Below are 144,179 nucleotides of genomic sequence, written 5' to 3'. Positions count from 1 at the left end.
TGGCAAAGAAGATTTTGAAGGATTCAGGGCGGTTAGGGCTAAACTGGTGCAAGTATAAACTGTATGCCTTGACAACCCATGTTCAATTAGACCTGGTTCCACTTACCATGAACCCATGTTGATTTTAACATGGGTAGGTGAGACAATAGTGTGAAAAGGATTATTATTTGACCCCAAGAGCTCACTGATTGGTCCCCCCAAAAAACTCACAACCTCTTACCTTACAGAACAGCGGCAGCATCATGTACAGCTTATCCTCCTGCTCCTTTTGGGTTAGAGGTTGCGCCGTGCAGCACAGCTCCACGTATAGCTTCCGCAGGTGCATCAGGCCCAGGGAGTTGTCCTGCGCAAACGTGGAGCGGCGCACCGATTGCTTCATGAACCGTCGCATGGTGTTCATCTTGACGGGCCGGGGGGACCGGACTGGTCAGTCGGTCAGTCGGTCAGTTGGCTCGTAGGGGTGGCAGAGACCTGCCTCTACATGAGATTTTTATGGGACATCAAGGCAGGAAATGGGGATCCATGGCGACTCTGCGGCTAAGAAACGAGATTTCAAAACGGAAGACAGAGAGATGAGTTTAATGGGGGAAAAACAAAACTTACCGGTAGAATTTAACCATTTTCAGTTGATGTTTTTCAACTGACAGTACACCAACCACTTACCATATTTGTCTAAATAAAAAAAATGTGCTCGGTCAGATTATATATCAAACATGGCTAGTTTCACTTTCTGATTTTTGCCAAAGCAATTAAGAGAATCAATTTTTGCTGAAACCAACTGAATTGCACTGTTTCAGACAATTTCAGACTTGTCTAGACCTGCTTAACATTTCACTCACATGCAACGATAATAAAAAATGCAATCAATAATTAAGGGATAAGTTCTCAGTAACGTGTTCAATCCTGGTGGTTCCAATTTTTATTTTTTTTTACCTGAATTTTTTTTTTTTAACGGAACATATAGATGTTCACATACACGTACATGTTTTTGCCTGGATATATGCCACTGTTCCTGACAACACAAACACAGCTGGGAAAACAGGTTCCGATACCGCGCTGGTTCACATGTACTGTATCATATACCGGGAACTGATGGTGACCAGGGAAATTTCCTCCTCATAAAAAAAACACTGCCGCGAAATGGCTAGGATCACGATACATACATGTTATTTATAGGGAAGGGTCGACAAAAATGTTTGGCATGTAAAGCCCTCAAGCTTGCCGAAACAAAATCAGTTCTCATGTTCGGAAAAATTCAAGTCCCATGTAGCCGCCTTTGTATGATATAGAGGAAGAAATTTACTTGGAGCCTGGAGTAAAAAGAATAAGATTGAAATGTCCGTCTAGCATTTATTGGAGGAAAAAGATAAAATCTCAATGTAAAAAAATAAAAATAAAAGTCTAACAATCACCAAGGTCAAGCAAGTACCACATGTACCTCCAGATTCCGTGTTCGACACTGGAATAACTGGCAGAACAAATCAGAAACTCAAATACAGTGCTGTATTCACATGCATTTGAATTGAAATGTAAATCAAAATCAGAAAATGTAGAAATCGGGCACAGTTTTCCACTGTTTTTCATAAAAGTAAACACTGTATCTACTGAGGTTGAATTTCAACAGGTTTTTAACATCCCACATCATGTTCTGAATGTATGTATTGCACAAGGTCCTACGGTGGATCGACTCGTAAAAACAACTTGAGGAAATGGACATGTATATAATATTTACAGATAAAAATACACCACACATGCACATGTACAAGAACAGGTGATATACATGTACATGTAGCTGGCATGCCATACTTCAGCATTCCCAAGTACATGTAGCCTGAGTAAATCTAAAACAACATGAGTCACGTCATGAATAAAATGACGAACAGGACTTCGGCAGCCCATAGCTGACTGTGCTGATGACACAAATTCTGACAATTACAAAATTTACATGTACGCACATGCCGGCAAAAGGGCCTGCTCTGATACACGTTTATGGCCATTTTTTTTTCTTTTTCTTTTCTTTTTTTCCACATGTATGCAGTATTGATGTATCCATGGAAATTTGATCAATGTGAATGAGACTGTCTTATCTATGATTAAACATGAGACAACCGGCCCGACATTACACAGTGCATAATTTGGAATGCGCTGTTTGTTCCCACTTTGTGCACCTTGCTATAGGTACAGAACAAGTGTATGAATCATTTGTGTGTTGGCAATTCATGGTTGTGCAATTTAAATGGCTGAGCACAGAAGTAGAACATGTACACATGTACATGTCTCAAACTACAGGCAGGCATGCAACTGGGAATATAAAAAAACAAGGAAATCCCAAGTGTTCTTCAATTTGTAATGGCATTCACGAGAAGCAAAAACCGAGGAAATCAGTGGATCTGACGAAAACTTGCATGCCTGTACATGTATGCATTTTATGTACAAAATGTAGTTTGTTGTTGAAACTTGTACACAGAATTTGTTTTAGCTTGTATGAGAACAAGTCCATAATATTTTTTTTGGGGGGGGGGTCAAAAGTGGCCATGATTCCCTTGTTGCTACAAACTTTCCGAAATTTTACCACAGGTGAAAAAAACAAAAAAGACAACGGACATGTACAAAAGACACACAGACGAATATACACGTGTACATTTTGTACATGTAGTTGTACACGTGAGCATGTACACTGTACATGTACACTTGTATACATGTATCATGCATATAAATATATGTTTTAATCATTAATTGAAGATGCTTTTCGTCAAACTGAATTCTGAATCCTTCCCGACCTTTTTTTACATAAATATTGTAATTTGTATGCAACCCGGGCATCCACCAGGGAGCAATTTCATCACTGTCAGATGCAGTGTAGGCTACATGTGGCGAAATAATTCATGGATAACACGTGCCTGACCCGCACATGAAACATGACTAGCCCCAATTTTGTCCTCTATGCACTTGTAAATTGGCTCATAAATATATCGGTAATTCATATCTACAAACATGCATGTTTATTATAAACATTAAACACAAGTGCGTTTCAATCACATCTCTTGCACATAAATGCACGTGTAGGGCAGTGTACATTTTGTACATACTGTGCAGCGGCACTGCACGCTAAGGCTAATTTAAAAGACAAAAATGCATTTTAACATGACAAAATTCTTTTTGACATTATTTTATTGTTAAAATTATTGTAAATACCTAAACAAGAATTGCTGTCATTTTTGTTACCCTACATGTTTACACCATTCACAAGCATACAGCATAGATCTTGTAGTATTATGGAATTTTACACTTAAGGGCAAATTTGCTGTGTTACATGTAATGTATTGTGTTTTTGATAAAATTTGGAACTAACGTGCATACATGAACATGTAGATTCAACACTTTATCACACGCATGAAATATTAAACAAACAAACCAAATTACATGTAAGCGTAAAATGAAAGACATTTCAGCTTCCACAATTTTTAAGCCCCGTTCCAATTCCTATTCCATACAATGTTCTCAAACAGCGTCCGCACATGAATGTGCAAGGACGCGTGATTAATGTTTATCATGATTCATGAATGTGAATGTATGCCCAACGTCTCAGACACAGCGATGAGGCGGTGGGTCTAATCTGATCAAGTGTCGTGGCACAGTCCGAGAGATTGGCTCGCAAGGAGCCTCATTCATGTGCTGGCATGAATCATACATTAACATGAATGTCTTGCCCACACAGGCATCCTGCACATTCACTACGACTTATTCGAATCAAGAATAAACAAATTTCATTTTGGGATATACCGCATATTAATGCAGTAATGTACACAAGTCTTTGTAAAGGGGCAATATATGTATTAACGATCTGCCTACAAGTTTAAGGCAACACAATAACTCATGTTTTAAGTCCATAGCTTTTAAAGTTTTGTACTTAATACATTTCAGAGATGATTTTGGGCATATTTGGCAGATTTTTATTAAAACATAAAAACTATACAATTTCTTCAAACTGGTTAACTACCGGTACATGTACTAAATTAAACCCAAACAAACTATCTGCCCCTGAACCTAACAACTGTGGCCACCTGTTTATTATGGCCACCTGTTAATTAACTACCAATTTTAACTTGTCTATTGTGGCCATGTGTCCATTTTGCACCACACATGCCCATCCACTGCTGCCATTGGCCCCTCATAGCAACCTCTCTATTGTGGCCACCTGTCCATGTCCCCTAGAAATACCCATTCAATTCTGCATGCATTCCCAAGACTGCAACCTGTCTATTGTGGCCACTTGTGCCCAAAGCCTAACAGGGTTGGCAACATCCCGTAATTTTACATTCCCCAGGCTGCATTTGTTATGTTAAGACGTTGGCCAATGCTGCCAGACTCGTCTGGAGATGATCCCAAGGTCAAGATGTCAAGTTTCTTAAGTGCACAGACTGGGGAAACCTCCTCACCTATGTCCCTGTGTTTTACACAGCGCGGTGTGAAAATTCACTCCGCCACTACACAAAATCTAATTATCATTTATAAGTCTAGGACCAGCGGTAATTCGGTTATTGTTCTTGAAGATTTTATTGTGTTTACTGGCTCTGAGATGATCAGCTTTGCACTGGTATTAATGATGCTTCAGTTTTAAGACAAAATTTGCCTTCAGTTCAAGACAACATGAAAATCACCAATCTTGTACAAACTTTAGTGATTTTATTCATTCATTTGTAGCATGCCATACATTGTAAATCTGAAAACACACATCTACAAATGTATATCCTTTTGTTGAAATGTTCTTTAAAATTGAGGCTCAAGACGCAAAAGATTTGGTAGTCTGCATTTGCGACGGCACTAAATGTTTCACAAGGGCTGGGTTTTTCCAATTTTTTCACATACATACACAAACACATGACATCATCTTTCATTTTCCGGTCAATGTACCCAACACAATGATTAATTATCCTATAAAATAGAGGTACGATCAGGAAAAAGAATTATATGAGCATCCAACCCTAACCCCCTAGGGTGTGTGAAAAATCATACATATTAAAATTGGATTCAGAACTGTTAGATTTAACATAAACACGATGTAGTATGTCCGTGTGTTACATGCAATGTACATAACAAATATATGTAGGGATAAACACGTAATGTTTGTGTGGTAACAAGTAGACAAAAAAATATATATTTCTGCTTCTGGTTTCCCTACCCTATTCTGACAGCCCCTACCCTTTTGTTTTATGGGGAAATGAAGAAAGAAAAAAAAAACACAAAAAACCATAAATTTCTACCTGTCACCCTTGACTACACGCAGACGCCTCCATATGATTGAACACAAACAAAACTGGCCCAAAAAAATTCCCTACCTACCTACCATATTTTCGAATGCCATGTAATCGGAAGCAGAACTACTTTTTTTTTGGGCCTTATTCAAATGTGTCATTTCTTTGCACAAATATTAACAACAGTTGGCAGGAGCACACTGAAACAGAACAGAGCGAAGCATTTGTGTACCTTCAGGCTTGTCTATAGATATTCGTATTTGTGAAAATATTTATTTTGAAATAGTTGATCAATTCTCATGACGCAATTAATACCCGTACATATCCCAAAATTGTATGTGATCTTAGTTTTGACCGTGAGTACATTAAACGGATTTAGTTGACTGAGGATGCAAAAACACCCCACATAACTTGCTTCAGAAGAAAACAATAAAAACTGAATGCATGATTATATTCAATAATGTCGCCTGCTTGCGCAGACAAATTAAGGAGGCATCAAATGCCTCAGCAGGTGACCCTGCAACTGACATTCTGACAGGTTCCTGCTAACATTGATTGTTAAGAAGACTGCAGGGCATCTGTTTGTGTGTTCTGTCTAGCATACAGCAGCTAAAACATGAACACACACATGAACATGTCTGTATGTTGTATTGTGATTTGCTGCATACATACAATGTACACACACAATTACATACCGAGTACATGTACATTGTAATTTGCACTTTGCAATACATGTAACGGTACATGTTTACATGTACCGGTACACGTTTACGGCTGGCAGTTATACATGGGTTCTCGTAGTTCAAACCCATGCTATGCATGCATGCATTTGAATAGAATTGAAATATTTTGATATGTGACCATCTCTTTGTTTTAACCAATTTAATTACTGTTCTGGAATAGTTTACAAGGCCTGATTTTGAGAGGTCTGCACTTCAAGTCTTGGGCCACACACAGGGAGTGGATTTATTGCTTCAAATCCACTTCGATCCTACCCAACCTAACCCTCCCCCTCCACTGAAAAAGGGGGAAGGGAACACAAGGAGAAAATAAACAAACCCGTAATTTGAAATTAGCATAAGATACGTGTAACAATATAAACTGCCTATAGGGGGAGGGGGTTGGGGTTTCCCCTATTTGTACCGGTACACATACATGTATATCCAGTGGCACCCCTTAGCATCCAATGATGAACAGCCAAGCCATTGACAAATATAACTCAACTAAAACATGTAAAATGTGTTATTTGTAACAAAGTTTGGACTATATAGGGTGAGCCCAAAAGACAGTGACCAAATTAGAAAAACTATAGAGGGTACATGTATGCACGGCTGTTTTCCCACAGTAAACTTATATGCGAGATTTGACCTCAGTGAGGTCAAGTTGTGCATCTCTCTATAGCCTCTGATGACGTCATATGCATGGACCTTATTTTTAGAATTATGTGGCTCACTCCATTTCATAAAAAAATAACATCTGGGGATAAGGCCAAAAAAAAAAAGTCTCCGGTTTCTGGTATGGAGCTTGCCCCAAAAGTGGTGCGGCGACACGGCTTTTTTTTTTTTTTACCTGTTTTTTTTTTTTTTTTTTGGCTTCAAATGTCGGCTGATGACTGCAAATGGTGCCCGACTAAACTAAGTGCAAATATATGGGAGTCCAGAGAGGCCACATAAATCTTATTCTCGATCATAACCCCATCTAAAAACACGTTAAAATTGTGCAGCAGCAGAATTCCAGTCAAACCAGTGAGTTTGGCGGTTTTGAAACATCATCTTGTATTGAAAAAAAAACTTTTTCATTTTGCCGACGCGCATGGCTACGGCGACGCGCGCGCATACCAGAAACCGGAGACTTTTTTTTTTTGGCCTTAAGTACATGTTATTGACTAGTAACTGTGAAAATTTCACGTAATTCATCTGTTTTCATAGAGAGATCACAAAATTCAGCTGTCCACTGGTCACTGATCATTTCTCATTCTACAAGCTGATGAATACCCATTTAATAAATATACGATGAAACATAGAAGTTTTTCCTTTTAAAGACATACTTCATTGGTGTATCAAATTTGATTGTTTTCTAAGGAAAAAAGTAAAACTCCAGGTCACTTTCTTTTTGACTAACCCTGTTATTTTACACAATGCAGTATGCCCCAAACAAAACAATGTATCACACACTTGGTACAAATAAGCATGAAATATTTTTAGCCAAGCAAAACCTTTCGGTGCTAAGAAACTAATTTCTACTTGCAGCTTCATGTAACTTCCTGCCGTGGTTTCTATTTTAAACTGAAACACAAAACCTGCCGCGCTGACTAGTACTGAAAAGGTTATTAACCGCATGTCCCTATTTTGATAGTTTCTAATTTGCGTATTTGCGTGGTTTTGCCATTTGATAAAGAAATGTACATGTACACATGTACAGTACATGTGTATCTGTTTATATTATTCCTGACACTTCCTGGAATATATATATATTTGTTTTCGTTGAAGTTTAGTTGGTTTTTTTTCTTTTCTTTGTTTTACTTCTTTTTCAGCCATTCCCCATAGCATTTTCACATGTTTTCATCGTGGAAGGCACTTTTTGGGCACTAAAATCAATCCGATTGCCTTTATACTTGGCATACACTTTGACCATCTCAATATCTAATGTGTACCATACTGCATTGCGTTATGGCAGAACTGTGATAATAACACTTAAGTTATAACTGGTTTATTTAGTAAATTTTTGATTTACCAAAATTTCAGTGAATTCATCAAAACCCCAATTTGGGTGTTCCATTATTCTGGTGGATTAATTAATTAAAGGATCTCAAAATTTCCTCAAAAACTGCTTGAAAACAAGACATCTTGGCATGCTAAACTTCTTTTTTCTTTAGCACTAAATTTTTTTTTTTTTTCAATTGCTATCATTACGGCACTGCAAAAACACCATTGCGAATCTATATTATCTCTTATAACTGAACTACATAAACCATAAACCATAAACCATAAACTGCCCTACCAACCGGAGGGCTTCAATGGTAACTTGACTGGTTAAATGCTTGACTACCATGCAGAAGGACCCAGGATCAAATCAATGCTATGTCAAACTTTTTTTCTTTTCTTTTCTCTTTCTTTTCATAGTTTCATTTCATACAAATGCTACTTTGTATTTCAAGTAGATTTCATTTACTTCTTCGTAATCGCTTTGGAGGATTTTTTTAAAAGGGTAATACAGTCAGAGAACCGTTCAGTTGATAGTCTGGTTCCAAGAGCCAAAGATCCTCACATTAAAAACTACATGTATTCGGTCAGGGAACCAGATGGTCGATTGCCATAATAAATAGCCACTGCGTTTAATTATATCACCACAATGGCTGACAGTTTATATATGCATGAAGTAAAAATAATTTCAATATTTTGTAAATAATATCACAATGAGGGTAGGCCCTACAATAACTAATAAATGAAATCATGATTTTTTTTTAATTCACGATTTTCCTATGCTATGCAATTGCTTCAATATTTTCCCTGCTAAATAAATTTGACATTTTATCGCTTTATGATGCTGGCTGATAGTGATACTTGATAGGTCACTGCAGGGGAAAATTAGTGATGTCCACATACGGAATTCTTCCCAAAAAAATTATTCAAAATGTAAAATAATTCCAATCTTTACATACTCAGCCCCGCCGCCCCGGTTTTACAGGCCTATGTCGATGTACGTCTGGGATCCTAACTCGTTCAACAGTAGCTGTGTATAAATCCAATGACACTCCCCCAAATATTCGGCAACAGAAACCATAAAATCCCAAAACGAAACCAATCTATCCAGTAATCCAGAGATCCTCTATAACAAATACGTACCTGTTTAGTTGTTTGATTTTCCTGCTCAACCAGACACAAATTAATGTCACTCTATATTGCTAAAATTTAACGAAATTTGGAGACGAATTTAGATCACTTCATTAGTCCGGATGGCGGCCATGTTGGAAATGATGTGATGGTTCTAAAGCGCATGCGTACATACATCTCGCGAACCAAAATAATTTATGGTAAAATGGCAGAGCTTTTGAAACTGTCATAAATTTATATATCAAGCGGCCTGACGTTTGGATCTTAACAAGATCTCCTGATGGATGCTTTGCCAAATATACCACTCTTATTAAGATTCTTCAGAGGCAAAATTAAGACATGTGTGTGTGTGTGGGGGGGGGACACACAAGCTCGCGTGGGTTAATTGCGGAAAAAGAATTGAATCACAATAGACTGAGGGATTAAATTTATAAAGGTGCAAAACTTAATTTTTAGCAAATAAAAGTTCTTCGTGATCATTTCTGTGACTGGTAGTTCATTTTGTTGACTGTTTGTTTTGTTATTGTTCGGGAGTTAAGGAAAACACCAAATCATGGATCAGTGCGAAATTACTGCTTCCTCATCTCGGCAAAGGCGAGGCAGCGCAAATGTGCCAACAAAAAAAATATTTCAAACTTAAGTTGAGTTCAAGTTTTGACCATGGAGGTAGAATTACCTCCATGTTTTGACGGATTCATAATAATGTACATGTACATGTATGCTACGCAGTTTATTGCTGTTCGAATTTGGTCAATCGATTCGGAGAGAACATACTCGCTGATAATTATAGTGGGGGCGCCCTGCTTACTTTGCGGCAATGCGATCGCGACGAGCACACCATACAAACAGAATGGAGTCTACCCAATGCAAAGACAGATCATATTCGTGTGAAATTGTGAATTGTTATTTGTAAAGGTTGGAAAATGAAAGGTTTGAAATACGTACATTTTGAAGTACATGTACGTACATGTTGTTCGTGCAAGTATTTTTTTTATTTCTTTAGTTAGTAGAAGCGATATACTGCGTATACACATGACATGAATATGTTTTCAGGCGAGCAACTAGCAAGTTCACGGGCACCTGTATTGTGCATATTTAATTGAATGACGCATGCGCAGTATACTGAATAAAACGACACTTACGGCGCTTCAGACGAAGCTTTTTTTCTGTAACTGTGAGTAGAATGTAACATGCAGAAAGCACAACCTAAAATTTTCTCTCTGAATTTCATACTTACCTGGCTCAGGAGGTACCGTGATCAAGTAGGCGGTTCTCCCATTGCGAGGCCTTACCATTGCACTTCGGTGGGCTGACCAATGCGATTCTGTTTGGAACTCGGGAGTACAATTTCTGAAAGTGGGGACTGCGTTCGCGCTATCCCCCTGCAATAAACCAAAGATAGACAAATACTTACAAAAGTCGATTAAACTGTGATTTTTAATTTACGCGTGATATTACTTAACGACTATAATTTGCGTCAAAAATGTACCAAAGTAAATCCCGTGAGGTGTATTTTTTATATTTTCATGACATACATAGTATGTAGAAGTATGGTGGCCCTGAAGGGACATCGCATATCGCAAACGTGTGCGCACACGTGTGCGATGTCGCAAAATTTATCGCGAATGTGTGCGCACACGTATGCAATGTCGTGAAACAATTCGCGAATATGTGCGCACACGAATGCGATGTCGCGAAATTTATCGCGAATATGTGCGCACACGTATGCGATGTCGTGAAATTTATCGCGAATATGTGCACACACGTATGCGATGTCGTGAAATTTATCGCAAATATGTGCGCACACGTATGCGATGTCGTGAAATTTATCGCGAATATGTGCGCACACGTATGCAATGTCGTGAAACAATTCGCGAATATGTGCGCACACGTATGCGATGTCGCGAAATTTATCGCGAATATGTGCGCACACGTATGCGATGTCGTGAAATTTATCGTGAATATATGCGCACACGTATGCGATGTCGTGAAACAATTCGCGAATATGTGCGCACACGTATGCGATTTTGTTTGCAATGTCGTGAATTTTATTGCATACCTTTGTCGCATACCTTTGGGGTGATGTAATTTTTGCGGGCAATTTGTTAGTGACCTAGGGAGTACGCAAGTGGCCCTGGTCCCATTTTGTATACCCAAGATACTTCAAGGCAGGAGCTTGGGTACCAGGCAGTTACATTTCAGCGTGGCCAAGGTCATACCAAACTAAACTTAGCCGTGTTATGGGCCCAAAACCTAGCCGCGTTCTTAGCCGCGTTCTTAGCCGCGTTCTCAACCGCGGTATCAAAATCTCAAACACATAGAGTAAAAGGTGGTTGCCTCTCTGTTTGTAGTGAAAGGATTTCTTGGACTTTCCCAACGAAATGTTAAAGTTATACAATAAATGTACTATTTTTTATGCTTTCATCTAACCGAACCTTCTATTGGGCACATCATATTTTGGAGGGGGCCAATTCGGTCCACTAATTAGCTGTTAATTAAGGCCCTAATGAGGAGTCTCCATTTTCCACTCTAAAAGTGCACAAAAGGGAATGCTGCTGACCTATAACACCCCTTTAAAACAAAATGTACCCCCACATAGTTTTATAAATTTGAATTTTTATTGCATAATCCATTTCATCCATCTACTGGGAAGATCAAATTTTGGAGGGGGCCAATTCGGTCCACTAATTAGCTGTTATTTAAGGCCCTATCGAGGAGTCTCCATTTTCCACTCTAAAAGGGCACAAAACTGAATGCTGATGACCTATAACACCCCTTTAAAACAAAATGTACCCCACATAGTTTTATAAATTTGAATTTTTATTGCATAATCCATTTCATCCATCTACTGGGAAGATCAAATTTTGGAGGGGGCCAATTCGGTCCACTAATTAGCTGTTAATTAAGGCCCTAATCAGGAGTCTCCATTTTCCACTCTAAAAGTGCACAAAAGGGAGTGCTGCTGACCTATAACACCCCTTTAAAACAAAATGTACCCAACATAGTTTTATAAATTTGAATTTTTATTGCATAATCCATTTCATCCATCTACTGGGAAGATCAAGTAATTTTATCTAGGTGGTATTATTAGCAGTTCGCAGCAGTTCATTTATCATTAATAGAACGTGCAGTTCATGTACAAATTGATCGCAACACCTGCAAATCACGGCAATTTAAATTTGCGTGCGCATATTTATTGGCTGAAATATGACACCACGTGAGTTTCAAACTTGCGCGCGCAAATTTCAAAGTTGCGCAAGTAGCAAGTTTGCGCTCGACAGGTTTATTAGTCAGACCCTATTTATATCTAACAGTACGTCTAGATTCCAAACTAGCTGCTACAACTCCCCAGTTCATTAGGAATTTTACTGAAAGGTATGCGACAAGGTATGCAATAAAATTCACGACATTGCAAACAAATTCGCATACGTGTGCGCACATATTCGCGATAAATTTCACGACATCGCATACGTGTGCGCATATATTCGCGATAAATTTCGCGACATCGCATACGTGTGCGCACATATTCGCGATAAATTTCGCGACATCGCATACGTGTGCGCACATATTCGCGATAAATTTCGCGACATCGCATACGTGTGCGCACATATTCGCGATAAATTTTGCGACATCGCATACGTGTGCGCACATATTCGCGATAAATTTTGCGACATCGCATACGTGTGCGCACATATTCGCGATAAATTTTGCAACATCGCATACGTGTGCGCACATATTCGCGAATTGTTTTACGACATTGCATACGTGTGCGCACATATTCGCGATAAATTTCGCGACATCGCATACGTGTGCGCACATATTCGCGAATTGTTTCACGACATTGCATACGTGTGCGCACACATTCGCGATAAATTTCGCGACATCGCATACGTATGCGCACACGTTTGCGATATGCGATGTCCCTTCAGGGCCACCATATAGAAGGACCTCACCGAGAAAACATCCCACATTTAACTCCGAATTAAGCACAAAACTGGAGTGTTTCGTTTTCAGTAACAATTCAATTTCGTCGTTTCAATCCCTGATTCATTTGCAGTCACTGAAATTGTTCCGAGATCTTCATTTTTTTCGGGTGTTAAATTTGCCGTCGCACTTGCAAAACAAGTCCATGTAAATCGGCAGATATTTTGTGTGGCCGATAGTTTACCGTAAAACCTTTATGCTGCCCTCAGGGCCAAAGTGAAAAGTCGTCTGGTACCTCAATTATAAACACATTTGTTGTGCACACTTTAAAAGTCTAAATTGATGTAAATAAGGAGGGTACCTGACCACAACGAAACTGTAAAGAAAGATGTTTCGACTTGGGCGTTGTAGATTGCGGAAGTTTTTGGCTCTTATTTTTGTGATTTTCTGCGTTTCCGTGTGCATCTTATTCTTGGTATTTATACACTATTGTGTGTCGTAGCATTAGGAGTATTTCTACAACATATATTTACTTTTCCTTTGTACTCAAAGAACGATTCCCAAACCTGGCCATCACTAATTTTTCCCTTCACTGTGTGAGTGTGAGTGTGACTTCATCGGCCATCAGAAAGTGATATGTCCTAAAAAGTCACATTTGGCAGGGAAAATATTGAAGCATTTACTGAGAAAACACAAATTTTCAGACCAGTCTCATAGGGTTTGTGCACAGGGTGACAAGGGATGTCCAGGTGTGGAAATCTTTCCCTTTAATTTTAAAACTAGTTATAAATATTTTTTTTAATTTATATTTTAATTTCAATATATAATTTATTATTTGTTTTAGGTGCTACAGTCATTTGATGAGGAGGATTTTTACTGGGATGATGGTGCCGTTGATTTTCAACAGCAATTTCAGCTGTCTGGTAATGCCGATTACGGTGGAAACATCATTGCACCAGGTAAGCCGTTATTCACTTGTTGGACCTATTCTATTATTCCCCTTGAAAGAGTCTAAAAAGTATTATTGTAATATTACAAATAATCTATCACATTTTCTCCTTTATTGAGATGGTACAGACCAACACACCAGGGATCACGTGAACGTCACCAACATAGACGTCAGAGTACCAATCATCCTTTGGTGGACTCCCTTCACTGCCGAGCGAGGCAAGGTCAAGGCATGCGGGGAGAACAAGTGTTTCTTCACCGTGGACAGACACTTCAAGGATCATCCCAAGACAAAGGTCTTCTTGTTCTACGGCACAGATTTCGTGCCCAGGGATCTCCCCTTGCCGCGGAAAAAAACACCACGAGTGGGCGTTACTTCACGAGGAGTCCCCTAAAAATAACTACATGCTGTCCCACGAAGAGTGCCTGACGCTCTTCAACCACACCAGTACTTTCAAGCGAGAGTCGGACTTCCCCTTGACCACCCAGTATTTGGAGAGTCTCTCCGATTTGACTAGTACGAAGTACTTGGTCCCCACAGAGTATAAGAGCGTCAGCGGGCTGGCTCCTGTGGTATACATCCACTCAGACTGCGATCCGCCGTCTGACCGTGACAGATACGTCAAAGAACTAATGAAATACATACGCGTGGATTCTTACGGGAAATGCCTACATAACAAGGATTTGCCAGTTAACCTTGTTGATCCCTTAACTATGCACAACAAGGGTTTGTATAAAATCCTGGCACGGTATAAGTTCAATCTCGCCTTCGAGAATGCAATCTGCAATGATTACATCACCGAAAAATTCTGGCGCCCTCTAATGTTGGGGTCGGTACCAGTCTACAGGGGGTCTCCAACGGTGCGTGATTGGCTTCCTGACAACCAATCAGCAATCATCGCCGACGATTTCCCGGGTCCCAAAGAACTTGCCGATTACCTGAACTACCTGGACAGCAACAATGAAGCATACGAAAACTTCCTGAATTTCAAGAAAGTCGGTGTAAAGAACCGCAAGCTCGTCAAAACCATGGAAGACAGAGAGTGGGGCGTGAATGATTACAATCGCCCGAACTTCATCGACGAGTTTGAATGCTTCGCTTGTAGACGCGTCCATGAAAATCTAAAACGTGCCTCATTAGGGGTACCTCTTAAGACCTTTCAAGCAAAGAAGGATCATTATGATTGTCCGAGGCCGAGAACTTACAATGACCAGAAATACTGGAGTCCCATAGAGCTGTATCTGCAGATGTATGATAGGGACAAGAACAAAGCAAAAGCGCTAAGGAAGATTGTCCTAGAAGGGCGGAACTTTTCTGTAACAGAATTCAATGAATTGGTATCACGTGAAACAGTTGGTTACAGGGATCATGCATTGTAATTTTTTTAACGCAAACCTTGAAAATGCACCTGTCTGTCCCATTTAACCTGATTTTAAATTTTCGTTTTGCCGTTTTCCAGGGTATTTTGGTGCTTTTGGTGTTATGCTAATGTGCATTGTCATATTCATGACAAAACTGTGATGACATTCTGGGCAGAAACTCAATGTCACAGCTATTTCATCACAAAAAGTTGCTAGAATTTTGGATATTTTGCTGTCGGAAATTTTCTTTTCTTTGGTGATTCATGGTTGTGTCGTTACATGGCAATAAGCCAATATAAGCAAACCTTTCTCACAAAACGTTTTCAATGGGCAAAATTTGAGTTTACAAGTTGAACAGAAATGACATCACAGCAACAGCAACCTCAGTTTTCCAAAAAAAAGCATGGAAACTTGTAAATATTTAAAGATGTGCACTTCTCAATAAAATTAACCAAAGGGAAATAAAAAATAATATGTTCCTAAGTAAAATTCATTGCATGGACCCTTTAACTTCAACAAAAAAAAACCATATGATATAGGAAAATCAAACGTACCTAATAATGTCAATTCTTACTTGAGCCTTATTTACTCGTATTACATGTACAACAGGATTGAAGGGTATTTTAACATTCACTTCAAAGGCATGTGATATTTTGGCGCTTTCTTTTGTATATTTTTGTATTGTGTTATTAAGTATTTATTTAATTAAATGTTAACAATGTACTGTTGGTGTTACGATTTCATGCTGACAATGCAGGCAGACGTGCTAAAGATGCATTGATGTATAAAGTGGCATGATTTAAGTCTAAAAAGTCTTTCCAGATACTTATATTTTGTTATGAATATTTTTGTAATGCCAATTATGTTGCCAAATGTTATATAGCTACATGTATAGAATAAAAAAAGTTAAAATGATCTGCAAATTTGTCTTTTTTATCTAGCATTACATGCTTTCATGTGCTGTTTCACCATGGATTTAAGGAAACACTATTTTTCTTTGTGTCCCTCGGAATTCCTTTGTATTTTTGAACAAAACAAATATTAACAGTGGTCTTTGATTCATCCTCTAAAAGTTGGAACATAGTTGAACTAAAAATCAGTTCACAACACCAGTTCATTTTTGTTCTCGAATCAATGAAATATAGGTCTCGTGAATAAAATAATTCTGGATATTCTTTTTGTATTTCTTTTAAAGCACATGGGCAGCTGGTGGCTGGTAGTTGTCCCAACTCTGCCTTACGGTTGGAGTGTAATAGCGCCCTCTTGTGGTCGTATGCGCAAACATACGGTCTAAGTTAAGTCCAAGAATCTAAGTTAAGAACTACTGCTTGTATACCAAAGCTGTAAATTGTTAAATAAATAACGGTGCGATAACCTTCACAAACACTCACGTAGTCATATTTCGAACAAGATCATATTGGGTCTATTTTTGAGCCGAGTTCTAAAAAAATACATTCCCAACAAACTGATGAATGTTCAAAAGTACAACTGCGTCTTCTTTACTTCAGCAGAATATAGAGAACTGGATGTGCCGCATTATTATCAAACCGTTTTTCGCGGCTAAATTACATATTTTAGGCATGTGAAGTAATAATTATCTATTTGCGATTACTTGCTAGCATTTGATCATTGATGTATCCACTATCCGGTCAATGCCCGCATATGGTCCAAACATATCATCATACCTAATCCCACTAGATTGAAACATGCAAGAGACTCGTTACATCTGTCAGTCATTCATTTTCTGGAGATATCAGCTTTCAGCTGTTGACAAAAAAATGACAGGCGACCTTTTTTTGGGGCCTGATTTCGATACACAGTAATTACTGTTCGTTTCATCAGTTTAGTCATCACTGAGCATAAGTATCGTCTGACCAACAGTTTCGGTTCTTCATCCTTTATCTTAAAGATGTACATCATGTTTGCTGTGCCCTTAAAAAAATCTACTTTTTTTCTCACGTTTTTTCAGCATGTGCATTTCATTTGAGGGATGTGTCCCTAAAATTTGGAGGCGTTTGTAACTCTGAAAAAAAAAATGGTATTTAGGTGGTTGTGTTTTTGTACACAAGCAGATCCACCCTGCCAGTAGACTGTTTCGAAATACATACATTATCGAGTCTATAGGGGCGGGAACCAGTTTACCGCAAGTTTAAAGTTTGTAAAGAATATCGTTCCTTGACTACACGTCGGCCGATATTTTCTTTTGACGTCTTATTTAAAAGCGAAGAACTTTTATTTTGCTTATATATAAAAAAATTAGCAACTATAAAACGTTGAGAGTAAAACTAAAAAAATAGCACTGACAGTCCATCTTTAATTTCTGCTTGTCTTTAAGAAGTACCACTAGCTACTTCTTGCGCAGTAAGATCTGTGTCTCGTGTGCTCTTGTGTCTATAATTTCACAGACTCCAGTCGCCAACTGCCAAACACGACTAGACTGCAGCCCGCGAAGACCCGCCGAGACACCGCAGAAATCCCAGGCGCTATTTGCGAGGTAACCCGATGATCCGTCCGCTTGTCTCTGTTACATCTTGCGGATTACAACGGCGAGTAGGGTTGCCGGGGCATCTTTTGTTGCCAAGAGCGACGGGTATTGCTCTCATTTGTAGAGAGAAGAAAAAAGAAGACTTTTGGAGAAAAAGAGAGAGACACGGAGAGAGAAGAAACCAGCAGGAAATGTTATAAGTCGAGTGCAGGAAGAAATCAAACTTGCTGAGCTCAGCTCCCGGTATGCTGGCGTCGGAGAATCATTAACCGCATCTTATCTTCGCCAGACGATGAGTTGCCATGGTGACGCCTCACCTAAATATCGCTCGACGCCCTTCATACGAGAAGACGAACCTTATTTACATATTTTTGACCGTGAAAAAATTCCTAATACTCGGGACTAAGATTACGTGCATGTATTTTTCACCCAAATGTACTTTTGAAAACTGAAATTTAAATCTTAAAAGATTCAGGTTTTTCCCTTCCCCGAGTTGATATCCCAACTTTTCCAAATGCCACAGTTAAAACTGTATTCACGAAAAATTTCTGAACAGTAAGTAATGAATAAATAAATTGCTAGAGATTTTATTTGCATCGTTCATAACATCTTTGATGGTTCATGACATATTGCTCGCTACATACACAAATTGGAGCGAGCATTTATTGACACGCGCTTGAATTGAATGAACGACTGACGACGGAGTCTAACCACTCACTATACACATGCACAATGCACCTGTCCAATGTCCAATCAACCTGCCGCACCAACTACACGCGTTGCAATGCAATGCACGCAATGCGCACTAATTGAACACACGTAACTCGTAACAGCTGGAGTCGCGTGGTAAGCGTTAACGCCATGATCTGAAAATCTCTGGAATTAAACCCTCCAAAAGCCCTCCAAAATGTCGCAGAAAAGCAGCAAACCGGAGAGGAAGTCGCCCAAGAATGTGGTCCTGTCCTCCGGATGTCTTGCATTGGCGTTAAGCCCGCTGCTCAAGAAAGATTCCGACGCGGAAAGTTTGAAATCTTCTTCGCACCACCACCACCACCGGAAAGTGGGCAAGGAATTGTTCAGGGATTTCCAGCGCGAGAACAAGCACAGCTTCTGGAACAAACCGCTCGCGGAGAGCGTCAAAGAGGTCGGATTCTTGGGCTTTCTGGAGCCTTGGGTCATCCTCATCAAGGGCAACGAGAAGGAGTTGGAATGCTTAAGAGAAGCCTACGCCAGGAGGGTCCTGAAACCGCCGAAAAATTTCACCATCGCAAATTTGGGTGAGTAAATGAAAATGTGTATTCATTGACGCAGATGACCGGTGGAAGAAAACGCAGTGTCTAGTGGTTTTGTTCACTAGGGGATTATCCGTTCCATTGTTACCATTGTTTGCTCCTTGATTGACAATTCGCACAAGCAGTTGGAGGATTCCCTCCCGGATGGCCCAAGTATTGTCCCTTTTATAGAGAGCTTAGCTCTTACTAAGAAAAAAAGCAGGCGATCCAAAGATTTTCTGGTTGTAGCTGGTGATTAAGCAGTTTGTTTACTTTTGCATTACCTTATATTTTTTGTTCGTAAATTAGAAAGTTTCTACTTAGTTCTTGGAATGTTTTTTATTTAAAAAAGGCACCTTAAGTTAAAATACATACATTTTAATGAAATGATTTTTTTTTTGTTAATTTGAAAATAAATAATATGTTATTCAGTCTGCTGTAAAGATGGTTTACTTGTACCAAATTAAAAAAATATTTTCTTGTTCTGCTAGGTTTCTCCGGTTAAAATAAATGGGATTTATTACATCTTTGACTAATATTCAAATTATGTGACTGGCAGATGTATAAATAAATAGTTTTTGAGACTTGAAGAAAAAGGAACACTACTTGTTTCCTTTTTTTCTCAAATGAATCTACTGTTGAAAAATTGGATTGTAGGTTATTCACTGTATGTAGCCGTGCCGCATAACTAGGGTTAAACTTCTAGGGGCGTACCAATTTTTCAAGGGGGCACTGAAGCCTTCAAAAACAATATACAGTTGCCTTCAGTGCAGGCAACTGTATATTGTTTTTGTGCAATTCAAGATTTTAAATGGGGGGGGGGGGGGGGGCACGGACCTCCGATGGGGGGGGGGGGGAGGACATCCCCTATGCCGTCTCTCCCCCTGTAGCCATAGTTACGCCACAGACTGTTTAATGCTGTGGGCTTACTTTTCTATATGGTATTACCTTGGGGTAGTACTTCAGAAAACCAGTTTTCTTTCGTGCAGTTGAGGTTTAAGCATATTTACAGATCTGTTATTAGTGTCCTTAAAAATGATCCAGTTATTTAAAATATATTAAATTGTTGTCCACATTATCCTCTAATTTTAATACAAGTTGGCGAAGTTTAAGATGTTAGTAACGCCTTAAGCCTAACCATGAGCCATGAATATGTCTTTAGGTCAGTCACTAAACAGATGTAATGTTTATTGATTTATTTGATTCCATCAGTTCGCTTCGTCAGTGTCGTCCCCTGTACAACAATAACCATGCAAGGTGCAAACTAGGTCGCGCAGCCACACTTCCAACAAACGGTATTGATTTTGGGTGTTCATATTCAAACTATAAACAAACATTGGAGAGGTTTGTTGTGTGTTATGCTGTCTGGTTTCTGTGGATGTGCACATCGCTGAATGAGAGTGTAATTGGGTATGAAAAGTCCTGATAAGGCTTCAAATGGGATTTTAGAATGTTTTGATAGGAATTACAGTGAGGGATTGGTGGAGTTGCTGGCAAACCAGTGAAAAAAAGATGAACCTCAATTTTTTTTTGGGGGGGGGGGGTTACTATCATAAATAATATATACAATAATTCCAAATTTGACTCGCGTCTGGTTTATTTTTTGTTCTCAAAAAGTTGGACATGTTTATATCCAAACATTTTTTTATTAGTAGAGAAAATCAAAACCGAAACAAAAGTCTGTTTTAAATGCAAATTGTGATCTTAAAACGGTGGAGTATGTAGGACCTCATCTTGAGACATTGTCAGAGAAGTTTGTGGGATGAGTAGTCATGGTTAAAGTTTGTCTGATTTCGTTGAAATGTGCTTTTTTAGTTTTACCGGTACTCAAAAGTTGCAGTTTTGATTCACATTGTAGGCTACATGGTGAAATGTACAGTCGTGTATATGTTGTAAGTTTCTTGCTATGCCTCCCGTTCAAGAACACTTCGATAAATAGAAAAACCCTCCTCAAAGTTTAGATTACGCCATTGTGCCAACTCCACACATCCATGTACATGTCAAGAATATTCATGAAACCAGTACGCGGCTACCTGGCAACAGTAGGCACCTGGGAACCAATAGAAAATGACACAAGAACCACGCCATTCAAAAAATTCTAATTCGCCGATAAACACTGGAGTTTTTATCTTATGGGGACAAGGAGTGTATTTGTTTGTCAGATTGGGCGACGGATTATTCAGTGCACGAACTTGTGCCGTTAATCCTCAATTGTAGGTTTGCGGTTTGTCCTTGTGTATATATGTCCACACAATTCCGGATTGGTACAAACTTCAAAGGTTCGTGACCAGTTAAATTATTTAAACAAACAACAGCATTTGACACACCTTTGGGTATCGCAATTACATGTAAGCTTTACAATTACTTGTAGAACATCTAAAACACATTGGAAACATTTCTTTTTTTTGGAAAATAGGCCATGGAATATCACAATATGTAGTCTTTCTTTTAGTTCATGAAGATAATATAAATATAAAGATAGTCGTATCTGTACTGTTCTTGTTTTCGTGTTGTTCCATTTTCTTAAAATATTCCTTGGCATAAATTTACATCATGAACACTTCTCTGTGTAATTAGTATGACTGCAAAAAACTTGTATTTTTAATTAACAACAACTTTTCTTTCAGTTCTGTATATATTTTTTTTATTTAACAAATTGTAAACAACATCTTTTTAAACCTCTAAAAGGAGTCTGGAAAATTCGCTCGTGTCCATGACATAAGAACTGGTGTAACCTCTATTTGCAGACCAAATATTTGGGGAAGGGGCAAAAGTACAGCGCCAAATGGACATCTTTAATAATCGTTGACTGATCACCCTCTTGTCTTTGATACCTTCATTATTGAATTATGGTTGACTCAAAATGGTTGCTAGGCAACCGGGAGTACACTTTTGGGAGACGGTCAACTCGTAGAGCACGCACTGACATGATAAATCTTCCGATGGGCACGCGGCGATCTAAACTGTCATCTGTATCGGTTCAGATAGCGTCGACTGGGATTATTCTGTAATTAATCATTAACGACGATGATATATGTGCACTCTCGAAAAATCCTTGTATTTCGTATTTACAACTTCTGTGAAAATGGAAGAGTGATTTATCACGTGCATATTTTTCTGTTCCTTTAAATAGTTCTTAAGTTGAAGTTCAATATTGTATCTACTTTACATGTAAGACTCCTGCAATGTGTCCAGGGATTTCAATAACACCTTGCAAAATTTGGCAGTATCCTCATCTGAAGCCGCTTCTTTTTCATCTCACATTCTGGGATCCGTTTCCTGCCGTTAAATGCCATATCTCCTTACAGTAAATTCACAGGTCTTGTTCACGCCGTCCGGTTGAGGGAATCCTTCACATTGCTGCCGTGAACTCTCCCCCTTGAGGATCGGTTGCAAGGAGCTGCCAGGCTGATCAAGTGATTTCTCTCCGAGATGTCAAAAGTCGACAGTCACGTTAATGAGCGCTAGAACTCCCGTCTCTGGAGATAAAACCCATGAGCAACTCCTCCACTAGTTATAATAGTCCCGGGCTTGACTTGAACTCCTTCTTGGGTTGTCTTGTCTGAGGTCTCTCCCATCAAAGGGAAACTTGATGATGATTATATTTTAGTCCTGCGAGGCTAGACGTTGACCTTAAGTATGAGAGATGGATGTAGTGTGCCGTATTGCATGTTTTTATGCATTAGATAGCACGATCCTGGAGATTCCCGGTCTGGCCACGGACCCAAAGGACAGGGCCTTAGAGAGGTGTTCCAATTTCCGGAGTGCACGACTTGACTACGCATTACCTTGATTTTTATACGGACTTTGTCAGGTCAATGACGGACATGTAAGAAGTGAACACTCAGCGCTCTAGTCAGGCGATTGAGAGAGAATTTTCGGAAAAAGAAGTTTGTAAATTTGTTTGTGATTATTCGGCAATTAGCTGGGATGGCCCTCAAATCCGTTCGACTTATTTCCAGTGGTGGGAGGAAAACCCCAGAATGATATTCTAGGGAAACCCATGGACTCAGGCAGGGACTGAAAACCCAATCCACATATTGGCCCAGGCAGGAATCGAACCCGTGTCACAGCGATGGAAGGCGAGAAAAGTACCACGACGCCAACCTGATCCCCTTTTGACATACTCCTAAAAATACGGATTGGCTGATTGTTTCAACCAACATACTTTTCGGTCACTGAGGTTTTTTTTCTTCACCTTTTTATATTACAAAGATGTATCACCTCTTAAAAGTACCGCTTGAAAATAAGAGAGTAACCAATCGTAATGTATTTTTTTCAGCTCCTGAAAAAGAATCTGCATGGTTTGTCCAGTTGGTCTAGCAAGCCTATGCTGGCATAGTCACGATGTAATTCAACCAACAATAATGTTGAATGTCGTTTTCAAGGGGTAAAAAAAAAGAAGAAATTGGCACCCGTGACTCATGCGCAATAACACACTATGGCAGGTGAGACGTGCGCTTTTTAACCCAGCCGTTCGGAAGTGATGCGATTTGCGTTCTCATCAGCGTCTTACACAATGTTTCTTGGCTCAGTTGTCATAATCACGCCGACTCGTGCTCGGTGTCCTTCGCTCGCGTGCACGCGCATCCTTAGCAACAGGACAGAGCGGTATCCAGAGAAGAGTGTGTCATCAGGTGCACATTGGTTGATGGTTGAGTGAAGTCAGCTCTTGGGAGGTTTATACCGTTGTCTGGTAATTTCCAGTGCTGGTCTTGAGCCGTAATCAGCATATTCTACTCGGTCATCTATATATTTGTGGTTGAACAAAGTCTGATCTTTAACCAAATCAAGTCAGTTTTGCATATTGTGTTTTGGAAAACAAAGACGTTAAAGGGAATATACATCATTTGCTTTTGCTGTAATTTTCAGAAATGGATGGAATTGGGGGGTTGGAAATATAAAGCAAATATAGTTACACTAACTTTTTGGAGGTTTTGGGTTCGAAAATGCTATAAAAACCAAGAAAAACGATAATTTTCCTATAGTCTGGTTCCCTGACTCCATATAAGAAGAAACAGAGCAGTTTACATACTTTGGGGGAATTGTAAGGTCAGGGAACCAGTCTAGCTGGCTCGTACACGTTTATAGGTGTGTAATCGATTGCAAACAAGTGCAATGGTCAATTGGGGCTAGTATTCGGCCGATCAGCGTTGGAAATTGATACAAAAATACCACTTTTCTTGAAAATGACAGTTTACCAGGTGCCATAATTTTACAGGATGCTTTAGACTGTCATTTACCAACATCCTGTTAAGGTATTTCGCAAAAACTTGGTAGTTTTATTTTTCGATGTTTGCAAATGTTGTATATTCCCTTTAAAGAATCAATTGGAAAGTAAAGACTGCCACTATAATGGCAGCAAATTTGGCAAAATCATATCTTTGGTTTTGTATAATTATGATGGAATCAGGATGTATAGACCCTAGCTTCCATAATTTTTCATGAGGCTTGTTGCCACAGTTTTGTTGAAGTTAAAAAAGTCTCATGAGGTTATTGTGTAGTGTTGAATTTTGAGTAGGCTTACATTTGCTGTTTGAGTTTCAATTTGTTTAAATTTTAAATTTTATTAAAAGTGAACATGCGGATGGTGAGAATTTTGTTTGTTTGCCAGAGCAAGTAAAAGAATCAATCATTTCACCCCCCCCCAAAAAAAAATAGGCTAGCAAGATTTTTTTTTTTAGGATTCAGCACCATTTCTTAAGAAAATTATGAATTGAGAAGCAAAATTTCTGAGAAACTTTAATTTTAGACCTTTTGACAGTTTTGAGCGGATATTAAATTCAGCCCGACATGCTGACATCACTCCTCCAAAGCTATGGATAATTTACCCTCCTGTTGATTTTGAATTAACTTTGAATCAACCAGCTTTAATTAAAAACGACCACAAATGCGATGGGTCGGGGAAACGAAAGTGACAGACACTTTGACAGAGTTATTACCATTATTAAAGTCGCTATCTATGATTCAACCCAGAGATAAAGTCCGAATGTAATACTTGATTGAACCCCCGAGTCAAGAAGATGATGGTGGTTTCCAATAAGCCAAGACAAGGGTTACTCACAGACTTACAGTCGAAGTTGTTACATTAAAAACAACCGGTACGTTAATGCTATTTGCCCAGCACTCATCACATCCAGTGTGGCCTTTCTACTTCTTTTGCAACATACCTACCTCTGCATTGTCATGAGTACACTTCTAAACAATCCTTGATTGCTAGGAACATCCTAGGCTTTAGCAACACAACACTGCAAGTATTGCTTCTCTGGAGAAAAAAAACTAGGTCATAAGAGGAAAATATTTAGCATGCACAGGGCAAGGAATCGAGCTGAAGGGCGACGGGCAAAACGACCGTTGTGACACTCGCAGTTTGCTTAGCTCTCAAGGTATCTCATCCAAACAAATTCACCAGGGAATTTATTGCTCTCCGGTTAAGTCAACATTTTCGTTTCAAGGGAAGGACAAAAAACGCTGGTTTCCCTTGTGGATTGGACGAGACTTAAAAAAAAAACTTGTTTCAGGAAGTTGGGAGAGTGAGTGGAGGAATGTTGTTGTTTCGCTCCAGATGAGTCTTGATGGTTTGCCTAAAGTGTTCCAATTTTCGGAGGAGTTCCAAAGACGTGCTTATTTTGTTAAATGATTGGAGACCAATACCTCTTTACTGATTTGGTGTTCGTGCACAAAATTATTCTAGAAACTCATTATGATTGTTACCTTTAATATCAGTTGATAAAAGATTCTGTCTAAAGCTCCACTTATTTCAGAGTCTGCAAAGGCCCACCTTTCAATGAATTATCGTTTTGGGAACCTAACAACAGCAGAAGTCCCTGAATTACTTTGTCATTCAGCAGTGAGCTGTTTTGAAAAACAACAAAAAATTGAAGAAATTATCCTACACATTACTTAAAGACAGAGTAGGAAAAGAGGAATAGATGTTTTTTTTTTTTAACAAGACACTTTTTTGAAGAACAAGTTCAAAACAAGTTGGGTTCAAAACAAGTCAGGTTTTTGCTTGACCGATCCCCTTACTTACAAGTCCGAGCACAGACACGGGTCGAGGAATTCACTGAAAATGCATCAGTACAAGGCAAATTGACTAAACACTCAAGCCGTTTCTCACCTCCAAAAGGCAAATTGGAATTGTTGGGACTGCATTGACCCCTTGTTTCACAGCCCTTGGGGGGGGGGGGGGTTCACTTCTGTGAGTGGGAGGGGGTCAGTGCATACGGAATTGGACACTTTCACTTCTCAGGATCCTGCCTAGCAGCTGTACAGCTGAGATTGAAATGGTAATCTTGTTTTTTAGAGTTCACATTTTGACTAAAACCTGTCAAAAGTCGCTGGGATGTTCGAGATCTCACCTCTCTACATTTGGTTCTCTGAAACTGAAACATTCTTGTTTAAATTTGTTCCTTGGAAATTCTTTTTAAATTTTTGTTAAATGAGCAGTGTACTGAAAGTATTAAATTCTTTCCAAAGTCAGTACATTTAATTGATTAAACTTGAGTATAAAAAAAGAGGCTCACCACAAAATTAGTGAAAGAAATTGCAAGTTGAGAAATCTGTTATTCAATATGTATCGGAATTTCATTGACCCTGCTTCACATAATGCCATCGGGAACAAATCCCCTGAAATCTACCACAAGACCAATATTACCATACATGTACATGTGGGTGGATTTTGATGGACTTGGTACAGATGGCTCGTCTGCCGAAATGGGGATGGATTTTGATGGAGTTGAGAAGGTTAGGGTTAAAAGTAGGTTGTAAAGTTGGTTTTGGGTCCCTGATCCCATAATCTGGAACCGGTTCCTGACATCAATGGACAGGCACCTGGGTACCGGGTTCCGATGCACAGCCCTACTTATATGTAGGAAAAAAATCCCCCCCCCCTCGAAAAAAGAAAAAGAAAAGTAGGGGCCTACAACACATGAAGATATATAATACCTCATTGACAGGCTCTTGCCAAGCGCAGTGGTCATTGACTGCCAAGCTTAACTAAACCCTTTTGATGATATTCTGAGCCATTCTTTTTCCTCTCTTTTTTGACACTTCTCATTTGTCGCCTCTGCAGACCTACCGTACATGGCTCATTGCCCACTGATGGGACCGTACATCAGTCCATTTTTGTGTGTTCCTTCGGCAGCTCATCACGAGCGCGGTTGTTGCACCGGATATTGTGCATGTAATTACGCATTTCACCGATGTGCTCTTAAGTGGCTTTTCTGGATGTGTGTGTATGTGTTCATCAGTTGCTCAGATTTAAAAGTCAGGCTTCCAGCTCAAATTTTAGTTTAGAATAGCATATATGTCTAGAAATTGAAACAAAAAGGGAGATTGCTTTTGGCAAAGACCACAAATTGAAAGCATGTTTGTTCACAGTCTTTCTGTGAACATTGCATGCCTCCAGAACATTTTAATTCAAAACAAAATGTTAAGATATTAAGAAATTTCAAATACAATCAATTCAATTTTCTGGAATTTCCGACCCTTGACATAACTGGAAATGTGGTTGCATTGAGTTTTTGCCCCCAAATTTGTTTAGTTTAATTTTATATTAATTATTAAAAATGAAGAAAAAACTGTTGTGTATACATGCAATGTATTCCCAATAATTTCAAACCTAAATAATACCAATTACAATAATTCTGTGGATGCATTTCACAGAAAATGAATATAATTGGTTCGAAAAATATTCATATTTTGGGGTGCATTTCTGTTTTGTGTATTTGGTAACTCGTGACTGGCTGTACGTTGTGAATTCAGTGTCTTGATAATTTATGCACAGAGACAGTGCTCAGTGTGAACAATTAAGCCTGAGATCAGTCCCTCGCAATCCCCCTCCCCCTGGAGATTTACCGGGCAGTCAGAAGGTGTGAATCAATTCATGGGAGTTCCCCCCACACTCAGAGCAGCTAGTCTAATGGTCGTTAGCAAGCCATCCCCTTGTGACTGCAGTATAGTCCTTGATAATTCATTATCATTCCCCGTCAATTAGGATAAAGGATTGGAGGAATGCATAATGCATTAATGTGCATGTTGACGTGTCATCTAAATAAGGATGAAAAATGTTTGGGGTAGTGTACCTGCAGATATTCATACCGTACATTTGATTGCTCAGATACATGTAGGTTTATGTGTCATAAGCAGGTTACTTGCCAGCATATGTAGGATTAAAAACAAAAGGCTTTTCACAGATTTGTAATTTTATTTTGAAAGATAACTTTAAGTCTGTGGGTATTTGTAGTATTGTTTGTTCACTGTAGTAAAAGTATCCTTTGCAAAATCATTGTAAATAAGCAGTCATTAAAAAAACATAACCCTAACTGTCACAGGATTGATGCATTGTGTAATGGTCTTAAGCTATACCTTACAATAGGGAGGTTTCGCAAGCGAACAGATACGCTTACACTTACGTTTAGCTATCCATATCCGTTTTTTACTTACGTGTAGCGAGCGAGATATGCATGTCGTCTGCACGTATGACGTCATACGCCACTCACTATCCGCTAAACGTGCAGACGACACGTATATCTCGCTCGCTACACGTAAGTAAAAAACGGATACGGATAGCTAAGCGTAAGTGTAAGCGTATCCGTTCGCTTGCGAAACCTCCCTATTGTTTGTGCTTATCCATGCGCCTAGATTATACTAGAAATCATCCACACTGCTTCCGGATACCATCCAGACTGCCCCAACGTGTCTAAAATGAGTTTGAGGATTTTGAAGGATTGAAGCAGTGGTCACCCACTTATCCCTCATCTGAATACATTTAAGGAAAAAAAGGATGATTTTGGAGGATTGAGGCTGAAACCAATTTTTACATGGTGGCAGTTGGAGGATTGTTCATCATTGACAGTGTTCCTCGCCAAAAGGGCCTATATAGGTGGTTAATGTCAAAATCTAAGTTGTGAAGGTCAAAATGCTCTTATCGCAGCCAATATGCAGAAAATATCAGTCGTATATTTCCGCCATGTCATATTGCAAGTGTACATGTACAGGAGGTATTACCATATCATACATAACTCTACCACAAAACCCAAACCACATTAACAATGTATAGCGCACCAGTGTCGCTAATCCAAAGCAAATAATTCATTATGTAGACGCACACATGTGTGCATTTTAACAGTCGTGTGATCTCGGCGAATACCCAACAAACGTTTGTATGAAAGCAACCACAATTTATTCTCCGGTACAGCAGATCTGCATCCCCCCTACAAAGAAAAGAACGCTTTCATCTTTATTCACCCAGAAGTAATTTTGGAGTCGCCGGGCGTCGGCTGGCTGGCTGATGGGTATCCCTGGGGAGTTTTATTGGGAGAAAAAGAGAGAGGAAAAAAAGAAAGAAAAACCTTCACCGAGTATGAAATTCAAGGCCATTGATAGCTATTAATAATGGATTGAATCGAAGGTATGGATTCCCTAAGGCGCGGGAGCTGTCGACGTGGGTTTGTTCTAGGTCTTTGTGATGATGGTGATGCTGTGCGAGGTATCGTTGGTGATCTGTTCGATGGTTCAGGAGAGATGCCACGCCTGAAAGTTGATGACAAAATGAGGTGGAAAGCTTGGATGAATGCATGGCTGTCTTGGACCTGTTGCTGCAGTGTTGCGCCGTAAAACGCAAAAGACATGAACAGATGCAAATGAAAATTTGTAGTAGATTTTTAATTAGCTTCACCCAAAAAGCTACAGCAAGAAATATTACTTTAACTTCAGTCCTCGCAACCAACAGTACCAGGAATTTTATCTACATATTCACATCAGCTGAGATACACGTCTATGTATTTATTTACATGTAACAGATTATGCTGGTGGGTGGAACAGCTTCATACTGATCATGGACCTTTTAAAAGTAAACACATGAAATTATTCTGTTATTTCCCATATGAAATTTTGGAATCAGGCCTTGTCTGTGAAATATCCATGTTCGATTTTAATCTAAGGCTGACTGTTATCAATTTTGATAAAATCCAAATGCAAGATTTTGGACCATTTTCTCAATTGTTTAAGGAGTTGCAGAGTTTTGGATTTTAGATGATCCAGGCATCTTTCTTGGCAGTCGTGAAAATGTGTTTAATATAAATTGTGCATTCAAAATTCATACGAGAAATTGATCTTGGAATGAGAAGGGACTTGGAATAATTTGATTATGCCGGCAACCGGCTGGCACGCCGTGAAAATCTTTAATTTCTTCAGCCAACCAGAAATTGAAATAAATACACAAATAAACACAGCTGTCCAAGTTTAATCCAAATGTTCTTCCTTTGCCCTACACTGTACTTCTACAGCAGTTGACAGACATGTACCTGCATATATTCAGTATTTTATTCTTGTAACTTTTTTCTGAATATTAAAAAAAAAACTGCATAAAATTGTAGGTTGTTTTATACCGTGATCAGAAATATTTTGTCCACCTCAATCGAGGACAAACCACCTGCAGAAAAACTGCTTATCGCCGGCCGTAGCTTTAAGAAAACACCACTCTTGAGTACCGGCTACGCTGGTCTCTTCCTGTCCGTGATTGGTTGTGTAAATTTGCTCTGCGCGACGCCTGCCGTCATCATCGCAGCGATGTCCGTTTGTTTGTTAGCGTGGCCATTAGCCAGTCTGATGAGCTGTCTGTGCGAGCCCACACATTAAAACCTCCCGAGATATGGCTGATAACTGGCTCTGGGACCAGTGGGGCCTTGGGTGTTGGGCCAATGGGTCTAGTGATGATGAGTAATTTGTTTATTGAAGGGGGAAAATTGGGGGCGGATCAGACATTGTTAAAGTGGGCGGATTCGTGTACACATTGTATTTTGATTGTAATTTGTTTAAGTTCAAACTAGGGCTGTTCATTTTCAAATAATTTTGTATTCAAGCCAACTTGGGCATGATTGAATTTTCAATTTTGAAATGCATTAAGTCAAACATATGCCAGCCTTAACTGGTCGCCAATCGGAATTCGTGTGCACCTTCCCTTGTTGAAAATTGACTAGGAGCTTGTAACAGTTTAGCAGAATGGCTGATATTTGACCAATTTTTAGAAGAAATTTGAGGTATTAATATCCTTCATGGAAGCTCGCAAATCATGCTTGAAAGTAACATTCAGCAAAAGTGTGGCACTTTACAAACAATAAATCCACACAACTTGTTACGTTTTTCATCATCTTCTTGAGACAGCTTATTTTACATTTAAACAAAATATTTGAATCAAAAACAAAAATGGTATTCGGATATTTGGTTGAATGGTTGGTGACCGAATATTTGAATATTTGGTATATTTGGCACAGCCCTAAATAATACCTCACTTCACCGAAAACCATGTACACTCAACTTCAAAAAGCTGACTGTCAACTTCTGTTTAAAACACCCAAAACTAGTGCAATAAATCCCCTCTCACCTTTGCGTTATTCTAACCAGGGGAATGGAATTGAACTTGACAGCGTTATCACCCAGTAGGGAATCCAGCAAGGTAAACAAGCCTGCCCATGGGGTCACTTAACACCCCAGCATGGTTCAAATTGCTGCATTTAAAATGGATCCGCAGTGGGGCAGTAGCTGGTCAAATACCTCTATTGTGTGTACAGTTTGTTTTTGGTCTGTACACAGACTGTTCAGAACAAACTACTCCGAGTGCATGAACAATCTATGAAAGGCACACTGGGTATTACATGCGTCTGAGCTTTTTCAAATTGAATGTAATATTTATTAGGCTATTATCTGATTCAGATTCAGTTAATTGTATTCATCATGAAGGTCATGAAATGCTCTCCCAGTCACATAGAAAAAGACATTCAAATCGTTGGTCTGCATTTCTCCAAAGCAGTTGTTTTAAATTGCTGAAGCCCAGTTTTCTTTTAAATACTTCTTATGCACTGTGAAATAACAATGAAAACTGTTACCATTCAAAATCTTCTATCATTTTTTTTAAAGTTGGGACTAGTTTTCTTTGATTCCGAATTGCAGTTGATGAAGCATCGGTTTTTACATTGTAAATGTATCTGATATACATGTAAGTAAATGTCGACAAATGTTAAGGGCACCCCTCCCCCTGCAGAAAGAAAAGTTGGAGATATTGAAGCATGAATTTGAAAAAATAGAAATGTAATGCGTATTCCTCTACGGATGCTTCCAGGAAGTTTCTGGAAAGAAAAACATTCCCACTAATCCCAAAGCATTTTCACACCTTTTGCCTTTCTTCGTTTCACTTCACACATTCCCTGGTGTTGATACTAGAGATCCTTTTCCAATTCCTCTAGTCTGGATGGTATGCCTGCCCCCCACATTAGAATAAACAAACATGTCCCCACCACGAGGTCAACATCAGGTCGATGGAGTGTCAGCTCATCAAACTGACTAGTCTTGCTCTCCAGCAGGGCTTGAAGTCACATGATGGATAGTCGCGATGCTGGATCACATGCGAATCTTCACGTAGGCACAAGTTTTTACGATATTTGTTCGGTACAAGTGGTCTATCATCGACAGTCTGTGCAAGTCACAGCATTTTCAGAATACAAAGTTTAGTTTGGAAAACCTGAATAGTCAAGCAACCTATTTTTTCAGTATCAGAAAACTTTTTGAAAAATCAATGAAAATTTGCCTCAACACTAAATGTTGAAACTGGATAATGTTTTTTAATTAGTTGTTAAGAGACAAGTTCAATTTAGTTGTGTTATTTGTTGCTTGTTGCATCAAAAGTTGTAGTGTTCATATGTATCTGCAAAATACATGAGCAAATCCTAATTATCTTTGGTTCAAAATAAAAGCAGGCACGGTTTCTTAAACAAAACTTTGGTGGTCACTGCATATTCCTAAAACTTTTGTTGCTTTGTAACAAAAGTCTTGAGAAATATATCTGGGGCATCAGAACCACAGCTGAGGTTGATGATTCAAATTACATGTAGGGCAAATATTTGTTTCAAATTGATGAATGGATCTTACACATTTATGAATTCATAACCGAATCTGCAACCCAAATGATTGCATCCTCAAATAGGCTCATCAATTTGAAACTTGTGACGCACCACACGTGCACCAGTTACAAGGAGTCATAAGATTCAGGACAATCAGTCTTGGAAAATGTAACCTGACTATTTCCCCTCGGTCATTAAAGGGAATATACAACATTTGCAAACATCGAAAAACAAAACTACCAAGTTTTTGCGAAATACCTTAATAGGATGTTGGTAAATGACAGTCTAAAGCATCCTGTAAAATTATGGCACCTGGTATACTGTCATTTTCAAGAAAAGTGGTATTTTTGTATCAATTTCCAACGCTGATCGGCCGATCAGCGTTGGAAACAACTGGCTTTTTTTCAAATACCGGCCCCAATTGACCATTGCACTTGTTTGCAATCGATTACAAACCTATGAACGGGTACGAGCCAGCTAGACTGGTTCCCTGACCTTACAATTCCCCAATGTATGTAAACTGCTCTGTTTCTTCTTATATGGAGTCAGGGAACCAGACTACAGGAAAATGATCGTTTTTCTTGGTTTTTATAGCATTTTCAAACCCAAAACCTTCAAAAAGTCAGTGCATCTATATTTGCTTTATATTTCCAACCCCCCAATTCCATCCATTTCTGAAAATTACAGCAAAAGCAAATGATGTATATTCCCTTTAAACCAGGATAGGAATCCCAGGAAGCCAGACCCGTTAATTAGCTTGGGGAGACAGCATTCCTAACTTTGCGTCGACATGGCCAGCCATGCAAGACGGATGAATGTGCAGCAGCACGTAGCGACGACGTGACAAGTTTGTGCAACATTAATTCCCGGTGACGAATGGCCTGCTCAGTGGGGCAGGGCGGTCTCTGAACTGGTTAATAGCTGTGGATTTGCACTTTGGTTTAACAAGTTTTTCCTCTTTCCTCAGAAAGAGGTGAATGATTTGGCTATGCCGAGATTTTGTTCATAAACAACTGGACACTCACTCAGTCGTTCAAGCACACGAGTATCACCTTGTGATGTTTCCTCAGAAGTCAGTTTTAATATTTTTTGGCAATTCAACATTTATAGATGAGAGCTAGACTTTTGTAAGTGTTGGAGGTGTCTTTAACCCTGATCCCTGTGCACTTTTGATTTAGACAACGGTTTACAGTTCCCTACAAGAATTGACACACCAAGCTCAGATGCAAGAGCTTCGTACATACGTGTATGTCTTTGATAATTTATTTGATTGCTGTCCCAGCCCCTTTCTGTTTCATGCACAAATAACACTGTACAGGCCCAAACATTCCTGCGATGTTACTTGCAAGAGAAAAACAACCAGTCAAACCAAGTCTGTTTAATTGGCATGGATTTACTTAGAATTTACAAGGCCTTGATAAATTATGACTTGGGGTCGGTGAAAGTTTATTTTGATCAAGAAATACATGAAGTGATTTATAAGATACGTGTAGAGTATAAAATGTAAATGGTTAGGATCATTATAACTGTGATAGTACTTTGGTATATAGTTTTAAGAATTTTCAGTTTGGAAGTCAAGAAACTCGAGCGAAGAAGTACAGTGTACAAATAGTACGTGTTCATGTACAATGGACAGAAGTGTGCTTTATGCTTCCAGACAGTTCCTGTTAATGTCGGTTCATGCTGTCACTGTTGATTTTTAATAATTCCTTCCTCCGTTTCAGAGGACTTTAAGACCATAAATCCGCCCACCAGCAAGAACAAGGAATTAAAAAAAAGCTCCCTAACAGTTGTGGCTGTATGTTGGTTTTTATAGACACGCGGGGAAATTGGCTTTCAGAGGGAAGGACGGACTAAGTAAACATGTCGCGGGGCGAAAAAAAAAAGAAGGATTCCCTCGATTGATTCTCTTGCCTCTGTTGCCATGGAAACCTGGTTGCGTGTTAGTCAAGAAGAAGAAAAATGAGGGAATTAGCGAAGCATGTTCGGGGCGGGGATGGATTTAGCGAAATTGGCACGTTGGGGATTTTACGTGACAAATTGGGCAATTGCTCAAAGCAGGATGAGTCTGCCGGGCAAAACGATATCATGATTCGATTTGAGATAGGGGATGAACGTTTTTGTCCCTTCTGCCATTTTTTCATCTTCTCGGAAGCATGACTCAGAACATTTAGACATTACTGGAGGGGGGGGGAGGGAGGGCACTTTGAAAAACTGTTCAGTTTAATGACTGTGATAAGTGATTGCACTTTAGATGAGTACCAGACTAGTGGAGAGACAACCCCCCCCCCCTCCCACCCCTCCCCAAAACGTGACCTTACATGAGGTGATTCAGATAAGTGGTAGCAATCCGTTTCCAAGGTTTTCTTAGGCCATCCATTGTAATGCTAAGCAACTGTACTTCTGCACAGTTACATGAGACGCCTAGTGTGTATCAGGTTTACTATTAGTTTCGTATATGGGGAAAACTCCGAACGTCGTCGGATCGTTGATCACTGGCCAATGCAGTGACCAACGCTGATCACCCTCAAGTTGTCCAAGACCTTCAATTAAATTGCAAGTGTGGTCAAACATTTTCAATAATTCCTGTTCCCATTGTCACACACAGTGGTCAGCATTGTAGTTAATTTACTAAGGATCGACAGCTCAACCAAGTTGTACGTTTAAATATTTCCTCCATGGTTTTAACAAAAATTTTAATTAATGATTGCTTGACACATAAACACAATTTGTACATGTGCACAATCATCTTACCCAATTTATTTATATGATTTACAATGTAATACGTTATTTATATATTGACTTATGCTTTTGTAAAGGCCACTTATTCCTGTACTGGGTTTCATTAGTCACATTCATTAGTTATTCATGAATGCAAATGTATGCATTAAAATAAAGATAGAGCACTCGGAGCCCAATCAGGCCACCATCGTAATGTGCCCCCGTGGCCCCTAATCCTAACAACTTCTAAGCCCGGATCGGGTTTCCGATCCTGATGGACGGGTCCAATAGCCCCGTAGGGAGGGGTAATCCCGGCTAGGTTTTCGGGATAACTCCTTGATTGTTCACACACTTAAAAAAAAAACTAGGGGAACCGGGGAACGGAGTACCGGCGTTTGTGGGTTCATCGTTGATCCGTCTGCCAATAACGGCCCCGGGGTATTATGGGACTTAGGTCGAGCGTGGCATGACTAAGATCATCGAGGTACGGGGAGCAGGGCATATTGCTCGTACCAATACGTGAAAGAGGAGCGTATATCTATGACAAGGAGACCCGATTGGAATGAAATCTCTGCGGCTGAAGTTTTTGAAAAAGAAAATTGCTGTCATTTTTAAATTTGGAAGAGTTTTGAGAATCACCTTTTGAGGTTTTGTGAGGTGAACTGTTTAGGGCTAAATTTGGTGAATGTGGATCATTTCTGTTCACTTAAATTCTTTTTATATAGGCCTAATTGTCCATTACAACTGTTATGTTTCATTTCTAAAAAGGTTACTCTCCTCTTAATGGCAAATAGAATTTAAAAAAATACAACCATAAAGCATGCATGTAGCTTGTAATGGCTTGCCTTTACAAAGGACAGACACCATCATTTATTTTTTAAAAGGCTAAGAATAAGATTCACTTTTTTATGAGATGGAATTTTACATTGTGGAGATGCAAATTTAAAAACGTTTGCAATGGTAAGCGGTCATGGGTTCGAGTCCCACCCGAATAAGCTTGTGAATTTTTTTTCACAAGTCCTTGGACAACACTGAGTTTATAGTGTTTATAAAAAGACGTCACCAAAAAAAACCCCACAAAAACACTATAAAAAAGAATAAGAGTTAGTTAAGAATCAGAGTTGTATCTTTGCTTCAAAATTTGGGTGTTGGAGTTTTTAAATAATGAAAAGAGCTCAGAAATCAGAACTTCTGTCCTTGCAAACATCCTTGCGAGCATGAAGTCAGATTTCCAAATGCATCATGTTTTACTGTGCTAAAGGTATATAGGTGCAAACCACACTGCACATGTGCGTGTGACCTTTCTTGGGTTAATGAGCGTGTTATCAAAATGCAATTACCTCACGCTGAGCTACTAGAGGCTACCAAATCTAAAAAACTCTGATAGTAAGGGAACACTCGAGATTACATTTATGCGATGATTAGATTAGATTAGATTTAGCGGGATCCTTCCCTGGAGGGCTATATTAGTGTCTGATGACCATGCAAGAAAGAAAAGTTGACTTGGGCATTAGGCCTACAATCGATTCATCGCTCAAAAGATTAAGGATACAAATTTATTCATGCACAAAATCAGTGGCCTGCAAAAAAACTGGAAAATCATGACAAAAAATGTAAGACATGCCTGCTAACCCCCCTCCCCCCTTGCCAGCTACCCCCCTCCCCCTCCTCCTCCGAGACGAAACTGGATCAGCCTGTGAAAATGGCTGCCGTAGTAGCAGGTTCCAATTCCTTGAGAACTTCTGGAACTAGGTTTCATGTGGAGATACACGAGTACAGTTTCTGGTTTTCGCCTTAATATTTATATTTATAACCAGAAATAAGGCTAAAGTGAACTTCAGAAACGAGTCTGAATGTGGCTTTTAAAAAATCTCGCACGACTTCTCAAAGTCAGCTGTATTTACATGTCGTCAGGTGTACCACGAAGTGACATATATGGACTGTGTGCACGTAATACATCACTTCGTGGTGTGACCGACCATGTACATGTATGTCAGGACAAAATGTGCTGCGGCTTTCGCCAATTTTTGTCAAATTTCAAATTGGACTGATATTCAATCCACCTAAACCGCCATGCTCAAGTTAAACCGGTTAAAACTCCAACAGGACCGACGTTTCTTGCATGCGCATATTTGGGCCATGCAGTAATGGCATGCACACACAAAAATACCCAGAAGTTTTTGACAACGTGTCTTGGTCTTTTGTCAAGCATGTGACCAGCATATGCCCCTTCCAAATGATTAATGTCAGGCCACACCGACGAAAAAAAAAAAAAAATTTAACAGGTACAATGTTCATTTATTGTACCCCTCGAAACGGCACTATGGCCATTGATATGCGGGATGAGATAATAGAATTATGGATTTTTTATGAGTCATTGTCCAGAAAAAGCCGACATGCGATTGTACAAAATCCTCGGGAAATCCTTGCGACCCACTTACCGCTTTTTACCTCTCAAAAGCCCCTAACCTAGATTTTTGTAGATTACATGCGTTGGATTGCAAAATTCAATTTGAAAGTGGATTTCAACATGCCCTTGACGATTCAAAAAAAAGGGGGGGGGGGGGGATGGCGTTAAAGAATAAATTTGATGTTTTTACTGCTGACTGCTGGGGGAAAAAGTGGAACAACCAATATATTTTCTTGCACATATGGGTCAAGTTAAATGGCACTGCATGGTTTAACGATTTCAAAGTTTTAACCCCCCTATGCAAACATTTCTGTGCTTGTCTTTTCAAACTCAATCAAGTGGTTGTTCTATACAGTTAAAAGCTGCCAGCCTACATAAAGCAGGATTGACTGGCTGTGACTGTTTATGTAACTTGATACAGCTATGCTTTGAGTGTAAGTGATTGATAAGACAGCTGTGCCTGCCATTACCTGCTTTTTGTCTGTTGACTGTGCCTACAAGAAATATAATCCGACTGTTGGTGACTAGCCAGTGTAAAATGCATGGCAGGGGAAGAGGATTTATTTTTTTATTTTTGACTGTCTGTGACTGTTCAGATAGCAGGAGGGTTAATATAGTAAAGATGAGCCACTTTGTGTCTGGTGCCATTTTAAAGCATTTTATCACCAGTGATAATTTCTTTAAGTTCCACTACGTATGTAGCTTTATGCTACTCCGTACATAATATTTAAAGAGACTTTTATGGATGTACGGGGACTTTTATTTCTGTCCCTGCTCTAGATCGATAGATTAACAAGAATCACAACCCATGAAACAGTGAATGAAATATTTCTAGAAAACAAGTAAAAACACATTATATTTTAACAAAACGATTGATATTTAAAACCTTTAAAATCAGTCGGTGAGTGATTCTGGCTTTAGGGCGGTTGCAGAGGTTAAGTCTTGAACGTGCCCATCCCAACGTTAGATGCCCACGGAATCAGGTTAAGTGGTTCCACTCGGTGTTACCTGAATCTACAACTGGAATTTTCCTGTCTCTGTTCCTCCGTGAAGGGTTTTATCTTAACGTCAGCCCGACTTTACTTTCTGGTTCCAGGCTTAGGCCATTTATTTGCCGTGATTAAACTCCATAACCCATCTCTCTACGTCCCGGTGCCAATAAGTCCAGACAAGCGGTTAGCAACCAACGACAGTTCCAATCTCAGACTCAAACAAAACAGAAAGAAATTTGTCTGAATCACAAGGCCGGATCGTCAAATGTTTGCCGTGGCAACGAATCCGAAATCAAATTTGGAGTTGGGGTGCGGGGAAAAAAAAATGATGGAATAAATGAGCGCGTGTCTGCAGTGTCCAGTCTCTGGAGTGCCTGGACCGTTACCGTATCGGATCCGTCGCGTGCATGGCGTAATTCGTGGGTGAGGAGACATTACGCGTAAACACGCTGATAGGTGTCATTTGTCATGTGGTTTTGGTAACGGCAATAAAGCTATAGGGCTCCCGGGAAACGGAGACTTTTAATCAAGGATTTTATCTGCGTTAGTGCGATGGCATTTTGGGATCGAACCGGGACTAATATCCAGCCTCGTAAATCAGTCATTTAGCACGGGACGCATTCATGTTTCATCGGCCGTGCCGCGGCATGAGATTGTTTAATTTTCTTTTTTTTGGTGGGGGACGGTGGGAGGGGAAATGACGTGCTGTTAATCAACTTTAGCATCGGGATTAGGTGTATATATCTTCAGGATTTATTTAAATAGAACTGTCCATCAAAAACGATGACAAGAAAAAGGAAATTAAATTAGACTGTTTGCTCAAAATATTGTTTCGCATTCTGGTTGGCAGCTTAATTGTTCCATGATAATTGCTTTTTCAGCAGTTGTCTTTTACTATTACAAACTTTTTTTTGGTTCCATCTCATAATACTAATGTGGTGCTTTTATAGCACTCTATACCAAAGGTCTCAAAGCGCTTCATAATTATTACCCGTGTTCATCAGGTCGTGAAACCATTTTCTGCAGCAGCTCGAGACCAGTGCATTCTGGTCTCTTCCTTCACAGGTACCCATTTATACTCCTGGGTGGAGAGAGGCAATTGTAGTTAAGTGTCTTGCCCAAGAACACAGGCGCCATGTTATCTATACTGTATTTATATAGCTGTCTTTTGGATACTACTTTGGTTGTATGTTTTTTGGGGTGGGGGTTAATTTATATATTTTTGGGATATCTTGAAAAATGGTGAAGGCCTACATGTATGTACATGTAATGTGAAGTGACTGAATTTAATTATTTTGTTTAGCAACTTCAATTCTTTGAGGTTTCACCGAACTTCCCCTGCTTCCATTTTTTGTCACCGCTATTCATGTATGATTAGATTGAGAGCATTCCATATTCCATATTGAATTATCGGTTGCAGCGGCGTCTTTGATCTAGAATAACCCATACTACGCTCGCATGAGTGGCCTTTGCAACTTTATAATAGGTCATGACATGCGTATTTATTAGCCTGAACATGTGTTGTGAGATCTCATTTTGTGTATCATGTGGCTTTTCAAAAAAAGTTATTTTGACTAATTCTTTCATGGTTTGCTGGAGACGAATGGGACTTCTTTCATGAAAAGGCACTGTGGCTCTAGGGGAAAAAATAATTGCATGCTGGATGTCTTTGGGCATGTTTAAGTTGATCACTTGGGAATTTTTCTATTAAAATTGTTTTATTATTAAGAGGTACATTGTAATAGCAGAAATCTATTGGTTGGTAGCCAACCCTACAATCCCTAGTTCAGTGGTCGAGTGGTGGGATGTCTGCGGCAGTAAGAAGGAGGTCATGGGTTCGAGTCCCACCTGAGTGATTTTTTTCTCACAAACACTGGGGGGCAACACTGAGTATACAGTGTCCATAAAAATACATCGGTGAAGGGCAAAACCCAATGTTGAATCTACATCATCCCCACGCAAATTCCATCTTATGAACCCTTTTCCCCAAATCCAATAAATACTTTTGCAATCATTTTTTAAAAAAAGCAAATAGTTACAAAAAAGAAAAACGATTTCTTCAAAATTCTGTAAAACTTCAAAAAAATGAAAGGTTTGTACTTTACAATTCAACACCCTCCATTTCAAAAGAATTTGGTTTATAAGGAACCTGTTATGTTCATGTTCTAGCTCAAATTTCTTTGACAGAATTTTTAATTATTTAATTGTGATTGTTCCCTTTGGGACTACCATTTTTTCCCCCACCCCAAGGGAAAGTTAGACAGCACACCAGCCCTCTCCCCTAGCTCATCGCTCCCAGGGCCTGCAATTTTTTCCCACCAACTTATTTCCTTCCAGAAAAATGACGTATTGATATCCATGTACATGTAGATGTACTTGCCTCCCGGTTCTCATCTGGGATGATTTATCTCAAGTTTCCTGCCCATTGATAAAAAAAGTAAAAAATAAAAAAAATTCAAAGAGAGATTTAAGAAAAAAAAAAATGCCCTTTAGCCATCCTCTTTTAACTCATGGCATCATTCTCACGGTGGAAGTGGGCCAAGTGTTTAACCCCCGGCGTAGGGGTGCGTTCACCATACGCGCTCCGTATGTGTGTGGGTATGCGTCTGTACCCTTGCGTCTCTCTGCCAAGCTGCATAACTTAAGGTGTAAAACCACGGCATGCATTGAGGGGCTCATCTTGAAGTGGACAGCCACTTAAAAGCGTGTCATCCGAGCGAGACCTCTCCTAATTTCAGCTTTGTCATAGCGGATTTCCATTTGGACGATCGTTGAGAAACCGCCGGCCCCTGAAACGGGACTCAACCCGGGATAGATTTTCACCGATCAACTGATTGAATTACAGACTTTTAAATTGATTAGATTTTTTTGTGGAATTGCAGAATTTATTTTCCAGAAATGCACTGCATAAATTTCACTTTAAAAATTTTCCTTTAATCGTATTGAACCATACTCTCCTACGTAATATATTCGTGGATGGAAACAAGATTCTGAAATTGCTTTTGCAATATTGATTTTTTTTTAACCAGACTTTTTTTTCCTGTTGTGTTTGACTTGGTGCGGAACACCAGCTGTCAAGCTGGTAACCGAGGTGGGGTATTGAATGTATCTGCTATGAATATTGTAGCGATGGACCCATTACCCAACTGACATGTTTCAGACTTAATGTACATGAATGATAAATTGCTCTTCGAATCACAAACATAAGTGGTGTCGGAAACAATTTGAAGTACTTTTTTCCCGCTTGTTTGTAGTGAGGACTAACCAATTTATCATCAAGCCAGATAATGCTTAGTTTGATTTGGCTACCAAAAAAACATGTTCACATCTGGCGCCAATTTTACAGAGCAGTTAAGCACAATAATTTGTTAGGCACAAAACAATATTTGCTTAGCAGAGACAGGGTACCAGCCAAAAAAATGTCATATGATGTGTACTTATTTAGACTGGTACTAAGCTGATATTTTGCTAATATAGGCACAAATTTGCTTAACAATATTCTCAGCTTGACAGGTTGATAAAATTGACTGCACATGTAGATCGTGTAAACTGATTGCAAGCTTGTAATTTCCTCTTTTTAAATTTTTTTTTTTTTTTTTTGGGGGGGGAATCCCTCCCCGCCATTTTTCTTATAATTCGCGGTGCTTACCTAATATGATATAGTACTGTTACACACTTGAAGAGAACGAAATCCAAATAAATACGTTATTATTTTATGATTACAATAACGTGGATTTCTTCTGAACACTGAAAACATATGTGTGTGACCATGCACATGTACACATATGTACACACACTGTATGTGCTTCTGTTTTGCATATATACAGGTAATAATGAAATATCAACATTTTAGAAATTTTGCAATCAAGTAAAAATAACAAAAGTTCTTATTGGTGGGGGGGAAATGGCTCGCACGCCTCCCCTTTTTGTCACAAGAGACTTCAGTTTTCTATTGCAAAGTTGCACACCGAAAAAAAAAATGTTTTTACAACGCTGGAACTTGAACAAGAGAAATGACCGAGTGATCCCCATGTCCCCTCGGGGTCTACACTAAAAACTCTTTAACCCAACAAAGGGTTTTTAGTCGTGTCCAGACTTTCGCGGGGTGAAGTGGGGACTCCGTTTTGAACAAATGCCATAATCTCCCCGATCTGTGAAATGAAAAGACCCCCCAATCCCGTGCTTAGATTTATTGGTGTCAAGTGTTTAGTTTGGGAGTGTTTATGTGTCGCTGAAAAGAGCGCCGTGGTTTGTTTTGTAAAGCGGGTTTTTGTGTCAAATTGAGCACAGTATTTTCTCTTTTATTATGCCGACAGTTCGGTGTGAATGGCTCACAATATCTCGTTGATCACTTGGACCATAAAAATGAAATTGTTGTGAAAATTGGCAGCGTCACTCATGCAGAATAAATTAGAAACCGAGTTTGAAAAGATGACTTTCAAAATATTATTTGAAAGAAATTTCACTTACCTTGATACTGAGGAGTGTTTTACTCTGAATTTGTTTATAGTATTTGGTTGTTACTGTAAAAGAACAATTTTTGCAGTTCCACAGGTATCACTAAAGGCCCCTAGATGCTTTGCAAATTCAATTTTCAATGAAAAAAAAAACAGAAAAAAAATATGAAACACAGCAAATACTAGTTTTTTGAAAAGGATTGTACAAGTGCCCAAGACCTGAAAACTGATTCAACTCTCTTTGAAAATGCTACATTGAAAATTCCTGAAACTAGGTTAAAGAACTGTCCTATTTTGATTTTTATCTTAAAAAAGTAACATGGTATCCAAGTGATTCAAGACAATCCACATTTGAGTTTATACTTTTTCTTAGCTGCAAGTCTATTGCCTGGGACTGTTTATGTTAAAACGAAGGAGATCAACCATTTTCAGTCGAACAAACGTCACTTAAAATTTCACTGATGCATTTTTAACACTACAATTGACTGGCAAGGCCCAGTATAATATAACACTATTAACTACATGTACATGTAAATATTGTCTGAACATATCCTTTTTAAGCCAGCTGTGTTCAAACTAGCACCAACACGCCCACCTCACTACTCAAACTAATAAACAACCGACTATACATCCTATAAAACTCCCTCCCTCATTTCATGTCAAACACGTACTCTATTGACCACCTTCTTATGGGCTTCGCTGGCACAGTTTCGCGCCCGTCGCCTGACCGAGTATTCCTGTGCCGAGGGTGACGGTCGTCTTGAATTGTTACGTGCCACTGGTTTCTAAGATGGCTTTCCCCGACACCCTGTGAAATGTTCTGAATTACGATCGGGCCGTGCATATTTATGATCAAGGAAATGTTAGAGACTTGTTTTGAGATTTAAGGTGTACCTCTTGTTTTTCCTTCTTTTTTCACAGTGCCATGAAACTTTTGTGACTGTTACGTTTTTTTGACACGTACAAAACTAGTCTAGTAAATGCATCTTACAATGTATGTATCTATAGCTGTTCATGGTGGGATGGCAAATAAAACTTCTGAATTTTAATTTGAGGATTCTGAGAGTAATTTTGTTCAAATGGCATAAGTGTACATTTAAATGATTTTGTATTTTTAAATGTTTTCATTTAGTTGCTGTCTTTCATTGAGACTTTTCAGGCAGTCGTGCCATAGTGGACAAGAAAAGTAATTACATCAAAATTTACTTCAATTCATCCCATAAATCACAGGCGCTTAATTATTCAAGACAAAACGTGACCGATCTTTAATTAACCACCGACAATAATTACTACGAATCCCTTGCTGTTCGCCTCCACCCTACTCAACAAATTCTAGTTTTCTCATTAAATAATTCCACCCAACTTAAATAGAGTCAGTATCTTCCGGATGATTTCTAGCCGTGCCGACCGATTTCAATTAAGTTGTGTGTGTACACGCACAAGGCTTGTCTTTTCCGACAAGAGAATAGGCAAGTAATGAGATCTTTCTCCCCCTCGCGAATCCAAGACAGGTCAATTATTGAAAAGGTCAAGTCGAAAACTCTTGAGAGGGGCATCCAAGTCCCCTCATGTCTTGGCTTCTCATGACCCGACAAATTACAGTTTGACCGGCACTAGCTCCTAGCTTTATTGGGGGACGGGAGAGGGTCGGTACGCCAAAGCTTTTTTTTTTACAATTTTGTTTTTCTTTTTCGTTCACACCTGAGACTCACCTGGCACGATTGCACAGTCTCGAATTTCTACTCCGTGCCATCTCTCATCCAGTGACCTAATTTAAGGTTGTAGTTTCGTAACTGACCTGGGGCATCCCCCTCTACCCCCCCCCCCCTTCTTGTTTGTCCGAGAACTCCATAGAGGTGCTGAATTGGTAAGTGGGTTGTACCTATAGACTCAAGCTTTTTTTTTCTATAAGAGAGGGTTTCATGTTGGATTAAGCTGAGCGGTTGGAAAAAAAGGCGAACAAGGATCGGTGTTTGCATTAGAACGTTATAGTCTGGTGCAGTTTATTGGCAGTAAAGTTCCGGTAAACAGAATTTGAAAGGAAGTGTTCATGCAAAACCGTGTCAACTGTCAGTTGTAAATTTCTTTTATAAAAGATCGCTTACACGCCAGTGTTTTTTTTCTTCAGAATTACAGATTTGTACAACTAGTACAAATTTTGCATGTTTCTTGAGGATTTTTATCTCTTTTTCCTCATTTTTTTCCCCTTCTACTCTGCATTTATGGATTTTATTGCAAGTGTAGGTTGTGTATTGGCCCTCAAATTTTAAATGATTTTTTTATTTAAATGAGCCAAAGCCAAGGTCATCATAATTTGTTGTTCTGCTTTTCCAGTCTTTTCCAATCAAATTCCCTACCCTTCGGAGTGAGGGGGGGGGGGGGGTATCCAAACATCAATCTGCAGTATCTAACCATCGCTTTTACTCTACATTCTGAGTCACTGAAGTCTCTTTGCAAAGCTGTCGTTCTGAGCTCAGCATGTGGTCTTCTTGGGCTCTCTGTTCTCTAGGTAACCTTGACCAGCCCATAATGAAATGAAAAGTGTTTTTCTTCCATTTTTTTTTTTTTTGGTGGCGGCATTTCCTATCTTGAGTCATCTACTTCGCTTTGTCGCTGTGTATATGCTGTTGATATCGGGGACGCAGGCAGGCGAGAAATGAATGGATTTTTTAGGGACCGTGCATCTTATTTGCGTCATGCTGGTTTAGGACCAGATGACAAAGACAGAATTTTGGTAACGTCAAGGTCAGGCGATGACAAAGGCCAGTTTAAAATTTTATATTAAACTTTCATGTGCAAATTCTGCTTTAAAATATACAAAGCTTTGTCATGTGACATCTTGATTTTCCAGGCTACGAATGTAAGAATTTTAAAAAGAAAGAATTACATTAAATTATGTGGGGGATTGTGCAATGAAAATATTTAAAAATTAGACATTGATGTGATTCAAATGTAAACACAACAACTTTCAAGTGACACACTTTTTGATTTTTTAAAACCATTAACGCAGTGTGTTTGTTCAATATTAATTTTTGATATTGACAGACACAGTTTCAAGTTCAATGTAGCTCTTCGTCAAAGCAATTGCTATTTCCAATACAAAAACTGTATTTTCTGTTTATTAAACAAAGCGTTTTTGCGATTTTCCATCAAATGCAAAACCAGCAACATCCCCGAAACAGTTTCAAGTTGCAGAAAAAAAATGAGTTAAGGTATTCTAGGGCACATAATTATAATATATTTCTCATTACCATAAATTTTGTTTTAATCTTTCCCAGCCAATTTTCCCTTCACCCTCTCTCCCAAAATGGTAGCAACCCAGACAGAGCTGTTGTAATTTACACCTGATCGGCCCGTCCGCGATGTATTGTATTCACTCCAGCTCCTGGTCTGCGCAATCAAGTCTTTTTCACGGAGGCTGTATACACGAGTGCTACTCCCAACACTACGATCAATAGAACAGTCTCTTCGATTTCTATCACCCTGCTCCGAACGGAAAAACAAACCCTGAAAAAAAAATGGAAAAAAAATCCAGGCCCGAAGTGGTCAGACAATGGCTCTTTATGAAAGGACTAGAAAAGGCAGAGTTTACGCCAGTTATACGGTTTCGGCTATTTTTAACTAGAGTTATTTTTTTTTGCGTTGGGGCGGATTGGGTTACCATTCAATTTCATGCAAGGGGAGTCATGTTAAAGTGACTTGAATATTTAATTTTGATGTTTGGGTTTCGAGGGATTTTTTTCACAGTAAATTTGGGAATCTAAATTTGAGAGTTGTTGGAGTAAATCTGTTGAGTGTTTGGCTTAAATTTTTTTAAGAGGAGAAAAAAAAGTTTTGGGTAAAGAAAAACATTAGGTTTGTTGATTAGGTAATTTAAGATGAGAATTTCATACATCCATGACCTACATGTATACATGTAAGATGCCATACGACGATGCTAATTTAATCCGGCAAAAATTTACTAATGGGTGTATTTGCACAAACTCAAATCTCAAAACAAGTCCAAATTTGTGGATAGATTTCATAGGGCTGACGCTTCCTTGAAAGTTACAGTACATGTGCAATGAGTATGTCATTGGTTACCTCTTACAATGGATGATTTCCAAGAAAAAAATGAAAATGACTAGAGAAGTAAGATTATAAACTGGCAAATTTGTCTGCTGTGTCCTGCGCACAGATGTCACTGAGTGATGCATATTGTCGAATAGCCTTCATTTAAGTGCTGGATTTGTTGTAAATTAGCCATAAGCTTTGTGCTGACTGCCAGCAAAGCTGTTGCTCTAGGGCCTTGGAAGCAGCACAACCTGCCCGAACACAGACTTTGATATCAGCCATGATCAATAAAATCGCCGTCAATAACTAATCGTCTCGGTGACCTCCGATCGCAACCACTGGATGAATGGAAAGCTGGAGATTCCACCCAGACAATTACGGGTCATTACGCTGGAACTGACGAGAGATTTGGCTCCATTCCCAGAGCTTTGTAGGGATTTAACAAAGAAGATTTGAGGCGAAGGGGGGGGGGGGGGGGAAAAAGAAACGACAGAGTGAAAGGGAGAAGGACAACAGTTGGGGATTTTTTTTATTTTTTTCGTCTCCCTGGGAACTAATTCTTTCACAGGTTTCCGTGGGAATGTGTGCTATAATTAGTACTTTGGCATTTTAGCACTTTAAGCGAGCAAATACTTTTTCAATGTAAATAAAAGTAGCCAACAAATTTGGCACTCTTGGCAATAATGGCTATCGCTCAATACAACCAACTGACCGTAAGTGCAGGGAAGGCATTGTGGTAAAGTGTATTGCCCAAGGACAGGTGCGACACGACCTGGTTGGTATAGAGTCAGAATATCTTTTATGTCCAGTCAAAGTTTAAAAAGAAGTTTATGACCCGACCATTCAACTCAATTTTGTATTGCCATGACCAAAGTGCATTTGCACATATGTGCAATATTTCACGATGTTTGACTTGAAAATATATCCTCGATTTTTTTTTTATTGGTTGATATTATTTTTTAAGTCATGTGATGAAAACTGATGTGCCTGTTTGTTGCCCATTCTGTGAACTTAAAATAGTCTCCACGTACTGCAGCTGTCGGATGAAGTGCGTCAAATGCACCCAAGCAGAAGCGATCTCGAATCGAAACCTCATCAAAAATTCATTTTGTCTGGACAAGAATTAGTAGTCCTTCAACACCGAGTCGCTAATCCAATTTATGTGATATTCCCGTCGGAAAAAAACCCACTGGCAGTCGCTTTTCAGCAAAAAGTGCACATGTGGAGGGCATTGTTACATTTTAACCACCCATTTCAATGAAATGTTACAAGTTCATACAAGTTATACTGCGTTTTTTATTCGGTCGGAACTCTACAAAGTACAAAGAGTTCCTGGGATCAATAACGGTGCAGCGCTTGAGTTGCACCATAAAAGACCAGATACAATTCCACTTCACATCATGCTGCAAGGTTAAAAAAGGATACAGCTAGCTTTTTTCAATTTCCGAGCCTTTGTTTGGGGATTAAAGGGGGATTAGCTTCAGGTTGTTATTATGGTCTGTTGACTTGGGGCAAGCGGTCTTTTGTTGTTTGTTGCATATTAAAGGTGTGTAATGATCCAATGGATTACATTGCCGAAGAGGGGGAGTTGGATTCAGGTGTGGCCCACGTTTTAGCTTGTAAATTTTAAAAGTTTTCTCCCCTTGTACCAAATTTGTCTTGTGCAAGGCCTTCCTAAACACAGTCCTACCTTATTGTTCAGTCTGTGCTGTTGAATACTGTAATAAAATGTGGCCATTTCCTCAACCAATTTGTTCAAATTGTCGAAATTAAATTCAACAAATTAGCTCACAGTGTAACCCCAGTGTCATGCAAAGTGATTACACAGAAAACCAAGTGATTTGTAACATGTTAAAGGGAATATACAACATTTGCAAACATCGAAAAATAAAACTACCAAGTTTTTGCGAAATACCTTAATAGGATGTTGGTAAATGACAGTCTAAAGCATCCTGTAAAATTATGGCACCTGGTATACTGTCCTTTTCAAGAAAAGTGGTATTTTTGTATCAATTTCCAACGCTGATCGGCCGATCAGCGTTGGAAACAACTGGCTTTTTTTCAAATACTGGTCCCAATTGACCATTGCACTTGTTTGCAATCGATTACAAACTTATGAACGGGCACGAGCCAGCTAGACTGGTTCCCTGACCTTACAATTCCCCAATGTATGTAAACTGCTCTGTTTCTTCTTATATGGAGTCAGGGAACCAGACTACAGGAAAATGATCGTTTTCTCAGTTTTTATAGCATTTTCGAATCCAAAACCTCCAAAAAGTCAGTGTAACTATATTTGCTTTATATTTCCAACCCCCCAATTCCATCCATTTCTGAAAATTACAGCAACAGCAAATGATGTATATTCCCTTTAAGGAAAGAGATAAACAAAAAATATATGAAAATCTACCTTTAAAGAGCATGTGCCGTTCCTTGGTTGTTCCTACATGTAGTTCCATGTAGTATTGAGCATGAGCCACGCCCAGCTTGGTGACCACATTAAATATGCAGAGCAGTCATAGTAGTTTTCCCTTTTCAATATGATTTCCAATTTGTCTCCTTATGTTTCCTGTTATTTCCTCCATTTTCAGCATTCTGTACTGTAGCCATATCACTTTTGGAGAGTCTGCAGGAGACTTTCCCTATGTTTTCCTGAGTATCAAATGTCACTCCTGGGTGACAACAAACTCGACAGAAAGTACATGTAGTTGGTGCAGGGAAATACAGGAAGGAATGACAGTACTCATTCCTTACCAAACCAAGTTAATTTACACTTGAATGTACCAAGTACAAAGCACAATTCAAAGAATTTTGATTGTATAAGACAGCAATAGACATGCCTTAAACAGTTGTTAGTCTAGTTCCCATTGGATCCATTATAAAGCCTTGTTCTATCCCAAATGCCAGAATTAAGAAGTTGTGACAATGGGAACTATTTAGACCACTTGCTGGAATTAAGATGTTATGACAATGAAAACTATTTCAATGAGCAGGCTCCAGACTTGTCTAAGTCAACTGCTTACAATTCATTCATTGATGAAACACGACACACTTTTTTTTCTTTCTGTAGAGTTTTTGACAGGGTAATCTCCAAAGGACTGATTGATATTAGAAAAAATCTTTCCCCCAGCAAAAAAAAAATCATTAACAGAACAATTTAAACAAATGAAATGAACAAAAAAATTGATATGGGACAACAGTAAATGAAACACAGTGGAGAAATGTCAACAACAGATATCTCAGTTTTGTTTTTAAAGTAATCATAAGGTTGAATAAAGTTCCATCAAATCTGGTTAAAAATTCCTTCATGTCTTTTAAATATTTTTTTTCAGCCTACAAACTTCATGGAACTTTTTTTTCCAAAATTCGACAAAAAATAGTAGCATTCATCTCAATACGACTACAGAACATGATTTTGTAAGTGTAAAATCTAGAAATTTGAAGTGCTTTCAAAGCAATAAAAAAAATTACTCCTGTAGCTGTGATCACAGAAAGTCAATTTCCATAGTGTGTAAACATCCTCTGGATAAAAAAAAACACTTTTTGAAGTAGACACAAGACGGGCCGATGTTTGAAAAAAAAATTGCCTCGCCTCTCTTTGTTGTTCTGTTTATTTTTAGGATTTGGTTAGCAGAGGTTTAAACTGACATTTCAGAATATTGGTAGACACTGTCTGGTGTAGACGTGTCTTTTCATGTCAAGTTATTCTTTGGGTGACATTAAGATATATCGGCAACATCTGACCCCAGCAAATGTGGCAGAGCTTTTGAAAAGAATCGACACACATGGCCGAGTTCCACACACCTGTCCCACAAACTAGGCTTATCACTGTCATGGAGTGAAATGCCTCTGAACTTTGATTTACCTCAAATTGTTGCAGTAAAATTGGAACAGGCGTCAATAATGTCTGTATATGTTGTGCCCAACTTACAATTTATTCGGCAAAAGGATAGAAAAGCAAAACGTTGGGCCAAAGTTTGGACTTGTTAGAGAATAAAATGGTGCCAATATTTAAAAGAAAAATTATCCATCAGTTCGCTTTCATTGAAATACAATTTTTTTTTTTTCTTAATCTTTTTTTAGATTTGAAAAGTAAAGATTGTAAAAAAAGTAATACGTTTCTTAAATTTTGTAAATTTTGCAAAATAAGGGATGACATATTTTTCCGTATTATCATTGGCCAGTGTTGTCTCTCAGAAGACCTATTAAGTTGAATTTACATGTACATGTACTGTCAAAAATTGATATCTGCAAGTTGAGTGCAGTATGCACACTGATTGTCTAAATAGAGATCACCAAAAAAGTGCAATGTACCTATGTATATTGTGACCAATTTAGTGCCCCTAGGCTGTTTGTAAAGTACATGGTCACTTCTGTGACCTGTCTACCCATTGTCCATCCAAGGGGTGCATCACAGACCCTGTGATGACCCATACTGCACCCTTGACAACCCAAATGCACCCGTTATGATTGGGGACAAAAGGGTTTTATTTACCCAGTCTTAAAGAGAGGCTGATGGCAAGGAGAGCTAGTCTCCCGCTCCAGCCGTTATTTTTGGCTGTTCACATCATGCACATGAGGATGCCTTGAGGGCAGCATTGCATTCTTTTATTGGTATCTTTAGAAATCTCAGCTTTGGGTGTGTGAGTGGATATATGTGTGCAGAATGTGTAATCAAGTACAGCATAAGGCATGTGTACATGTGAATCAGTTTTGAAAAAAAAAATATAGACAATTAAAAGAATAGAAGAAAAATGAGCTAGATTTACAGAGACAATGATGAAGTTATAGGTTGCAGTACTGGGTTTTAGGTCTTAGTATTATTCCTATTGTTTTTAGTTTGTAATTGGTTGGTGGTTTCTTGAACAGCTAAAGGAAAAGAGAAAAGTCTTTTGCCCTTGCCCGGTACTGCCTGCTGTGGAACTCCTGACCAGAATCTAGCTGCTTCACCTCTTCTTATAACTTTTGTCAGCCTAAGCAATATGCCAACAGGTTCCTTCTTTTTTGAAAGTCACAACCTCATGTGGCCTTTGGCTTGAGGTTGGCTGATTTCATAAAAAAAATTAGTAATTGTTCCCAGATTCTTAATGAGTTTTCTCTTTTGGATTCCTTTCCAGGTGATGTCCAGGGCGTCGAGATGGCTCCCATCCAACAGCATCAATTCATCCCGCTCACAGAGGTCCTGTGCCTCATCATCTCGGAGATGAACAAACGCAAGCTGATGGCCACCCCGGACACCATCCGTGACAAGCTGGCTGAGTGCTACTCCAAGATGCCGGTCCCTAACCCGGAGATCATCCACAAGAGTCTCAACCACCTCCTGGTTGAGAGGAAGATTGAGCAGAATGGCAACGGCAAGGGGTACATGATCGTTGGTTTGGACAAGCTACCTCCCGAGAGTCCCTCAGGAGATGAACTGGAGCATGTTGTCACTAAACCCAAGAGCAAACCAGTACAGCAACAACAACAACAACAACAGGGGGATCGGGTTTACTTGGTGTACAAAGATGGGGAGTTGACTCGACATGCCTTGCCAGCGTCGTCTAATATGGTCGATAAGAGCACCCAGACTGTACGATCCAGAAGCGATTCCTCATCTCCGAGACCTGTGTCCTACCCGGCCAACCCCAACATGGGTACGATCTACGAGAAAAGCCACACAATAGGGACCAGCAGCCCTTCCAAGCAGCGGAACGTGGATGCCCAGGCGAGTCCCTTGCAGCGCAGCCACTCCATGAGGGAGCGACGAAGCCCAGCCAGACGGAACAACTTCGACCGGACCGGCTCTATGAGAGCTAAGGCCAACGAGCTGGACACAGGATACTTCACCTCGGATTCGGAAGCCAAGCAATCGTGCTTCGGTCGGCTCCTCGGAAAGTCGGCCAAAAAGAAAGCCATGGCACAGACCAACATGAATCATCAGACATTCTCGGCTCAGTTTCCCCCATCAGACATTCACGATCCATTCTTCAACTATGCTCACTGGCTTGGCAAGTCACCCCAGAAGGTGGCTTTGAATTCAGTGGTTGCCTCAAGCCCGAAAAGCAGCAGCAGCAAAGATAAAACCAAGTCAAGTGGAGCATCCCCTTCTAATGGTATGGGAACATCAACTAAGAAGGACGGAGCCAAGAAAGTGCACAAGGATGTCAACCATTACCAAGTTGAGCACGGTCGGTTGACTCAAACTGCCAAAATGCTCCAGCAGAAATACCACGATAACGCTCAGGAGTCAATGCCCGAGTCAGAGCAGGAGTTCCTGAAGCCGACACTCATGTACGATGAGAAGTTCCGAACAAAAGTTGTGTCTGAGCAGATACAGCCGGGGAAGAACACCAAAAAGAATGATAAGATGAAGCATTATTTCACGTCGATTCAAAGCAACAAGCCACAGCAGATGCAACCGTTTGATGGGATCAGCACAGAGAATGACTCAGAGATCGAAATGCAGCGGCGAAATGACATTGCAGCCGAAAAACGGCGGCAAAAACTGGAACAATTGAAGGAGCGCAGACAGGCCCGAATCTTCACTGCCCACAGAGCCATGAAAGAATCGGAGATGGTTGATCCGATGGATTACCCGCCTGCTGGAATGGAACTGCCTGGTTCACAAATGCCCAGTGGCTCTGCGGGCCATCCCACTAGTCCTGGAGGGGGTAACGCAAATGATATGGAAACACCTGAACCCATCAGACGGCAAGTAATGGTGATGAAAAGGACAGAGACTGTGGAAGTAAAGCATGCTGGACTCAGTCCAACCTCGGGCCCTTTCCCTGCAGCCTTGCAAACGCCAAAGAACTACAATGGGTACCGACGGTCGGAACCTCAGGCCAACTACAATGACCCAACTGAGCGTGAGCAGTACTACCGTGACGAGGAAATTGACAATTACATGCGGGAAGAGCAGCGCAAGCAACTGGTGGACGATATGCAAGATCCCATGAGCTCACCGCAACGGGATACCAACGGTTTCTCCTCGTACCCTCAACACCAAGGTAGCCAGATAACCGTTGATCGTCGGGAGGGAGCCAGCCAAATGACAATGGCGGTCAATCCACGTCCGATATCCCTTGACAACTTGGACAATGAACGTCCACCTCCCCCGCCACCCATACGATTCAATTCCCAATCAGACCGCAGCCCCGGACACCAACCACCCGTTCACAGCGTCCACCCTTCCCAGGTCTACATGCAGAGCCCGACTGGTATCCACCCAGAGTACCCAAGCCAAATCCCAGTCCACCAAAGGGTGGAGAGTCTGTCCAGCTCGACGGGGGACAGCGGGTTCAACTCCCCGCGATCATCCCTCGCACAGGGCCATAACAACAACTCCCCGGTCGATCAGATGACCTACGACCCGCTCCACAATCGACACAGCACCACCACGGGAATCCCTGTCCTCATCAAGCCTATCCCGCGCCAGACCCAGAACGACTTGGACAACCAGAACATTGACAACAGCAATCGCATGATCAAGTCCACGTCCAACCCCACGCACCTCCACTCCACCTTCGGCAAGCAAGTCAACCCAGCAGATCCGTCGGTGAAGAGAAAGTTCAAGAGTTCAGATACCATGGATGCCATCTCGGACACATCTGAAAAAACGGCGTACAGTGCCATGAGTCGGAGGTCTAGACTAGATCGTCCTAAAAGCTTTGAAGTCATCGGAACAGTATAAACAAAAACAACTTGGTTCTGGTAAAGCCAGGACTAATATAATGGTTTATTTTTAAGCCCAAAACACCTAACAGTTTTGATACTGTATGCCTGCTTAAAGGTTTCAAAAACCTATATAAGTTAAAAGATAATCTAGAATACAGTTATAAGTTACCTAAAAAAATAATCTTTTTGTGACCGTTGTATAAATGTATATAACTCTCTTTTTTCGGTGGATAGTTTTTAAACCAGTTACATTTATCATAGGAAATGAAAGATTAATGTTACATCAGACCTTAATATAATTCTTTTAATACCAAAGATTGTCAAGCTGTGTATTTGTTTTGTTTGTAAAATACTGTACAAAAGATGTCAAATGTTGTACACTGTACCTGTATGAGGTTTAGACTGTTTCTCACGCTAGTTCTTAATGTAAAATAAAATAAATTGTAGATGGTCCACAAAAAATATTTTGTAGAGTAGCAAGACTATAATTTTAGGTTTCTAGAAGTACATTGTTAATATGCATGACTCTTTGTAAAGTAATGTACATTTGTTTCTTGGGGTGGGGGGGGGGGGGTTCTGAGTTCAATATTTGTCAACTCAATTGATTACAGAAAGCTGAAATTGTTCAAATTTGGATGAAACAGCTTAAAGTAGAGACTAGAGATTAAAAGATTTTAGGGGCTTCTGCCATGGAAATATATGTAAATATTGTCAGCCGTTGTATATTTATAAGTCATGTTAAAAATCAAGTTACCATTTCACAACCCAGTGTTTTATTTCTTGTTCAACATACCCTCATATTTTTACCAAATACATGCTGAAATTGGACAGCAAGAATGCTGAAATTGGACAGCAATACATGCATAAAACAAGCATGTTTTTGTTTACATGCATGTGTACATGTACATGATAAGGTGAAAGACGCATTTTATTGGGGAAAAAATATGAGTAGTACATGTATATGACAACACATGCGTAAGTTTTGTACAGATTGTAGGGAAATAAGCACTTAAATTAATGAAACTATAGTAAAAGTGATTAATATTGCGCGATTTGATGTACTTAAGAATCCCTGCGGTTGTTTTGTGAAGTGATCATGTGTAATAGTAATTGAAGCTGCGTCATTTGTAATTATGTGTATAGTTCACTTAGAGTAAAATATCTTGTATATGTTTCTGAGAGTTGCACCAGAAGTTTTGTTCCTCTTGTAAAATATTCACCAATTTGTAAAGCTGCTGCAAAAAAATTATATGATGCACTAAATGTGGGGTAAAATTCATCGAAATGGAAAGAAATCCATGTCAATTTTGAAGGCTAAAATCTCTGTTCAACATATGAGTTGATTTTCCAAAACACCACCAACGCCATTTTGTTCTCTTTTAGAGTCCTACCCTGTTACAGCTGTTGTACTGTGTATATTCTATATGTTTTCATAGCGGTGCACAACTTTTTCACATTTTCAAATGGATATATCGCGTTTTGGATGTAAACTCTTCACGTTTGGACGTATTTGTACTCTTGTATATGCATTGTATGTTGTACAGTGCTGTAATAAGGCAAAATTGTATCTGTTACAAAGCATCTGCTACGAATGAACCATTCATCAACCCAGTTTTGTGGGCTTTCAATTAGCACAGTTCAGCAAGTGAAAAACCACTCAGAATCTCCAAAAAATGTTTGGAGTATAAATATTTACACTCGTTAATGAACCAACCCTTACTTTTAACTTCATTTGCGATTGTTGTATGAATTTCTTTTCATTTCCATGAAACGCTGCCCAAACTAATGTAATAATGTAATTATAAATACTTACAAATTGAAAAGGTCCTTTAATTTATTGTTAACAGTATTTTGTTAGTTTTTGTTGATTTTACTCTTTTTCCATTTGTCTACAATCACTTTCAACAATTAAATGTAATTCAATTGCACTTTAAAATATTCATAAATATATGCACCAAAATATGCATGTTCGTGTTCCTTGTGCTACAGAATTTTGCAATCTTGAAGTATTTTGTTTCACGGCTAATATAACAAAAAGAAAGTGTTTGTCATCATAAATGCACTAGACCTCTAAAAAAAAAAAAAAAAAAACTTGCTTTAATGTCAGGTATTGGTAAGCTTTCTTCCCCTGGTCAGATTTTTTTCATTTATAATTTTATGGAACTTTTTCTAATTTGGACCTCTGTAATTTTAAAGATTATTTAACAATTTCATGCTGAAGAATTGATATTTGTTTAGCTTTAATATTTCAGACAGCCACAAATTCATAAATTAAAAAAATGATCTTATGTGAAATTTTAGGTTTAAAAAAATTGGTCTAGAGAGAGACTTGTAACTTGTTGCTCGCGGGATCTCATTGCATCTTCATCAGTAGTGCAGCCCAATCCTTACGGCCATGCTACACACTCGACCGTATCGCTCGTAATGCCTTGATGTCGATACACCCACAGGCTTCCAGGTGTTCAGGAAGCCAGAGGGATTGTGGGATACCGCCTCGGGAATGGGACTGGTAATAGCCATCGATGGAGCGATGTTCAGAGAATTACTGGCAGGGAAGGGGGGGGGGGGGTTAAGGCTTGTGAATACATGTCTTCTTCAAGGCATTGACAACGAAACATCAATAGTGCAGAAGATAAGCTTTGGGTAAACGGTGAAAGTAGCTGCACTAATGAAGTATCGACCGTCCGTTATCTGAAAGGGGCACATGTTATGGATCAATCGACACTATTGCAGGTTTTTTTTATGCTGCATTCCAAAAAGGACAACTTTGGGTAGATTTATTATAACAACATGTGCTTAATGACTCCATGGATAAACAGTACGTGACGCTTTGTCCTCACTCATGAGAGATCTGTGAGCAGGGCACACACTGTGCGCACACTGCTTCCCGCTTGCATGGCGCGAAGTACGCACAATTTTAATATTCATCTGAACATGCAACTTGCGTACTTAGACTGTGTAGTAAAATTCATTAGTTAGTGATTTGCACTTGGTCACTCTATAAATTGGGGTCCACTTTTTTTTCCTTTCCCTGTTACATCTGACATGTATGATTTTGTAAATTCTGGACGCACTTCTTAATGCCTACCCATCTCAGAATAGATTGAACAAATGTTCAATGATATGTGAGCCGAAAATTAAAAAGTTCAGAGGAAACAGGGACAGGAAAAATGTCACACTTTGGATCCTACATTAAAAGAATGACCCACTTGCCTGAACCCATGATGGAACATTGCCCTACTAAATGTTTATTAGTAAATCTCTCTCAAAAACAATAAACCAGTCATTTTGATTGTTCATGTGCTTGGTAATACCATGGCAATAATCTGCATTTTGACTCATATAACTGGGCATTGTATTTTTGTAGTTTCTGACCTATCCAAAATGGTTATTCATGTCCTTTGCTTATGGAAAGTTCATGACACTGCTAGGCAAAAAATAATTCATGTACTATAAAGCAAAAGTCTGCCGAGTACCAGTCACTAGCAGTATACATTGCATGACTGGTTTGGCTGGTAACCCATTTTGCTAAGCATGTATTTTCTATGCTTAGTAGTTTTCTGCAGTTCCATGTAATGGGACAGATGGTGTTTTTTTAACAAATAATGTCTGGACTGCCCTCAAGAAATGCTTCGCTTGTGATTGAAAAGTTGAGAAGGTTAATGTATTGTGTGTGGGTTGGTGGACTTAATGTGATTAAAAATTTGATCAAGATTGGATTTTGAGGATCCTAAGAATCAAGCTGTGTTTGTATTTCACTTTTGTACATTCATTTGCATGTTCATTGTTTTTAAGTTTAAAAATAATCATTTTAGAATGGTAAAATTGGCTGCAAAGGCTGAAATATGATTATAAAATTTGCAACCAAAATCAGCAAGCTAGATTTATGTGAAAGTGACAAATCAAATCAGCGTTTTGGTTTCTGTAATCTTTCAGTCTGAAGATTATCAGCAGCTATCATTCCGCTCAATTTCATGAGCTTCAATCGACAATCGTACCAAACGCTCGCTCGCTCACAATTAACCCATTTCTCGCTCCTTATTTTTAATCTTTCTCCGTAACGATCCGTGACCCAATTCTGATTTCCGAAACTACCACCAGCCCCCCCCCCCCCCCCCCCCCCCCCCCCCCCCCCCCCCACTGAATCACCATGCGGGGATTTGTACCACTCACGCCATAATAGACCTGAACTGTAAATTGCAAACGCAATTTTTCACTCCGAAAACTCCAATTCTAAGTGAATTTCACCAGGTTTTGGAAGACGGTCACCGTGCCTTGAAGCTAAACCTTGCGCGGCGCGGAGCATTTGTGTCACGGTAGACGAGGGATCACATGCCTCGCCGTGGGCTAATCATAACGATATGGGCCGGCCCCTCAGCAGTGTTTGTATACCGCTGAATCCCGCGCCGGTAACATTATCCATGTACAAAGCATGGGATAATATAATATGGTTGGGTAAAGGTACACCCTGACCCAGACGATGCAAGTATTAATTGACTTCTCTGATCCAAGTCGGAAAGGTGCTTTGCACTTTTCTCGATACTGGATCACCCGGGTTCAGACATCTTAACACTTGACCGACTAACTACTCTACTAGTAACTGACAGATTTCAGCACTACGCAGCATTGTGAATTGTTTTTTTTTTCAATGAATTTCAGACAGCACAGAGCAAGCCCGGAGTAAAAAGGTGTTGCGCCTCATTCTGTTAATCTGAGAAATGTCTTGAAAAACAGAATTAGAAGATTAATATAAGACAAGGAATTAGTCAAAACCGTGCAATTTGGATTTCAGTGAAGACCACTACTGGTTTGTGAAAATGACATTAACATAGACGCCCCCCCCTCTCTCTCCCCCCCCCCCCCAAAAAAAAACCACTCCTGAAACATCCCAAGTATTGGGCAATGCAAAAAAAACCTGAAGATTTCCATTTTATAATAAAACAATTCTAGTGAACAAATTTGTACGGGCCCCTTGATAACGAGGGTACTCCAACACATTACTCATTCAAGTGCCGATCACATAATGAAATTAAAATTGGACACATTGACATTTCTTAATATCTGTGCTTTTATTGCACTTTACATATCTCCAATCTTGCCGTTATACATACCAAGCTCCAACTGTACCAAAAAACTGCCTCATACAGTACCTGCAGGGAATATTCTAATCTCGAAGAATTTTTGTTCCTTTTCTCTTAAGTAATTGGTCTATAGAGTTCACCACACTTGTTGGAGGTACATTTGTTGTAGTAAACGCCTTTTGATTTTTAAGTTTGAAGCGAATGAAAGCCTATTATGAAATTGTACATACACTTGCATATTATTTGAACTACTTTTGAAGAAAAAAAATGGCATTACAATTTATGGATTTGAACTAACATATTAGCACATTGACAGACATTTTAATAACTTAAACTTCAGTTTACTCTTGGGAAACCTGCGGATTATTATTTTTTTTTATATGAGTTGCTTAATATAAACAGTTTCGCTCCTATATACAATCTACCTTTTTCAAAGTACTGGATATTCAAATGTTTAAATTTTATAAGCAGGCTGCTTCAAAAAAAAAAGGACAAGTTAAAAACCTAGACTTAAAGACAATTATTAAATCCATTCAAAACACAGTCCCCCTCATTTTACGACAGAAAAACTTTCTGTAATTTTACTCTTACACTGAATTTGAAACCATGCCTGCTTTTTTTATGCTACATCTTACCAACAACAAATGCAGAAGCACACAACAATTTGAATAATATAGTTTAAATATGATCCTTACCTTTCTTCTAAACGTGGTGGATATTATCGTATTTTGTGACTGAACACTTTCTTTGTGAGCAAATAGTACAGTCAATCGTCAACAATGAAAAAAATAAGTATTCAGTGTGCTCCATTTTCCTCAAATCTAAAAAAGAAAACAAAATCTCAATCAGCAATATAGCACACTGTCGTTTACCTGTACTACTCGCATGATATATTTTACAGATATAAACCACAAATTGAGAATTCCAAATATAAAGGAATGTACAGAGAATCTCATTCTGTGTGTGTCCCACCACTACCTACGAAACAAACAATCGCAAAGTCATGTGAACAAAAGCACCAGGCATCATAACTGGCCGCGGCTACAGTTTGTAATCACAGCTAAATCAACTTCCCATATAGACACGTGTTTTAACACCAGCAGTAGCCATGTAATTTAGATGCGGCCTCACTTACCAAGTCAGTAACATTCCAATTTTGCTTTTTATAAAAGAGATGACGCTTTTTTCTTAACATACATTTGATGTCTATCTCCATTCCCTCGCCAACCTTTTGCCCGCTTTTGATGTATCCCCCCCCCCCCCCGGAAAAAAAAAATCAATTTTGTTGATCCATTTGGCGTCTCAGGTTGAACATTTGTAAGCAGAAATGTAGAACAGTGTATCATTAATGTAGCTCGGCTCTTACTCACTTCGATCAATGTTTCCACTATCGTTACCTTTTTTTTTCTTCTTAATCATTCCTGACCGAGATTTCATCCAAAAAATCAACAAGACGTTCCAGGAATAATGATGATTCACTGGACGGTGGTCTCCATCATATACTGTCATTAATCAAAAACGAGAAGAGAATAAGACGTATGGAAATGGAGACTATCCACATGTAATATATGTCAATTCTAATACGTTTGATCCAAAAACCAAAATTCTGCTGGAAACCTCGAAGCATAATAACAGCACTATGCATGGCTATAAGTTTCTCTGCATTTTCAGTGTTGTACAACACAAACTGTCCTCATTTTTTTACAATGAAATGCAAGAATCCCTTTAAAAAATCAACCAGCACAGCATTTTTCACAGCATTTTTTGTTGAGTAGGCAGTTCAAACACATGTTGTACATTATACATGAACTCTCCAAATGCTGTTACTAGATGTAGCCCACGTGCACTTATCACCTACCTCCAAGATTCTCACAACCAAATCTTTACAACGTTAACCATCCTTCTTAGCTTTACATTATTATCGAGTAAAGTTTTTTTTTTCTTTCTGTAAACAAATTTTATATACAGGTACTGATTTGTAGAATTTGAAAGAAAAAAGCTTTTTTGTAATGTATTGTTGTCTTAAAAACCATGCATGTATAACCCAACAATGTATTCAAATATGGAAAGAATTTGTTACGATACATATATATGTACACTACATCTGCAATTCGATGTTGACAATTTTACATGCTCCAAATTTTTGACAAGCTAAGATTTTTAGACAGAACATATGTTCTATTTCATTTTTTGTTTGCCATTACCTAACAACCGTTTTAGTATGCACTTTTTCTAAAAAAAAACCTTGACCTGATCGTATTAAGCACAATTTTTAAATATTCATAACTTTATTTGCATTGATACACATGGCTCCCGATATTACGGAGAAAAAATGGGAAAATTTGGCCAGCAAGAGAGATTATTTGTTTTTAAACTTGGAACTGGACAGTAAAAGTCTAAAACAGAAAATATGACTATTTTTTGTTTGAAGTCACAATACAATTTCAGACAAAACAACATTCACGTTTTCCTAAAGTTCCCATTTAACACCAAAAAAATGCTCATAAATGTACAGACGTTGGCTTTTTTTTTTACATACAGCAAAGTCGAGGAATGTGAGAATAAGTGATGAAAGGCAGTGGTCAAACACAAAAACAACAACGTGAAGTTTATTTTTACAAAAGACGAGAAGAAATGTTTCACAGATGTATTTACAAGAAAATAGTGCAAATCTGACGTGTAAGTAGCTTCAAAGTTGTTGTTTTTTAAACCCAAGTCCACATTTTCCTACCTAATTCATTTGTTCCTTTGGCATTTTACAACCCTGCTTTTTCCGCGAAATTGTTCTAACTGAAACTACTCACACAGAAAGCATGAACATTCTACAACTCGTGACGAAGATCAAACTGGTACCCAGCCTGTTATGCATGTTACCTATACAGCATCCCACTGACTCCAGTTAATAAGAGCACCCATAAGTTTGTTATCACATTACAAAGATGAATTTTTGACCAATTTAGTTGTTTTTTACACAATCGCAGTTACACGATTATTTCCTCAAATCCGCTTTTAATAATAAACCGCAGTATATACAGTCACGATGTTTTTGTTTGATGTCATTTTAGGGCAAGATAAATTTCCAACTTGAAACTAAATCTTGTACTCACAAACAGATACATATTGGAATGTTGAGAGTATTGTGTAAATGCCATTCTAAAATTTTACAGTAAAATTGTACTGATTTTTGTGTTATGTGAAAAAAAGCTAGTACTTTCTATAGGGTCGAAATAAACAACCAACAAGACAGACACAACTAATTATTATTTATCATAATGTCTTTAAAACTCATTATATTTTGGGTTGAAATACATGTATTTATATTACTTTTTTCCCGACTAGTTCCAACTTAACATCGTGCCATGCCCTTTTTGTTTTGCCTATAAAGGAAATGTAAATTTATTTTTAAGACTGATTTTTGCACATAAACAAACCAATTTTGAAACAGTACATCTTTATACATAACAATAAATATAAAAAGTCAGTGCTCTGGTTATTTCAAAAAATAAAACTTAAAAATGTTCACAAATTTGGTACACATCCTTCGTTAAATCTTGAGAAGATTTAAACATGCTTTTTCTAAGTAACAGAAGTAAGGATTTACAGAAGTAAGGTTTTCCAACAATTTTGAGATAATCCCTTTCAATTAATTTCCAAGATCAGCAAAATCTTGATTGTCAGTAAATAATTTTTCCAAAAGACCAATTATATCAATTGAATTTTTTCAAAATGATTAATCTGACATACCTATTGTTTTCTACGTCACATTCATTTTTTTTAATCAGAACTGGAACAAAAATTTGATTAACATACGCTTAAATATACTGAATATATATTAAATTTGGGTAATTCTTTATTTATAGAGTAAATATTTATAGATTATTTATTTTATTTACGAGTATATACACAATATATATGCACTAGAAAAAAGATTGTTTGTTCGTTCAATACTCCAGTCAGTAGATTGGAGGTCTGGTGATTACTAACTAAGCAACCGATAATTGAATATTTAGTATTTTTTTGTTTTCAATTGTTTCAAGATCTGGTCTTCAAAAATGATTTAGAATTTTTTTATGGGGCTATCGCTCAATCCACATGAACAAAAAAAGCTTTCTTTGCTTGGCCAAAATGTTTGACTGAAAGTCATCAGAAAAGATGTTTTTGTATGAACAACTTATTCATAAATTGTCAAAAACATTTGTTCTTTTTTTCTTCATTTTCTTTCAGTGATACTTTTGAGAATGGAACAGTTAATAACAAACTACATGTTTAAGTTCAGATTTTCCTTTATTTCTATTTATGTGCCTCTAGTCCAGAAATCTTTAAAAGTTTCGTTTTAGTTGAAGCATCAAGATTTATCCAGAAAATCACACTCTTTTAAAAATGGGCTGAACTGAATATATAAAGTATCGTTAAGTGAAAATGGTCATCTGTCTCACACAGGAATTTAGTTTTAAGCCAAAATTTTTTTTCTTCATGGTTCAATTTATTCCATTTTTTGATTCTCAATTTCACCTATCACCAACAAAGGTAAGACTTTTAATGCAATATCCCTACGCAGTGTGATTTGGTCAATTACCGGTTGCTTAGTGACCAGGAGAAGGCACTACCTGTGTTATCAATACACCTTTTCAAGATGTAGTCCCATCGCTTGGAGTCACTTCATCTGTTGCATGCCAACGCAAACTAGCTTCCAACCCAAATGGTCTAATTTGAATTCAAAAAACTATTAATGTTTTGCCAAATTTTTCAAAAATGATTTTTTTTTCCAGTCTCGAATAAATAGAAGCTGGTGAAAAGGCCTTAGAACTTGCTGTGTCTCGTTCAAACTCTTGTAGGACTGAGTCAAGTCTAAGGCGTTTTCAAAATGCTCAAATCAATTTTTTGTAACTTTTAATAATAATAAAAAAATGATTGCACCGCTGGTATGATTTCTCATTAAAATCAAAACATTACTTGTTTATTCTCCTGATCCGCCAACAATTACAGAATTCCTTCAAACCGCCTCCACGGAGACGTGAGTTGACTTTACTACCTAACAGACATAACAAGTGTAGATAGACAATGAAATCCTGAAATCAACAATCCGCCAGAAATGAAGGGAAAAAAAAAGTGAGGAAAATTCTTATGAACGTGTCAGACCTGCCCACTGCGGCCAGCTTCTGTAAACGCTGACAGTTTTTATAAGCGCTCAATGAGGCTGGATGGCTGAGCCAACCTGCCTATAGTGGCCACTTGTTTTAACACAAGAGTTCGGACTGTGAGTGGCTATTCTATACAAAGTGATAAAAATGTGAGAGTGCGACCAAAACAAAAAAAAGCAGGGAAAAAAGTAATGAGCAAAAGTGAGAGATATTATTTATTAACTATATGACATGGCATGACAGAATTTGTTAACCGTCCTCGCTCCGTTTATTGAAGGGTGGTCGTTGGTCCTTAACTTGCTGCTTTCGCTTTTGAGGAGCACCAAAAGAATTCACATACTCGTGGATTAAAAGTACAGGATTGTCGCAAATTTACAAAACGACTGGCATCTTGCTTTTGACCGTGTTAATGACAGCCTGAGGAGCATCTCAAGTGAGCTCATCACCGACTTGCGAAAGGGTCGAGGAGTATTTGGCACACTTCTTGACCTACCAATATCGTATGGCAACTGACACTTCTCTCATATTGCAGGTCGCTGATTAATTACTTCCTGTTGGAATCACTCGAGGCGATTTCTGCTGACCGGATTCGCGCATCTACAAGTGATACGTCTGTCAACTAAGCTGCGTGTTTCGCAGTTGTAGCTTTACTCCTGTGGTTGCTCCACTTACGAAAGGTCAAACTCATTATACAGCTGACAATCCCGTAGCATATTTTTATTTTTAGATCCTTGAGTACGTTTGATGTGAAGTCTTAATAAGAATGCTCCTCAAGCACAACTCGCATCTAAATTCGAAGTTCTTCTTTCCGTACAAAAATCTGCTTAGCGTTCATCCCTGCTAAGCAAGTAAGATCGGTTACCAGCCAAAATTCAATACTTGTAAGTCCATCACAAGAGCCTTACCGATCATCACAAGGGCCTCACAGATCATCGCAAGAGCCTCACAGATCGTTGCAAGAGCCTCGCAGATCATCGCAAGAGCATAATACCAATCATCACAAGAGCCTCACAGCTCATTACAAGATCCTCACAGATCACCGCAAGAGCCTCACAGATCATCGCAAGACTCTCACAGATCATCACAAGTCACAAGCTATTCAAATTAAAATGTGACAAAGGGCATCCCTTTGTTGTTGTTCATCCTTTTAACTTGTGACTGGACTTGTGATTTACTCGTTACCAGACTTATGATGGAATTGAGATGGACTCGACTTTATGGCTTCTCCCAAGTATTGAAAGTTAAGTGAAATACAGACGAAACCCCCTTTTTTCTGATTTTTTGGAAATTTTTCGATGTGAGTTTCTTAGCAGCAAGTGATGGCATTCAAGACCGACAACTCAAGACCAACCCTTCAACAAAGACTCTCTCTAAACACAGGCAGCTACCGTCTCCTGAATCTTGCCAGTCAGAAGAGCAGACAGACCCCCGACTTCTTGTTCTTCTTGGCCTTGCCCGAGGACTGAGGGGTCGCGTCCTGGTAGCTCTGGTGCCGCGCCTTGGCCGACGCCACGATGGCTTTGGGTCGGGAGGTGTCCGGCGCCGAGGTGGTGGACTTGCGTGAGATGGCCGGCATCTGGAGCGAGGTCTGCTTGTGGACCAGCGGCGGTTTGGGTTTGATCGGGAGAACCGTGCTGGAGGATTCTGGAAGAGTCAAGGATGAGGAACATGGAGAGAATGAAAACAAAAGAATTAGATGATCCCCATCGATCGTCAAAAAAGTCTCCTTTTCAAGGAAAAAATTCACTGCTAAATGTAATGAGAGACGAGTTAACTCTTGAGATGCAGTTGAGATCGATACAGTGCAAAAGATATAAGAAAAATTGCAAATAAAGTAATTTTTCATACTTGGTGATAAAAACTTGAAATACGTAATTCGAGAACAGATTTGTGAAGATGAAAAGTAATAATTCACAGAATGAGAGTCAACTGTTGAAAAAAAAGCTTGAAAACAGACAAATACATGTATACATTAATTTAGATCTTTCATCTTGGTATGAGAGAACTTCGACAAATTTTTTTTACAAAAACATGAATTGACAAGAAAACAAATGAAAGAAAAACTTTCAGATTAGAAAATTGGAAGGAAAATTTGTCATTCTAGTAAAAAAAAAATCTGTGCGTTGACTTTGGTTCATGACTTACTGTGCAACGACAATGGGACAGAATTGTGAAAAATGTGTGCAACGTGTTAAGCCATGGACATAAAAAAAATGACGTGGGTCAAAGAAGCTTAACGGGATGCATAAAGTGCTAAGCGTGATTGTGCAAGCAAATAACTTACATTACAGACATTTTGCTTACTCTATAACTTCTCTATATAATCAATTATGAGTACATAAGTCTTAATTCAGTTGTTAGGAAAGTTTTCAAATTACTACTTATTATTTACTTGACATGGAAGACAAACCTTGCAAAAACCACCATCCACTTAGCAGATTAACATAACTGGGTTTACGTGGTAAGCATGAAAATAAACGGATACAGCTAAGGAAATGGTGATAACATGCGTGGGGTGAACATAGGAATGGTGAAACTGTGACAAATGAGTAAAACACTCGATCAGATATCAGAAGGAAGCGAAAACAGTGACGCTCAGCACATAACCGTGGATTCGAATCAACAGGCTATTACGTTTTTAAGGTTTTGGACAAATGGGTACACATGTCTGGAAAAAAATGAAAAAGTACGGTTGCATTGGAAAGACAGACTGACGTGTGGCAACAAGTTGATTAAACAGGAGTGATCGGAGTGGAAATCCATGCAATATATCAACGGTTGCCACCGACCTTCCTCTGTACCGGGCTCACTAGGTCGCGAATCACGCTGGCCTAAATTCAACAAAATTCATAAGTAAACAAAAATCAAATCAAATCAAATCAAATCGAAATCTTATCTGACTACATTGAGGGATTTTAATATGTTGGTTCGTTTTTGAGAAGTTGACTGACGAGAGGAGACTCAAAACATGCGAGGACCGAGAAAATCTTTTAAAATTGTGCCAGACGATTTCATATGAGAGTGTCTTCAATGTAAGGGTTGTATGGATGCCTTCAAAGGTAAACAGGTAGTTTGAAAGAGGTCCGTCTGACTGCAGACTCAAAAAGAATTTGTGAGGCTCATATCAAAGCATCATGTACATTTGTACAAAACCGAACTAGAGTTCAGATCTTATTAGGGAATTTGTCCGAGTACCATAACTGAAATAAACACAACACCTAAAGAAAATACAAAATGAGAGAAAAAAAAGAGGGTCCCCATCACCAAATGGAATCTGCCACGCAAATGACACCACTATTGATAGGCCGTGTCAAATTACTTGGCTACGGCTATCAAATTACACACAAGTCTATGAGAAGTGGCTGCAGCCGCTACCATAGACACGTGTTATTTCAAGCTGCGGCTAAGTAATTCGGACACAACCATATTTGGAGGGAGGGGGGAGCAGGGGTTGGGTTGCTGGATGAGGGGTGTATGTTGGGGTGCACATTGGCAAGCACGCTGGGACTTTGGGGTTTGGTGATTTTTTGGTGGGAGTGTCTTGCTGATGTAGATGGGGGTTGTGCAAAAATAAAATCCGCAAAAAAAACCATTATGCCAAACCCATTTGTTTTTAAGTCCACCTCAAAGAGAAGGGTCCAACTTTTAGGAGTGGTGTCTTTGAGCTATGGGTAGCAGAAATTTTTCTTGAGAAATATTGATTATCCCAATTCTGACAGAATCTATCAAGATCCAACGGTAGGCACATTCTGTTGGATCTTAACACTGCGATAATGGTGTTGAATTCAGCGAGTTTCTAGCAGCACCATGAAATTGGGCCAAGGTTGTTAATGTTTTTGCTGGTTGAGATTTGTTGGTTGAATAGCATTAAATTTCTTCAATTATTTTTTTCCCCTTTTTGGTCCGCCCCATGACCAACTCACCTTCCCGGATGTCGATGTCCACCTGGCTCTGCGACTTGATGTCCGTCGCCGGGCTGTTGTGTAGGCAGAGCAGCGGCGCGCAACCTCCCTCCAGCAGACGGACGACAATGTGGCTGGCGTCAAATGACATCTGCAGCTCTGCCACACGGACGTTCATGTGGAACGCCGTGACTAGCAGGCCGGTCTGCACGGCCCAGACACGCACTGTACCATCGTGAGAACCTAACATCGAGAAATTCCTCACCAAATTAGCACAAGCAAGACGAAAAAGGTAAAAAAGCGCCCTCTTTTGTAAGTGCACAGAGCCCGTGTTAAAAATTTCTTGATTCCGAGTGCCAAAGTTCCCGAGAAAGGAGCCGATTTGGTGACGCCCTCTACCTTTGCATGAGAACAAACAAAATCCGAATCCCGTCTTGAAAGAAGACTACTTTCTTACCAGAAACCACAATACTGCCATCGCTGGTCATCTTGGCGCTGGTGACAATGTCCGTGTGGCCGGTCAGCACCTTCTCAATCTCACCGGTACCCATGTTCCAGATGATCAGCGTCTTGTCATGTGACCCTGAGATCACATGACGGTTGTGGTCGGCCGTGGCGACACAGGATACCTTGTCATCGTGCCCAGCGAGGATCTAGGGGACAGAATTAAGAGAAAATCTATTTTGTTAGTGTTTAAGACAAAAGACCTTTAGACCATTTTTAAAAAATTGCTTGGGAACAAACCTGAGTGAGTTTTCCAGTCTCCGTCTCCCAGATCTTGAGTGACATATCCTCGGACCCGGTGATGGTGAAGTGGTTGTCCTTGGTCACCACCAGGCAGGTGATGGTCTCCACGTGGTTGATGGTCTTGACCGACTCCCCACTGCCCACGGACCAGATCTTCATCAGCTCGTTGCGATCACCGCTGATGGCAAAGTCGTTGTTGGGGGTCAGGGTGACCATGGAGGACGGGCCGCTGCACGAGAGCAGGACCTGGTAACAAAAAGGTTGGGAAAACATGGATAATTTATCTACATTTGTTATTGGTCAAGTTAACTTTTTAATGAAATTCTTGTGTCGGGCTGTTGTACATTTAAAAAACGTTGGCTTCGGCTCCCACACTATATGATCAGTACTTTCTCAGAGGTTTGTAAGTTTACTCAGGTGGGATAAAAGACAAACCTATAAATATATATCTCCTGTGCCCTACAAAATTGTAGTCTAAAACTGTGCCATCACTTATAACGAGAGAAAAATTGCCTTCTTTTTAGCCCCCCCAAAAGAGATATAATCGTAAGCGACGTGTCTTCCCTACCTCGCCGGATTCAGCCCTCCACAGCTTCATGTGGTTACTGAAGTCGGCCGACAGGATGCGCTTGTTGTCTGACGTGATGAGAACGTTTGAGATGACATCTGAGTGTTCGGTGAAATACACGACCACCACCCCAGAGCCAGCACTCCAGACACGCACTGACTTATCCTCAGAACCTTGGAAGAAAATGAATTAATTTTTTTCATGAAGCATGCTTGTTTGTTGTTTAAAAGTTGGGATAGGATTGGCTAGGAAAAAGGCTTAGATAATAAATATTCATAAGGGGTGTGGTTTGGCCTACCTGATACAGTACAACTTGCATCATCAGCCAGAGCCACGCATGTAATTGGTTTAGTGTGCTCTCATCGAATATTCATTGTTTGAAAAAATTATATAATTGATGGGATTGGCCAGAACATAGACTCTGGTAATCAATATTGATAAGGGAGGCGTGGCTGGACCTAGCCGATACGGCAAACCTATCATCAGGCAGAGCTATGCATCGGATTTGCTTGGTGTGCTCGCATAGAATATTCATCATTTGGAAAAAAGCTCATGGAATTGGCGAGAACTGAGACTCCGGAATAAATATTCATAAGGGGGCGTGGTCAGACCTACCAGATACAGCAAAGCTTGCATCGTCAGCCAGAGCGACGCACGTGATTGGCTTGGTGTGCTCGCATAGAATATTCATCATCTGGCTCTGTTCCAGGTTCCATAGTCTAAGCGTGCAGTCGGTGGAGCCAGTGATGGCAAATATCCCCTCCTTGCTCAGAGCTGTTGAAAGGAAAAATAAAATAAATTGACCAATTTGAAGTATTCTTGAGATATAAGTTCTCCTCTTCAAATTCATTAATGAAACTTTGTTAGTATTTTTTCCAGATCCTTCATAATCCTTAAAAATCCTCTATTTTGCAGGGGCCAATTTCAGGGAGCTCCTAAGCAAATATTCTGAGCAGAGAAAATATCTGCTAAACAAAAAACAGGTTACCAGCCAAAATGACATGTGATTTATACCGCCTGCAGCTGGTTCCCAGCTAAATTTTGTTTAGCACAAAAAAAAATTGCCAAGTGATATTGGGCCACTGACAAACTTGAAGACTACTACTATTTCCTGAAATGGCAGACACTAAATATGGTTACCTGGGGTTACCAAGTTGAAATGCTGCCCAAATGAAGTTCGTTTTGTAAAAGCTACAAATTATCACAACCAGTGAAAATCTGACAACTGGGATATAATTTTCAGAGTCGAATGAAGAAATTGACTGGAGTAGGGCTTGAACCTGTGACCTCAGGATTACTGCTCCGGTGCTCTACCAACTGAGCTATCCAGCCCTACTATGTACGCAGTTCCCCAATCTGTCAATGTCTCTGGTCAAGGGGCGCTAGTCAGAAGACATAAACCCGTAGATGTCATGTAACCAGGCATGACACCCAAAGTCACGATACTAGCAACATTAACAAGGCATGCTGCTTTGAGAATGTCAATGGCGTTCAATGAACTGCAAAGACTATCTTGAGGCATATTATTCTATTCAAATTTAATCAGATTCTAATTGTGCCCAAACAAAATGCCCATGCACACAGACAGCAGGGACAAATCACATCTTATTAAGACTTCATTTGCCAACAAATCCCTGCCATATGTTGGAAAGGAATGATTTTTACGGACATAAAACTGAAAAAAACAACTAGCTTGTGTCTGGAGGCAATACCACTCTATCATACTTACATGTAACTGAAGCCCTAAGAGAAAAATGAGACAGATCTAATTAAAAGTGTTCCGTTGTGAAACTGCGATGACGTGCGCTAGCCCCCAGGGGGAGTATCAACGAACATCGGAACAGCTGGATTTCAAATGCTCTCCCTCCGTCACCGAGAGTATTGATCATATCAAGACGGCCCAACAGTCGAACCCCCCCCCCCCCTCTTAAAGCTGACAAACAATTGAACGATTTGTTCTAGAAGATGTCAACAGGTAACGAGCTTCGGAGGCTTTCTGTCACAAAAGCTTAAAAATCTACATTAGAGGTAGTGTTTTCTTGGCCGTGGGGCTTTCGATAATTGACCGTCTCGAGTGAACTGACAAGACTGGGAAAAACAACACTTCACACATTTGTCGAGTGGAAAGCCACATCTCCTCATTGCAATACCATCCGTAATGTGGGAGATATTCTGAAGTTTCTTAAATGTCAGTAAGCATTTATAAAAAAAGGTTCAATAAAACTGATCATAAGCACGTGATTTAGAACCCTTTTTTTGGTACATGCATTGTGGTGCAAACAAAATGGTTGGCAACGTCTAGTTTTTGACTTGTTTTGATTTTTGGATTAAAAAGATCTGGGGGTTTTTACCGAAATGGTATTTATAATTGGGAATAAATATGTGCTTGGTCAGTATTAAACACTCTGTTTAAGACTAGTTGGAGTCTGGATGCTGATAATTACCCACCCAGACTCCAACTGGTCATAAACAGAGTGTTTAATACCTCCCAAACATTTATTCCCTTATTATACATTTGATTGTTTAACCAAATCAAAAGGCACCAACCTTTGGTTTTGTAAAACAATTTGGACTGTTGGATAGTTTAACCTCTTAGCCCCTGTATCACCCAAAACCATGCTGCCTGTTATCCCCTGTACCGCCCAAAACTACCCAGCACTCTATGGGTTTTATGGATTCAACTAGAAATAACTACACTGTAATACAATGTATACAATGTAATACAATGTACTACAATGTAACACAATGTAACACAGGTGCTAATGGGTTAAGAATGCCCTTGGCTTGATCATATGACCTACCAATGCATGTGACCTTGTCTTGGTGTGAGTAAGGCGACACCTCCGAGTTGGACTTCTTGGGCATGTTCCAGACTCTGATGTTACCGTCCATGCTGGCGGTCATCACGAAATGACCATCGCGCGTCACGGCCACGGTGGACACGGGACCTTTGTGGCCGGTCAGCGTCTGCACGATCTCTTGCGTCTTGATGTTGTAGACCAGGACTTTGTGCTTGATGGTCGCTATGGCGACGTGGTTGCCGTCGGCGCAGGTGCTGAGGTCGACGATCTGCAACAGGAAGAAAGAGGGCTTTTGAAGACGGATCTACACAGCAGTTGGTAAACTTGAGAAAGACTGTTTGTCCAACAACCAACAATTTTTGCTAAGGTCATAGTAATTGATCTCAAACAGATTCCTTGTAACCATTATTCACTGATCTTACACCTTTAGTCACTGTACAGCCCGAAACCGCCCTGCCTATTGTCGCCCAAGCACTCAATGTAATACAAGGTAGAACAGTTGCTGATGGGTTATGAACTGTTCATAAGATAAAATGCTGGAATCAGGTTGATGTAAATCAATATCACCGACGTATAAACACTGTATACTCAGTGTGTTACCTCCTGAGTGAAAGTTGGAAAAAGTCACTTGGGGGGACTGGAACCCACGACCCTCTGCTTTCTAGTGCAGATGTCTTACCACTCGACCACCGAGCTTGCGGGATCGGTTGGCTGGTTCGAATCTGATGTACATACAGCAGTGGGTACCGCATTAACTATTCATAAGATGGAAGTTTGCGTCGGGTGATGTAAATCAAAACAGGTTTTTTAATTAACTGGTAAGCATAATTTTTTAGGTGGGGAAAAATAAATCTCTAGAAATGCCTACATTTTCATCATGCTGCTCAAGGCAGTGGACCTCAGAACCAGTTGGTAAGCAGCTGATTTGAACTTTCTTGTCCTCGTAAGCTGGACGAAAGAGGGAAAAAGGAGAAATTTTAGCAAACATTTTAGTGGCTAACATATTCACCCACAAGTATTTTAACAACATGAGATATTCAAGGTTTTTTAATAATTTGTCTTGCAGTTTTTGCAATGACCTTTCACAAAAGGTACCAGTTGATGTATTTTGTTTTGTAAGAAATATTGACTTAAAACAAGTTTTAGAATTTGCCAGATTTGACATACCTGTGATAATGAACATGTCATCTGAGGATATGGTCATGTGAGTGATCAGGCATTTGTGGCCCTCGATCACGTCGAGCTGCGTGAAGTTCTCCAAACTCCACGTCTGAGAATCAAATGAGCAACACAAGGAGAAAACAAATTAGTGTCAACTTGTTTTGCTTGACTGTCATAAAATGGTGGCAAAATATTCTACCACCTTGATGGCGTAAGAGCTAGCGCAGTCATCAAGACATTTTCAGTCATTTCAAACTTAATAATTTCTCTGTTATATTAAAAAAAAGTGAGCTTGAAATGACTTAAAATCGAAAATTCCACCTACAAGATGCTCACAACCCTACGAGAAGTTCATTGTCTTTTCTCACCCTTATAGTTGAATCAGCGGCAGCGGACACAAGCACGTCATCATGGCTGTTGACGGAGATAGCGATCACCGCGTCCCTGTGCCCCTCCAGTGTCTTCTCCAAGGCCTTCGTCCCGCTGTTGAAGACCCGTAACTTGTAGTCGGCCGAGCCACTGATGATCCGCTCACCCTTGTGGGTCATCCGGACTGAAGTGACCACTCCTTTGTGTTCGGCCAGCGTGGCCGCGCACTCGGCTTTGTCCGTGCACCAGACCTTGACCGTTTTGTCGGTGGACCCGGTCAGGAGCCATCTTGGTGGAAACGGACAAAATTAACTTGTTGAGGATGTATGCACATTCAATAGTGGACTTTAAAAAACAGAGGACAATGGGGTCCACTATTGGATGAAAGTCCACAGTTGGCAATCACATACAAAATCAATGGAGTTCTTCCCGAAAAGTGTACATGCATTCAATAGTGGACCTTGAACAACAGAGGACAATAGGTCTCTCTCAAAGACAGCCATCTCTGTAGGAGAACTGCAACTGTGTATTTTACGCAATCAAGCACGCACTGCGCAGTGTCGAAAATGTTCCAGACACGCGCACTTGTTGCTCGAAATGTGTTCGAAATATGATGCAGATGATGTGCGTTATGCAAGTTGACGCCAGACTGATAATGGACCATTTTACAATGGGATGTGATTCCTCACATACCTGTTGTCGTCCGAGGTCTGAATGCAGGTCACCTCCATGTCGTGACCCTTGACCTCCCACACCTTCTCATGCGAGGCCACCCGGAACGCGGCCAGGAACGTGTCCCGTATGACGCAGTACACCACCTGGTTGTCATTGGACAGCGCCATCTTCTGAATGGCGCCCTCGCAGGGCACGGTGGTGACGTAGGGCTCGCGGGGCGTCGGCAGCCAGGAGGCGAGGGGCACGATGAGGGGCCGCGTGAACTGCTCGCACCACTCCATGGACTGGTTGACCAGGTATTCTAAGCTGCCTGGGTAGTCCACTGAGAGTCGAAAATCAACAAAGAAAATGAAAAAAAACCTCTAAAAATCTTGAAGCAGGTTTGATCAAGAACTGTGGCTAACTATACTCTCACTGAAAGCTAGACAAGGAAAGTTCGACTAGACTAGGGTTGAGATTGTCAATTTAAAAACAAAAATCTGAAAATTGGATGAAAGGTCTGCAAGATGCACTTCTTTCTATACTGATTATGTCTTTCTCTCAGATTCAGAAAGTCTGATTTTTGAAAGAAAAAAGTCTGAAAAATCTCACGTCTGTAGTCTAGTGGACTATATGGAACCAGCCTAGTTGATAAGTCACATTGTTGGTTAATAACACATTTTAATTAACCTGATGTAGTGACATGTTTCGGGAATTTACAAGATAACAAGATTGTGAATGCATCTTAAAAATAATGTGTGACTTATGTACCTCTGTAAAGATGTTGAAATTACCCATCAGAAATTATACAGTAATGTACATTTAAATTTGATGACACCTCAAGTAAGCATTTAAAGGCTTAACAAGGAATACAGTTCTTTGACAAATTTTTACCAGGTGTTTCCTAAATTGTTTGAAAGTTTCCAAATTTCTGGAAAATCATTGCAAATACAAGCATCCCTTCACCCCTAAAAGGTTTCCTCAAACGCCCTGAAGCTATTTTTGACCAAGAACTGGAAATAACTAAGGCCATATCTTAGACAGGCAACACTGTCTATGCCTACAGCTTTTAACTATAGCCATTAAAAATCTGATTTGGAAAAGCCTTACTGACCTTTGACCGGTAGTAACCGACCAATCAGCTCGGCCGCCAGCTGCAGCGGGTCGGCCGTCAGCGCCGGAGCGCTGAGCAGGATTGCGCTTCGGGTCAGGTCTATCTCCGAGTCGATGACCATGCTGCGGACCGTGTCAAAGTCCTGCAGCAGCTGGTAGACAGACATGGCGTGGGCCTTGGCCAGGAGGTACTCAAAGTTGCACAGGGTGGAGGACTTGAGACGCTTCAGGTCGCCTGTGGATTGAAAAGATAAAAAGGCAGGATTTCCAAGAGAGTTTGTGGTGTGTTTTCAAACAACAAATTCCAAAAACTATTTGGTTCTGACATGACAGTGTGCTACACACATAAAATTAACGTCAACAAATTCCTAAGAAAACTATTATTGTCCGATTTTAAATACAGATTGGAACAATAATGTCTGATGTTTTTCATCACGTAAAATCTAAAAATCTTTTATAATTTAGACCTTACCTAAGATTGGTGAGTCCAAAAGAAATCATTTTGTGATCAAAATCACACTGCATTAGTTCATATTAAATCAGGCACTTCCAGACTTACACAAATCTATAAGCTTCAGAATTGGTTTGAAGAAAGAAATCCTATTAAGAAGGCTACAGACAAAAGACTGTCATACATTTTGACATTGTAACTGACTTCGTTCAAAAAGTTTTTTTTCACTAGTTTGCCATTTCATTGAATCCAGTTTTTGCAATGGGCAATAACATTTATGTTTTATTTTATTTTTGCGTACACCTACCAGCATGTGCCAAGTGGTACCACAACTCGCTGAGCCTCCGCATATTGTATCTGGTCTCCCCGTACAGCAGCGGCTGGGGCGCGACTTTCCGCCCCGCATCCACCCCGTCCAGGTCACGCCCCGGCAGCGACCACGTCTTCTCCTTGACCCAGCCTTGCAGGAACAGCTGCGCGATGTGGGCGTGACATTCCACCAGGAGGCAGCTGTTGGTGAAGTAGCGCTGGGCGGCGATCTGACGGATGACCGAGCCGCTCCACGTCAGGAGGGTCTTGTTGTCCATGAAATGCTCTTCGAGTAAAGATCCTGATATATAAAATTGGAAAAAGAAAAAAATACCAATTGGGTGACATTCTCGCAAGTCCACCGTAACTCCACTGCAAGTCCTCAAAAGTCCCTCACAAGACTTCATAAGTCCTTAAAAGTCAGCAGTCCTCACAAGTCTTTACAAGTCCTCACAAATCCTCGTAAGTCCTCATGAGTCAGAAAACCTCACAAGTTTACATGAGTCCTCACAAGTCCTCATAAGTCCTCACAAGTCCTCATAAGTCCTACAAGTACCTCACAAGTCCTCACAAGTCCTCATAAGTCCTAACAAGTCCTCACAAGTCAGAAGCCCTCACAAGTCCTCACAAGTCAAAAGTCCTCATAAGTGCCAACAAGTGTATCACAAGACATCCACTGCACAAGTCAAGTCAAATGCTATTTAAATACGGCAATCACTGGTTACTAGTCAACAATAACGTTATGGGACCGAGAGCTACACTTACCCAAATCAAACTTGATAGCGGCCCAGAGATGATAGGGGAACCTGATGAGTTGAGGGAGGGAGTCGGGATAGATGCTGTCTAGGAGCTTGTCGTCGCAAGACAAGAGATCCAGAAGCTCTGCCTCCGTCAGGCCGTGATGTGCTACCGTCAGGTATCTGAGAATGGTGCAAAGAATCCATTGGGAAAAGAATTCAGTACACAGAAACTGAACATTAAATCTTGAGGCACCCTAATCCTGCAAAATCCACAAATATTCAGGAATTGAATGGCAGGTGTTTTGAACATTTTAACTTTTAAGGGACATCAAGTCTCATGTTAAGTAAGAGGGACTGGGGTCTACCTTTCTAAAACCTGCAAAATCTTCCAAAACCTCCTGATCCAAGTTTGAAAAATATAAGAGGTTTAATCAATTTTTCAGAATTGAATGTTTTGCAAGTTTCAGTTAGCAAATTTAGCAGAAAAAAATTAATTGTCTTGCAAACACGCCGATTCTTGCTGAATCACTTGGTTGCCTATTTTTGCTAAGCAGAAGTTTCAGTTGGCCAGTTTCGGTACTTGGCCAGTTTCATCAGTGTTCTACTTCTACAGGTACTGAACCATACATATTGAAGAAAATACAAAGGACGATGGAAAGACATTATTTTTCTCAGCTGTTTATAGATTTGTGTTTTGAGTGATTTGCAAATTAATAGAGGCTTCTTTCTTGAGATGAAGTATCACCTAAGTATGTGACTTGTCATCGTGACACCATGCCTCTCCTCCACATGCTGTAGGACAAGATTAGCTGCCTCATTCAGCGCTGCCACTGGGTCCCTTCCGTTCCCTGATGGGTTCACAAACTGCGCCTCATGACACATCAACTTGGCAAACATCGGTAGGGGGTGCCTGGCCACTGCCCGGGTCACAATCTTGACTTGGTCTGCCGCCAACGGCCGCGAGTTCTCCGTCAAAAAGAGTTTGACCAGTTCAGAGAGTTCCCGGTCGTTGAGGGAGGTCACGCGGATGAAGTGGTTCTGGTTTGAGATCTTTTCATGGAGGACCTTGAGGGCTGGGGAGTCGGAGAGCGAGATCACCATGTGGGTGGAGGCGGGGAATTCGCAAGGGAGCCAGTCCAGGAGTTTTTTGGTGAGGTGTTGCGAGATCTCTTCCGGGATGTCGACCACGATGAGGAGAGGCTTGGCTTGGCTAGGCACGGTGGTCACTAGCTTTACGAAGAACTCGGCTAGCTTCTCTCCCTCTCGCGGGAGGTCGGTCAGTTTCTTGGGTTTGTAGGCTTCTATGATTTGCCGACTGGCGCTCTCCAGGAAATCCCGCATGGACTTGCAGTTAGTGGTCCGGCCCATGAAGCGCGCCACCATTGTCACGCCCTCGCCGAGCCACGTGGGCGCCAGGTGGACCAACTGCGAGACCACTGTAGTTTTGCCACTACCGGCCTCCCCGTGTAAGATGATGGGATGGTTCTCTTTCCGGGCTTCCGCCTTCAAAGGATTCACCAACCCCTCCACTTGGTTGATGACTGAATCCCGGCTGATGAAATTGTTCTTCCGCAGAGCGGCGATCTGGCCGTGCGCCACCACTTCTGACAAGACGCTCTTGGAGTTGTCCACGTTGCGCGAGTTCTCCTTCTCCTTGCCAACCTCTTCATTGATGAGCTCCTTGATTCTGAAGATGATCTGTGATGTCATCTCCTTGATGTAGTGAGCGTGTTCGTCATTGTTCTTTGGATCCATGCCACCTGTCGACCAAGGGGTCGAGTACATGAAAATGTTCTCCTCGCAGACCAAGGAGGGAATCTTTGTCTCTTTGAGGAACTTGATCCTCTCCTGGGCTTTCTTGTAGATCTTGGGCCTGCTGGGCTTCCGGATGTCCACGTAATTGTGCATCTCTTGGTTCTCCACGTTTTGCGGAAAGTCATCCAAGGTGCGGAAAATGTACAGGCATTTTCTGCTTGCATCGTTGGAAAGCTGGTGAGCATGGATGATCTCATTTTCGATTGCTGCACAAGAGAGAACAAAAAAAAACGGATCCCATACATTTAAATAGATATTACCTGGGTATGAAACAACACACCTTACAAAGAATCACAAGGGATCGTAAGCCACCCAAACCACTCCCCCTCCTCTATTCGTTACCTGACATGTGATATTTGTGGAGTTGTTCTTCATTGAGCAGCCCTTCGTCGTGGACATACTCTGAGCACTGCTGGAGGATCTCCAGCAACGAGTCGTGCGTCTTCTTCCATTTGGCAACATCTTTCTCGTGCGCTTCCTTGTTCTCCTCACTCCTGTAGAAAGGTGAGTTAAGATGATAAGGGGTTGGTGGTAGGCTGGTTTGGATGAAACCCTGTGGCCCTGGGCAAGACACTTTGCTACAATTGCCGTTGACAATCAATGTTGCTAAGGGGTTTGTGGTAAGGTGATTTTAAATCCAACTCTGATGGAATGTGGTTTTTGTGTCCTTGGGCAAGACAGTTTACTACAATTGCCTCTGTCAAGCAAAGATTGTAAAGAGTTGGTAGAATGATGGCGTTGTGTTCTCGGACAAGACTACTACAATTGCCTCTCTCCAACCGGGAGTATAAATGGGTACATATGAGGCTAGCGACCACATTGTGCTGACCTCAGTCATAGGACTTAAGACTTTAGCTTACATGACACAGGTAACAGGACTTTAGCTGAAATGCAGTGCATATTTCCTATAGATATGTGGTTTACCGGTTTCAGTATAACTCTAGCTCAGCAGAAAGCAAGTTGTCACGTATAAGGAAAAGTACTTACAGGTCATAGTAGTACTTTAGCTTAGCAGATATCGGTGACAGTGTGTAGACTTGATCCTGTACATCTGCCTCTGGTACGTACCACTCATCTAAGATATTAATATCTGAAACAAAAAGAAAAGGATAAACAATGGTTAGAAAAAGAATCCAAAATGGTCATTGTTTATAAATTTAATTATTTTATAGACTTAATCACAGAGAAAAAAAAGTTAAATCTTTCAACATTTTGTAAAACCTTTTTCACTACACTTTAAAAACGTGTTAGTTTCAAGAAAAAACAGGGATCTGGGCAAAGTGAGAACACTGGTGCTAATGTTGTTATTTTTACCTTTTCCAGCTTCGAATGCACAATCCCTGATGTGACTGAATTCCGTTGAGTCAATCCGTGTGGGCAACACGTAGTCTCCGTATTTGTTGCCTATGATGGACTACGAGAAGACAAAACAAGAAAAACAAAGAAACATTCGGATGAGTAAATTTGCCGTTGTTAAGTGGATGCCACTGTTTTCAGGCTGTTGGAGTGGTTCTTTTCTGGGCAACTGACAGCTCCGTAGGGTGGGATTTTATTGGCCCATGAAAGGAGGATTTGTAAATGGAAGAAATCGAGGCATTTTAAGGTAATGAAGAGTCGTATCTGTAGTGAAACTTCACCTTGCAAACTTTGGCCAGATATTGTTTACCACTTGAGACTCCATGAACACATATTTTGGGAGATAAAATAGAATAAATGTGAAATTATACTACGATTACCTATAAGGTTAGGCCTGTAGTTTAATTTCAACTGCACTCATTATTGGACTGGATAAGCATTACCAAGCGGCTTAAAATATTAAAAATATGAAGCTCATAAGTATGTGAGACAACTTAAAAAATATTTGATTTAAAAAAACCATAAAGTGTCTCAGTCCAGAATGAACTAACACCTGGACAAATATGCATATTCATTAGCAGGTCCCTGCCGTGAATATTCAAACAGTTCTGTCCATCTCTCACTTGAGGCAGGTTTGTCCAACATGCATAATCATGAGCAGGTCACTGCTATGAACTTTGAAATAGCTACGCCCGCCTGCTGCTTGTTTGCTGCAGGTCTGGTCAAACATGAATAAACATTTGACCAGGTTTGACCAACCTGCATAATTATGAGCAGGTCACTGCCATGAATATTGAAATAGCTACGCCCGCCTCCTACTTGCTTGATGCAGGTCTGGTCAAACATGAATAATCATGAGACGGTCATCCATGCATATTCAAATAGTAACACCCACATTTCTTGCCATCTAATTCGCCCAACCTCCACAGACCTTGCCTGCAATGTCTTGCTGCAAATAGCTGTATCAGTTATCCAGATGCTTTCTGTTCAGTAGAAACTCTAGTTTCCCTACAGTTGCTTTCCTCCCCCCCCCCCCCCTTTTTTTCTTTTGAAAGACATTATCTGCGCCACTCGGCGCCTTCAAGGCAATTTCTTTCTTCTCCCTTCCGATCCAGCACCCAAAATGTCACCCAAACATCTTCAGATATCCAATTTCTTTCCTTAATGGCATTTCAGACCGACACGCAGATCTGTTTGCCTCAAGATGATATCTCGATGAAATGGAGACTTCCAGTTCCTTTCAATTTTTTGGCTCAATTTCCAAATGTCAGTGGCCACAATTGGCTGTCAATAAATTTTTGATGATGTTATCATTGAATTACATTCCATCCCGACATTGAAAAATTAATTTTTTTGACTTTCCAGCTGTCAGCTGATATGTATTCCGATGAAAATTTAATTACGGAAATGAAGGAGAATTTAATGAGTAAGGCAGGTTTTGAAAGAATACTCCAGCAGGCATTTTCAAATATTTTTCATTGGATTTTGACACTTTTCTCTTACCCCCATAGTTTTTTTAAGAATTGCAAATTTAAATGTAAATACCACTTCACAAACAGATCATTCTGGTTTTGGTAACAAAACTCTGTAACTGGCAACTTCAGTAATTAGAATTCCTTGAACAAAGAAAGAAAACAGCTTCAAGAGAACTGGCGGAAGACTGCAGACGGAATAAGTCGGTCATAAAACCCAAAACCTCCATCAGATAATTTTTCTCTCTCAGGATGCAATCTCTCCGCCTCCGTCTCCCGACTCTCTCAGATCAAGACCCCTACTCCCCCCCCCCACCCCTGGGGCATTCTAGATGAGTCAGTTGCCCAGTGACTCATCCATTCTTTCTTTCTTTTCCAAAACAGTAGCGCCTGAAAAGAGACGATTCTGTTCTAGTTATCGGAGATCCGCAAGGGACTCTTTCCTTTCTGTTTGCTTTAAATGATTTCAACTGGTGAGCCAAGGTGGCCAAGCAACAGAAATATCTCTGATTTCACTCTTTTTTTCTTTTTTACAATACCCAACAGCTACCGTACTCTGAGCTAGAGAACAGTTATAATTATCTTCAAAGATACAGATTATTCTAAAAGAAACAAGTACAATCCCAAAGATATTATTTTTGATGCCACTTTTCTGGAAATAAAACCGAAGGATTCAATATAAATAAAAAAAAAATGTAGGGCAAAATATCCCAAATTAAAATTGTCACTTAATGTCCACCTTTTATGTTGGGAGTGGAGTTGGGGGGGGGGGGGGGGAGTAGAGATGGGGGGGGGGGGGAGAAAGACAAGTTATCACTTTATTAAGACGTGAAACTTGACACCCAAAACAACAGCACCTTTCAATAATCCTCAAGCTGATGTATATATCCACTTTGCCTCCATACTATCGCCACCATTCCGCATTGACGTTAATCGCCGCAGCAGGCAATTTTTCTAACAGTGCTAAATTGTGTTCAGGTCAAAAGACCTCCGGCCGTCCATGCCACAAACACAAACGTTGTTTTTCTTTTTCGCATGTATATTTTATGCGCAAACCTACAACTACATCAATTTGACGCTCGCAATTTAACGGATATATGAGCGTCAAATCTGACGGATGGAATTTGATGCCACGATATCAGCGATGCAGTGGAGCATGTAAAAAGCGCGGGGGAGGGTGGGGGGGGGGGGGTTCATGCAGATAGGCTGGCTTAAATCTACTGAAAGCATCGCCTGCCGATGCATGCACAGGCGATGAAGTTCTGATATTACTGGCGGGACTGCATGCATGATGTACCTCGATCGGCGCACTGAGAATTGGTGGGTTTGTTTTCTTAAGAAGCAAATTCATTATTTCTACGGAAGGTTTTTGCATCATGATTTAGCTGCATGTTTAAGACATCATGACACCTCATTCAATGAGGACAGTATGATTTTGTGCAATGCAACTGCAGCCCTTTTCACAACATGAAGGATTTTACACAGCTTACTTAACACAGTACTGAAATTGAATAAGGCCAAGAACTTGGTCACAGTGTCCAAAAATGTTGTTGTGATCAATTGACAATTGTGCAGTGATGCGTGACTGAAATTAAATGAAACTCGTAGGGGTTTAGGCCAAGGCTAAGGAGTATCTGCACAACCCAAAATTTTCAAAATTGACCTCATGTTTTGAAGTTATTTTTAAAAATAGTCAGACGGACACCTTTTTTTTTGGACATACTGTAAGGTGAACAGTGATGTGCACGTGATGTAAAAAATGTAAAAGACATTACTGACAATTTACCCCCAACCGCCTTTCAGCCTTCCAGCCAAACTATTTCCAATCATAAATTGTTTTTTTCTCCAAAGATTAAACATTCCGGATATCACAAGTAAGTACCCCGCCATGTACTATACAACAAGGTTAATTTCCACACTGGGTCGCCTATAAAAGACTGGGTCGCCAATAATGAAAAAAATCATTCTTTCCGTCTGCGACCAAAATATTGATCGGGTTTAAAAAATGGAAGACATTACATGTACTATTACACTCTCTGCTCCATTGAGGGGTATAGATTTTCGTCAGACAGCGTCCCGGGTTAATTGCGCTTTAACTTAATTTACGTCCCTCAAGGCTGGACTTGATTTGCTTCCATTGATTCGATGTTTATTCTAATTGCTGCAATTAAAGAGCTCCCGCCAAGGGGTCCATCCAGGGATTTCAGGAGAGAAATCAAATCCCTCAGATTGCAATTACAATTGACGTGTTCATTAAGATTCACGCGACAACATCTGGGTGTAAGAAACAGCAGAGAAGCTGGGGCGTACTGCTCAAGATGAGGCACTTGTTTATACGGAGAACAAATGTTGGTGGAGGAAGAAGCGTAAAATGACAGCGGTCTGTCAGGGAATTTCTCAAGAGAATTAAAACCTCTCAGATTGCAATCATGGTTGACGCGCTCCTTACGATTCACCCGACTACATCTGGGTGTTAGGGACAGCAGCATGCCTTCTCGAGACGACGTTTTCTTAAGAAAACAACTTTTTGTAGGATTTTTAAAATTAAAAAAAAAAAAACACCCGTTTTGTAAATGCTAAAAAATAATTGATATGAAGTTTAGAATATCTGGGATACATTTTTTTTTCAAAATTCAAATCTCTTGATTCTGGCGCGAAGTGCGAATGACTACTCCAAATATGCACAGTAGTGGTTTTGCATTCAGCATCTGGCACCATCGAATGTCCCTCCCACTAGTCTCCCCCGACTCTCACTTTTTAACTGTTGAGGGGGTACTTGTCTACATACATGTACATGTAGTCCATAGCGTTGTTCGTTATAGTGACGTTCTACTTAATGTACGTATTACACAGCTCCATTTATCAGTATTTGGCTCATTATAATTTCACACAAAATTTGGGAGCAAGCCGAATTCATTTTAGCCGAATCTTTTTCTAGCGGTGTTCATTATAGCGCCGTTCTACTGTATGCATTATACAGCTCCGTGCCATCACCCACGCGTCATGTACAGTCCCGACGCAAACACATCAGCACGGCTCCCCCCTTGGGCCCATCTCATCTTTTATTCTGCACACATTAAGGCAGATCCCTGCTCAGGGTCCTTAGACTCCAAAACCGACCACTTGAAGATGTCCGCAGCGTGCAATGCCCCGTGGTGATGATCTGCATTAACTCCACTCTGAACCCTGGGCACGGGGCACAGACGATAATAAGAACAGCCGTCTTCTCTAGTCTTGGCTTGGTGCTCTCTAATGTTGTGTTACAGATGAGATCTTTAATTTGGCGGTTTGCGCATATTAAGTGTATCAGGGTATTGCTCTTATCGGATTGAATACCAATATATCAAAACTGTTCGCAACCCCTGGAATTGAGCATGTACCCTGTATTAACAGTGCACCCCAGAGCATCACAGACCTTCTCAGAGCATCACAAAGCAGAACATTACAGAGCATCTCACAGCATCCAGAGCATCACAGACCTTCATAGAGCATCACAAAGCAGAACATTACAGAGTATTACAGAATATCCCAGAGCATCCAGAGCATCACAGACCATCACAGAACATCCAAAAGCAGAACATTACAGAGCATGCCACAGAATCCCAGAGCATCAGAGATCTTCAGAGAGCATCACAAAGTAGAACATTACAAAATATCCAAGAGCATAACCAGAGCATCCCAGAGCTTTCTAAAAGTATCACAGAGCATCACAGACCTTCACAGAGCCTCACAGAGCATCACAGACCTTCACAGAGCATCACAGACCTACACAGAGCATCACAGAGTGGAACATTACAGAGCATCCAAGAGCATCCCAGAGCATCCTAGAGCATCACAGACCTTCACAGAGCATCACAGACCTTCACAGAGCATCACAGACCTACACAGAGCATCACAGAGTGGAACATTACAGAGTATCCAAGAGCATCCCAGAGCATCCTAGAGCACCATAGACCTTCACAGAGCATCACAGACCTTCACAGAGCATCACAGACCTTCACGGAGCATCCCAGAGCATCACAGACCTTCACAGAGCAGAACATTACAGACTTTCACAGAGCATCGTAGTACAAAGCGGCACACTGCAAAGCAAAGCACTTCAGGGCAAAGTAACAACAGAAAAAAAAAGACAACTCAATGTCTAATAACAACAGATGAAGAGCCATCATGGCTGAATTAATTCATGACTAAAAGGCTTCTCCAAATCAGGCACACTGTGTACATCATCTATCGATTCTCTTTGCCAGTAGAAAGCCATAAAAAAACTCTCATAAAGTGCAGGCAACTTAGGCAATATCAGCATTAAATTGCTGTCGGGAGTTCCTATGTTGCAGTCATGTTTCCATGTTGTACGGTCTACAGTCGAAGCCGTGAAATTACCAAATGAAGTAGCGTATTTAACCGCCACCTCTCAATTTTCATTAACGTGTACAGCTCAGTAGTCGGCGGCACTTTCTCCAGCCAGTTACCTTCCATGTGTACTTTTTTTTCTGTCCACGAACTCAAAGGCGTTAAATCTTCAAAATGCAAGCTAGAATCTTTTGAGCCTGAAAAAAAGCAACCTCAGCTCCCAACACCCACCTCCCCCCCATAATATTCAATATTTGTACCAATTGTATATTGCTCATGTGGACACAGGCCTACATGTATCTGTATTTCCAACTCTTGGTCCGCATGCAGAAACGTATTAAAAATCAGACATTTTGTTTTGTGCTTTAAGAGCTCAGTGGAAATTAGTTTTTCATATCTTATACATGTACATCCATCATCTAGTAATGGTCAAGGAGATTACAGACTAGGAGTTTTGGATCATTTCTCTGAATCATTAATTAGATATCATGGTTAATTGGCTCTGTCACGGACATTACATTTTCTTCCGTAAAGCCACAACTGCCCTTGTGGCCATTCTTAAAAATCATTTGCAATGTTTCAAGAGATGTTTATAGATGTACTCTTTCAATTAAACCTACATGTGAACCCGGAACAAATTTTGCCTTCTATCATTTACATACCTGTAGCTAGCTGAGTAACAGCAAAGTTTGAGCAAGTTAGGGTTAGGGTATAGAGGAATCAAGAACCTAAGCTGGTTACAATGGCAATTATTTTTCTGTGCACATCAAATAAAGGTGTTGAGGCAGAACATGCCAGCAAGCGGCTCTGACAGGCCAGGTTTTTCCCCCTCAAAAACAAGCTCCAAATTTCATAATGTTCACACTGAAATTTGATTTGCTGGCGTCATGCTGGCGTCATCCCATACACGTTATCTAAGAGATGGCTTTTCGGATGATGCAACATGCGCACTTGTCCCACAAGCATTACTCGCCGAATTTTAAAAAAAAAATTTGAAAAAATATTGAGAGATATGGATTTCCAGACCCTAGTTTTTTTTTGAGTGGGTGGCTGCATACTTTACTCCCTGGATACTAGTATCTGGGGGACCGGGAGTCACATGAACACACCGGGATGGCGCGCCGTGAAACACATCCCCCGCTTCGTACCCCCCTGATCAATTTGTATGGATTCTGACATTTCTTTATTGTTTCCATAATTAGGAATCGCTGGGCTTGTGTGGGCTGAAGTGAAGTAGGGTTGGGATGTAGAAATGTGCACGTAGGAATGTAAGGAGTATTGAACAGACAGTACATATGAGGGGCCTTCCCTGGGAAATTCTAAATATCCAGATTTTTGTGCAACGCATCCCCCGCTTCGTACCACCCTGATCAATTTGTATGGATTCTGACATTTCTTTATTGTTTCCATAATTAGGAATCGCTGGGCTTGTGTGGGCTGAGGTAAAGTAGGGTTGGGATGTAGAAATGTGCACGTAGGAATGTAAGGAGTATTGAACAGACAGTACATATGAGGGGCCTTTCCTGGGAAATTCTAAATATCTGGCCAGATTTTTGTGCAACACATCCCCCGCTTCGTACCCCCCTGATCAATTTGTATGGATTCTGACATTTCTTTATTGTTTCCATAATTAGGAATCGCTGGGCTTGTGTGGGCTGAAGTGAAGTAGGGTTGGGATGTAGAAATGTACACGTAGGAACGTAATGAGTATTGAATAGACAGTACATATGAGGGGCCTTCCCTGGGAAATTCTAAATATCCAGATTTTTGTGCAACGCATCCCCCGCTTCGTACCCCCCTGATCAATTTGTATGGATTCTGACATTTCTTTATTGTTTCCATAATTAGGAATCGCTGGGCTTGTGTGGGCTGAAGTGAAGCAGGGTTGGGATGTAGAAATGTACACGTAGGAACGTAATGAGTATTGAACAGACAGTACATATGAGGGGCCTTCCCTGGGAAATTCTAAATATCCGGCCAGATTTTTGTGCATCTTCTGGTCATTTGTAATTTTTGTGGGGAAAGGGGGCAATCGAAGAGCTCTATAAATATGTCCATTTTCAATGTATGCTGAATACTTTTTCATTAAAACCATAAATGGGGCAATTCCGTGCTTTGTCATGCCTGTTAAGAGCGCAGTGAATGATCTTGAAAATGTACATGCATTATGAAAATCATACACATCTATCTTCTACTAATGGCCAAGGAGATTAGGGACGAGGAGTTTTGGATCATTTCTCAGAAACATTAATCAGACGTCATGGTTGATTGGCTCTGTCTCGGACCTTACACTTCCTTTCATAACGCTGGCATTGATTGCCCAATGATTAAGTCTGATGTGATTTGTTCCACTCGACCTTGAATTTAGCCAACTTTTTGTTACTATAGTGTTAGATTTTAACACGAATAAAGAAAGATCATCATAAAGAGTTTGAAGATGGGAGCCAGGGATGCCCAACTGACATTGCAGGCTTTTGAACTCCCAAGGCAAGACTTACTTCGGAAAAAAAACCTCATTTTAATACTGCCCCCGGATGATAGTCTCCAGGTTTGAGAAATATATGTACATTTTGTTTAACAGAACATCAGACTCCCCATGGCACATCTTCCAAAACGACTAAAATGCGCCCTGGCAATGTCCACAGTGTTACCTTACGCAAAGAGAGAGAGAGGGAGAAATAAATGCAATTTTGGACGGTGCATTTTATACAGCGCAAAGCAAAGTTCACCGTTTGCACTGCAGCATTTCCCATTAGCGATCCTTTGTTTGCCGTAAATGTGATCCGCGCGTCGCCGCATCAGAGAATGCAATTTCGACTTAAAAGGTTTCCCCCCGTGTGTCGCAGGATTTTTTATTCTTCCAGGGTGAGGTTTCAATGCCGGGGACACGCCGGCCTGGCTCGCGATGGTAATTCACCCCTCTGCACTTTAATGCAGCAGCTTTACGGGATTTCGAGGCAGCGGGGTGAACGAATTTCAGAACGAAGTGGGGTTAAAGTATGGGGCCGGCGAGTGGCGGTTTGGATGGCCATGCTATCGTTTAACAGTCTCAGATTCATGAACTCTTGAAAGCATTTCCCAACGTACACGCAAAATCCAGTGGAGATGCTATGACACTGTAACAAGGAATGTATGATAATAGGGCAAGATATTTAACCTTATTGTACTTTACTGATACTATCATGCTACATGTATGGCATTACTGATATGTTTGCAAATTTGCTTTTACTTACAGTAACTGTTCACATTAAAAAAAAAAAAGCGAGTCAAACAACATAATTTCCTCACTCTGAAGAAAACGGGTTAATTGTACTGTAAAAGAAAATCCTCCATAAAACAGTTTTCGGAACTTTACACATACATGTAGCTGTGAAACATTCCCTTAAAAAAAATATTTGACGGCAGAGCTATACTTCCAGCAGGTTTCGTATTCGTTTGGATATCACAATTTGGATAACACAATTATGGATAACACAATTATGGAAACTTTCCCTAAATTTCCTAAAATTCCTGTTAAAATGATGTTCTTCTAGGGAAGATTTCAGGATTCAATTTTTCTTTGGGCCCCTACAACGATTCCTTGCCATCACGCTTTGAGAGCATTTCATAAGCCTTCAACGTTATATCAGACTTTGTCATAAATGTGAAACCATTCCGGCCGTCCATATACCGGTACACTTTCGCTTGTCATTATTTTGTAATCTTTTAAGTCGGCAAATGACCTTTATGTAATTGAAACTACAAGGTTCCTTTTTTTACTGATGGCGCAGTAGGACAACTTAGAGAAAAAATGTAGACAAGACAAATGAGCTCGGTTTTGAGGTTATTTGTTTCTTACCAGAAAGAAGGGTCCTTGCGATATGCGATGGGCGTCGCCAATCTCGCGTAATCGTAACGCCCCCATCTCGTGGTCGTTGGTTGCGATGTCACCTGGACTGTAGTACATATCCACAAGCTGATTGGTGACAGGAGGGGGGGGGGGGGAGAGGTAAACAAAAAAGTTTAATTGCAGGGAGGTAATCGAGTCCATCACAAGTCCTCCAGTCCCAATTCAAACCACAAGCTATTCAAATGAGCTTTGACAAAGGCATTCCTTTGTTATTGTTGACCCATTGTTTCTTGTGACAGGACTTGTGATGGACTTGTAATAGACTGAACTACATCCCTGGTTGATTGCAAATTACACCTGTTTCAAATGTCCACTGGAAATGCACATTGAGGCAACTTCAATAACCTTACCAAGTTTCAAGATCTTAGGTACAGACATCATTGTAAAACCTGAACAATGTGGCCACCCATCTGTAGCAGATTTCAAACTTTTTTTCAATCATTCCATTGTTCTGTGTCATTATTGATTTAGATTTCTACTCCATCCACAGGAGTATTAAAATATGGTGTAATTCTTAAATACATCGTTGTATGTCCATTTTGAAAAACATTATATGGAAGCCTTCTGCATACATATCACATGCATTCAAAATAAGGCCCATTTTTAACAAAACAAATCTCCCCCCTAGGGGCGAAAGCTCTAGAGGTTAAGACCCCTTTTCCGAAAATCCTAGATCCGTCCCTGCTATCCCGCTTCCTTCATTTAATGAAGTCGTCTTCTTCCTCAAAGTATTGCTATCGGTCGTGTCAGGATCCCTCCAGATATTCTTGTCTGGCACTTGTTTATTTGACCGAGCAAACTGGACGTTTTTAGTTGGCGGTTTTTCCCCGCCAGCCATTCATCCAATTTCCTCCGTTTGACACCCCTGATCCTGTCATCTCAGTCACATACTCACCTGGAAATCCAGCCCGTATTCCTGGCAGTGCCGTTGCAGCTCTGGCACGGCGTCCCGGAGCAAGGCATACCTCTCATGCTCAGTATCTATGAGGAGAAAGCGAAAGAGAGGTTGACAGGACATGAATAAACAAACACTTGTTTTGTCAAACTTTTGTTCAATGTGATAGATCTTGCCATATGTTTCAGTTGTTAACACAAGAGTACCGGTAGGCTTGGCAAGTCCATGATCCATCTAGTCTGAAAAGACTTGGTTAAGAACGTTATTTATACTCAGTGACTCAGTCAGTGACTCGGGGAGTCAGTTAGTTAGGGAGTCTGTCAGTCAGTCAATCACTTGGACAGTCAGTGACTCAGTCAGTCAGATGACAGAAGGCTGGCCTTTCACGTCCAGCCAAAAAAGCACATCCTCTCTGAAGAATGGTAAGATCATCAGGAGTTGATCCAAGACAAATCACATGTGAGGTTGCGAGTAACAAGTGCTGAGCTAGCAAGGAGTGCCTCTGTCAAAGTTCATTTGAATAGCTGGTCACCTGACTTGGGACTTGACTTGTGACTGACTTGTAAGTGACTTGTAAGTGACTTGTGATTGACTTGTGATCGACTTGTTGCCGACATGTAATTGAGTTGTGATTGAGTTGTGATTGACTTGTGATTGACTTGTGATTGACTTGTGACTGACTTGTAATTGAGTTGTGATCGACTTGTGATTGACTTGTGATTGACTTGTAATTGAGTTGTGATTGAATTGGGATTGACTGGTGACTTACTAACGACTGACTTGTAATTGACTTGCAATTGACTAGTGCTTGACTTTTGATTGACTTGTTATTTACTTGTGAATGACTTGTGCTGACTAATGATTAACTTGTGCAGACTAATGATTGACTTGTGATCGACTTGTTATTGACTTGTGATTGACTTATTATTGACTTGTGACTGACTTGTGACTGACTTGTGCTTGACTTGTGCTTGACTTGTTATTGACTTGTGCTGACTAACGCTTAACTTGTGCAGACTAATGATTGACTTGTGATTGACTTGTGTTTAACTTGTGATTGACTGGTGATTGACTTGTGATTGACTTGTGATTGACTTGTGATTGACTTTCGACTGACTTGTGATGGTCTGATTACAACTCGGCCGTTCTGAGAGATCACTCTCATGCTGCTTTCCCGAAGCTGCATCATACTACTGGAAGTGTCCCTGACTACCCATACATGTCCTTGCATATTCCTTCAAATGATTTGTTACATGTGTCCCAGAACAAGGACGAAGGCTGATTGCAAGAGAACAATGCTACATAAATCATTCGGAAGACCAGCAAAATTGCATTATTTTGAAGGTTGCAGGTTCCATTCGTCCTGATAGACTCTACAATAAACATAATAAGAATAACAACCTTCAGTCACATTTTTTTAAAACGTCTGGAAAAAGCCACCTGCGAAAAGCAATAAGTGATTAAATCCTCAACAAAAATAGAAAGAATATGAGTGCTTGAATTCAAAGGGAAGGGGAGGCAACACTCTTTACTCGCTTTTCAGTCAAAATTCATGGCATCACTAAAAACAATATTTGAACTGTGTTTCGGTCGGACTCTCGCTGTTGAAATTGTCTTCGTCTAAAATGGGCTTCGTTTCCAAAGGCAACGATGCTATGCGTAATGGAGCTTGTCATTATACGTCGACCCTTGGACCTCCCGATCTCAGTCCTCAAGAAAGGAGGGGAAAAAAAGATATCGTCCCAAAACAAATTTCTATGTAATCAATCCTCATTACTCAGGCGGTCAATCATTTTGTCATTTCTCATTTGTAATATTCGAAGGCCGGATTATCTTGGAGTGTATATCTGTTAACCATGTGTATCGGGCGTGAGCAAAAGCTTCAAATATTAAACAGGGGCAGACTTGGCTCTGGATGCAAGCCAGCACACTTCAGCTCAGCGAGCTGAGACATCAAATATACTGGACAAGATGATAGCGTTTGCCAATAGGATACATGTTCTACAAGATCGATAGGGTTAGGCATATGAGTACATGAAAATATATACATGTACCCACCAATATGTACATTCATACATTATTATTGGTGTAGATACTGTACAAACTATGAAGGGCCCAAGTACGTTTTTTAATGCAATCCTTGAAAAGGCATCTTTGTGTCTCATATAACCTTATTTTCAATTTGCGTTTTGCCATTTTCAATGGTATTTTGGTGCCTTTTTGGTCTCTGCGCTAATTTTCATGAGCAAAAGTGTGATGTCATTTCAGGCAATAACCTCAATGTTACAGCTACCGGTACATATACTTCAGCTCCAATTTTAGATTCCAGAATTTTAGATATTTTGAGGTCAAAAATTTGCTTTTCTTTGGCCATTCATTGTGTCAGTGCAATTGACTTGATGTTCTAAGTTATTTTTTTAATAAAATATGAACCTTCCTCTTTGCATTAACAACTAAAACTCAAAGCAACACTTGTATTTTGCATGTGAAAACAAGATTCCAAAATGACAACCTAGAATCTATGATTTTAGCCCCCCCACCAAATTTTTTGACCAAAACATTCATTTAACCAATATCTATCTCACTGGCCCACCACTCAAATAAAAGGTCTTGTCGTCCCTGTGTATTTGGTAGCGTTGCTTGTAGTTCCGAAGATTTCATAAATTTTCCACTTTCTATAAAAATCCATGTCCACTTTCCATGGAATTGCAAGGCAAATTAGTTTTCCCCTTATTTTTCAATTCAACGGAAGTCAAAATATACAGTATACAAACTATGGAAAGGTCAATTTAGTATCCAATGAAACAGGAACAATTTCTGAGACTACGGCCAGCCTTTAAGAAACCTTGGGTTGACGTCAAGACAGAGATTGGGAATGGGGGGGGGGGGGCAGTTATCCCGTAATCAAAAAAATTCTGATTGAAACACCACAGGCTGTGAAACCTTGGCTGACAGAAAACTGATTTTAATCAAATCTATAATGACATACACGTGCCGGTGGATATATGTGATATCATCAAATAAAAGGTTAAGACATGTGTAAAAGAGAGCTTTAATAACCAACTGTACGTCAAAAAAATAATCATCAATCCCAACGCATGGCATTGCCAATGTAATTCGATAAGAATAGCAGTACCTATAAGTTACATGTAGGTAACTGCATAGTCTCGCCAAAATTTGCCAAACCAAATTTCAATGAATTGAAACAGCTTTGTTTGCGCTGCCCTTCAAAGAAAACCGATATAAGCCGCGCAACCATGGTTTTGTTAGCTACATGTATACCTAGATATCCAAGCAAAAAAACAGCTAAGAAAACACTGGCTTTCATGCATGTGTGTATTTTCATTTTCCGACACAACATTGGAAGGTCCAGTAGATGTCGCAAGTGAATTTACGTTGTTAATTCACAAATTTAATTTTGCCGGCTTCTTGGCCACACTTCATTCGCTCTTCTTTCCTTTCATTCAAATTCTAGCTCTATGGTGTATTTGCCTGTGTCCTAGGCAATATTGTTTTAAAATGCAAGAAATTCCTTTTTTTTGGGTACAAACTGGGAACAAAAACAGTAGGATATCTGATTAAGATGAATACATGTAGGTAGTAAAGGGGCTATTTCAGAGTTATGTAATGACTGTCACAGAGCTTTTAAGAGCTCAGGGAATAAACCTCAAAATTTATTTTTCAAATTGTATACATCCATCATTTATTAGTGGTCAAGGAGATTACAGACTAGGAGTTTTGGATAAAATTAATGATTCATTAATTATATATCATGGTCAACTGCCTCTGTCATGGATATTACACTTCCTGGGTACTAGGGTATGCGAGTATCAGACCGCTGATGTCAAAAACCGGTTACAGATTGTAGGATCGGATACCCATCAACCAACTTAAAAAGAAAGGTTTTGAATGGCATTTGTGAGGAATTTTCAAAATGGAGAACATATTTCACTCTTATGTGGAGTTTAACGTGCCACAGATGATGCTCGCAAAAGTTGCAGATTACATTGTAAAGCTGTAAAGCCCTTCAGACAACGTTCGGGATTTGAATTTCGGGGTTGTTGGGTTTCTTTCATGGGTACCCGGTACCCGTACTACCAGTAAACACACCACTAAATTTCGTAACGTTGGAATTGCCTAAACGAGGTCTTAAATTGGTAGCCTGCATTACTGCCTGAATGTAAATCGAAAAGGTAAGCCAAGTATTCAGATGCGAACCACAGGAAAACCTATTACATGTACAGTGAACCATAGCAAACAAACAAGACTACGAAGGTTAATGGGCCAATTACCACGGCACAGAAAATTGGATTTCACAAAGACCGACTCCAGGACCCAGATGTGCCGTGTAATTTCCTCGTTTTGCACAACAACTGGGCAAGCGTATGCCAATAGCCCGATCGCTAATTGCGTGCGTGCGTCTGAACGTGACCACATCCGAAGTACCTCAATCAGATCGAGGTGCTGCCTGTTACCATGCGCTAGGGGGCCCAGGGTACGTGATACCGGCATGTACACCCGAGATGAAGTGCAGGAACAAGTCGTAAAAGTGTTGCGAGAAACCTGTTTCAGATTGGCAGCTGGATGCCACGGGCTTGTCTCGCAGCTCGGCAAAATCTGTCGCGAATATACTCTTTAAATTGAAATTTCACACTTGTGGATTTTTAATTCTTCGATTAAGTTTGATTTATAATCACTCTATGTATACAAATCTTGTTATGTGATGGTCGTCTTAATTATTCTCATCAACATTATTCTCAATTGGAGTATTATAAACAGTTCCTGAACGTTCTAGAACAACTACTACCTACAACTCTTTTGCCAGCTTCCCTGTCGTTAACATAATGAAATTAACCCTAATTAAATCAGGTATTCACGTTACACAAAAGCCAGCACGGCGCGCCTTGCACGGACCCCCACGCCTCGATCCGTCCCTCCTGATACCCAATCTGCCTCATGTTTGCCCACCCAGAGGGGGATGACGTGCACGTCGCCACGGCAACTTAATGAATTTGGGTTAAGTTGATAGAAAAAATTCCTTGGTCAATTTTTTTTTTTTTTTTTTTTTAAAGCTTTTTTCCTTTTTCGCAATAAGAAGATGTAAGTTGTAAATGTTCATCCCCCAGCGGAAAGTGTCTTGTGTCAATACATTCATGTGTCTGTGTTTGAACTTTGAAGCGTGCTCGGCCCACACACGACACAAAGATGTCTTAAGTGGAATTAATCTATGTGTTTATGAACCCTGCAGTCCTGTAGGGACCCATTTCTCTTGGAATTGTGAAATTGGACAGACAAACAAGAGAATGTAAGTAGAGTTAACGCTCGAAACAACCAAAGAAAAAGTAATTTTCAATGAATATATCAAAAACCTCTTGTGGACAGAGGTTTAGACAGAAACACGACAGGTGTTTGTAAATTTGCATTCTGAATACTTTTTCAAGTGAATTTATATCCAAAAAAAGAGTGTCAATTAAAGTGATAATCCCAGAGCAAACACATGTGCATGTACCCGGTACTGGTACAAGAAAAACAAACTGTGAACGAAAATGTGAACTTTTCAAAATTCAACAAAGAAACTGACTGGTGTGTATTTAAAGTCAATTTCTTTTTTCTAAGTGCAAAAAAATATTATAATGCATTAAATGTCAGTGGGTTTCTTTTTGTAGTGTATTTGAAATAAAAGCCCAAACAATTAAATGAAGAAAATAAAACGCATTGATTACTAACGATTTTAATTCAATTCACTAATGAATTATTTTCATTTCTTTACGTAATACCAGACAAGTCCAAATTCACAGAAACCTCAACAATCACATAACTTATTAATCTGCAGTCATTTCAGAAACTGTGCAAAATTTCTCGTCATGATCATCTCGAAACAAAATAATGATGAAAAAAAACCCCCAAAAACGATTACTGAAAAGCTTTCAATTAATCCTACGCTGGCTTAACTTTTACCAAGCAGGCACTTCATAATACAACATTATTATTATTGTAAAGCCGGCTTCTGTCGGTCACTTAGCAACCGTTACCCAGCATGCAACAGGCTACTAATTAACCCACAAGGAAGATTCTGGGGGATTTTCAGCTCGTAATCACACTGAAGAGAAGCGACAAAAGCACTCCATTACCCTGACCTGTTGTAGTACGGCTCCTAGGCGACACTTTTGAGCCCCGGTATTAACATCTAACCAAAGGTCAACCAATTGGAGTGAGATGTTTCTAAATCAATTGAATGGCAGCCATTGTAATATAGTGCCATAGTAATTGCAAAAGTGCACACATGTCGTTATGATTGCATACATTAACATGTATAGTTTCAAGTGTAAAAATGATACAGGGGGGGGGGGGGCATGCCCACCCCCAAACGATATTATTATTTTTGTTATAAACAATATTATTATTTTTGTTGGGACCCACTTTTTCGGGGGAAATTTTTGTGGCCCCCCCTCCCCAAACAAAATTTGTTCTGGATCCAGCCTAGAATACACTGTATGGTTTTCATTTTCTGTACTGATTTCCTATGCACAAAAATTGTAAAGTTGAACAAAGAAATTGAATTGGACAGGAATCGAACCTGTGACCTCCGGATTACTGTACCTGATTTCTGTTACTGTACCAGTATGCAATGACTTTTTTTCTTCACCCAAGCCAGCCAAGCCAACCAAGCATCAGTTGGTAATGGAAAGTTTCTCGAACCTAACTTCCCTTTTGAAAAAAAAAAAATATGCTCCAGAGCCATGAATGAGAAGGGAAAAAAAAGTGAATTTTATTTTATCGATCATCGGGACTCGATTAAACACAATTTAGGAAATTTAGGGAAGAAAATTCACTTTTGGGGAAAAAACAAATGTAAAATTCCTCTACGATTCGAACCCGGAACTTGTAGCATCCAAAACCACAGATTTAATGTACATGTAGCACGCTATAGCGAAACCACACTGATCGCTGTGGAATATAAACATATTCCGAATCAAGAGACATATTAATTCGTTGACGTGATTGTTTTACGCATGCGTAAAATGATATTACCGAGATGCAAAATAAATATTTGCTACCTGTACCTGAAATCTGGAGGTCGCGGGTTCAAGTCCCACTCCAGTATATTTCTTTGTTCACCTTAACAGATTTTTTTCCCTTATAAACTCTCCAGGCTGCGCTATGGGCTTCAGTGAACTTGTGCCCTTTTTATTTCCCTAGCTCACTGGCACAGATTCAACACAGGAAATAGGATATCCTTAATTCATGTGGTCACAGATTCCTGGGAAATAAACAATGCATGCATGTACCACCCGCCTTCTCGTATAGAGAAAACAGGAAAATAAATGCATGAATTACATTGTGCTAACAGATTTCAGTATGTTCCAAATATCATTCCAAGGATTTACAATAAAACTGAGCAATCTTTACTACCGGTAGTTATAGCATAGAATTTGCACTGAGATGTAAATCCAATATTGAGTTTTGTCCATCGGCGACATATTTTTATAAGCACTGTACATGTACTCAGCATTGTTCGAGGTCTTGCCAGAAAAAAAATTCTCATCAAATATCATCGTGATTGACATATTATTTTACATGTGTACGTGTATGCTGTCTGTTTACACATTAAACCAACACTGCACAATATTGACAATGTGCACACCCTGTTGGTGCATATGACATGTTTTTAATGCACAGATCATTATTAACATCGGAAAAAAATTGGAACTTTAATAAATTTGTACTGCAGTAAACCACATGAGGCCGTGTTTATTCAGAGACTGAGCCTACTGCACCCGTATTGTGTTCGTCTATCTATGCCGTCATTATTGATGTTTTTAATGCACCAATCAATCGTCACGGTGGAAAATCCTCCCCCATGCAGACCCATAGGAGCCAAGATATTTATTGGACATGTACAGTGTACTTTGTCATCTGTGATTTAAGAATGAGACTAAGTTGGGACCGCCAAGATCCAAAATTTTACCCATCCCATCTTGACTAACCTTTCAAATCAATCCAGCCTAGCTACGGTAAGCCCAACCCAGCCAAACTAAACCAAGCCCAGTCAAGCCAAGCAAACCAGCCCAAACAACCCAACCCAGCACAGACCTATCCACCCCAGCCCAGCCCAGCCCAGCCCAGCCCAAACAACCCTGCACAGCCCAGATCTGCCCACCCCAGCCCAGCCCAAACAACCTGCACAAAAAACAGCCCAGATCTGCCCAGCCCTGCCCAGTCTGTGGCCATGACAAATACAGGTGGGCAAGGTGGCCATGACATAGGCAGATGGCCATGACAAAGACAGGTGGTCACTACAAAGACATGTGGTCACTACAAAGACATGTGGCAACAACAAAGACAGGTAGCCATGACAAAGACAGCTGGCAGCAACACACTGGTCACCTGTCTCCATTGTGGTCACCTGTCTCCATTGTGGCCACCTGTCTTTATCTGACCACCTGTCATCTTGGCCAATGACAGCTGGCAACAATAGAGACAGGTGACCAGAAACATTTTCCAAATAAAATTCGTGGTTGTGAATGGACACTTGCAAACCTATCATTCCTCTTTTTTTTAATAGACTCTTGCTTTTATTATGACAGCTTGAAGAATATAATGGGCAGCTAAATTGCCTCTTAACCGAAGTCCAATTGCTGAACCATTAACTGGGATAAGAAAACACCCACTCCTGTTCATGTTCCGTTTTGTCCTTGAATGTTGGAGACTGAAGATGAGCCTACTTTATCATCTTTAAGGTCTAGGGTTTGATGAGGGAAGGTTCTCGTACCTGGCTGGATGAAGAACGCGGGAAGACTACAAATCCATTAAGTGGTCTGCGGAGGACTCCAATAGACCGTTATCAGAAGATATAGGTCAAGGATTATCAGAGAAGGGGGGGGGGGATGGGGGGGATGGGGGTATGGGGGGAGGGGATGGGACATGTACAGGAATGGATTCTAGATTGCTTATCATTTCATTGAGCACAGCCATGCTATTCAGAGCGTGGCTATGGATGCCGTTATGTTAAATGCTCCTCGGACCAAATCCTATGTTGCCATGGCGACGTGTTGTCCTTTCCGTTCGCATGGATCTAATTTCATGACCTACACGTACTCCCATTTAAAAGCGTGTGGTATTATCACTACTAATACATCCATTTGATATGCCATTGCCATGGTAACATTTTTTTCAACGTCCATTGTGCCTTTGTTGTCGACGGTAGATCAGGCACTGGATAGGCACCCTGTTATGATAAATTACGCATCCATATCGTCAACAAAATTTTGAGCATCTTAAAATTTTGAATAATAGATTTCATTTTCCAACAGCATTCAGCACAAATTCCTGCACTGAACAACAAATTTACAGACAATGGACCAAAGTATTCTGTCCAGATCACTTTGTCGAAAGTCTTCACTGTAGAATGCAAGCACATGTTGTTGATAAAACTTGGGTTTTGTTTCAGAATTGTTCTATTTTTAGTCAATGCGGTTGATGCAGTTAGGCATCATTCCATGGCAGTTGCCTTAAGGATTCAAACAAGGCCGACATTAGTGTCAGCCAGGCAATTTTCCCGAGCCTACATGTAGGTGTGACTGAATCAAATGTTTTCAGTTTCAAAAGCTTTCTTTATTAATAGTGACTATATGTCAGAGGAAAAAAAAGCTGATGTCAAACGGCTCAAGTGTCCAAAATGAGGAGTCAGGTTGGTACGGTGGCACTTCCCCCCCCCCCCCCTCCCCCCTTCCTCCCTCCCCATCATTGTGACCTGGGTTCGAATCCTGCCTGGGCCAAACCGTAGATTGGGTTTTCACTTCCTACCTGTTTCCATTGGTTTCCCCTGGAATGTACTCCAAGGGTTCTCCTCCCACCTCTAAAACTGAACATTTCTTCATTTCTCCTGAGACCTGGCTTTGCATTTTTCGAATGATTTAGTATTCAATCCTTCCAACTTGGACTTGAGCAAATATTCAAATATTCGATTTGGACATGCACGGATCAGTTAAACATGCGGCAGCCTGAACTGGCTGCTGATCCGGATTTGCTTGCACCTGCGCTTGGGGAAACTTCACAAAGAGCTTGTTAAACTGATATGATAAATAGGGAGCTGAACGGCTGATGTTTGACCAAAGTTAAAGGGAAAATACAACATTTGCAAACATCAAAAAATAAAACTACCAAATCATTTTGAAATACTTTGCTGGACTGTTAGTGAATGACAGTGTAAAGCATCCTGTAAAATCATGGCACCTGGTATACTGTCATTTTCAAGAAAAGTGCTATTTTTGTATCAATTTCCAACGCTGATCGGCCGATCAGCGTTGGAAAAAAAATGGCTTTTTTTCAAATATTGGCCCCAATTGACCATCGCACTTATTTGCAATCGATTACACACCTATGAACGGGTACAAGCCAGCTAGACTGGTTCCCTGACCTTAGAATTCCCCAATGTATGTAAACTGCTCTGTTTCTTCTTATATGGAGTCAGGGAACCAGACTACAGGAAAATGATTGTTTTCTTGGTTTTTATAGCATTTTCGACCCCAAAACCTCAAAAAAGTCAGTGTAACTATATTTGCTATATATTTCCAACCCCCCAATTCCATCCATTTCTGAAAATTACAGCAAAAGCAAATGATGTATATTCCCTTTAAGAAGAAATTTGAGCTAATAATATCAAGGAATGGCTCGAAATGTGGCATTCAACCAAAAAAGTGGCATTTGACAATCGATAAAACCACACAAGTTATATGTTTATCATGACCTTTCACATATTCGAATTAAAAAAAATGCTAGTCGGATGTTCGGTTGATGAACAAAATTTTCAAAGTCTTCAACCGAATATTCGGTACATTCGGCACAGCCGTAATATCATCACAGTCTTCACCCCCTTCGTTTCTTGACGGCTTCCCAGCTACACTACACTCTTGACAAAACTATGGTTTTACTTTCATTACCAAACAGGACTAAAAAAGAACAATAAATCAACACATCCTTCTCATGTTCTCACTGAGAGTTTCTTTTGGGACTGTAGAATCCAAAATCTGGTCATCAAGTTCAAAGGCTAATCTTCTAACAGGCACTCCACTGATCATATCATATTTGTAAAAAAATTAAAAAAATGATAACGTTTGGAAAAAAAAAGGTCCACATGCAAAAAAAAAAAGAAGGAAACTAAGAAAAAATGGACAATCAAAAAGATGGTTTCCTAGCCCAATGTGAATGCCCTACCGGTCAATATCAATGCAGCTGGCTTTGAGAGAAGCCTAGGCCTGCAGCGTAGGCTTACATGAAATGACAGGAGCGAAGAAAACAAAAAATGAGTTACCGGAGTATGAAAATGAAATTGATATGACGAGGATTTAGCCATTATTTCTGATTTCATCTCAAGCAAATTCCTTGAAAAGAATTTGCAAATTGTACAGGGCCACGGGGAGCATCTTAAACTCAAACTTTTGTTTTTGATTACTTATTTTTAATTTTTCAGTGGTGTTCAGAGTGTGTTCGCCAAAATCAAATATGTTTTACTGGATGGCCAGGCCTCTTCCATAGTGCTGCAAAACCACAGAATTTTGCTATGCACAGAATTTTGCTAAGCACCGAAAATATTCGCTTAGCAGGAACAGGTCACCAGCCAAAATCTCATACAATGTATACTGTACGTGACTGGTACTCAGCTGATTTCTGCTTAGCATGTAAATTTGCTTAGCAAAATATCCCGTATAGCAGCTCCAATAATTGCGCTTAGCACAGAAGAGATTTGTTAAACAAAAACAGGTTACCCGCCAAAATCCTGTGTAATTTACATTGCTGTTGACTGGTACTCTGCCAATTTTCCCTAAGCACAAAAATGTATTGAGCAGTATTTCACGCTTAGCACTCCACAAAATTGGGCCCACGCTTTTCATAAGACTTCTTTTTGCAAGCCTGCATTTTGTGTCCTTTTTTCCCTTGAATTTGACAGATCTTCAGATGATCCAGGTTTTTTTGCCAGATAATCTTCAGGACAGTTTTATACAGCGAGCCATATATCGTGCCAAGACATGATGATGCCTGCAGCATATCATCTTTTGATCACTCTTCGTTGATGCTAATAGATTCCATGCATGATTGAATTTTCCCCCGCTGAGACACTGATTTTTTCCAATTTTTTTTTCATCTTGATGTGTGTCTCTGTTCCGTGTCATGGCCTCGGTGCATATTCCCACTCACCAGTCCTGTATTTTTTCACTTTTTATTCCCCCGCACGATTTGAAGACCAAATGTGGCTGCCCACGTTTTGTTTTTGTTGGTTTCTTTTTTCCATCGTTTTTTTTTTTACGTGCATGGTTTGCGGGCACATATGTGACAGTCACATCTTTTTAACGGGTTGAGCTAGCATGAGAGATTTCAAATGACACATTCATGGTTTCGGGGCAAAAACACACTCCCCTTTATTTACTCGGCTTGCAAGCTTTAATGTATGTGTGAAACATTATTTCCGACAGCTTGTAACTCAAGTTGAGATGAGAGATCGCTTCCAAGATCCACGTAATTGCCGAGCTTCACCCACGAGAAATTAGGTTTACTTGTCAATATTTTAGAATGTTTTTTTTTCTATCAATATTTTAAGAAGGACGCCGATGACATAAATGTGGTCAAATTTGCAAGGAGGCACTTTCACAGGGGGCCTGGTTTTCTGGAGGGGGAGCTCAATGAGTTTTGAACACTTAAATGCTCCCCATATTCTGAAGTTGGGGTGGGGGTAGATCGGGGCAAGGGGGCACAGACCTGGGAGGCGGGATTCCTCATGGCACCCATCACAGTCATGCCATCGCATGTGCTTCTTTTCCCGTTGAGTCAATGTTACTTTCCTCTGAAAATTTTTGATAGAATTCCAGATTGAGTACATTACAACCCATAAGTAAACACCGATCCCCATTTTTTCCCTTCCAAAAGCTGCCACAACTTTAACATCCCTATTACCCATTGTACCCTCAGTCCCCTTCTTTATGGAGTTTGCGAAGCCATGTTGCACATCGAACACGCACGATGAGTTCACAGAAGGTTACACTACATTTGATGATGAGGTTCTGGCGAAACGTGCGAGACACCGTCTACGTGGTCTGAATAATGGGTGTCAGGTTGGCGAGCATGTTTCAAGTCATGCAGATCGTGTCAGCTGATATCAAACCCAACACACAAGAGCAGACTCAAAAAGAAGGGCTACGATCGAACCTTCAGGGAAGCAACGGCCTAAAAATGCCATTCTCAATGCAAATACTCTAAGTACTAAAAATGCCGTTATCTAAATTTCACCAATAGGCCATATGTTTGAGGGAATGGGACTTTTTTTTAGGGCCTTTTTGGCATTGCCAATCCACAAAATAGGATAACAATTGTCGATTTCAATAAGTTACACAGGCTAATGAACTCATGAGCACTGAAATCTGATTATGTGATACCGGTATCATGCCAGCAAACCCAGTGGAGGATTTCGAAGGACCCAGGCAGAGGCCTCCATGCGACAAAATGTGGCTGATTTTAAAAAAAGGATTCAGGTGCTTAGAGTTTTGAACTCGTTGCCTTTGACAGGAATGAACATAGCATGTACACTTGTATACTACATGTACATGTACAACGTTATACACTGTACAAATGCTAGATAGGATCAACAAACATACGTTCTTCGCTCATTCGCTTGTGATGAATTGCATGTTCATGCCCATGTACCGATAAACAGATAAGGACCCTGGGTTATTCCATTATAGCCATATGCTTGAAACAGCTTTCCTATGAACAATCTTCATAACGTTCATTTTTTCCCCACATATCATCCACTTTCACACAGGTGAAACAGATACAACAACCACAGAAGTTCCGGGAATGATCGTGCATGCATAGCAAAGCATGTTTCAGTTTTAATCCTTCGAGCTCACATGTTTCGTAATGTTTGCGTGCTTATTATTCAAACTGCAGACTGAAAACTAATCCATCAGTATTGTACGGACTTGATCTGGGGGGAAAATAGGGGGGAAACATCTGAACATTCGAAATAAATTTGTAAAGGCCGCAGACGAAGCATATTTCAAGAATTAATTTTTCTTCATGGAGATGAGCAAAGAAACAATAAAAATGTAAAGTTCTTTTGAGAGTAGATGTATGAAATTTCAAAGTATCAACGTAACAGGGACAGGAAAAATGTCACACTTTGGACCTTCAAATTTATAGAGTGACCGAAAATTCAAGACAAGACTTGTTTTTGACGCTGGCACAAACAACACATCAAGGGGGAACCCTTCAGTTTTAAAAATCGCATGAGATATCCTTGGCCTCCAAAAATCCTCCGGGGTAAGGAAGCTAGGATTGTTTTCCACGACTCTCTGGACTTGATAGCAGAGAAATAACATCAACAGTCCAACAGTTTGACACCCTGGGGTGTTATTTGTCACGTCGTCATACACGTGATGACCCTTCCCCTCTTACTTTTTGTCGCAGTCGCTGAAAGACAGAGTCATCATGGGGGCGCCACTGAGAGATAAACCCCCACGGAGACATTTGGTGGGAAACACAACGATTAAATGCCGCTTGGAGGCATATACACGCGGTCAAACAGGGAAAAAACAGTAAACATTTCCTCTACGTGTACTCTAAATCTTGGTTGTAGTGCTATGACCATATTTATTTATTCGGTTGGGTAATTCCAACGACATGGAAGAAACTGAAATGTCCGTAATGGAGCCAATTAACCTCGATATCTAATTAATGATTCAGAGTTAATGAGCCAAAACTCCTAGTCTGTAATCCTTTATATAATATTGTAAAACACATTTTCAGGGTTTTTTTAATTAAGGCACAAAATAAAATTCTGATATGATGCTTGAATTGCCCTGTTACATGTAGTTGTAGGCCTACCGGTATGTCCCTGTTGATCCAGAGTGGATACCCAAAAGTGGGTGGGCAGAGGAAAACAAATTCCAAAAATAGGGGGTTCCCTCTTTCCCTTTCTGCTGACTAGGGCTTTGCACTGTTTTGATGATCGACAGTCAAAACCGGTTACCAGTGAACATTTTATGCAACATCTATTGCAAGGAAACTGGTTCCCTGCTTATTTTTGCTCAGCACATGCATTGGGTAATGAATAATTCCGTCTACGAAACTGGACTGCAGGCAGAGGCATTTGTGCCTGATACAACATGTTTAATACAGCACCTGTCGTTCTTTTTTTTTTATACAAACAGAGACTTCGCAATCTCTGAATGGAAACCTCCCGTGTCTGTATGCCCGATCGGAACCCTTTCCGCCCCCCACGCCCCGGTTTCCAAATGCCCACCTGCAGCAGCGTTTACAGTGGCGTGCGAGGGGCTTTAATTTGTTGATCATATGATAGGCTACCACCTGTGCATTGATTATTGGGCACGAGTCGAGCCAAGTTGGCCGTCGGGGCTTGGCAAAGAAGCCTCTGGGCTTGCATGCAAAGTGGGAAGGAAACCATTTAAAGGGTCCTTTCCGAAGAACGTGGTAACTGTGTTGAGGCGACTGTGCCAATTGCTTTCAGCAGTGAAGACTTAACAGGGGTTAACGCATCTGATTGCTTCAGCAAGGAGGTTTTGTAGATGCTTGGGGCCAGGAAACACACACACAAAAAACAAGACAAGGCAAGCTTAAGCCGTGTCCAAAAGTTGTGGTTGCGGCTGAAAATAACACGTGCACCTATCATGCCTATGGAAGCAAATGGCTTGTGACCAAAGCCATTTCCTCTATGTGTATGTAAATCCCGGCCACAGCCAGTTGATTCAGACATGGCCTTAGTGAAGATGGTCCCAGAACGCACAAAGCTCTATTCAATTTCAATTCAGGCGATTCACAATGCAGTGTGCCACCAAGAGTTTGCCATGGAGAGTTCACTTTTCCCAGTGCATTGTGAGAGATGGTCAAATTCTCCCACAATTTTCTATTTATCAATATGGTGTTTTTTTGTAAGGCGGAAGAACGCTATACCCCAATCTACCGGTGTAACAAGTTAGCTCAAGTTATCTACTGACACTCGTTCAATTGGGCCATGTTTTGTCGACCGTAAACTTGAAAAAATGGACTCTCCATGGCAAACACTTGGTGGCGCACTGCCTTGTGAATCGCCCGATTTTGATTCAAAATGGCTACTCACTGGAAGTCGTTTCATGCATCTGGTCTAAACACTGGGTCAGATTTACATGTTGGTTAAAGGGTAATCCTATACAATAGCACTGCCCGGCTCACAAGTGACTTTCAGTCGGTCAGTCAGTCGGTCAGTCAGTCAGTCAGTGAGACAGGCACAGAGAGGACACTAGCCTGGCCCTCTGGAAATAGTAAACTCCTTGAGGTGCTGCATTCATGCAGTGCGGCAAGTAAGCATGAACTTTGCTCTTCAAGGGAACTTTCTTGCAGCCTCCTTGCTAACTTCACCACAAGATTGGAACAAGTCTAAATCAATTTAAGACATAGGACAGGAAGCCTCAGAAATCAATGTGCACATTGATTGGCCACGTTGCAATGTGGCTGTCTACTGAAGAGAAAGGAGACTTCATGAGAAAGATGGTCAACAAATGGCTTGGGAGGGTACTTTGTTAAGTGGACAGGCACTTTAACTTTAATGTTGAGAACAATGAGAATCATAGAATGTGACATTGATGAATACATGTATTAATGATACTAAAGTGGTGCTCAACTGCTCATACACGTACGGTATAGTGCTTAACATCAATGTCTCAAAGTGTATGTATCAATGCCTCAAAGTGATATCAATGTCTCAAAGTGCTTCTTAATTTCTGAAGTAGCTCGAAATCAGCACAATCTGGTCCCAATTTCACGGTGCTGCTAAGCACACGATTTTCTGCTAACAGAGCCTCCGTCTATTTCATGGAGACCGTAAGCATAAGAACAGCAAAAGGCACGCTTACTTAAGAGGACAAATTTGCTTAACTTAGTGACGTAACAATAGAAATCTCCATGCACGCGTGACCGTTAGCACACACACGCCGTGAAATAGTGCTTAAGGTTAGCACATTTTTCTGCTAATGCTATGCTAAACACAACTTTTCTGCTAACTGTTAAGCAGCGCCGTGAAACTGGGCCCTGGTCCTTAGGAATTTAGAAAAAAACGAGGAAACTCCAAACCACACAAGACTTTGTACAGTATTTTCAATTTGTAATGGCATTCATGAGAAGTAAAAACGAGGAAATCAGCGGATCCGAGGAACAGTTGCATGCCTGAACGATGTTGATGATGATGATGATGATGAAAACAAAGAGGATGATAACGATATGATGCTGTTCAAATGTTGGCAATAGAAATAAAGATAAAGATGTGAAAGTTGAATGTGTTCAAAAAGAAATTGTTCAGATGCACAAGACTACAGCCATGTCCAAAAACCGAAAACTGTACAAAGACTGTAATATAATCTCATAGAGTTTTGTTTTGTATTGCGTCACCAGATTCTACAATGTGTAAAATGAAACCATATTTGTCAAAATGCCAGCTTTATTTGTGCAGTAGAAAGAATTGCTTACATAACTTTATCTCATGGAAGTGCAATACAAAACAAAAACAAAGTATACATGGAGAAAATTTCACGAATTCATTGATGTATTGTGTTGCACACATGTGACTGAAAACGAGAATACATTTTTTTTTTTATAGTGAGTTTGTACTAAGACTACATCAACATCAACATGTTTCTTCTAATCCAATGGAATTACGTCATCAACCAATCGTGCGTGAAGATATACAATGCCTTCTTCTTCACGTCACATGAAAGATTAAATACGCCGGTCCTCCATGCAGAAACGTTTTGTTAGGGGCCGTGACGTTTGATGCGGATTGTCAGAGCAATGCAGTCGAGAGAAGAAAAGAAAAAATCCTCCCGCGGTTGCTAGGCAACGGTGGATTGGCAAGTCATGATGCGCTCGTTTACATCGTGGGTGATTATGCCCGCATCGTTGCCTCTTATGTCATCTACATATTGCTTTGGACACACGTTAGCGGGCATCATGACTGCATTTTGCGAAATTTGGATTGCTGCTTTTGGTAAAATGGTAGGTTGTATTTCAACCATCAATCAATTTAGGTGGGAAAGTAGGGAGAAAAACAAACAAACAAACAAACAAACAAAAACATGAAAAAGATCAAGGTCTTTTTGGTTTGAGAAAAGTAATTTGCTGCATTTGGGAAATGGGAAGTATATTAAAGTAATATCACAATAGCAACCATTTTTTTGAGACACAAGGAAAAAAACAACATAAAAAACAAAATCTATGATTTTCCACTGGGTATGAAATTGGTCAGAATACTGAATATTTCCTTTTAGTGAAGCTTTTTTCCGACGAGCATATAAACAGGCAGATGAAAGCCTGGACTTCAGTAGGTTGTTGTGACCGAAACTTCTCGGTAAGCATCTCAATCTTTTTTTTGGAAACAACCTGTTCCACAGGGGGAAAAATTCACAGTGTTCCCTCTAGAAAGAGTCCAGAAATGGCCGATGTTGTCATCGTACAAACTGTCAGAAACCAGACACTGAGGAATCCTTTCTACGAATAAAATGATATTAATAAACAGATTCCTCTGGTCTTAATAGAAGGAAAGATGGAAGAAAGTGAAATAAGTTGCCTTGGGGTGACCTAATTTTTTTCTGATATCCGATATCTCCAAACACACTGCGAGTAATGACGGTTCTGCGTCAACCTCAATCTTTGAACTTAATGAATCTGACAAGTGCTTTGTGCTCCTGTGTGTGGTAAATTTTTTGGGGGGTGGGGTGGGAGGGGGGAGGGGAACATCTTGAGCAACACCCACACATCCTTTTCCAAAGGAAAAAGCTTAGATTAAGTCAGCTTCTATACAGATGCCTCCAGATAGAACACAAATTGAAAGGGGATTCTATGACATTCCTACTTCTCATGGGGGGAAAAAAAACAAAAAAAACTACATCTTTATGTCAAGACATTTTAACCGATGTAAGTGCACCCCACACATGTTGGATATCACCTGTGGTGAACCATTTTAATTAATTGTAACGGGATGTTTTGACAATCGAGGCGATCGATGGCGCACACTCGGAAAGGTTGGGTGAAAGGGCACTTTCAATTTAGGTGGTTGTAAGCTCTGTGCTGTACATGTACAAGTACAAACACAAGGTTCAAGATAATTTACTCCCGACATGGAGTGCTTTATTTACATAACTCTTTGCTAGGATAAGCTTTATTTCAACAAGTCCCATTTACTCTGCACTTGAAACAAACAAAAATTAAACTTTTTTTTCCTTCAAACATTACAAATACAGTACATGAAGCAAGTTACAAGCTGGGCAAGAAGGTACACGTTGGGCATTAACCCTCCTATGCAAACATGCATTCTGAGCAAAGCTGTCCTTTCAGTCAAAATCCATCAAGTAACTGCTTTTGACAGTTAAGAGCTCCCAGCCTACATAAAGCAGAATTGACTGGCTGTGACTGTTTATGTAACTTGATACAGCTATGCTTTGACTGCAGGTGATTGATAAGCCAGTTGTGCCTACCACTTGCCTGATTTTGTCTGTTTAGGCCATCAGCCTCGGTCCAAAATTTTGGCCACCAGTATCAATTGAGGGGAATAATCGTCATAGCGATTTTTGGCAAGGTATACACCTTCGGAGTTGGAAAATATGTGATAGCATTGCAACAGTGGCAGCTTTTTGGGTGTTATCACCCTTTTTTTCAAAATGTCCATCAAAATGCTTGTTACCACTCTAGGGGCGGTATACCTTGCGCTGTTCTTGCGCATGCTCATTATAATCATTTATGCCCTGATTTGATACTGACCAAACCCCAGGCTGATGGCCTAGTTGACTGAATTTGACTTGTCACAGTGCTTGCTTAAGATATAATCTGACTGTTGGTGATAAGCCAGCGTAAAAGGCATGGCAGGGAAGAGGCTTGATTTGTTGACTGTCTGTGACTGTTCAGACAGCAGGAGGGTTCAAGAGACATGAATGCATTATGTATGTGTTTATGTACATGTACATATGTACCAGTTGCCATGGAAATAATTAAAGCATGTTAGCAGTAACCATGGTAACAAGAGTGGCGTTTGCAGCATCTTCAACGAGTACACAATTTCGGGTTCACCATGGAATTAATCTCTTCTGTGTAGAAGTCGTTCCTCTCTAAACATTTTGGTGCGTCTGTCCGCTGTTTTAAGGAAAACGCATTCTCCTGTTGATGAACAGAACAACCTTTCCAAAACGTCAATAACATTTCACCACTTGTTCTTTTCTGAACCACACATCACATAAGAGATTTATATATTTTATAATATTTTTATTCCCACATTCGGACATTGATCTGTGGACTTTGACACTGCCAAAACTACCGAACGCATCCAGCGCCCGCAGATCAAGTGAAGATGATCAGCCATAAATCAGGATTTATGTCGCGTTAATTTTCTCCTCCGACTATTTCTGTATGCAATTCTGGCTAATTTGTTGCGCTGATACATTCAGGTACGGCATATGTCTTGTCCCTGTCTACCTGATTGGCTCCTAGGAACGTGTATCGAGCTCCAGAAATCAATTTCAATTTCTCGCTAAAAGGTAACCTCGGCCGAAAACCTCAACGATAATGATGCCAATTCCTTTTAATGTGATGCCCTACTGAGGACTGTACTTGTGCAGAAAAGCAATTTTGGTGCAAACTCTGCTCCCGCCCCACAAAAAGAAAAGAAAAAGTACAAGACATTGCCTGATTTGTCAAAATATACAGAAGATAATTTTCTTGAGTGCTTTTTAGGTAACCAGAGTTGACGAAAGCGGACGGATAAAATTATACGAGTAGGCAAGATGCCCGGGGAGAGTACTTTGGCTTTTTTTTTTGAGGTAGAAGGGGAAAAGCCACGAAGACATGCCTCCCGGTGAGAAAATATGGATGTTTGGAGAGGTTATGAAGGAGTTTATTCTATCTCTGGGTTGTTGTTTGGACGGGGTATCGTGGGGCGCACAGGGAGAGCGTGCGAGACATTGCGGTGGATTATTAAAAGGAAGAAAGAAAGAGCGGAATATGTCACTATGGGTGTCATCACATGAAATGAACACTGAATCGAAATGGGATCCTTTATTTGTCTGCAGGCAGTATTTTTCTATTTTTGATTATTATTTTTTTATTCTCTTGTGAGCGTTACGTCAACGTCGGACGAGGCAATAAGCTGGATTGCCTTTCCGTTCGAAAAGGCCAAATCCCTTAAGATGCTGTCACTGGTCAAAACAAACATATTGCTTACCAGATTCGTATGCTCAATCAAAATGGTACATGTACATCCACGACCAGTGTGGGGCTGTCCCGAGTATTCGAATATTCAATCATCAAAAGAATATTCCAATAGCTTTTTGCCCGTTCGAACGTTAAAAAAAAAAAAAAAAAAAAAAATATGCACGTGCACACACGACTTTGATGTTCTTATAATCCTAAAGTTGCGGCGCTTTATTGTCAGATGCTAATTTTTCTTTCGATGGTGGTTTGTTCTCATCCTTTTAGGAGGCTCAAAAGCTTGACTCTTATAAAATATACTTACTGTAAAACACTCAAGCAGCCATAATATTGATCAACGCACACGAATTTTAACTGGCACGCCTTGCGTGCAACTTTTTACCGGCGCGGCACGCAGTAGCAGCTGGCGTGTGTACAACTTGATCAGAGACTTTCGAATAATCAAATATTTGGTGAAACGCATTTTCAAATAATCGAATACTAAATTATTCGAAGAACAATATTTTTTTTTTGTCCTCTAACAGACTGAGTCACTGACTGACTGACCGACTGAGTCACCGAGTATAAGTACAGTCTTGAACTGAAAATTTTATGTCCAGTTTATAGACAAAGTAAGCCTAGTCTTGTTTACCAGTGAAAATGACATTGATCAAAAGCATGAAGAAATCAATCTCACCTGATTTTGTGCAGCAGAGGACCACTTTGACCACCCGGGACGGCTGCGGCGGGAGACTAGTAATCCTCCCATTGATAATACCAGCATCCATGACCATTCTTGCAGATCAGTCCACAGTGAAGCCTGATACGGAGTCTACATCCACACTATGGAAGGGCCTGCACTCGAGGCAGCATTGTGCGCTAGCCTCCAAAGGTTACGACGACCTCTTCCAGGCAATGTTTGGTGACCTTTGCTGAACTTTGCGGAATGTGACCTGGGGGGGGGGGTGATGAGGTTGGGACAAGATGATGTCACAGGTCAGCTAATGTCGCTGGCAGTCAATGAATGCCCATCTGTGTGCAAAAAAAAAACACAGAAAAAAAATGCTCTGAATAATACAATTTTTGGCATTTAATATTTCTACATGACTCCTTCAGGATAAATGTAACAACGGCAAGCAGAAACTTGAGCAATCCTTGCAAAAATTAAGTATACTTGTAAAAATAGTCGGTTTTGCTTCGAACCACTTCCAGTGCTGGGCCAATAATGGAACAGGACATGTATGAAGTTAGGAAGTGCAGTGTAACTAGAATTCTGCTCAAAATAAAGAGTACAGGTCGTCACATTGTACAAACATCAGGGTCTGCAAAATACACGCATTTCCTGTACACAGGCCATGCAACTGGGAAGTAACTCAAAAAGGAGGAAATTCCAAGCTTTGCAAGACTTTATATAGTGTTTTTTTCTTCTTCACTTTTGATGGTTTAAGTGTGAATTAAAAAAAACGAGGAAAAAGTTGCATGCCTGTGTATTGCAGCCATGTGTAATGTAGTTAAAAATGGCGTTACGCTACGTACACATGGCCTTCATGCAATGGCATTCCCTCAATAGTGACAGGGATAAGTAGACACTGATACGTCATTGCGGCCATGTGCTCAGGCGGCCATGTGCTCAGGCACCCATGCAAAGACGTTACGGGTTTGTGCACATTGAGATGACAAAACTCAGCAGTGCGTACTTTGCGCCATACGCACGCGAATCAGTGCACGGACACAGAACCTCCAATGCACTGGGGCTCACAGTGCATGGTTACTGCATGGCAATATTTTGAAGGACACCCAAGAAATTCTGCAAAATTTGGAGGGGCACCTTCAGTGGCATAGCCAGGGGTAGGGGGGGGGGGCAGAGTGGCAGATTGCAATTGGATGGAGATTTTCAAAGCAAAATCGCGATAGAAACAAAATTGGTGATAGAAGCAAAATCGGGACGGTGAAAATAGGTTGAACGGGACAAAATTCTATTTTGCAACGGGCAAACAAAACCCTGGCTACGCAAATGGGCACTTTGCCCTCTCCCAAAAACATTTGTTCGCTACAAAAAATATACATACACCAATGCGGGCATGCTAGCAATTATATCACGAAGGCCCCCTTCAATGGCGAAAGCATTGTGCTAGCTACATGTATTGCTCAGATAATCCATCACGGGGCCATTGCTTTGTACAATAGCATGCACAATGTTACCTCCATTGAAAGGGGCCCTCGTGAGTGTGCAGGGATCACGTGCCTGGATTCGTCTACACAAAGCAATGTACATGTACGTATTCCGAAACTCCTTCACGGTCATATCTACCACCTGTTTTAATCAAGAAGATTCATTGATTAATTCAGGCGTCAAATACCTCTGATCATGTTACCTGTTCAAGAGTCGCTCACTGCGCCACTCACTGCTTTTTATTTATATATCAGTACGCGCACCGCTACTGCACAAATGTGAAATAATCCAGATGTGCATAATGTTCACGACATGCATGACCTTTTTTGAAAATTTCTCGATCATCAAACAACGCCGAGTATACAGCATTTATAAAAATGCGTCGGTGAGGAGCAAAACCCAATATAAAATTTACATCTCCCCTATGTACTTGTAAATTCCATCTTATATTCTTGTGGCTTTTTGGTGGCGGTCCATGCTTTGAAAACACTCCACAATATCATAAATATCAGTATCATTCAGTAGCTAAGTACATAACGTGTGTGGGTGTAGCACATAGCACGGCTGTTGAGAACATTATAATTTATGAAAAACTTACAATGTATTAATAAATAGAAATGCTGGCCTGCTTGAGCACCAAATGGTTTCGCCGATCATATTTATTTTGAATACAATCTCCATTTTCATGTAGGTCACTCTGTGCGTACAGTTGTACAGATTCAGCTGGACTAATTTTTGGGAAATGCAATTAAAAATTTGAAAAATTCATTTCCTTGTGGGTTTACTACTTATATTTGTTTTGTTGCATGTTCGTGTCCAGTTCACTGTACTGGTCTTTGTATTATTTAAATTATTCACATTATATTCAATAACATTGCCAGATGTTACAACTCAAACTAACTTTTCGACAAAGAGCAAAGTTCTTAAGCCCGGAATATATGAACTTGTAGCACTGTAAACCAGGAAATAAATTGTAAAAAGCCACTTCCTGTAAAACCTGGGAGTTGAACTTGATAAGGGAAGCATGTTAATTTCTAACTCTGTGGTTTGATCAGCCTTCCATGCGTGTCCAACACCCAGTTTACGATGACAGAAATATTGAAGTGTTAATCATACTAGTAAAAATATAGGCCAATGAGGTTTCACAGCAATAGTTCTTTAACCTTAATGATGCTGCATATGGGTCTGCTATTTATGTCACCACGTAATTTTAAAGTTGGACACAGAAATTGACTGGAGCAGGGTTTGAACCTGCGACCTGCGGATTGCCGTTCCGGTGCTCTACCAACTGAGCTACCCAGCCCTATGTTGGCGGTTCCCCATTTTGTCAATGTCTTTGTCTAGTCAGAAGCCATAAACCCCTATATGCCAGTTTTCCTTTGTGGTTTGAAAAAAATAAATAGACAATTTTGACACACAATACGCTACACAATATGAATGTACATGTATGCACTCTCAGTTCCTACATGTGTACTTCACAAATTATTTCTGTCTTCTTTAATCCCTTTTTTCATATTTGGTTTTACATATAACATTACTCATATGCAGATTAGGACTAATTACATATAGAGGTTGTTAATTTGATAATTTAAGGAAAACTACCACACTCTTTGAATAATTATGAGCTCATTTCAATACTACAAGACCATCACTGAGAAGCGTAACCTTGAAAAAAGAAGATTCCCTTCAACATTCCCTCCAAACCTAATAATATACTTCCTTTTCCACAAAACGCAGCATAGCGATTTGTGTTCATGGACAAATGAAAGTGCAGGCTTTTGTTGCAAGGAAATGTGTAGCACATATAAGTGAGACACAAAAACTCTCCTCCATTAATGATAATCGAACAATTTCCCTGCAAATTCAATACAGTGTCGCTTGAAAGGAATTTCAGCGCATGTTTGGCGGAAGCAGGAAGGAGCAGAACCCGGGCAAATACCGACCCTCGGAATCTTCCGTGAATTGGATCAATTGTCATTACTGCAATATTCTAGAACTCCCGCTCGAGTATTGAACATAGCCTTTCAATTTCAGAGGGCCTGTTCAAGAATCTACACGTTCATGTCAGTGAACGTAAAGGGAAAATTGCCCCCCAAAAAAGGGAAACTGATATTTCTTTTGGGAAAAAAGCTTATTTTTGACGAAGTTCCTGACTAATAAAACAGAGATTATATGGTTACTGATAAAGGGTTTTTCCTCCAAGCTAGACATTTTCAGAATGGAGAAATTTCCAAAAGGATTTGTTCTTAGATATATACAAAATGATTTCTGAGAAACACTTTTGGAATAAGGAATCTAACAATTTTTTATTGGTTTTTTTTATATTTGGCAAAAAAAATCAGATATATATCGCTGGGTTGCAAACTCTTCAAAGTATCAGTGTAACTTACTTGCCCCAAGCCATACCAACTTTCCATCAAGCACTTTCTGAATTAACACGACAAGAGTTTCAAAGCAAAATTTTCACTCTTTACTTCGGCGTTTCCATGACAACCAGAAGGTTTTACATATTTAAAAACCTGATTACAGAAACAAGTGTCATGTTTTCCTCCCGACATGTAATATTTATCAAGCTGTGAGATGGCGGAAGGTGGAGATAACAAAAAAAATCAATGTTCGTTTACCGCGAGTTCCACATAATGTGTTTTTGATCGATCCTTGGGTCCTCTCTACAGGTGTAATACAAGTGTATTTGTGGGGCTACATGTACGACATGAGTGCCTCGTCATAAAAACGAAGTTTCTAGAAGGTTACTGACCAAATTTAGAACTCATTGCTGCCACACTCTGAACGTTGTAATAAACATTGCTGTCGCTAGACCAATTTAAGTGGGGGTGGGGTTGGGGGTGGGGGGGGGGTGACAACAAGCTGCCAACAGCCACTACGTGCTAGAGGGGGGGGGGAAGCTGGACATCATCTTACTAATGGGGCACTGCACTGTTCAAAGCATCTGATATTCGACACTGTTGAAAACTGGGTGGCACTATTTGTTGCAGCATACGTATATCAAATTGTACACCTGATTTTGCAAGATGACAACTTTGTGCACCCCCCCCCCCTCACACCCCATTCTAGTGACGCCCCTGGTAACATGTACAGTGTCATTTAACGTGGAATCTTGGTGGTGCAAGTCTGCAGACAAATGATGGCTATGTAGATATGGACAATACGCAACTACAGTATTTCACACTGGTGTACGTACACGTGAGCTTCAAGGATGCATTAAGCGGAGAAACTGGAAGATTTTTACAGGGAATGGTTGCCATGGAAATTTGGCCATTGCTTGCACAAGAAATGTTATTTGGCAATTAGTGGCCTTTTAATTTTTTTTTCTTAAATTGACAAAAAAATATCTTATCAAACACAAGTAAAGACACCATGAATGTACAGTGATAAGAGCTCGGAATTGTGTATAAAATGAAATAGGCTAAGTAAACAATCCAAAACATAACATTTTCGGGGATTTCAGGACCTAGTGCCCCTTTAAAACAATTATGAAACTATGAATTGCTTATGATCAACTTCACACCTAGCAAATCCCTCAAGATCTCCACCACCTGCCAACACCTCAAAAATACATAATCCCTTTCAAAAAGTTCTGAATGTCGCTTCTAAAATATTCCATGAATAAACTGATTACTCGGGAATTGAACAACAGTGTCTGGTAATCCACCTCCTCGCTATTACCATTAATGATTGAAAGTTTAATTTGTATGGCAGTTGCCATAGCAACGCCAAATAAATAATTGAACCTACTCTTATCGTGGGGAGAATTTATGTCATTACATGCATGAGGTCCTCAAATTCATAAAGGGCGCATTAACAGCTTTTCCTGGATAAGAATATTTGAATTTTGTATAATTGTAATTTTTCTGTGTTTTTTAAGAGATCAGATCAATCATACTTGACACTGAAGCCGAAAAAAAATAATAATGATTCAGTAAAATGCTTTATTGGGATGTTTGCAATTACGCTAATGATTTTTTTTGTGCTCTAAAATTTGTTAACCACAGAATTCTAACGCTTCCATTATCATGTCGCGGCCATTTGGATTTTTCCCATTCAAATCAACGTAACCAAAGCGAGGCTGGAAGGAAAAATAGTCTGGTTCCTTTTTGCACAAAGCACATTATCATTCAGTACTGTTATTGGATACAGGGAACATGACTGAAATGGTGGCAGCATGATAAAGGTCTATTCTGAGCTTGCAGCACTAGTGAAGAAATTCTGCGCTAACCCTGTAAGCATATATTCCATAGTTGCGGGACCAGGGAGATGCATAATAAGCACAATCCAAAAATGTCTTGCTAAATAACCAGAGCGAAATACCTAACCATTTTCTGCTAAAGGGATTTTCACTTTTGGTAAGCGGAGCCGTGAAATTGGGCTTTGTTTTTATTCCTCTAAGGTTAGGCTCGTCCACAATATTTTGCGTTTCTGAGTATTGCATGCAGCTTTAAATAGTCTGTCTACTATGGCCTTCAGTGGAGACTGGTGGGCACCAGTAGACTACACTGGCGACCATTGCTCAAGGCAGTTGCTGTTCACGTAAAATACGATGACATTGTGAGTGCAGAGTGTCAAATGTGATATCAGTTTGGCAATTCCGTAAAGTCAGGTGTCCGACACTTTAATGAGCTGCTGTTGGAAAAGTGAATGTGATACATCACTAATATGTGACGTCTAATGAGTAGAAAACAATTACAGACCAAACTAATAGGTACCACACCTTTAAACGACCTTGTACATGTATGTACATCACGTGGTCAGACGTACGTTGGATTTTACGGAATTGCCCAATTGAGACTGGTGGGCACCGGTACATTACACTGGCGACCACTGCTCAAGGCAGTTGCTGTTCACATAAAATACGATGACATTGTAAGTGCAGAGTGCGTACTCATGCCCATCGCAGAAGAAAAACCAAGGCACGCGCACTCGTCAAATGTGATATCGCATGCAAGGCCTCCCTGTGCACAATTGGCGTTTCAGCGACGCCATGTTAATTACGCCGCGCAACCCGAAACCATGCAGCAAACATGACAAATTGATTTTGATTCTATTTGCACAGCGGCGAGCATTTCTATTTTAAGACAAGATGTTTACAAGGAAATTGACAAGAACATGTCATTAATACGGGAAATCTGATAGCGACGCACCGGTACACCTTAATAACAGTGTAAAAAGAGCAGTGAAAACGAGAATGGGAAAATAAGATTCAACTGCTTATTAAAAACCTAAAAATAGTCTTAAACAGGCTCATAATCGATATTTTTTTTTTTACAAGTTCTCATTATGAATGACTTTGGGTCATTCAATAAATTCAGGGTCCAAATTTTTTTCGTACATCTGATAAAAGATTTTGTAAATTGAGGACACATTCTTTAAAGGGAATATACATCATTTGCTTTTGCTGTAATTTTCAGAAATGGATGGAATTGGGGGGTTGGAAATATAAAGCAAATATAGTTACACTGACTTTTTGGAGGTTTTGGGTTCGAAAATGCTATAAAAACCAAGAAAAACGATCATTTTCCTGTAGTCTGGTTCCCTGACTCCATATAAGAAGAAACAGAGCAGTTTACATACATTGGGGAATTGTCAGGTCAGGGAACCAGTCTAGCTGGCTCGTACCCGTTCATAGGTTTGTAATCGATTGCAGACAAGTGCAATGGTCAATTGGGGCCAGTATTTGAAAAAAAAGCCAGTTGTTTCCAACGCTGATCGGCCGATCAGCGTTGGAAATTGATACAAAAATACCACTTTTCTTGAAAATGACAGTATACCAGGTGCCATAATTTTACAGGATGCTTTAGACTGTCATTTACCAACATCCTATTAAGGTATTTCGCAAAAACTTGGTAGTTTTATTTTCCGATGTTTGCAAATGTTGTATATTCCCTTTAATGTCTTCTATCTCAAATAATGAGTATGAACATGTAAAGCAAAGTACATGTACCGGTATCTGCCAAACAAATAAACGATAGTTTGAAGTAATTTTTAATGATACTTCCATGGCAAATTAAACAGGTCACGTGTAACAGGGACACAAAAAAGTCACAATTTTGGACCCCATATTCACGGAATGACCCCTGTAAGCCTGCGAAATGGCAAATAGTGATACACTATGCAAATGTTCTGCAAATTAGGTGTACACTCAACATACCATCTGTTTCTGTGGATAGGAATGACCTGAATTAACTGACCCATCTCGCAATATATTCCCATCGATTTGAACGTCCTGCGCAATTACTCTGTTGTCTAGAAACCTTAATCAACAAGCTCAAAATAGCCTCGGGGCGTTATTTTCTCTCAAGGGCAACTCAATTTACATGTACTGTAAGTTGTACATTGACAATAATCATCCTCAATCCATGTTTTTCTGAACACGTTTAGGATTTTTGTTTGGTGTTGTTCTTATTTTAGCCAGTCTGGTCTTTCTCAAATCACGGACACAATTTTTATAAAATATCCATGACCTTAAAGAGTTTCATTGTATCATATACATGTATCAATGATTTCCAGTCAATTACAATTGTTTTGTCAACCATACATCTTGTAGTAATATAGTCACGCCAACAAAAGCTATGAACTTAACCAGTTCGTGTCGGAGGACGTGATAACACGCACTGGCTAATTTAACACACAGGTACAACTGATGGGTTAAGATGTCAAGATTGCCTCGACTCGCCTTCGGGTGACATCTTAAACACGCTAATCCCTCGCGCCTTTTGTACACACACAAAGTCTGTGAATCGGCAAGTTTCATGAAATTTGCCCATTATTAAAACATTTCTGCTTTTGGCTCTGATCCAACATGTAAAATGCCTAAATGGTGTTATGGTGTGCTCAATTTCATCTACATGTACATGTATGGGTACCCTTTAAAGAAATATGAATGGGTTAATTATTCACGGCAGACCGTCACGTCATTGTTTAATCAATCACTCCATTTTGACTTGATCTAATGAAATGAAACTCGGCATTACAAATCAATCATAATCAGTCTTGGCTCAGTGAGTGAATGGAGGATGGGTATGGACATGGATTCAATAGATATCATTAATAGTATTTCATCAGAACTTATTAATTCCTAGGGTTCATGTAAAATGATCTGACTTTGCAACCGAAAGTTAGATCCCCAAAATTACAAATTGAATTGAGGGAACAGGTTTTCAAAACTTAATTGTATTAAAATAAGGAAATTAATATGTGCTTGGCTGGTTTTCAATTGGCTAGGGGCCTGGACGTGTATAATGGCCAGAGCTGAATCCCATATACCTTTAAAATTCACAAATTTCCAATGATTTTGTTCAACAATTTTACTTCATGTTTTGGGAAACACCCCTCTGGCCATGACTATGGTATTTGCCTCACGCGCGTAATGCGAAAATCTCCTTATATGGAAATTGGCGCGCAAGCGGTGCGTACTGCGCGATGTGGCGCAGAACACAGTGGGGTTTTTACCGGCGGTTTAAAACCAACCACATGATGGGCTCTCAACCAATAGGAATGGGTAAACTGTCCCAGGTACATGTACTTGCGAATGTTAATTTATGATACAACTGAAACATCAGTACACTTCAAAATGAAAGCTTTGAAAGCAAACGTATTATTTACAACTTTATATTATCTTGTTTATAGGGTTTTTTAAAACTTTATTTCTGTTTTGAAAAGTTACATGTCCACTTGAACCTACTGACTTCCTCAAAACTCATTGTCAAATGACATGAACGCACAAGAGGTCCACTAAAAATTGGTGCATATCCCTGAACAAAAGCACACAACCCTCAAAGATGTTTGCAGTGCAAACAATCTATATAGGACACACTTAGCTCCAAACACATTGAAGATTTCATAAATTTCATCATGTCACGGTAACTGAGCAGCCTACATCAGGCCAAAAAAAATAATAGTTCTGCTTCCGGTTACCCTACACATATACCTACCCTATTTTTACAGCCCTACCCTCTTTTTTTTTAGGGGAAAAATCTGAAAATCATCAATTACTCCCTTTTACCCATCACTACACGCAGACACCTCCATATAATCGTACACAAAAATGTTTTGACCAAAACAACAAAAATTCCCTACCTACATACCGCACCCTATTTTCAAATGCCATGTAATCGGAAGCAGAAGTATTTTTTTTTGTGGCCTAATGCACCACAAATTTAGGAAAGTATGTGAGTACCATGTTCCTGAATGTACTTCCGGAGCCACTTTCTTCCATTTTGATGTAACACTCATCTTCACTCAAAGTCTGTTGAAAAAGAAAGAACATCACCTGCTTTCGTTTTCCAGTGCAGGTACAAGAGGTCCCATCTTGCTGTGGCTGACACAGGCAATTACACACAGGGAAAACTGGGGAAGTGGTCCATTTCCAAAACACTTGCCGCAGGCCTGAAAAACTGGGACACTGGTACTTGGCACTCTATGACTTCGACACGGCACATCTTTCAGTTTTGCACCATTTGATCAGCGCAAACGTGTTGACATAATGGTCGATGGTGCGTGGAAATAAAATGTTCCTCGAACAGACGAGAAAGGTTGGGATGCAGATATAAGCTGATGGGGGGGGGGGGGGGGGGGGGAGGCTGACATACAATGTTCGTTTACTGTGTTTTACAGGAAACAAGAGGACACTATTTCAAGGTGGGGGAAAACAATAAGAAAACTTTCAATAAGTGAATTCGACAATGATATACATGTACAAATTGAACTTTCAGAGATTTGGAATGAGGACGAATGACTTTTTAAAAAAAAGAGGAATAACAAACTCACAACAAACAACAACAGCAGGTTTGGGAGTTTGGCATGGAAACTTAAATACAAAAAAAAAATACATAATTTTTCTTTGATTATGCTTTTTAATGGCAAGTAATTGTTTTTTTTATTTGTAAATCAAATTTTTGTGGAATGTGTATACAGATATTCTGGCTCAAGATTTAATGCAGGAGAACAGTCAAATTAGTAAGTAATTTGAGGCAAGTGTGTGGATGAAAGCAAGAGGTGATCATGTCTCCATAACAGAATGACTAATATACAAGAAGACAAAGTGGCAGATATCTGTTCATGCACATAATTAAAACGGGTGAATAATGATCTCTTTATGCCAGCACATGTACGACAACAGAGAGTCGAATTCAGAGTGCCCCAGGTGTACCCGTTAACACCCAACACATCTGCCGTCAACGCCTAAAGTGTGAAAAAAACTCCAGGCACGCGGACACGGAACAAAAAAGGTCTCCATGACGGAATCTCTCCGTCAATGCGAGTCGAACCACAGCGTGCAGGCCCAGGAAACCGAGTCACGGAGAGAATCAATAATTTTCCCAGAGCGTTGACACCGAGTCTGTACCAGACTCAAGTGTAGGGTGTCTGCTCGGAAACATTGGACCAGAACCGAATCCGATTCAGAAACGTTCACGAAAAAGGAAAAAAAAAACCTGTTTGAAGGCAACAGATGAAGAGAGGGCAAGTGGGGGATGCGGAAGAAAGGCATGGATCAGTTACCGTGGCAATTTATATTTAGATGCAATTCTAGACACTGTTGACGCGGAGTGGTCGGGTGTTAATCCCCAAAGTGCGGCAAGAAAGCTGAGACATTTTTGTCACTCTCAATTAGTGACACTGTAACTGTAAATTTGGTTAGTCTTTTTTTTTGGGCCATCTCTCTCATCATGGTTTTGAAATCCAGTTCCTACTACTAGTCTTTTCTAGTCAACATTCAGAAATGTCCTGTAGGGATCCCTTCTGCCCGAGTGATTCTGCTAATGCATGCCGTAGCTTCCGTTGAAACAGATCCAACCGAGGTTATACCCGAGCGGGGACGTAATCAGGCCAAACTGGGTCCTGAGTTATAACCACCTGAGGCCTGATCTGGCCACGGACCCGTGCCCCGACACTTCCAAAATTGACATTTCCCGTCTTCCTGACTATCACATGGTTCTCCATTTCCTTACCGTCTTACAAAATCGCACAGTGGTGAGATGCTGCACTTTGGGAGAAAACTGCAAAACTTTTTTTCTATTTTTTTCTTTTGAGAGATGTTCGACCGTATTGGATTACTTGTGTAGTGTGAAATGTTGACTCTTATGAGATATTGACTCATTGGTTGTATTGCGCATGCTTAAGCGAAGATAGTTAGGAAAGTGACAGGTCACATGGGAGGGTTCGAGTCCATATAAGGTAAAAGCGACCAGAGTTCATAGCAGTCTAAATTTCATATGACACCGGGTCTGATTAAATTTGAATTTGTTACACGAAGTTGACAGCATGATGAATCGGTTGCGTGTAATTGGGTTAGATTGTTTATTTGGTGTGGAGGGACTGCACTTTTTGAAGAAAGATTTCCCTTTTTTTTTAATTGTAAAATGAAACTGATAAAAAAAATATCAGTTGAGGGGACAAACCGGCTTTTTTTTTTTATACTTTCTGTTTTACACATACATCATCATACACTGCTGTTGAAAAATAAACAAATAACTAAAATGAAAAGTACATGTACAACACAAATTCGAATGCAGAAATGTCAAGTCTCCGTGTCGCGCACACAAAATCTCGAGTAAAACATTAACCATACTCTCGTCAATGACGGGAATCTTTTTTTAGAACAGTCCAAAGGTTACATGACACAGCCGTGCCTGCGTTGATCAAAGTTTTCTTATTTTTTAATTTTTTTTACCATCCAAAAACCTGATTTTTTTTTCCTTCGTGGATCGCCACAACTACAAGTATACATTTCCGTTGAGAATGGCACTGTTGTGAGGGTCGCTCTCGTTTCAATCGTAATGGGGTTCGAGCTCCATTACCTCATGGAGTGTTTGCCAGTTCCACGATTGCTGCGGCGTTCGGTGCAGCAATCTTGACAACTTTGCGCGCTTTAAACGGCAAAGACGCCGGGAATGTCTTTACAATCTGGCCTGAAATTGGCCAGAAATCTGGCCAGCGTTTGCCAGTTTCACGATCAGTGCGGCACTTACCGTTCAAATCTTGACATCTTTGCGCGCTTTAAATGGCCAGATGCCGGAAATGTGTAACAATCTGGCCTGAAATTGGCCAGAAATTTGGCCAGCGTTTGCCATTTTGTTTCATGATCGCGGCACTCAAGCTCTGCGATCTCAACAACTTTGCGTGTTCTAAAAGGCCAGACACCGGGAATCTGTCTTGAAATGTCTGGGGCTAAATTTTTATGGAGTTGTTAAGCACAGAATACTGCTAAGCAAATTCACTTAGTGAAAACAGGTTACATTAATTTGTACCAACCAAAATGCTATTCATATATTGTTCACTGCAAACCGGTACTTCTGCTTATTCTTAGCAGAAAAATTTGCTTAGGAGTATTTTCTGCTTAACTGAGCTCCACAAAATTTCTCCCCGGCCACAAACACACTTGAACAACCACAAATTAATTAAATTTAATTAAAGTTCTACCTTAAAATAATAAGCAGGTGTTACATGTTATTACTTTATAAGCATATTTATGTTACAGGGGTAGATTTCCTGACTAACGAAACTAATAGTTTCGGAAGTTTGCACATTTACATGTACTGTTTCACATTCAGAAATCTATAGGTTATTGCCCTACTTTTACAATCTCTCAAAAATAAAATTATACGAAACACATGTAAATGTACACTATTACTGCTAATACATGTACCATACAATGTGTCCATGCATAGATACAAATTAATCGACCATCATGTCACCTTTTCTTCAGACTATAAAAATTTAGGGCAAAAAAAGAAGAGATTTTACCTGAGGACCTGATTTTTGTACAATGTATTTAGGAAATATGTTTTTTGCCTTAATAAATTACATTTACGGTATATAAGGCGTGGCGCTCTGACACAAAAAAAGAAAAAGAAACTATAAGTAACAATGTTTTGCATTACCTCCCCCCCCTGCAAAAAGTCCTGGATCCGCCCCTGATACACGTACAACTTTGTTTTTATTAATGTTCATACGCATTTTAGTGTTTTTAATGTTTATGTAGGGTTTCGCAGCTACAGCTAAACCTGTTTCAATGAAAATAAAAAGTGATCTTTCTGCGGTTAGCTGGCGGAAAAGCTCACTTAATTCACGGCATGTCTGTTGCGGCGGGGTGGAGAGTAAATTAATCATGTTGCAGGCTCTGCATGTGGGGATTGATTGGTTGATGCGCCGCGCTTGTTGTTTTAGGCAAACAGGTTGATAGATTGCGGTAACATAGACCCAGTATGCGCACTTATAAATCAAATTTGTTGGAGGGTAGTCAAGAAATCCGAATTGGGGCTGGTATCATCTGTTAGATCTCGTATCATAGTGCGCACAGAAATTTAAAAAAATGCTTGCTTGGTGACAATAGCATTCAAGCAAATACTTCATACAATGTGCATTGAAATTTGCTAAGCAACATATTAGAGTTTAGACAGATAGCCGTTCTGTGGAGTCTTTTTTTTTTTTTAGTTCCAGAAAAAAAGTGGTCAGATTCTTAGGTCTTCTTGCAGTTTAATTTTTCAAAAAAAAACAACCAAGTTTGATTTTCTACCAGTAGGTCCTGAAATGTCTGTTGGTCAATTGTTGTTTACATGTTTGTTTTACATATGAGTTTATTATATGTTCTTTTTTTTTGTTTTTTTAATTTTTGTAGTACATGTAATTTCAAACATACATAAATGGGCATCTAAAAAAAATTTTTTTTAATATTGCACATTTTTGAGTATTTGTAATGACTAATAAGTGCTTTAATTTTGAGCACTTTCATCATTGTAGACCAACTGGAAATTAATTTATGTGACATATTTCTGAGCTATAAACGATTCTTATTAATATTCTTAAGCACCACCAACAATGCCACGCAATAATCACCCGCGGCAAATTACTTATCACACGATCGATACAGAACGCCGTCGTCAAACATTAAAATTCAGAGATTTTACGCCTGCCCAGGCACCCACTGTATCTCCTTTCACGAAAAAAATAACAGACCCTGGGGCAAGGGTCAGTCCTGGACAAATCTTAAATAATTGAGATCGGCACCAATACGTGCGAGCGACGAAATATCAACGATGCAAGCACAGCAGCTGGGAAAAAAGGAACATCGTTCAAGAGTTCTTCAGGGTATAACCTGAAGCCTGGTCTTGTGATGAGCAGTTTTTTAATCTTGAATACACTTGTGATTCTGACTTCGCATTTTGCACAATATAGTGAATGATTTTTTCCTTGCAAATTTTTTTTTTTTGGGGGGGGGGGATATGCGCACATTTTTTTTTCGGTGACTAAAGAAATGTTCTAGTTGTGATTTTTTATTTATTTTCATTATTGGATTCTGATTTAAGACTGTGAACAATAAGGAGTGCTGTGGTCCAATGGTTACGGTGTTCGACTCCAGTGGCTTACATGGGTTTGAGTCCTGACGGGGAACATGGTGCTTGTGTTTATGGGCAAGACACTTTACCGCAATTGTCTCTCTCAGCCCAGGAGTATAAATGGGTACCTGACATGGTGGGGACCAGATTGCGCTAATCTCGAGCTGCTGCAGAACAAATGGTCCCATGGCCTGATGAATAGAGGTAATACTTGTGAAGCGCTGTGATACCTTTGGTAGAAAGGTATATTTTTGTTGGGATTGGCGGGGGGGGGGGGGGGGGTTCCCACATGTTCTCATGAAGATATTAACCCTAGTTTCCATATCTAGGGTATGTTAGAGACATCTTGTACTACACTGTAATGCTCATGACGTTCCATCTCGACATGTATAACTTTCTGAACGACATGCAAAAGACAGCTGGTCATCAATCAATATACATGTACCGGTATATGCAATCCAAAAATATTAAAATATAAAATGATATTATTAAAATTGGAGACGGAAAACTTCAAGTAGGATTAAAATAGCTTGGATAGTATAACTGTAGATTAATCATGGGTCAATTTATATGCGTGCCATCTTGCAAACTAATCATAGATCTATTTACGGTGTTTTTATCATGCGGGACCGTATTTTATTGGAGGTACATGTGTATTATAACGTGACGGTCTTTAAAGACAAGCACAGATGGCATAAAGCCGAGCAGGTTAAAATGACTGTGCCATTCTGCATATTTTCGAATAATTGTATACAGGAATGTATGCGATTATTCTACTTGGACTTGATTGAATATTCAAATATTTGAAATACACTGATCAATAGACAAAGTGCTTATCAAAATAATATAAAGAAGAGGTAGCGCCGATGGCGGATTATTTTGACCGATTTAAACAATTTTAAAAAAGAAATTTGAGCAAGTTTTTCTCATGGAAGGTCACAAATCAATCGGCTTTCGCCCAAAAAGGTGATTACAAAAATGATGAAAAGAACATCATTGATGTTTTTCATTATCTCCTGGACATTCTGCTCACATTTTTTCCCCGAATATTTGGACTGCAAAAATGCTATTCAGTTGATGACTGGATATTTAAATTTCCTGTATATTTGTCACAGCCCTACTCTTTTTGTCATTATAATTCAAAAATAAAATAATCTTTTGGGGACAATCTGACATCACGAAGCATTCGCTGCAAAATTTGCCTGATTTGAAATGTGTTCAACGGTTGTGAATTCGTAGCCCGAAAACTTGCCCTGACGTCACAAATTCGTGTTCGCTTTCGCGCCGAGTGTGAACCGGCCTACACATTATGTAACAATGGACAAAACAAATGTCCCGTTTTTATTTTACTGATTTTAATTTTTTTTTCTTGTAACATCTGGAGGGGTTACCATGACAACACGTTGTGGATAAAGAATGAGTCACTGCGTTTATATAGACCTTTCTTTTGTTTGTAAATATTGAGCGCCATTTTGTATCCGGGCTGCTACAAGGGCATAAATTTAACCCGTGGTTGGCAACAGATTTTGCCAAAAATTGCATATTAACACCCTCATAATGTAAGAAAGAGGCATTTTTAATTACATCTTTTGTGGCATTTTTTGGTTACTTTGTATTTCCAACAATCCCATGTTACTGTACGTGTGGAAACATTAATATCTTTTCTGTATGACGTTGATCTTCCGGAGTCTGCCAACTTGTGGTTGGCAAAAATGCCAATTATAGAACGGTTTATAGAGCATAATCAACAATATGAAGTAGCCAGGTACCATCAGGCCAGTTGGGCTGTATAAAACCTTTTGTAGCACATAATTAAACGATAGACGTCCTACCCTCAACTTTTTTAATCTCCGTTAAATATTTTCAAAAAGAAATGGGTTGGGACAATTTCCATCGCCGGTTACTTGACTACTTTATACGGAAATATAGGTTATGTACATAAAAAGAGAAGTCCAAGAAATTAACGATTTAGTTTCCAAATGGCTGGTTTTTAAAATCCTATTGCATACACATACATGTACATGTAGAGTGTGTATGCACTGCTGTTTAAAGGGAAGATACAACATTTGCAAACATCACAAAACGAAATGATCAAATAATCATGAAATACCTCACTAGATTGTTAGGGAATGACAGTCTAAAGCATCCTGTAAAATTGTGGCTCCTGGTGTGCTGTCATTTTCAAGAAAAATGGTATTTTTCCAACGCTGGTCAGCCGATCAGCGTTGGAGAAAACTGTTTTTTTCCCCAAAAACTGCCCCTAATTTTTCATAATTAGTTATTCCGCATTTTCTTTGCGATTGATTACACACCTGTGAAGGGGTACAAGCCTGCTAGACTGATTCTCTGACATTACAATTTCCCAAAGTCATGATTGCTCCGTTTCATCTAAAGTGGGGTCAAGGAACCAGACTACAAGCACATGATTGGTTTTCATGTTTTTTTTCCAGCATCTACAAGCCCAAAACGTGAAACAAGTCATTTCGACAATATTTGCTATAACATACTAATGCTCCAAATCCATTTATTTCTGGAAATTGCAGCAACAGCTAATGTTGTACATTCCCTTTAAATGTAACATACCGGTTCATGTACGGACTTACTTGGCTATGGACCAGACAGAATTTTAATTACGGTATCTCACAGACAAAGACTTCTAATTTCACATTATAACCTGACGCTTGAATGCTTTCCTTTGAATTAATTAAGGTCATGCGTGGTCAACTCTCCAGATTGTCTGAGTCTATTGGGACATACAATAGTTACGTGGTTGTGCATGTAGATTAGAAGTACATGTAGATTGAAATACTGTCATATGTTGGTCTTTTGGTAGCCTGCACATACTTGAAAGACTTAATTTTTAAGAAAAATGAGACATTAAGAATACTTTTTTTTAAATTAATATTTACTTGTAAGAACATGTTTCAGGGGTTTTCCAGATCTGCTGCAATTAGGTATCAAATTATTGTGAGGTATTGTACGTATCTGTGTTACCAGTTATCCCATCGGACCTAGAAAATTATGCAGAAACTAAATCTTTTAACTCGAAACAAGAAAAGAAAAGAAAAACACACCGCTCGCCTCCACCCTACATGTAGTTTTTGCAGACATCGTCCAGCATATTTAGACATTTTTATTTCATTTTCTTTTGTAAGTTGATCCACGATGCCCTCTAGCAAAGTCATGCAGCAAAGCTTATGAACAGCACAGCAAATGCAGAAGAGGGCAGCTGATTCGCATGTTGACTGTTAGTAATGTATGCAAATTTTTTCCTATAAAAATTTTAGCAAAAATTTGTTTTTACCAACTCGCCAAACCTAATTTTTTTAGGGCTGTTCCGAATACACCATATATTTGAATACTTAATCGACAATCGAATATTCGAATAGCTTTCTGCTGGTTGGAATATTTGAAAACAAAAAAGCTATACACACACACGACTGTGATGTTATTTATCGTAAAGTTTCGGCACTTTATTGTCAGGTGCCATATTTTTTGTTGACGATAATGTTTTCGGTAGGCGGCAGTACATTTTTTCCATCTTTTGACTGTTATAAAAGGCTTACAGCAAAACAGCCCAGCAGCCCATATCGCCACATGCAAATTTCAAATTGTGCGCTTTGCATGCGACTTTTGACCAGCGTGGCACAAATTTGCAGCTGGTAGTTTATCTGAATATTCAGTCAAATTCAGTTTCAAGTAATCGAATACTAAATTATTCAAAAATGGACAGCACTATTTTCTTTCAGTGTAACACAACAGGAAACACAACAGATTTTCACTTGGCATTATATGAAATATCAGTGACACTCAATGTGTGGCTTTGTAAATAGTAAATGTACAGGATGCTAAGATCACTTTCACATTCGTCTGTCGTAACTTTCATTTTCACCTAAATTGCAAAGATAATATACAAGTAAAAAGGATAACGAGAAATATGCCATGGCAGACTTCACATGAGAATCCTAGGTCTCCTATTGCCTATAAGCCTGAGCTGTGTTGACATAGAATTTCACTTTGGCAGGAGAAACATTACATTTTCCAAGGCAGGGGTTTTTTTGGGGGGGGGGGGGATTGATAAGTTTCTCTCCAGGGTCTCGGGTAGATATGCCTTGGAAAAATGTCTTGTGGCAACAGCACGATTGAAACAAAAATTGCGTCATTTTTAAAAATGGGAAATCTTGAAAGACAAATTAAAATTTTTGTTAAAATTTTTGCTAATTCAAAGCACAAAATCAGCTGTGTGGGAAAATCAATACAGATAAGTTGAAATATTGACAGAAATATTTAGGTTATGTTGGCAAATTTAAGCCATGAAAAACATTCTTCATTTAGAAAATTCATCAAGTTAAGCTTGAACATCCTTTCAAAAAATTATACAACCTTCATGTATTCGGAAAGTAACAATAAATAAAATATATTTGGAATTTACAGGAGAATGGCAATCCAGTTATGCCACGGTCATGACGGAATAATTTGGTTATTTTTCAATAAGAAGCTAATTACACATAGTTCAGAAGACAGAATCAATAATCTCGTTTGACAGCAAGACTGCAAGAGATAATAAAAGCGATGTTACTCACTGGTTAATAATAATACACAATGACGTTGTCATGCGTTGCTATCTCTGTTATCTCGTCGTTGGTTCGTCCTGTATATATATATCCGTCCAACAACCGATCTACAAGACCTTTCTCCTCGACTTGAATGTATATATTCAGGAAATTCGGCCTGTAATAACCACCATCCGGAGTGAGCACGGAATAATGGCCTCCCAAGGATGCCTGGTCCGGATTCACCGGGGAAAAAAACGATGCCAGCCTTCCTGCGATGAGAATGAAAAAGCGATGCATCCACTCAGCGGACAGAGCAAAAAGAGAACTAAGCTTGTAATTCAGTCGCCACGGAGGCAGTCTGTTTACCACGGCGACTAAATGATAATTGTGGGCTCAACCACTTGTTGGCAGGGGGAACCTCATTTTGTCAAGGTTTACTGTTAACACTGGCAGACTTTTTAATGGGTAAATGATACATTTGATATTGTGTTGGTGGAAATTTTAACGGCTTTAAGAGACACTGTTGCATACGGCCGACCTTTTTATAGATTCAGATATTCGCATTTTTGATGGCACTCCTTCATTAGTTATTCGGCGATAATGGACGACTCCACTTGTTTGCAGGTGAGACTCGTACATATTCATGATGATGGCGACTTTTCAGTATTGATTGGAAATTTAATAGCCGTCGCACGCTTACAACGCTTCTGATAAATAAAAAAAGGATGGACGAGAACTTAATCATTGTTAAATTATCGGAGAGCCGTGGGTTTTTTTTTCCAAGTGTCGTGAGGTTAGGAATGTAACGGATGGAAATGGTGGTCTTGCCAACTAAAATACATGTGTATCTACCGTTCAAATATTGGAATAGGGGCATCAATTGAGGGTCTTCTGAGCGTTTTTTCAATACAGGCGAGAGTCCATGATATTTACTGCACCAGAATTCATAATTTATCATCGGACAACTAATTATCTATTATTTAAAGAAATAAAGCTGTAATAAATGATGTGTGATTTATTTGTCCAAAACAATATCTGTCTTCGGGAAAATAGGAATTGATGCAAAATCAATACATTTTATTGACGAGGAAGCCATTTTCGATTGTCTTCTCTGAATCTATTTTATAAATTAGTGAAACTGTTGAATGGGATAGTGCCAAACAATTTTATGATTGGCGTGCGTTCCAAGCCTCAATGTGGCTTAAAATATTAGGGTACCGTATGTTGAATCACAAATTTGAAATTATTCATCAGAGCAGACTGGTATTAATTTGTAATTAACTTTTATTTCATTTGCTTTCATTTCTACTCACAAGTTCTAAAAATGAAGAGTTAACCTCGCTTTCAATTGAATATGGCCGACTTGGGAATTAAGTCTATGTTCACACACTTTTACAATTTCAAGGGCATGGCATATACAATGTATGTAAATTTTACGCTCACAAAATCAAAATTCAGTTGGCGACATTTTTCTGGGGTATCGTCAGATACTTCCTACCCTGAAGGCAAAGAGCGCGATTTACGCCAGATTTCAGATGTTCCATATCCATGGCAACCCCCTCTATGGGGAGCAACGGAATAATTAAGCTGCCAGTTGCCACACTTCCTTTTCTTTTTTGCTGCCAGTTTTTGGGTTGTTTTTGTTTATTTTGGTTTGTTTAATTTGCTACAGGGCTTTCTGGTTTTGTTTTCAAGGCGCTCACGCGAAGACGTACATGTTTGTGCAAATTCGGAACAAAACAAGCTCTGTGCACTTAGCATCGTGCACACGCAATGTAGTTAGTCAGGCGTATGTGCACAAACAATGTGTCCTCTTTCGGAGCTCTCACTAGTGGTCGCGAAGCGCCCTCTAACGTTCAGTCACAGAGTCAATATCTGCGGGATCCCAGCAACGTTTGCACTAATTTAATCAAATGCTCCCAAATACGGCGAACATTATCAATAGGAAAATAGTGGCCATCCTTTGAAGAAAAAAAAAATGTTAAATTTATTATGAACATCTGTTGTCATGGCGATTAATGGCAAGACTCTGGAAGAAACACTGTTAAAAATTTAAGTCAATTATTTGTTAATAATTCACCTACATTTTTTATCTGGTTCTATCAAGTTTTTTTTTTTTTTAATAAATAAAAAGAAAATGACTAAAATGTCTGAACAGTCTGTATGAATAAAATGTTTAAATGATTTCTAAGCATGTCAGGATTTACACAACTGACATGTTTCTATGTCAGACATACATTGTACATTATTCAGTTATTCACATGCAGTGAACAACATTGTATTTTTCATATTCTGATACATACATGTATGTCAAAAAAAAAATTGCCAAAAAATGTTTCTAAATTCGTGAAAGACCTACACACAACATACTTTTTATAACACGACATCTTTCAAATAAAATCAGTAACAACCTCATTTGGGCAAAATTTTTCATCTGTCGTTTCTCATGCTATCCACCATCACGTAAAAAAGACATAAATTTCAACAAAATGCAGAGAGATGTTCTATTAAAAAACGAACAGACCAAAAAAAAAAAAACCAGGACATGAGAAATGCGAAAATTGCGAGAATGATTTATTTATACTACACAAGTACTGTTCTCGGAGAGGACAATTATGAAAAAGCCCTCCCTCGCAGAACGGACATGTGGAGAGCGTATGAAGGAATTCGATACGCTTCATCAATCCTGATATACATCCCCCGGGGCGATTTCAATTATGACGGAGTATCAACCACCGCAGGGGGAGATGCAGGGACGTTTGAAGATTGAGACATCAAATCATTTGGTTCTGACATGATAGACGAAATGTATCGGAAGGTTGAAGACACGTGCGGGACAAAAATGTCCAGAATGTCCTGACATGCTGTGCATATATTTGCATGAATTTGCATACATCTACATATCTTGTTGATTGTGTTGTAATATTAATTTGTGTGTAACATATTTTCTGTCTCACTTAAAGGACCATGCAATGTAGTTGTTTTAATACAATCCTTGCAAATGTAACTTATTTTCAATTTTTGTTTTGCCATTTTCAAGGGTATTTTGTGATTTTTTTTTGGTTTTATGCTAATGCAAATTTCCATATTCATGAGCTAAAGACAGGTGTCATTTCAGGCAGAAATCTCAATGTTACAGCTATTTCAGTACCCAAAATGTTTGAATATTTTGCTGTCGTAAATTTTCTTTTCTTTCGTGAATTGTTATTTTGTCAACTGGTATATGTGGCAGTAAGGCCAAAAAAAAAATATATTCGGTCTCTGGTCAGACCAAAGTTCCGGAATTGACGCGGCCACGCGGCTTTTTTTTTTTTTTTTTTGCTTTTTTTTTTTTCTTCAAGCTTGGATTGTACAGACACGGTGGGTACTATTTTGCTTTTTTGGTGTCCTCATGTACATTGGTGTCCTCCATAATTTGCCTTGGTGCTTTCGATCATTTGCCTTGGTGCAATTTCCCATTCCTTGGTGCTCTTTGGTAAAAAAAATTGAGGAGGTGCGGAAATAGAGGGCGCTGCTGGAGCTACCGCGGAACATTTTGGAAAAAAAAAAGATCGATGCGCATGATTAAAATCGACGCGCGCGCTGACCAGAGACCGACTTATTATTTTTTTTGGCCTAAGCCAATGAGCAAACTTTTTGACATCTTTTTTTGACATCTCGGATTTTATAACTCTGATGCACTCCTTAATGCCTTTTTCTCCTACAGGTACCCAACAGATGAAAATAGTTTGAACTCATTTTTTAATGATACTAAGCTTGAGCGGCAAACTAAAACGTTAAGAGGAAGCAGGGACAGGACAAATGTCACGTTTTGAACCCTAAATTTATGCCCTTACCCTAATTTTTATTGGAAAAATGAGAAAATAACACCCAAAACCACCATTTTCTACCTTTTACCCTTGACTACATGCAGACGCCTCCATATGATCATACACAAAAAAATTGCACAAAAAAAAAAAGAAGCCCTACCTACCTACTCTATTTTCAAATGCCATGTAATCGGAAGAACTTTTTTTTTTGGCCTGAGCAATGGAAGACAACATACACGAGGGCAGTTGCTCAAGAAATAACACCATATGATTCCTATGACAAGAAAATAATTCAAGAATCCAATGGCGAGAAGTCCTCTTCTGAAAAAGGAGGGAGAATTCTTTACCGTGTTAATTCTCCGACAGTCATCTGAAAGTCCTCATCTTAAAAATGAAAGAAATCAGCCATCCTATGCAGCTGTTTACTAATTCTCCCTCTCACTACGGAACAAACCGTGACATTTTTCTTGACGATGCGGTGTTGCCGCGGCAACGGTTTCAAGGGCATCACTAAGTGGCCCTGGGGTCTGAGAGGGGAGATGCTAAATTGGGCAGGGTGATTCTACACGAGTATGCTGCTCAGGAGACTGCTTGTAAAAGCTCGTAATAATCAGACACGTTCATGGACATGGACATGTACAAATGAGGCAGTGTGTCGCCTTGCCAAGCAGCGACGGTTCACTCGTTAATTGAATGATTCAATTGTGAGGCATTCCCCTTGTAAACATTTGGACAGATGTGGGTGATTATGATGCAAGTGACTGCGAGGGGACTGTTGTTACTCTGTTAACCTCTCATCAACAATTCAAAGGTCTACAGAAGTAGAAACGGTAACAATAAATGTGATGCAATCAAGCTAAATCAGTAAGATTTGAGGCTTTGCATGGTGGAGATACTAAATAATGAAAAGTTTGCGGAAACACCATGTGCGAATAATTCTCACTTCATTGACTTCGCCTTTGCTACTTAAGTATTCACTTTCTTAGAGTTTAGGCACTCTCCTGAAGACGGTCAGAGCATACTGACCGGAACGTCGAGTTTATACCTCTGGTTCTTTTCAGAACCATTCTCTTAGTTGAGAAATTATTCGCACATGGTGTTTCCGCAAACTTTTCATTATCAAGCTAAATCAGTCGTCCCTGGTCAATTTTTATTTTACAGTTTTGAAATGAGCACAATTTCAGCATTACTGATGTGAAAACCGCATGCTGATACCATTTTTAGTTCAAAAATTATGGAAGTCGGAACACCAAGAGATGTGATGAAGTGATGTGATGAAGTGGCCCTATTTTGGCCTGAATCTCCAAATGAAAGTTCCCGACAAAGGAATCATTTAGCTTGATCCCATCACAAATGGTTTTGAATCAACGATGAATGTACGAAAATACATTTGTGGGTGTTCCTGGGTATCAGTACGTCATCAAGGCCCAACTTTATAGATTATGTTGGGCCCCCCTCCCCCTAAAAAAAAATCATCTTTTTTTATGGTGATGTCACTGAAGCAACTTTTGACATGAAGACTTGCAGAAGTTTATGGTACATGTAGATCAAGGGTCACAATGGGTAAAAAAAAAATCAAACTGGAAACCTGAACCAAGTAGGCCTACATGTATTTCCTTTCAAAGCAAATTTTTTAAAACTCAACTCCGAAACTGAAATGTGAAAAAAAACAGCTTTATTTATTTTGTTCACAGCAATAATATCCACTAATGTCAACCATATAACCTAAAACTTCATTTTTGTATCAACAGCTCAGCGGTTTTCAGGAAATGGGTGGTCGACGTATGGAAGTCCATCTGGTCTACCGTTTCCCTTTCAGACTTTTCAGAGAGTTTGCCGGAAATAAAGCTGGTAGCTGGCTGTAACTGTTACCGTACATGTTATGACCTCTTTAACCTAGTTTGGGGAAACATAAAGGATGGCGAGAAACAAACATTCACACGTATACCCTACACCAGCGTGTTGTTTTAGGACGTATGCATTGTTTTTGCATTTCAACTGTTCTGACGTACATGCATTAGTCTGTCTTAAACTGATAACGGCTATTATCTGTGCCACTTCCCTGGCATAAAACAATGGAAGCTATATTTATTTGTTCTCAATGTGACGTACATGTTGGCCTACATACAGAGGGCTGTATGTATACTTACCCAAAGTTTATGGACAGAAGCTGGATTCGAACCCCTGACCCAGACCCTCCATTTGAGGGCCATTTTGAACCAAACAAAGTGGTTTTATTTCTGCGCCTTTGAGCATTTTAATAACTTTTAGAGGAGCACGATGACACAGAATTCTAAGTTTTACTATAGCTTTTAGCGTACTTTAGCTTTTAGAAAATTCAGTGTTTTTTTCCTTATACAATGTCTGTGTACGTAAAGTCTGTGAAAAAATGATTTGCAATTTACATAACTTAACTTACAGATACATGTACATGTAAATCCTTTCAATGTTGTCCTTTCAATTCTGTTCAAACATGTTTAGGCTACTAGAAGAGACTATTTTATTTTTTAACAAACACTATAAATGTGAAACAAATTCACTCGTAGACGACCTTTTAAGTGGGAAAAAATACACTCTGGGAAGCTAAATATAACTAGTGCCTGTGGGTAATTTCAATTATGCATAAATAAGACAATTTTGTTATCGATTTTCAAACTGCATGATTTACTAGTGCTGCTTCAAATAGAACTACGGGTACCATGCACCTTGTTGAGGCACGTCGTCACTACTCAAGTTATTTTTGTCAGTTGTTTCAAGGGAGATTGTAAGGTCGTTATCAATAACTTACAAGTTACCGGTTAAACCGGCTGGCATTAATAACTTAATAACCAGATGTACAGGTGTTTGACGGGTTACTGCTGGTTATGTGACCAGTGTTGCTATTTATAATCTGCGGTTACCAGATCCATCACCTACGAGTGTTAAATCTTCTATCCGGACATACAGGTGTTTTTGCGGGGTACTGCCGGTTGTTTCACTTGCACCGCTGATGTATCGATATTACTCAATTTTGGATATTATTTTGATATCGATATCGTCGATAGCAATTTTTTAATCATATCGAAATATCAAAATTGTCGATATTGAGGAATATCTAGAAGAGGCAGATCACTCAGAAATGAGCCAAAAAAAAAATTCTAGATTTACAACCAAAATAAAAAAATAAAAAAAATAATGAATTCATGAGTCTCCTCCAGTGTGACCAGCCCAAGGAAGCGCAGCACTCATTAGAGAAGAGCATGTGTTTAAATCCCTGTCTAGATCCCTTCTCGTCAAAATCTCACCGCTTGATTACAATTCCCACGAGGGTCGGCAGATGGGGGGAAGTACTGAGAAGACTCTGCCTGCTGATGGATTACTAAATACTGCAATCACGTCCGGCTTCGCTTTCATGCCTTCTATCATTTCAGATTTTCAATTTATTTGGGCGGAAACAAAATTCAGCATCTTAGACATCTTCAATCGTTGAGTTTAATGCACCTGTGTACTAAAAATACTCCCCCAGCCCAAACAAAAACAAATTAAATTAAAGGAAATTGAAAAAAAAGCAGGAATAAAAAATTGATTAATTTTTTTTTATAAAATTAATAAATAAATTAACTAATATTATATAAAGTTTTTTTTTTATTATCGGTAAATATGTACAATTTTGTACAAAAATGATATTTCAATCAATATAATTTGTAGACATTATCCCTTAATAAAGTGTTAAGGATGCACTTTCATACTGCAGAACAACATCTTTTTATTAAAAAGAAAACAATCGATATTACAATTTTTTTTTAGGTTTGACCAATATTCATGTGTTAACTTAAAGCACGTGTGCATTATCAACAAATTATTTCTAGTTAAATTAATTCATTTCCTTGGTGATGAAAACTTGCATTTGTACAGAATTCCTTTAAAAGGTAATATATACAACATTTGCAAACATAGCTTTTCAGATAGCAGGAGGGCTGATAGCAATCCTGCATTCAATTAATGTCAATGTACGAAATACTGCCTTAAAGGGAAAATACAACATTTGCAAACATCGAAAAATAAAATGACCAAGTTTTTACGAAATACCTTACAGGATGTTGGTAAATGACAGTCTAAAGCATCCTGTAAAATTATGGCACCTGGTGTGAAGTCATTTTCAAGAAAATTGTATTTTTGTTTACATTTCCAACGGTGGTCGGCCGACCACCGTAGGAAAAACCTAACTATTTTTCACTACTGCTCCAAATTTACCATTTTTTCAGTCCAATTTTGTTTGCTAATTGGTTTCATGTTCATGAACGGGTGCAGGTCAGCTAGACTGGTTCCCTTAGCGTACAATTTTCCGGCATCTGTAAATTGATCCATTTCATCTTCAGTGGAGTCAGGGAAACAGACTACTTGAACAGTTTTGTTTTCCTTGGTTTTTCCAGCATTTTTCGAAAACAAAACTTCAAACATGTCAGTGTAACAAAATTTGATCTATTATACTAACCCCTCCAATAGTTCATTTCTGAAAATTACAGCAAAAGCCAATGATGTACATTCCCTTTAAAGTAAACACAAGCCGACCCACAACATTTAAAGACCCCTAACATTTAACATCCATTTAAGTGAATGCTAACGCAGCCTACAAAATGACACATGGCCATTTGTAATAATACTTTGCACCGTATTTATTGACTTAAGGCATGAATAGGCACGAGAAGAAATCGTCCCGTTACAAATTCCACTTTTAATGAGATATGCGAGTGTGTGCATGTAGTTTGCACACATTATACGTACATTATACGAACAAAGTTGTACCTAGAAAAAGACTCCATTTGTGTAGATAACAGAATAATGTATACATTTTTAATTATCTTTGGATGAGCACGCAAATCCCCTGTAATAGAAGGGGATTAATTTTTTTCTTGAGGAATGACATTAATGATTGAAGTTTTAGTATTGCCGCTGTCAGATAAAACCGACTACTTAAGTTTAAATTATTCAAATACATTTATTTGATCATTATGAAACTAAAGTTAAATGTCATGAAGTTAAATAATTAAGCAAATTCCCTCTATCATTATGCAATTTAGCAAAAAATATTAAAATTACAATAATTACACACACACCCACAGAATATACACTTAGAAAAAAAAGATTCTTTTTTTTTTTAAACAGGCCTGATTTTTTGTTACTTTTTTGTACATTTTCCACAAAATTGTTCTCCTCTATGGGAACATCTTAACTCTTTTGGTTGTATCTTACATCTTTTCCAACATTTTGTATCAGAAAATTATGTCATTGTTTGAGTTAACTAAAGGGCGAGTCCTTGATGGAAGGCAGATGTGATTTTAATTGGACACAAAAATTCCACATTTAAATATAGAATGCTACATCTATCTCTTTAATTTAAGACTGGTCGGTTTTGCCTGGCACCCAGGTTACTCTGTGTAAAGGTTACCAGGCAAAACCGACTAGTGGTTGCCAAAAAGTAGCTTCCCAAACGTGCGTTTCGGTCTAGTCTGGCAACTTGCTGGCCCAAGATGGTATAGGCCTAGCGCCATGTAGCGGCGCGACGTCATAGCATCTTACACAAATCGAATGACGTGACGAAAAAGACTTTGTGCACTCCAGGAGTTGCACTAATTAAACCTTTTATTTCGGGTTCAGCTTGACCGTATTATCAATTTGAGAGAATGTTTGCTGCATGAAGGATTATAGGCTGTGATAGGTGAGTTTTTGCTTGTAATTTAAACGGACATGGAAAATATCAGCAAAAAAACGTGACCAACACCTGATCCGCGTTCTAACTTAGCTAAACTTTCCTGCTTTCCTGGTGAATCTCCCATGTCATGATGAGCCTAGGAAAGCTGAACATTTCAAGCTAGACAAACATGACAAACATAAAAAAAGGGAAAAATTCTGCCAACCGGACACCACTTTTTTCAATAAATTTTCTAGCGCCAAAATTTACCTCTTTTATGGTTATTCCCTCCACTTTCCCTCCTCTACTCTCACCCCCTCCTTTCCTTAATTTCTATTTATCAATCAGTCGCTCACTTCTTCGAGATTCGAACCTCGAACGCTTGCTTGATACACGAGTCTCTTAACCGCTAGGCCGCGCACGATCGCCGTTGCAATGATCAATCTTTGGACGTATTTGAAGTATCCATTGAAATAAACTAAATATTCATGAGAAAATAAATATTCATAATGACGTATTGCACTATCATTGGCCGGCTCATGCGACGTCTCATGCGACGTCATGGTTATCGATGTCATGCGTACAACGTACCGCTGTTCAATTCCAGACACTTTAATCAGTTTTGACCGGCTGCTTCAACTCAGATCTGCACTACATGTGCATGCAAAATGTGCTCCAAAAACACATTTTTACCAATTTTTTTTCGCATGTCCACTCTTTCCTGGATTCCTCTTGGTTGAAATCACAAGGTGAGGTGAAAATTTGGATGTTTGGCGGCAGGTAAGTGGTGTCCAGTTGGCAGAATTGTTCTGGACTGAGAAACATTTCCCATTTGTAGGCCCTACTCTAACTAGCCTAGTAGTAACTTAGAAAATGTTCTTGACTCTCCATAGACTTTGTACACAACCGCCGAAGTAGCGTAAGGTTGCAACATTCTTTGTCAGGGCCCTACCCTACACAATCGCCTTTGAATGAGGCTTTAATAATGGGGACAGACGACGCCTAGGACTGGGGATTCTCACGAAATAGATGCAGTATTTAGTGAAAGAAAGAAAGAGAGGCCCACTTCGCAAACTGCCTTTAAAAAAAGTTTAAATTAAGTCACCACTCAGGGAAAATACCAGTACAGAGAATACTTACCAAATTACGTCGCTTTAATCTTTTCCTCCTATCCTCAGATGAAATCCGGTCGTAAAGCGGCGAGAATCTGAACTGCAGCACGTCTAGCAACTGAGCGAATCACGAAAACAAATCCTCGCACGGCTCAACAAATGTACAGGATAGGGCAACAGGTGTTTTTTATTCATCAACAGAGGG

At 39.7% G+C, this 144,179-nt stretch overlaps 3 protein-coding genes and 2 non-coding genes across 6 annotated transcripts; 3 read left to right on the top strand and 2 right to left on the bottom strand.

Annotated features, from left to right (window-relative positions):
• The first annotated feature begins 10,317 nt into the window (after window positions 1-10,317).
• LOC119732731 lies at window positions 10,318-10,471 on the top strand. The gene has a single exon (XR_005271593.1). It is a non-coding gene; the product is annotated as a U1 spliceosomal RNA (small nuclear RNA).
• A 2,882-nt stretch (window positions 10,472-13,353) lies between these two features.
• LOC119732549 (alpha-(1,3)-fucosyltransferase 10-like) lies at window positions 13,354-15,740 on the top strand. The gene is given in 4 exon segments (XM_038206112.1): window positions 13,354-13,487; window positions 13,857-13,971; window positions 14,081-14,310; window positions 14,312-15,740. Coding segments are annotated over 4 exon segments (1,461 nt in total). The 5' UTR covers window positions 13,354-13,400; the 3' UTR covers window positions 15,341-15,740.
• A 32,555-nt stretch (window positions 15,741-48,295) lies between these two features.
• Window positions 48,296-59,009, top strand: LOC119731799 (storkhead-box protein 2-like). The gene is made up of 2 exons (XM_038205072.1): window positions 48,296-48,325; window positions 52,690-59,009. Exons 1-2 carry the CDS (start codon window positions 48,296-48,298, stop codon window positions 55,282-55,284), a joined length of 2,625 nt encoding a protein of 874 aa, XP_038061000.1. The 3' UTR covers window positions 55,285-59,009.
• A 1,309-nt stretch (window positions 59,010-60,318) lies between these two features.
• On the bottom strand, window positions 60,319-114,237 carry LOC119731570 (NACHT domain- and WD repeat-containing protein 1-like). Of its 2 annotated transcripts, XM_038204751.1 has the most exons (22): window positions 113,999-114,237; window positions 92,083-92,168; window positions 91,137-91,253; window positions 81,435-81,534; window positions 81,108-81,210; window positions 80,463-80,614; window positions 79,051-80,326; window positions 78,331-78,485; window positions 77,564-77,866; window positions 76,807-77,040; window positions 75,732-76,035; window positions 75,038-75,326; window positions 74,676-74,778; window positions 74,377-74,456; window positions 73,509-73,776; window positions 71,323-71,481; window positions 70,708-70,880; window positions 70,137-70,385; window positions 69,850-70,045; window positions 69,414-69,635; window positions 68,280-68,321; window positions 60,319-67,134 (listed from the first exon to the last, which is right to left on the bottom strand). In XM_038204751.1, the coding sequence occupies exons 1-22, from the start codon at window positions 114,093-114,095 to the stop codon at window positions 66,899-66,901; spliced, it is 4,944 nt and encodes a 1,647-aa protein (XP_038060679.1). In that variant the 5' UTR covers window positions 114,096-114,237; the 3' UTR covers window positions 60,319-66,898. The 2 variants fall into 2 exon arrangements, with proteins under 2 accessions (XP_038060679.1, XP_038060680.1); XM_038204752.1 differs by lacking the exon at window positions 68,280-68,321.
• Trnat-agu lies at window positions 71,967-72,039 on the bottom strand. Its single transcript has one exon. It is a non-coding gene; the product is annotated as a tRNA-Thr (tRNA).
• Window positions 114,238-144,179: the final 29,942 nt, after the last annotated feature.

This window comes from Patiria miniata, unplaced genomic scaffold (genome assembly GCF_015706575.1).
Source record: "Patiria miniata isolate m_02_andy unplaced genomic scaffold, ASM1570657v1 HiC_scaffold_24, whole genome shotgun sequence".
In the NCBI taxonomy this organism is placed as follows: Eukaryota; Metazoa; Echinodermata; class Asteroidea; order Valvatida; family Asterinidae; genus Patiria; species Patiria miniata.
The sequence above is the reverse complement of the archived record's forward strand: the minus strand, read 5'-3'. Positions and strand labels throughout refer to the sequence as shown.

Coding starts and splice junctions, on each gene's coding strand:
- LOC119731570 (XM_038204751.1), bottom strand. CDS start 114,095: ATGGTCATGGATGCTGGTATTATCAATGGGAGGATTACTAGTCTCCCG. Junction 80,327..80,462: donor CCACAAATATCACATGTCAG/GTAACGAATAGA, acceptor TCTCTTGTGCAG/CAATCGAAAATGAGATCATC. Junction 68,322..69,413: donor GGACATCGACATCCGGGAAG/GTGAGTTGGTCA, acceptor TGTTGAATTTAG/GCCAGCGTGATTCGCGACCT.
- LOC119731799 (XM_038205072.1), top strand. CDS start 48,296: ATGGCTATCGCTCAATACAACCAACTGACC. Junction 48,326..52,689: donor CTCAATACAACCAACTGACC/GTAAGTGCAGGG, acceptor AATTGTTCCCAG/ATTCTTAATGAGTTTTCTCT.